We start from the raw sequence: 144,179 nt of genomic DNA, 5'->3' as shown, positions 1-144,179 counted from the left end.
GAGTGTACACAGACCGAACACAAACACACATGTGAGCCATTGCTGGTGGATGTTGTTAAAATGTTACCATGCTACAGATAACCTTGTCACCATGCAACCCTCTGCTATTCCTACATGTGTATATTTTCCTCATGTTCACACCTTTATGAGCATAATAATACCATCATGTCTCGGTGTCACGGCGTGCTAACAGCCAAGAGGAGAAGCTGAGAGAGAACGAGAGGGAGAACGAGAGGGAGAACGAGAGGGAGAGAGACAGTGATGTAGACTGTGCGATGCAGAGGAAGGGGGTAAAAATGACCTTGCTGGAAATAACAACAGCAACCCTTAATGTGTTGCATTACAAGATATGTGATAAAACACTTTTATGGGTAGGGCTGTAAATGCTGCGGTCTCATCCCACACTGTGCCCACTCAGCGGCCCATTTTGTGTGTGTGCGTGCGTGTGTGTGTGTGCGTGCGTGGGGGTGGGGCTGGGGAGCGGTTGGCGTCCAGTGTCCAGATCCAGTTAACCTGATTGGGCGGGCCATGAGCACAAACTAATTGTCTTTCTTCTCACCTTGGTCCAGGTTCATTCTGGGAGAATTAATGTGCCACCTCTCTCAAGTCATGCAAACACTTGTGTCTGATGAGGCCTTCATTACTTTATGAGTAGCCTATCTGTTTCCTCTTCAGGCATTTTATCATATTGAAAGCTTTATTTTGCTGCATAGATGATGCAGATATAGGGTTTCTCAAGTTGGCTTGAAGAGGTGTTTTTCATGTTTTTATTTTCTGCTGTGAGTTTCAGACTGAATAGAGAATATGGAGTTAAACTCAGCATTGCCCCCTGATGGATGTATTACAGAATAGCATCCCCTTAACTTCAGGTGTACGAACACATGTTATATAACAAACAGGCCAACAACTATTATTACTTATTGTTCATTAATCTGCTGATAATTTTTTTTTTTAATATTAGTTGTTTTTTCTATAACATGGCAGAATGTATGAAAATACTACATTAAGCCCAAGGTAATGCCTTTGAATAACCTGTGTTGTCCAAGCATCAGTCGAAAGTCAAATATGTTCAATATTTACTGTGTGATAACAAAATGACACTCTAAATCCTCAACTGAGGAGCTGAAACTATATTAGAAATGTAACAAAATAGATTTGTAATAATTAGACAAAAAAAGCAGCTACACAACAGGGATTCATTGTATTTTATGCTAGAAGAGAATTTGAATTGTGCTTTCACCGATAGGCTTTCTGTGTAAGCGTTTGGGGATTAGTGATAAACTAATGTTCCCTCTGTCCTTCTTTTTTCACAAATTCATAATCTTTCAGCTCTGTATTTGGTTATACAGAGTATGTTCTTGTATCCCTATGTTGCATCTTAACGTGTCATGCCTTGTTGTTTCCATCATGTGTTCAATCTCTGAGAATATGAATTTCCCACTGTCTCTATGTATGTCTCAATCAATCTTTCCTCTGTCACTTTTTCCTTTTTCAAGGCTCACCTTCTTCCCTGTTTGTGGACCCCAACACTCCTTCTGGCCCTTATATCGAGGCGGTGTAAATGTTAGGCCAGGACTTATCGATTAGATCATAAATTACCCATGCATCACTTCTCCTCTCCTCATTGCGTGTCTCACAAGCCGTCTGAGACCTTATAGAGAGAAGAAGAGAGGGGTGGGAATGGGGAGTAGAGCGGGGAGGGAGAGAGAGTCTTCAGCAAATTGTTAATTAAATACGAATCAATCCTCTGCCATTTATCAGGCCATGCATCCACCTCACCTTTAGGAGGGGGGTTGTGGAAGGTGGGGGGGAGCAACGGGGGAAATCAATAAGGCGGACTGAGGGGAGGGATAAGTGTTTAATCCACCAATCAAACTATATCATGGCTATTATAGAGAGACAACTGGACATTATGGGGTGAACAAGGTGGGTTTACGCTTTAGCATCAACTATGGTATGTAGCATAAAGTGTTGTCCAGTCCCACTGGATTGTAGAAAGTAATATATAATGAAACATTTAGCTTAAAAGCATTATTTGGTATTTTAAAGAAGGTTTGGTAGATGCAAAGATAAAGTACAATCCATATGAAGGGAAAGTTTAATCAACAGAAGTGTGACTGTTTCATCATTAGCAATATTGGGAATCAACACATAACTTATTTCTTTTAATTATATGATATTTATATATTTTATTATTGAGTATTTTAAGGGATTACAATTTGAAATCCATAGGCCTACTGTTCAAAACTTCCTGAAGGAACTGTCCTTGTATGTCTCCCAGCTAGTTGCTAACTGTCTGACTTTTGATGCTGTATGAGAACACAGTGTGTTTTTTAAGCTTTTTCACACAAAAAAGGCGTCTGCTGTAGCTCAAATATGGCTTTGCCTGCAGTGAGAAGAACCAAAACAGTGAATTTGCAGGCTTACATTTCATGATAAAGATAGGTGAAATATATTGAGATAACAGTATGTTAGATGTGTTAATTATTTTCAGTCGAGCTGTTGGAGACTGACCAAAAGTCCATAAATCTGTATAGTCTGTGAATAACAAGTGATCTGACCCTGTACTGTAAATCTGGAGGAGAGTGTTAAAGTTAGCAGGAGCAGGAAAACGATCATGATAGGAGTTTTAGCACGTTTGCATTGACTGAACGTCATGCACAGTATGTCATTCTGTGGTTAGAAAACAGCTGACTGATGTCAACGTGGATTTGATGAAGCAGCCGAGATGGGGGTTTTTTTCACCGAAACTCAATTGTGACCTTTGCCTCTTCCAACATGAAGATGAACAAAGTGACGTTTGTCCACTAGCTTGTTTTTCTCAAATGTAGACCTATGCTGCTACATGTGCAGTTGAACAATCTTTTAGGGTTTTGCCAGGAAGGGCTCTTTTTTCCTTGGCCTTTTTGCAATTTGACATATTTGGCATAGGCTACATTGAAAAAGCCAGATTGAATCTGAACAGTGTGGATTTAGCATTTAAAACGTAATTGCATCAATTAACTGGACTAAGAGTCTGTAAAAATGCTAGCTGAGTGATGCTGTAGGCACAACAGTGCTTTCAGCTAAGTGCTAACACCACCATGCTAACGTAGGCTACTAACCACATGTTTCTATTCAGCACATGGTGTTTACCACATTCATCATCTCAGCCTAGTGTTTTATAAAAACTGATATTGTGACCATAGGATGGCATTTTGTAGCAGTCCTTGTCATTTGTGTATTGGGTTGCCAACTCTCACGCATCTGGCGTGTGACACAGGCTTTCACTCGCAATCTCACGCTCTCACGCTGCCCAAACTATTCTCACGCCAAAAACAAGATGAACCGGTGATCGTTTTTGGTTGGTTATTTACAATGTTGAGTTGACAGCTGCTCAAGCTGTCAATCCGTTCCCTCCCCGCCCCCACCACTCTTAACAACGTTAACAGACAGCAGAGCAGTGGGAGCCGGTTGATCAATCCCCGACCCGTATTGCGCATGCGCAGATCTAAGATCCAGTTGAAATGATACAAAAGTCTAGGCCAAAATAGAGTCAAAAAGTATAAGAGTGAGAGTGTGTTAATTAATATATTTGGCAGTTTGGAGTAAGTTTGTTTCATGTTTCTCACGATAATTAATTTTGTTGGATACATTTTCCCGGAAATAAACGATAATATTGTCGGCACCGTTGTATGACCATTTTAGACCACTGACATAATGATAATAATAATTCAAGTACATTCTTTCAAACTGCTAGTCACATCCTCATGTAAATGGAAATTTATCGAGTTCATTTTTATTTATCGTACGATAAGTCAATTAATTGCTTATCGCGACAGGCCTATGCACACATTAAAACTGTGAAAACAAACATGTGTTTGACTTTCATTAGTGAATGAAACTTTGTGCCCTTTATAGTCTGTGTCCAATATTGTGTATTTGTATATATATATATATATCCTATATATATGCTAAGGTCCCGCTACTGACACGATAGCAGTCATTTAGTGTGCATATGTGTAATTAAACCCATGATATCAATCTCACTCCAGCCAGGTACCCAAAGTTGGCAACCCTGATTTAGACTGGATGAAAGGTGTGTAACCTACTGACCGACTAACAAACAACATATTGCATATAGAGCCTGCTAGTGTAGCTAAAAATACACCAACATTTGCTGCAAAATTCATATTTAATCAGTGCTGAAAACATGACCTTGGTGTCCTCAAAGGGAGCTTCAACCCCTGAACTCAACCCAAATCCATTTTCACCACAAACATAATCTTATAACGGGTCTTCAGTTTATGCTAGCATCTACAAAGATGCCGTCATACTTACATGCATGCCCGGCGCCGTGGGAGGGCCAGGGAGGGCCAGGCCCTCCCATTTCACATTCCTGCCCTCCCCCAATAAACACGTTTTTTTATTATTTATAAAAATTTAAAAAAAAATATATTTTATTTTTTTAATTATAAATAAACTGTGAACTTTTATGCTACGATGTAGGTGATGTCAGAACAAAACAAAAAAATCGCAGGCGCCATGCTACGTCAAATAAATGCATGTGTCTGTTGTGATTTGTGATTCGTCCCCATATAGACCAATCACAGCGTCACACTCTGCCGCCTATTCTGGATTTGTTTATTGTGCATTCTGTAGACTCCCATTTCTGTTTGAATTACAAAATGGACATCAAAAATTGGCTTAAAAGGTCTAAGGATTTATTCAAACGAAATAGCGATGAAATAACTGCAGCCGATGGTGCTGCTGGCGACCCTGCACCTGCCGTTGCAGCAGCACGCCTAATGTCACAAGCTTGACCTCGGCAAACCCCGGGGCTGAGTTAGCGATGATCTTGGGGTTAATAAACCCAAGCAGGTGAAGCTGGATCGTTATCAGGGAGATTGTTTTCAGGAAAGAAGCGCACTTTTGCCGCTGCATGGAACAACAACAGACCATGGCTTGAATATTCGTTAAAAGCAGACGCAGCCTTTTGATTCCCCTGTAGACAGTTTAAAGTGAATACGTCTTCATCTGATGCGGCTTTTACTGTCAAAGGTTTTTGCGACTGGAAACACGCATTACAGACTGATAAAGGACTGCTAAGACATGCCGCATCAAAAGAACACATTTCATGTTAGCGTTTGTGGAGAGAGAGACAGATAAGCGAGGAAACAAATAAGGAAATTAGAACTTTGGTGCTATTATAGCTTTTTTAGCTGTCAACCAACTCCCTCTCAGAGGTGACTCGATTCACTCCACAGCATGTCCGAGTGCAGTGCATCGGAACATAAACCATGCCCAAGGCGGGCTAAACAGTTCAACGTCTCCGTCTCTACTATTTCTCTCCGAGTGCAGCGATGAGGAAGCTGCCATCCGTAACCAGTGTGCCTTGCTCGTGATTTACCAGTGTCTGTGCTGCCACGCACACAATGTTTCAAAGTGGTTGCTACGTTGACCTTTATTTGTGTATGTTTGCGATAAGTGTGCGTCTTTACGCAATGCCGTTGGCCTTGCTGTTTGATATATATTGTGCCGCAGGCCCGCAGCACGTGACGGTTTTGTGTGCCCTCCCATGAAAATCATATGCCCTCCCTTTAGATTTGTTCTGGCGCCGGGTCTGCTTACATGTCTTATTGACACAGAGCTATTTTTGGACGATCAAACCATGGCAACTCTCACTTCTCCTTCCGTAAGAACCCTGGGAGCTTAACAATCATCCAACATCTGTCTGGTGCCCAGAGAAAGGCAGAGGCCCAGATGTCAGAGAGATTGGTCTTATGGGAGGTTTCTTGGCCCCTTCACTGGGCAGCCCAGTTAGCGAACTAGGATTAGAGTTATGACATATCCTGGAGCAAAAACATAGCCAGACTCTTTCCTCAGATTTACAGTATGTAGGCTAACTGTAAGAACAACTGAATTCAAAATGTCTCTGAAGGCATATAAAAGCAAGTTTGAGCACCATTTTAGTCATTTTCTGACAATCTAGTCAATGTTATGCTCGGTGATGATAGCAGGAGAACAATGTCCTCATAAAATACAAATTAACAAGGGGTTCCGGATACCAGAACAGTCAGGGTGATAAATAATAAGCCCTGATTTATGTTGTGTGCATCAACAAATATTTATCACTTGTCTCACAAATATTGCTCTTGGCCCAATGCCTTGTTGCTGCTGATTCCAAGAGTTCTTAAATCCACTTTTAATATAAGGATGTGCTTTTTAGTATAGTTTATGTATATCTCTCTGTGTCTTTATTTCTTCTTCTTATCTGTTTTTTTGGTTTTCTTTTGCTTATGTTTCTTCCTGGGTGGTTGGCTGGGCTTGTTCCAGGCAGCTGGATTCTCCTCTATTAGTGTTGCTTCTGTTTCGCAGGCGTAATCCTCTCCACTGGAGCCTCGCCTCACTCCTAATCTGAGGCAAAATCTCTCCTGCAGATGGTTCTCTCCTTAAGCACTGCAAAAGAAGTGAGCTCATCCCTATCGCTCCTGTTATCTCTCAACTCTCTCATCCCTTTTTTCCCGACATTACTCTTTCATTTCTCATCCCAAGCACTTGATTTTCCACAGAACCATAAAGCATAGAGCACTTTCTCGTATGCCATCCGACGATGTGATTGTGTCCTTTAAACTCACACCACCTACAAGGGTATAGCAACCTAAAAGAAACCTGAAAAAAAACTATCAAGACCACCATGGTTTATTATAACATAAGTGTCATTTTTCATCAGGATGGGTTTTAGTGTCCTCACCAAAGCAATCAATGAGTTCTGGGAATGTGGAAACATTGCTACAATTGAAGTCTGGCAGGACAAAAACCAATAGGTCAGATGATAACAGAAATTGTAAACAAGCCAACAGTTTTGCCAGAATATCTTAAAAAATTTAAGTTGGAGGTCAAACCAAAAAGAATACCTAAAATGGATATTGTGAAAGATATTAAATTATTTTGTGCTGATCTAAACTAACGCACAGTTTTGCCAGGAGATGTTAACCACTTTAAATGGAGATAAAACCAAAATGAATACCTGCAATGGATATTGCTAAAGAAACGTATTATCTTGTGATGATCTAAACATTTTCATACCTTTTCTACCCTGTTTTAAAGGGTATATTTGGAGAATCTGTACTGCAAGACCAACGGCTCTATTACAAAACTTCCCTTTCATCCAACTCAATAAGAGAATCAGCACCCTTTCCCTGGAGTACTTTTACTTGTTCTCCTCCCCCTGCAGCCACACTAATAGTTTTCTGTGGTACTTTTCTCTTAAAACTGCGCCACGAGGTGCACGGCAAAGAAAAGTGATAAATGATTAGGGACGATGAACAATAATCTGGCCTGTTTCCAAGGCAACAAAGAAACAAGATCCAGGTTAACAACATGAGCAAAAAGCCAGGAGGCTGAGGCGGTGATCAGCTGCTGTCAGGATACCGGGGAGCGGGAAGTAAAGCTCTTGGTGTTGGAAATGAATTGCAGGGTCTTGATTCACTGCAGAGAGGGAAGAGAGACCAAAAAGGGGGGAGGGAGGAGGGGAGGAGGGGAGGAGGGGAGGAGGGGAGGAGGGGAGGAGGGGAGGAGGGCAGTGGAGATGAAAGTTGCAGCACCATTTTTCACAGCAGACAAAAACATTTGCTGGGATATCAATTTGGAGCTGCAAAGCAGTCTTCCCCTCCTGCCCCATCATCCATCATCTTTCCCTACTAACCACCACTTGTGCACTCTGCCCCCCCCCCCCCCCCCCCCCCCCCCCCCCCCCCCCCCTCCTCCACCCAGCCACCCACGCACATGCACACTTACAAAGCCTTAGGCTACCCTCCGTTTTCCTCCCACACTCATGGCCACACATACTACAGGAACACTTTCTGCAACCTCATGCAATTACACAAAAACATACATGCACAAACACACACTGCAGGCAATGCAATGCCTTCCTTAAACCCGACATACAAGTGTGACCCAGAGATGCTGTGTGTGGGAAGAAAATGCTAAGCAGGGCTGAAACGCAGCCCTGAACGTGGCCGGGGTTGAGAAGGCGGGGCTGAGCGGCCGTCTCCCCTAGTCTTCTCCCATTAGCGCCAGTAGGGGAGACCCCACCCTCCGGCTGCCCCCTTATTGGCACCTTTGCCTGCACCCCATCACTCATCTCCCAGCCATCATCCATCACCCATCGCGATCAATAGTAGGCCACGCATTCATCAGCCCCTGGGTGCTGATGGGAAAGAGGAGGGTCGGCGGGGGGGAGAGATGGAGCGAGGGATCACATGGTACAGAGTAGAAAAAGAGGCCAGAATATTTGAAAGTGGGAAGAAAGGAGGAATGAAGGAGGAGGAGCCACCTAGGAGAAAATGTGAGAATAAGAGCTCAACTGATAATTGACAGTGGTGCACTGATAAAGCAGCCATATGACAGACGAATGATAACTTGTTTGTGTTTTTTTGTGGCGCCAAGAGGAAAATGTATATGTTTTTGGGCGTAGGATATGAAATTATACAGAGGCACATTAAAATGTAAAAATAAACAATTATTTGACTCTTGGGAAAGGATGAAAACCATTACACTGTGTCTTGCTTGTCTAATTTGCCACAGTCACATTTCTAGGTGACAGTGTGGAAGTCATCATAATGATAAGTGGTGGTTGTGTGCACTACGTGACGAGTGGCATGAAAAAAAAGCTTTCGGGGAAAAAGAGAAATATAACTGGAGGGAGGTTTAATGTGCATGATTATACACACATACAAACATGCTCACTCACACACACACACACACACTTACATACACACACATATAGGGAACATAATGCTGCAATGTCCCTGTCAGTCATTCAGCGGTTGTCAGTTTCCGGCAAGGCTCTGCACTTTGTGCTGACAGCCCATAAGTTGTGCCGACAAACACACACACACACACACACACACACACACACGCTGGCTCAGGCCTTTCCCCTCCTGACTGAAGGTGGACCGGAATAGATCGCACTTTAAGATGATGGATGCTCCCTCTGCCCAGAAAGGTTAGGGACGAGGCGATAAGTTACTGAGCACCACGTTCAGTGCGAGTCTTAGAGGTGGCCAACAAATATACAGTAATTGTGATTGCTTGACAGCCGAGACATGACCCTCTGTCACGGCTCGACCACACCATGACGTACTTTGGTGGAAAATGTATAAAAAAGGTGCAACATTGCATTTCTCAGTAGCCTGTGTATTCATTTATTATATTCCATTAGTGTTCTCAACTGCAAATATTTGAAAAAAAGTCATCAGAGTTTGTAATATATTGCTTATTTTAGAATATCATCCTAAGAATATTCTTTTTTTTACAAAATCTAATAAAGATGCAGATACGCAATAGAAATGTTTTCAAACCAGGCCAAAACAAGACATTAAAACCAGGTACTATGTGGTGGAAACTCTACCCTTCAAGTTCATGTGAGACAGTGTTTTTATTCCAACCCACTCTGCCCCATTTAGGCTTCAACAAGGGACTTGAGGGGAAGAGGGGGTTGAGAGAACTCTGGGTTAGGTGACCAGAAGCCACACCACCAACCACCTGAAGTCATTCAGTCCCCAGGTCCCCTCTGTGTGTATGTGTCAGATGTCGCTCTCAGGTTTCGAACCCCAGGCTTCCATCTACCGGATGCTCGCATTGGATTATTCAGGAGAGGCTAAACGCTCTTTGTAGCGGGCTGACTGGGACAAAACCCAACCTGGGGAGGATAAGCCACCACAAGCTCTGAAGCAAGCCTGCTCCTGCCGCATGAACATTTTGTTACATGCTAAGAATTGTGGAGGAACTTATCATGTTAGGAATCTTCTTTCTAAAAAGTATTTTTTAGTTCCACTTTCATAGCTCAAATACAACATTTACAAAGATGTTTACAGCAAAGCTATAGGTTACATATGAAAGGGATGGAACAAATGAACTTTCAAAAATACTAAAGAAATGAACACTATATGCTAAGTGAAATTAGGATACATCTCACAAATATTAGGCTAAAGCACATAAGCTAAAAGCTAAGCTAACACCAGGGTGGTCCACAGGAACTGCAGAGCAAGTTTTTAGGTCCACTTTTAAGCGAATAAGCAAAAGTTCTGACGTTACCTGTTTCTTCTTCCTCTTTCTCCTTGTGATGTGAACACTAACACCTTACAGGCTGTGTACTGTTCTTTCCTAAATATTTCATTGTGAGCTCATCTATTGTCTTTATAGTCCACACACATACATAGACAGGTGCACAACACAACCAAACAAAACACGCGTGCACCTGTAAAGGCAGACATTTGTGTATGTGCGTGCATGTGTGTCTCTGCATGTGTCGCTGTGTAAAGGGAGACCAGTTGCTGATAATAGACGTCTGTGTTTAATATTGGAGCAGTTTGGACGTAACCGCAAACCTGGGGTCACCGTGTGTGAAGCTGGACACCTGATCTGCCGCACAGCCGAACACAGCTATTGTCTAAACGGCAGCATGGAGGACTGATACCTTTAACCTGATTTATGTTCCATTTTCTTCACTCATTGATACATTTATGTGTGTTAGAGGGTGTAGAAGCTGCTTCTTATCATAGCTGAAATAATGCTATTCCTCCCTTGTGAAATATTTAAATGTGAAATAGCAAAAATGGAGAGAGAAAAATGCTAATAAATACTATATCTTTCTTCAAGATGCAGGTTGTTAAGTGAGTTTCGGGAATCTCATAAACACTAATTGACACTGGTAATCTCCTGTCAGCTGGCAAAGAAATGTGAGGTACGAGTGCTATCAATCAGATTCTTAAAGACCTCTGCTGACGTCTCAACAGATGGGGGAGAGGGCTACGCAGGAAGTAAACTCATGCTGCCAGGTGGAGAGATAGTGCCGAAAATGAGCCCCATAGAATGAACATGAAATACATGAAATGTTGTGAAAAATACATAATCTAAAATAAAAACATTGGTATGCAAGAAGGTACTGGTAACAGGTTCTGACATCTCCTCTGGGGTTTAGGGCTTTTCAAGTTGCTACTTTCAATATGTATATCAACAATATGCAGATGTGTGACCCATTCACATACACAACCCTATAGTTCCTGAAGCCTCTTCCAGGTCCTTGGTTTGGTTCTACATGCACAACTTCATTATTTCGGTTCGCTCTCGCCTCTCTCGTTTCCACATATCGTTACCAGGAGAAAGCTCTGTTAAACTCACTGTATGCTACAGCCCAGCAGTGAAGAGTCAACAGACAAGGTCAGTGACTAGCTGGTGAACATATTGGAGCATTTAGCTGCTAAAGAGCCTGATATTCCCTCAGGAATTGGTGACCAGACCAGAGCTGAGAATATTGGACTCACATAAATCAGGTTGACACAAGCATAACTCCAAATGAATTCTAATTTTGCATCACAGTGTCAGAGAAAAACTGACTGTCCATTGGTTTTGGACAGAAAGCCACCTCGGTAAAATGTCTTATAAGAGAAACATGCTGTACAAATATTGGTAGCAACCATTCCCCTTCTGGATTTTTGGTTTATGCCAAGCTGCATCTAAGATCTGTACATACTGTAACACTGCTTTGTTTAGTGTTTACCCATTTAACTCATATTCATATGTTTCTGGAAATGAAGGGACCTCTGTTGGTAATTAGACTCCAAGAAAAAGAAATGGAATTATGAACAATGAAGGTATACAACCCAGAGAAACTGATGCAATGACAAAACCCCTATGATTCACCCTACTGTTGAGAAAGGCTATGTTGCAGTCATTGCAGATTTTAAATAAATTGCATTATGTCAGCCAGGAGGTGTGTGGCTAGAGCCTTGGTGTTGGGATCAGGGGGTCACAGGTTCAAAACCCACTGCAGTCAGCATGTCGTTGTGTCACTGGGCAAGACACTTCACCGCTTTGGATAAAAGCGTCTAACATGTAATGTCAGTGTTTTTTTTAATTTAAATCCCAATTGAAATGTGGCTTTCCATGCACCCAGATATGGCAAAAAAAAAGGAAGACATTTTAGTTAGCAGGTTTGATATTTCCCCACTTTAATCCTTGTATTGCTCTGTTGGTGGTAAAGATACAATGAGGTTAGGTCACCGGTTTTCCAAACCCCTAACCTTTTGACCCCTGACATCCTGTCGCTGGCAGCAGCATGTGGAGGTATTTATTTTCTGGTGAATCAGGCTGATCTGGATCTGGTGGGTTAAAGAAAGAGTGGTATCCGAGCTGGGGTACTTTTGTACTTGCTGTATCATTAATGGGGCACCGATAAAGATACACGGATCTTCGGGCACTTTGCTACAGATTAGGAGACTGGCTTCGAAAACTGATGCGTTTATCTTGTGTTTTCTATCTAGGCCACGTTTTGGTTCAAAACATGTGTAGGTCTGGCCTTTTTTCATTGATTGTTGTAATATATACAACAGTTAAAGGATGCCAGGTGACAATGTTGTCAACAAATGGTCATTGAAATAGCTTTAAAAAAGAGATCTTGTAAAAATCACACACAAAATATCAGATTTCTTACTGAGTATGGTTTGAAAATAATCCAACATAACCACACTGCTCAGATGTCAGATCGCATGCACTCATATTTTATCACTGTGAAGTAATTTGCCGCATAAATCTTGCTGCATTTAAAATGTTCTCTTGAGCTGGTCAAGAGGGTTGACAGGGCAGTGCGGTCCAGGCGTAAATCAGCATAAGTGATCGGATAGATTTTTCTGTGTTAATGTAACGTAACCCTGGCTTGCACAATAACTCAGGCAAGGGGAGGGAAAGCGAACATGTCCAGCGACCAGTCCTCTATTTGCCAACTCAATGTGGTTGGGTCATCAAATCGACAATGTGATTGACCCATCAATTGACCCCTGCTGACCTCTCAGGCCAATCAGGCTAATGGTAGCGCGTGGTCCCAGCTTTACCTCACTTGTATCCTTTTACAAGGACTACTTATTTGTATATACAGTCTATGGTCCAAACACACACACACAACACACATTGACATCCAGTCCTACATCACACCCTAGGTTTCTAACCCTTCTCTATTTTAACTGCCTGTATTGGCACACCCTTCACTGAGGGACTCTCGTTAGCATTGACCTTTCTTTCTCTGCACGCTTGTTCTACATGGCCTCAGATCAGTTCAATTCATAATACACAAAAGGTTTGCTAGTCTTCTTTGTAATCACAACTTACTTTTTCCTGTCACAGTTCTCAGTCTTGCTTAAAATGTACAAAATACTGGGACCACTTCAAATGAATCATGAAAAAAAGCTGAATCACCATATTGCAATAAAAATGCCTATGTGAACAATATGTTTTCTGCAGGCTCCAAAAATATATTGTGTGTGTGTGTGTGTGTGTGTGTGTGGTGTGTTGTGTGTGTGTGTGTGTTTGTGTGTGTGTGTGTGTGTGTGTGTGTGTGTGTGTGTGTGTGTGTGTGTGTGTGTGTGTGTGGTGTTGTGTGTGTGTTGTGTGTGTGTGTGTGTGTGTGTTGTGTGTGTGTGTGTGTGTGTGCTGTATTGATTGGATCCAGTATGTGGTAACTATATCATGTTTTCACTTATTTGATGTAATGGAAGTGTATGGATTCATAATCGACAAGAGGGGTGTTGATTCAGACACTACGGGGTGCTCAGGCCAAACTCAAGTGGGATTAAAAAAGGCAACTGTTCATTTCTTATCCAAATATTGCAGTGTCAAATCATATTATGTATATACAGCACCAAGCATATATTGATAGGCTTGAAAAGCAAGAGAAAAGTGCTCCAGGTGTTGATCATACAGCAGTCTGAAGTTTGCACCATTACCTGAAGCAAATCCATGCACTTTACTTGCCTTCTATTCTTGCCTTTACGGATTTAAAACTGCTTTACCAATGAAAAAATAAACTTAATGTAATTGATGTAGCAGCCAGTCATGCTGAGTAGATCTAACGATTAAGTCCAATATGTACCGTAACTGTTAGCAATTATTTGGTGGTGAAGTTGCTGACAGTCACAGAAAGCTCAGTTTCAATGAAAAGCAAAAAATAACAAATGGAGCGGACAGTGGTTTAACTGTGCATGCCCTCTACTGAATATAATATAAACATTTATAAAAAATGACATTGTCATCGACCAAAATTATTGTTTGCTCAAAACAAACTGCTGCAATGTTCAATGTGTTCCCTGCTCTCAAGACTATCATGATTTTTGTAAATCTTGAAACACACTCACAAGACTTCAGAAAGCTTTCAAGCATCTCCTGATTTTCCTCGTACAATGAGAGTAAAGTTCACCCTGCCAGTGTAACCTCATCTCAGGCCTCGCTCTCTCTCTCTCGTTCTACAATATCTACTGAAATAAATTGCACATCTTTTCCAAACAGAGCAATTTCTCCGCCATCTGTTCACCAACATAAATCAGGGCTTGTTGATGTAAACCTCCTCCGTCCACAAACTCCCCCCAGTGAGGACTGAATCAGGCCTAATCCCCAGTCTCCCCTGCCCTCTAAATCATCCCTTCATATTAATAGCTCTATGCAGATAGAAACGGGTGTATATGCAAAATATGCAAAACACAAAACCCAGGCCTTGCTCTTATGTGTGCTCATGATGAGTAAGAAGATAAACAGATTTTCTTTTACAGCATGCTGGCAAATTGGAAGTAAAGTTATTTATTTTTTAAACTTAAAATACCCTGATAAAAATACATATATTTTTCTCTTTGCTGAGTTATTAGCAACATTCTAAACATGACAGATCTGTGGAAAATAAGGCCAAAAAATGTTTCAACTTGAATTAACCTTACTTTATTTTACTCCTGCAATGGTTTGAATAAAACGGTATTCTGTTGGGGGCTAAAATGGCAAGTGAAGAGAGGACACAAAAGATCTTGTGATGATGATGTGTGACGTCTTGGAGACTCAAATGCAGCTTCACTACTTCCCTATCCACGCATGCAGATGTTTCCACATCAGTTGATAATCCAGCCTAGCCCCCTTATGCCAAGGATTAACACTAGCCAAACCAAATCCAGCCACATGTGGGGGACAAGAAAGAGAGACAAGACAGACCAAAAGGGAAATAAGTGAAATACTTTGCTCTGTTTGATTCAGGCATAATCTACAGGCAATATGTGCAGTAGTATTGGAATGAAAAACGCTTTAATTTCCAAGCATGAGCATTTCCCCAAGGTGTAACTCCTCTCAAAGTGCTACATAAATCCCTAACGACACATGTGAACTTGTTTAATTTTTTTTTATTGAACACGTTTGCCTAAACTCTTCTTAGTGGTTCAGGTTTGTGAAAAAACAAGCGGAAAACTTTGAGCTACTAGTTCAAAGTAACATCTGGCAAGATGAATACTTGGGATCTCTGGTGCAACAGGAGCAGGTTTTAATGACAACAGATGGCTTGACAGGATTATGAAACACACAAACACACACACAAACACACACACAAACATACACAAACGCACAAGAGATTGTGAAACCAAAAGAAAAAACACTGAGGATGATTGAAAGTGTTTGAACAAGCTGTTTCCTTAATAATTCAACTTTATACAGCATAGAAACTTGAAAGCACCAGTCTGACCTGACTGCCTGCATCAGGTTAATTTTAATTAGTTGAATGGGGTACTTAATTTTCTCTCCGAAAGCTTGGCATCCTCTGCACACCTAAAGGTCCTGAAATTGGATCGGTGTTAGGCCCTTTTCTCATCTTTTAATTTCCTACACATGCATTCCTAAAAAAAGGTACAAAATAAAAGATGGCAAATAGTCCCATTACTTAAGTGAAATATATAGATTATACAGTATAAGCATATAAAACTGACCATGCTTATATTTTAATTGTATTCATAAAAATGATAATAATGAAGAAGAAGAAGAAATAGCACTTTAAAACTAGAGAATGCAATTCCTGAAGAAATTGCTAGTGGGAATGCTTTATGCTGAAAAGCTGACGCTAAACTGCTATGCTGAAATGTAATGTGTAAGAAGAAAGTGAATAATTTAGATTGAAATGATACATAAACACTGGGGGCTTGAATGTGTGATGAGAGAAGAAAAGAAAGTAAAAAGGCTTGGAAAAGCAGCAGAATATTTGAACTGCAAACTTTTGAACTAACTTGATGGCGAATAATCTGTTGCCATGCCAACGGCATTTGATGACATCCCATAATACGCTTAGATGCATTGATGGCTGCATCGTTACCAAACCTGTGAAATGTTGGGCCATTCGGAGCATTTTCACTGAAGTTATGAGAAAACCGTGTTTCATGGCGAGCATTGTGTTGCCATGGCAACGGCATTTGAAGAAATCTCAAAACTGTCCCGTAGATAAACACTACGGTGGCCCTGAAGTGCAAGACACCACAGCATTTCACAAAACACTACAGCATTTCACAAAACGCCACAGCATTTCACAAAACACAACAGCATTTCACAAAACGCCGCAACATTTCACAAAACACAACAGCATTTCACACAACGCCGCAGCATTTCACAAAACACCACAGCATTTCACATTGGACGGAAAGGGTATTCCTTAGGGAAAACACTTCTTGTTTGTGATTGGACAGAGCCAGCCATAGAAGCACTGCTGTGATTGGTTGTTTTTGCTGCCAGTCAATACATGACGCTTCGTGATTGGCCCAACACATCAGCCGTTAGCTGTTAGCACACACTCAGAGCTCACAGCTCCTCATATCTGTTCAGAAACTGGACAAAAGTTCAACATATACAAAACACAGACTGTCTATGTCATGGCGAATACAGTCGCTGCTTTATTTATGTCTGTATGACGTTGTTGTGAGTGTGGACGGAGCAGCTACAGGTTAGTTTTGCCTGATCGATCCGATTCCGATAGGATTTACATGGAGATACGGCCCGCCCCCTCTCCAGCGTCTTGTTTGAATGACAGGAGTAAACACAGAATTAATGCTTTATTAATTCATGGTTTTTAAGGGGCTTATCTCCATGTAAATATATTGGTAGACCACCCAATATTCGCATCGCTCTAATCGCTCGAGTTTCACCGCGGCTGTCAGCTGTGTTTGCTCCTGTCATTCAAACAAGAGGCACTGAGAGGGGGCGGGGCGTATCTCCATGTAAATTCTATGGGAGATACCAACTACAACAAAATGAACATATTTGACCGTGATTTAATTGTAATACACGTTTCAAAGTGATGCCGAAGTAACTACATACTGATAACGGTTAGTAAAAACGATGAATTAACGCTTTGACAAGTCTGCAGATAAGACGGCAGGCGAAAAGCTTTTAAAATGCGTGTTTTCTGAATGGAATCGGATCCATCAGGCTAAACTAACCTGTAGCTGCTCCGTCCACACTCACAACAACGTCATACAGACATAAATAAAGCAGCGACTGTATTCGCCATGACACAGACAGTCTGTGGTTTGTACCCAGGGTTCCGTTAGCCGGTAATTACCTGTTTTTAGCCGGTAAAATTTATTAAAAACCGGTAAATTCAAAACCTGCCGGTCAAAATGTCTGGTAATAATTAGGAAGGCTCCGATAGATCGGCCACCGGTCATTATCGGCCGATATTCACTCTTAATAGTTTGATCGGTGCTCTATGTAAAGAACGATCAGGAGAGCTGGATCTGATCGATATGGACATAAACGAGAGTGAAGTATAACCGGACACGCGAGAGAGAGAGATCAGATCAGCTGCTGAGTCTGACCGAGACACGCAGCTCTGCATAATCACCTGAAGCCCCGCCCTCTGTTTAGCGAGCTGCAGGAGCTGCATGAGAAACTGACGGGCTGTCAGAGAGAGAGAGAGGGAGAGGGGAAAAGAGAGGATCCGTTTCTCCCGTGTTATTATTCAAAGTTAATGTAAACTTTTGAATAATGTACGTTATCTAGGCTACTACAAGTAGTTTGTTTGAATGTAATAATTATGTTGTTTGTTGTTTGTGGAATCATTTATTGAAAAATGGATCTGAATTGTTCGATCTGTTACGATTATAGACTGAAGCAATATAAAAATGAGCCCCGTGAACTGAGTTTTAAACTGAAGCATATCTGCTCATAGTCCGGTAATTACCTGCTAACGGAAACTCTGCTACACAACTCTTACTATTATTATTGAAATATGACCGGTAAATTTCAAATTTGTCCGGTAAAATAAATTCTGCCCGGACATTTGACCGGCGAGAAAAAATCCTAGCGGAAACCCTGGTTTGTACATGTTTAACTTTTGTCCAGTTTCTGAACAGATATGAGGAGCTGTGAGCTCTGAGTGTGTGCTAACGGCTGATGTGTTGGGACATATTTCGCTGTCGGGTGTTGACCAATCACGAAGCGTCATTTCTTGACTGGCAGCAAAAACAACCAATCACAGCAGTGCTTCTCTGGCTGGCTCTGTCCAATCACAAACAAGAAGTGTTCTCCCTAAAGGAATACCCTTTCCGTCATTGTGAAATGCTGTGGTGTTTTCTGAAATGCTGTGGTGTTTTCTGAAATGCTGTGGTGTTTTGTGAAATGCTGTTGTGTTTTGTGAAATGCTGTGGTGTTTTCTGAAATGCTGTGGTGTTTTGTGAAATGCTGTGGTGTTTTCTGAAATGCTGTTGTGTTTTGTGAAATCCTGTGGCGTTTTGTGAAATGCTGTTGTGTTTTGTGAAATGCTGTGGTGTTTTCTGAAATGCTGTAGTGTCTTGCACTTCAGGGCCACCGTACATAGATATCTTCACGGGTGGACTGTTAGCACACGTGAAGTTTGAGCACTTTTTGAACATTTTCATAGGAGTTATAGCGACATCGTCTGTTATGGCGAGGGATGCGTTTCCATGGAAACGGCATATGATTAAACCCCATAATTGACGTAGAGCTGTTGAGGGCTGGACCGTTAACCATTATCTGAAGAGTGGTGCTGTTTTGACCCTTTTCATAGGCGTTACGACAACATCGTGTTTTATGGCGAGGGATGCGCTTCCATGGAAACGGCATATGGTGAGATGTCAGATTTGACGTAGAGCTGTTGAGGCATGGAGAGGTGATATACAGGTGAAGATTGTGGGACGACCGGACCGTGTCCATTGGAGCTACAGCGACATCGTGTTTTATAGCGAGGGATGTGTTTCCATGGCAACGGCACATGATGACACCCCATAATTGAAGTAGAGCTGTTGAGGGCAGGACCATTAACCATTATCTGAAGCCTGCTGCTCTGAGCATGTCAGTTGGAGTTATGACATCATCGTGTTCCATGACACAGGTGTTTATATTTGAGCTAACGACGTGTCCAGAGATCAAAGGTTTCCATGGTGAGACTTGTATTTACATAACATAGAGTGGGAAGCTTCCCCATTATGTAGGAATTATATAAATAATTCAAATAAATGTGGCTGTCACTACCCGATCTGCATCCCTGCCCTATCTGCAGTGCGCATGTGCAAGATGGTCCGCCATATTGGACAACTCTGTACGGCAACCCGACTAGGACACTTGACACAGTGGCATTTGGCAAAGCACAAAAAGAAAACTCAAAAAACTGAGAGATGAGTTATTGTTATTACAACGTGACTTCACTATTATTTAACAACTATTTGTATTGGATTCTTTTATTTGGGGTTAAGTACATTGTCAGAATAAGTGAGAAATGGATTTAACTTCTGTTAGACAGCTATATGCCATACATTTTTGCATACATTCACAGTAAATATGTATTCAGAATGATAGACATGTCTAACAGAAGTTAAATCCATTTCTCACTTATCCTGACAATGTACTAAGATGTGAACATTGAAGTTTCTATTTTAGAAAAGCTGACACTAGTGCATTGCTGGGTTTAAAAGTGATTTATAAGAGTCATGTTTAAAGATTTAAAACGTTTATAAAGATCCCCTGAGTGTGTGTCATTAGTTAGCTGATAAAATGTTAGGGATAAATACCTTGACATATTGACTACAAGAGCTTGAATCAAACAAGCAACCTTGTATTTGAAAGATTAACTGACATAGCAACAGTCGCACCTGGTATAAATGGTGTGGCTGAGTACTTTGAAGGGTTCATGAATAGAGGGGACTTGAATGTGAAATAAGAACAAGAAAATAAAAGTCTAAATGCATGAAAAAGCAGCAGAATATTTGAACCGAAAACGTTAGAACTAAAAGCATACGTCACCAATAATGTCTAAAATATGTGGAACATGTTGAAGTCAGTATGAAGTCTCCATCAGACGGAAAATAATAGGCTGAGACAGTCTGTTAAACTCCAGTGACCACGTCATTAAAAGTTGTGTTACACGAATAATGTCAGAAAGATGTGTAACATTTTAAAGTCGGAATGAGGTTTCTGAGTGAAAGTATGAAGGAGCAGTTAGCAGTTGAAGAAGGAGCAGTTAGCAGTTGAAGAAGGAGCAGTTAGCAGTTGAAGTTGCATGAAGATTGTTGAAGTCCGAAGAGTTCTCCATTGACTTCCATGTTAAAAATGGGATGTATTATGGGATGTATCTCTGGAATTATGAATGTTATGAATGATAAAAGTAATAGCCATCGATTCCCGACTGAGCTGAACGTTTTGATGTTCGAACCGAGTTTCTGCGATGTTCAATGTGGGAGGAGAAGTGGCGCAAAATAACCCGGCAGAATAATAAAGAATTTCGTGCATCGAAGAACAGATAGTGGGAATGCTGTGTCAGCACTATGGGAGGGAGGCGGGGCTCATGGCAGCACCCGCGGCTCGTTAACTGCAGAACAATACGTGAGTCTCCAAACACCAGAAAAGTCCCTAATAACACCATTATAAATCATTAGATTAGTCGTTAGTCGCTTTTGACACAAATAAGTAGCCGGAGGGTTTGGAAAGCCGCCAAATTTAACGAGAAAATCGCCAAGTTGGCAACACTGGCTGCCGCTGCTGCGTCATGACGTCACCGTTTACATCGCTGATTTGCTCCCCAACGGCATTACGGCGCTCACAACAACGGGGAACTGCGTCGGGTCGATGATCGTGTTGCTTTTAATCACACGAAGCCAGATTAAATTGAATAACGACTTCTCCAACCTTATACTTTGCTCCAGAGTGCCATGGTTCATTGTTTATTAATGTGTTTCTGCAGCATTTACCGACCGCTGCAGTGTTGGCTGCTCTTCCACGGGAGTTTATTCTCCTCCGTTAGCTCCCGGTTAGCTCACACTGCAGCGGCCGCTCTAAAGTATTCACTGTCCGACTCACACAAGCAGCTGATACATATCCCCAGTTCCCCTCAGGGGTGGCCAACCCGCGGCTCTCGAGCCGCATGCGGCTCTTTGCCTAGTTTCATGCGGCTCTTCAGTTCATATCGAATTGTATATGTGTGAGTTTGGAGGAGTGACACTGACTCCTGACTAGGGTTGCACGGTGTACCGATACTTGAAAGGTATACCGCGATACCCTGCCGTTAAAAACGTTACGATTCCTCCGTTTCATTAGTAGGCCTATCGGTACTTTAAGAATGACGGGGAAAAGTACTCCGGTGAGAAAGCGCCGTTTTAATAAGAGCCGTGTGTTCAGCGCTCTGCTTCCAATCCCTGCACTGCAGCCGTGCCTGCAGTCCCGCCCTCTCAAACACGTTCTAAGTCCCTCCCCTCTCTCATGCACGCACGCGCTGCCAGAGCATGTGAGAAAACGAGAAGCATGGCTGCAAGTGGGAGTGCAACTGCCGCTGCGCCTCGGCTTGTTGACAAAAAAGACGCCAGAAGCGACATTTTGATGTATTTTAGCTCTCTCTGACAGTGAGGGCAAGCCTACGGACACCATGAGGCCTGTCTGTAAGACATTTATTAATTTTATTTAATACGAATTCTTGTCATTTATTTTATTTATTGTTCTCATTGTTTAAAAGGTTGTGTTATGGTTATGGTTCTGGTGTGAAATAAAGCACAATAATTACATTTAAGACTGTTTCCCTTTTTTTAAGAAAAGTATCGAAAAAGAATCGGAATCGCAATTCTTGACTTGGTATCGAAACCAAAATGTTGACAAGTATCGTGACAACACTACTCCTGACAGTTAAACCTGATATTTAGTAGGTCTGTTAAGTATTGAATGTTGATCATTCTGACGTAATTTGGCCGGTCAAAGTTGTTTGGGCTCGGATAAAATCGCTCCGTTATGTTCGTCCCGTGTTACTTTCGTCCCGGCTCTCCCCCATCTCCCCACGTATGTGTGGTGTCAGGTAATTTTGATGTGGCCCAAGAGCCAATCACAATAATACGTGCGATGCAGTGAACCATCACCTTTGAGGGGGGGGGGAAACCTATCGTTGATTAAACACTATCCAGTGTTTCGCCTACCATTGTCTTGGAGGGGCGCTGCGCCCCGCCAACGGAGCCCCTCGCCCAAAAAATATATATCATTTTTTTTTAAAAATATATATATAGCACCAAATTGCAAATAATCTATAACTATTGTCACTTTTCACATTGAACATGTGCTCTTTTATTAAATAAACTAAACGCTTTCATTTTAAGTTGTGAGTTTAGTGTTTTTGACCCTAAGAAACACTGATGCATTAATCAATAACAATAAGCTCCTCTCTCTGCTCCAGAGGATTTAAAAAAAAAATATCCCAATGCCACAAAAATGCATCAGTGACGTGGTTGAAATCTTGTCTCCAGAAAACAAAAAACTGAAACAAGCGGTATCAGTGACTGTGTGTTTGATGTGGCTCTTTGCAGTAACATAGAAAAAAATGTGGCTCTTAACCTCTGACTGGTTGGCCACCTCTGGCCTAAGTGAATGTGTGTCAGTCTGAATTGATGCTGTTTGGTATCACAACGCTGTTATGAAAGTTTCTCTGGTATAAAATGGGTGATGTTAGCATAGCAACCGAAGCTAAACTGACTACTTGCTATTGCTATCCTATTGGCATAAACCGTTTTCTACAGGCACATTTTACCGGCGTATTTTTATTATGATTTTACTTGTGATAGTCGGACACGACAACCTGTGCAGCCCATGTATTGATTCCATCCGATAGCTGCTATAATACAAAACAAAACGTCTGCCTCTCTCCACAATGATCAATAACAATGAACGGATGGTCAAAGTAAGGTACAAATAAACAGAATCACACGAAGCCTGGTTAGTGTTGCCTGACTTTATAAAGTGTGTTTATAAGCACTACTGCTTGTAGGCAGGCATGACAGTCGACCCATGTTCAGGGGAGGTGGGTTTAGTTTCCTGCACGCCTCGACGTAAGAGAGACGTAAGCGACGCCACCTCTTAGCTCCGAAGCTCTTGCCTCTAGACCGACAATTTTTTGGAGCTGGAAGTGAACCGGATTCCGGAGCTAAGAGCCGGCGCCGCTGCGGTGTGAACAGGAAAAACCGGCCCTTTTCAGGCTCCAGCTCCGAGCCGGAGCTGAAAAAGCGCTGGTGTGAAAGGGGCATAAGTAAGGGATAATGTGCAGCGACGCGGTCATTATGGGGAAAAGAACACCGACAGGCCGATCAGGAGCCCGACGCGAAAAGGAAAACAGTCACACAACAGGGACAAGAAAATAAGAAGATACAAAAACAGAAATAAACAAAGGCTGGTCACAAAAAATTTAGAAGAGAGAGTTAACTGAGGCTGAATGACCATTAAAGAAAGAGTAAATTAAAACCAAGTATACATTAAGATGTTTACATAATAAAACAATATCAATGAATTTTAATTAATTAATAAGACTGCATTATAGTGTTTTTTTTAGAAAGATTGAAAAGAGGACAAACAAAAAGGACCAGATCTTACAGATTCTTCATGCTCTTTGATATATGTGGCCAAAGTTTGTTCTGACGGGCCTAATGGATCTTTAGGAGATCCATTGAGCTGCTTCATAATGCAGCACAGCGCAAACATGGCTTTGATTAAACTTTCACTAATTAAAGTCTCCCTCGTCTTATTAGCCCGACTAATTGATTTAATTTGTCTGAGCTAAACTATTGGCTGTGACCTCTACTTAGTTAATTAATTAATTGATTTAGCCCAAGTGTATTTGGAGGAGTCACATAGGATTTTGACATGTTGCCCCTTTAATCTTGCTTACTCCTGACACTCTTTGGGTCATCATGGCAATGTATTGGCAAAGGTTCCAGGGACTGGAGGGTGGATGGCGGTGGATGGCTGTGGATCGTGATTGCCACTCCACAAGGCAAGTAGATTTGGCCTCCTGTTGTTTGTCAGTAAATGAAGAATTAGCCCTGGCAATGACATTTTAAAAGCACCATTCTTCAGTTGCTTTCAGACTTGGAAGTAAACTTAAACATGCAGATTCAGCTTTCCCCGACCATCCTCCACCTTCGGGAAGGCGAGGCAACACTCCAAAGGTTGTCATGTCGAGAAGAGAAAAATATGAGTCAATAATGTTGCCATAATGCATGATTAGAAGCAGTATACATATTTTACAAGGGCACTTGGATGCCTAAATCACAAGCATCCACTTTATTGACATCGTTTTTCTTGATAATGTTACGAGACAGAGGAGCATCCTCAGCTCGGATGCAGTTATTAGCCAGATGTAGTGGAAAGCCAACATCTGAACTTGGCACTATTTAGAGGCATTTGTAGCTGTAATGGTGCTGCATGTGTTCATTTATCAAAGACAGCGGCAATGAAGAAGCTGGATTCTGTTCAAATATGCCTATATAACAAGGAAAATAGATAGCTCGGTGCCATGTCCTTGAATGTGCTGTTCCTCATGAGCACTGGAGGAAAAAGATCTGTAGTGAAACCTGAGCAAACAGCTCCCTCCACTGGTGAAACATCAACAACCAACAAACACCATGGATGTTTCAACTGTTCTCAAGAATAAATGAAAAAGCAATTCAATGTTTAGAACAGTGCAAAGAAAATGATGGATTTCAGCAAATAGTTTGTATTGAATTATTTAGGAATGTAAAATATTTCTTCTATCATAGTCCTGTGTTTCTTCGAGCAAATTGTTTCAGATCACCCATAGCGAAACATAAATTATGAGCTTGGCCTCACAGCTACATTCAGATGTTGCTTTGTTCTGTTTGATCAGTGAGCCTTGTAAATGGGTCAACTCTGGTGATTGAGTCTCATTAAAAAGAACAGCTGAACTGTGTTAGACAACTGAAGGTTGTGTACTCAACAGTTCTGACAAGGACTTGCACACTTTGACATTCAATATGCAACAAAAATTAAATGCAATCAATTCTTTTTTTCCCCCCAGAAGCTAGAAGTTTCCTTTTTTTGAGATTTGTCATATACTTAGAAAATCCATATTTATAGATTTGTATAAAATTATAACATAACATCTTTAAATATTACTAGGCCAACATAAATGTGAACTCACTTGGAGATCCATAAAGCCTTGTGCTTAATCTTCCTGTGTCCTTTCCTGCTGGAACCACATTTGTTATCCCTAAGGAAGCTAATTTCACCACCTGACAAGCAAGTATAACCTGTAAGGTACTTTTGTCTTTAATGGCCACTATACATCTTTTAACCAGAAAATAGTGAACCCCATTATAGGAATATAGAGGAAGACGGGTCAGCTGGGACAACAGGCTAGGTTCTTGTCCCAAAGTGATCCAAAATCTAATTCAAAGAAAAGATGGAAAAAAGAGTGTTGATCAAATGTAATGCCAAATGGATGTGATACCTGAGGGATTTACGGTATCTTATAGAAGTATTCTGTTAGTTTAAAAGTAGAAGGGTTCCACAGAATATGCCTTTGGAGATATTGAGTTTTTATAGTTTTCAGCAACACATTTAGTGAGGTATATATGTATTTTTTAATGAAAACAAAATTATTATTTTAACAGAAAAACCATACTGAAGTTCAACATTTGTCGAAATACTTTATGTGGTTACAATTACGCTTATGAGTTAATAGTGATAAAGTGAACTAGACGTCCATGAATAAACTGTGACTGAATAGCATGTAAATCGTTTTCAAGCTCGTACGTTGAACAGATATGCTTGAGCCCATAATTCATGCAGATTCCTATGATACATTTCCTGATGTGATATCAGTCTATAATTATTGAAAATAAGTTTTTTTTTCATCGCCTAAGGTTGATTGTCACAATGATGGCTTTGATAAACCAAAGATCATACAGAAGCAATAATACATGGATGAAAGAGGGTGTTGAATGCAGCTCTTCCAATGAATTCAACATCAGCTTGAACAATTCTTTATCGGGAGCAAGGAGAATACTTCAAAGAAATAAGCAATTTAAGAAGATGGATCATGCAAGGCTACAGCCCACAACACACTGACTATCAGAGCTGGTGTTAAGTGCAGGCCACAGTCAGTTGCCTCAGGCCAACACGCTTTTCATCAGCTTTGATGCTGGTAGCAGAGGACACTTCAGACACTTTGCTTTCAACGAGAATGGACGAGATACAGTATGAGCAGATTATCTGTGAACCAGGATTCAATATTAAGGTATCTCCTGCATTGGATTCATTCCAGACCAATGTAGCTCCCTAAACTGTGACGTTTTAACTATCTATTGGAATAGACGTTTGGATAAGTAGTGCACGTTGGGCGCTCTCTTGTGGACAAAGAGAATTTCTAAAATGTAATAAATACTGTTATTTTATTTTATTAAGGAGAGCTTGCTTCAAACGTTGATTGGTTAACTCGAAAATAATTACAAAGATACATTTATTCAGCCTTAATGACAGCTTAATGCATGTTTGATTAAATATTAAAAGGCTTGTTTTTCCAAGTTTGCATAATACACATTTTTAATTTCCAGTAAAGTGATCTAACAACTGCATCAAACCCTTTTTTTTCTTTTAAAAAGTGTGTATTTATTATGATTCATTGCCGTCTGCTGTCAACTCCTTGCTGACTGATATCTGGGATGTAATCATTCTACTAACCCATAAATCTGCCAAATGAAGGTTACTTGATATACAGAGTGAGAGGCTTCGCACACTTCTGAGGTTGTGCGTGTGGACGCGCTGTGTAACCTTGTCTGAGATTTACAGACACATGACTACACATTTGACCTTTGCAGTCCAAGTCTGTTCTTGTAGATGGAGGGGAAAAGTTACCCAGCACTTTTAAATAAATGCTGAGGTTGAGAGGTGATATTACAAATAATGATAATAATTTAAAACAAATAATTTATCATATTTGGAATGAATCCAAAACAGACTTTTCTTTTTTAATTTGATCTTTTGATGTTTTTGTGAGCATGGATAAATTGCTCTATCACTGCAAGATTCATATACCAAACCTTGTGACATTATGCAGGGGGTGCATACATATTGATTTAATGCATTTTGTAATATCCTTAAAACTGTAGAAACGGTGTGTAAAGGGCAAGTAATTGTGAAATGTTGCTTTTGTTTTTCAAGTTCAATTGCATACATTTAAATGTGCTAAAGTTAAACCTAATTGCTGTGCTTAAGACATAAATGGAGATGAATATTAGTACAATACTTTAGCAAAATTAAACGATAAGGTATAAAACTGTAAAAAGCATGTCTAAATTAATAACCCTATTTATACGTGTTGACCCCTGGCATGCTATGTTAATTTATTGTTTTCCTCTTTTTTGGCTATATTTTATCCATTTATTTGCATTTGTATATGTTTAACTCTATTTAAATTAAATAGATACACATCCTTTAATTATAAAGGATGATTTTAATTACCATATTGTCAATTTATTTAAAATAAAGTATTGAAAAAGAAGAGAAAACAACCGTATACAATGTACTCTTTACTTAGCATTGTTGTATGGAAAATCCCTAATTTAAGGTATATTTTTGTCATACTTAAAAGCAAACAAAGACTGCTTCCCACCATGCTTTGGCAACAATACTGTACACACACAAACACATTGTAACCTCTACTGTTTGTTAAATATATGGATATGAAACCTGAACTGTTAAGGGAGCACCTTCGCTTTAGGAGCACTTCCCCTTTAAGCGTGCAACTGTCGTCACAGCAGGATGACTCGTATATTTTGCGACACAGCGTACAGCCACCACTGGCTCGCCGTCGCTGCCTCATCTCTACCATGATCTCCACTGACATACAACAATTAATCGTGTAGAACAAAAAAGAAAAAAGTCCCGTGTGTTCATAATGTGATACAATGCTCCATTCATCTGCGACTCAAACACCAGCTTTCTTGGTGAGCCGGAAGACGTCGTATTGATGCATGTAAGATTACCACTGGTTCTGCACGATCAATTAATTATATAGTAGGGGAAGGATGAAAGAATATACTGTGTTCTAGCTATGATTTCGCCATTTAGCATTATTGATAGCTTCATTCTCAGACACATGTTTAAACCGGTTTCTCAATGTCTCTGTCTAGATGTAGATTTACTGTTTTCACCTGAAGGAAATTGAATGATGCACAGGCCTGCACTTCTTGTATTATATTTGCAACATGGTGTGTATGTGCATTTTGAAAATGTATCCTAAAACATACAGTAACACTGTAATTTCTTCTGGCATTTAAAGGAGCAAGCTTTGCTGACTGGAATCCACACAGGGCTCCTATAAGAGCCCCTCTTTGCTCCAAAACTAAATGAAGCTAACCAAAAAGCAACACTCACAGAGGACTCCACCTACAGCTAGGACTCCTGTGCACTGTGCTGGGCTCCAGTAGCCCACCCATGCCTTTGATCCCTATCCCACGGCGGGTGCGCAGCTTCCATGGTCCCCACACCACCTGCATGCACTCGGCCTGTGGGTCCACGCACGCTTCAAAGCTTGTGCGCACCAAGTACAATAACTTTGACCTCTACCTGCGCTCGCGCTGCATGTACAGCTTCCTCCGGTTCCTGCTCTACTTTGGCTGCAGCCTGCTGACCTCTCTGCTCTGGGTGGCGCTCTCTGCTCTCTTCTTCCTGCAGTATGTCAGTGTGAGGGTTCTCCTGCGGCTGCAGTACAAACTGTCTGTCATTCTGCTTTTGCTAGGGCACCAGCGCCTAGACTTTGGCGTGCTCAATGACCTGATCATTTACAGCATGCAGATCACCATGTTCCTGGTGGGGGGTCTTGGCTGGTGCTTCATGGTGTTTGTGGACATGTAGCTGCAGTGTGAGAGGCGTGGGAGATGTAATGTGTAATGTGCAATGTGGATGCTTCACACTGCAACTTCAGCATTGTGTGGTGTTAAAAGACTCTTGATGTCAACACTATTTTATTCTTTTAGTTTTAAAATATGACAACATCCATTAAGAGTGTGTGTAACAACTGGGTGGACGGTCGTTTAACAATATTGGTCATGTATATCTCAGAGAGAACCACCTGGTTGAAAATCTAAAATGATGCATGAAGTCAGTCTGACATGAGAGAGAGTTATAGGACTCTCAATAGATGAATAGGGTCAAAAATATATTCTAATTCGTTTTCATGCCATTTGTACACACATTTAGAAAGGAATCTTGACTCCGAACTCATTTGTTTACAATAATCGAAATCATCAATGTTGCATGGAGGGGTGACTGAACATATGACTGTTGTTGTCATGGCTGTGGGATGCAAGATAGTCATTTGTGCCAAAAAAAACCTGAGTTTGGCTCCAAATGCAAAAGTCTACCATGATTCCAAGGTTGATATTATTCCAGTTATGTTGTAAACACAATATCATGTAAACATACATGTATCACAGTAAAGTATATTTGGTTTAAGTGACCAAAAACTAGTTGTCAACAGTGTGTGTGATGTGTTTTTGTGGAAAAAGGTGGGCCAGCATAATATAAAGGGCATTTCAAAACCGGAAAAGACGTGATGTATGGAATACATATTTATTGTTACACGTCATACGAATGAAATGATTGCCATGATAATACAACAGGAGAATGTAATGGTGTTTGGCGATTAGGCCCCGGTTTTGCAGGATAATCATTCAGGAGGGAAAGAACCGCTCCGATGAAATCCCCGGGGTCTAGACACTGGTGGTGGTGATGAGTAGGTAAGACCGGTCTGAAGGAGGAAGGTTTAGCTTTGTCCTGAAGGAGACGGGAGGCGAGAGGGGTGGAGGCGGGGTTGCGTGTAGTCACCTGAAATGACGACTGACAGGAAGAAAGAGGCAGGCATTTAAGGAATTTAGCATGTGCAGCAATTGGCTGCTGAGGGGTGACGCCCACGCATTTAATGAGGGGGGAAGGGAGCAATAGAGTGACATGTAAGTGACTCATTGTTAGGTCTTCCTTATTGAACTTGCGCTAAAGCTTCATAACAAAACAAAAAACATGAACTTTTTTCAGTAAAGTTTTTAAATACATTTTGTTGAGCTGTTTTGTTACTGTGCCAAGTGAATGTGTTTACTGTGTTGGCCCAACACCCATGATGCCATGCCTCGAGCTGTGTCACAAGAATGTGTGACAGTTCAAATTGCGAACATCTTTGGGTCAAATGTTCCATCAGTCGCTCTTCATGCTGCCTCTGACAGACTTCTCTGTTTAGCTTCCTGTAGGACGCAAACACCAGACCACATCTCGAACTCTCTGTTTCTGCCAAGCATAACAAAGGCAATAGCTGTGTCCACATCACCTTATATAGCCTGTGTCTCACATGGCATGAAGTATGCTTACAAGATCTAAGGAGGGCTCAATCTTTTCACACTTAACTTAGTATAATTGTCATGTACAGGCATGAGCTTACATTTCTGTGTTTATCATTTGCTGCTGGAAACTACCATCCCTAGATGTGAACTTTCGACACAGAGGCTGTGGCCTGGCGGAGACATGCTTGAGACTGGTATGGCCTCTGGCTGTAATTGGGTAATCGGGGGTTGGAACAATAAGCGTTTGTTCTGAGGATCAACACATCATATGCCTCATGCTCTGAACTGGGCTGATCAGACAGCACAGTTACAACAGAGAACATGAGTTGTGATGTCAACATAGTGCAGAAGGTAGGCTAAATGATAAAGTCATGGCCTACTCATTACTATGTAAAAATGGCATCGACCTCAGTACAACGAGTTCATTATAAACTCGCCACTGAGTACCACAGACACATGATAGTCCCTATAGGAATATCATAGTGCTTTAACTACAGAGAGGTGCAGTAAGGGGGCTGTCAATTATATGTAATGCCATTCCCCTGCTGTGAGCTCATATACTGTAAGAATATCACAGGACTAATAGAGGGGTTTTACATCATGGTACAGTTAAATACATTGTCGTTTATTTGAAATTGTATGTAAAATGTATTTGACCTAGAAGTACTTTCTCACAGTGAAAGGACAAACATTACACATATAAAAGAGAGGGAAAGCAAGAAATAAAGATTATTCAGTGCCATCATTAGATGAAGAATGTAATGATTAATAATGTTCATTTGGGAATTGCCAATGTGAACAAGTATCAATAAGTATGCAATATTTCGGAAAATAGTTAAATTTGATTAAAAAGCAAACATAATAAACAGAGGGGGGCGAAGAATTCAAATCTTGTACTTCAGTAAAAGTAGAAGTACCAAAAGGAAGGAATACTCTGTATTGTAACTAAATGCATATAGTTCTGCAATCAAAAGGTTACTCAAGTAAAAGTACAAAAGTATTAGCATCAAAACATACTCAAAGTATTAAAAGTAAAAGTACTTATTATGCAATTTGGTCCATTTCAGAATAATATATATGTTTTGATTATAAATATTAATGTGTTATCAAAGCTGGTAAAGGTGCAGCTAGTTTTAATCACTTTGTATACTGCAGGTAGCTTGTGAATATTACTCGTGTAACTAAAGTCTGATTTAAGTGTTGATTATATTTCATGTTATTAATCAAAATGTGTAAATTAACTAAAGGTACAAAATGAATAGAGTAGAAGTACAAAGTTGCATACAATGGAAATACTCGAGAAAATTACACTTAAAACAAAATTGTACTTTAGCTAGTTCTTGAGTAAATATACTTAGTCACTTCCCACCTCTGCATACAAAATATATAACATGTAAGTAACATGAAATATTAATCTAACCTTGCATCCTATGGAGATTAACAGTAGTGATCATAAACATGTCATGTTGGAACACATTCTGCCATCGTCTAGCAGAGATTGTGTGAGCTGTGGCACTGTGACATCGCATGCCTGCAGTAAAGAAAAGTTTACTTGAGGTCACACAGCCAGCAGTTGGCGCTTAGCCAAACTGCACAATGCACATACACACATGCGCATCATGTAGCCTGAGCTGTCATCACATAGGACAAGTGAGGTAACCGCACATGTACATTTTATGTAGGAGCACAATGAGGCACCTCGTTTTTTAACCACGACTGCGAATATTGTCCAATAAATTCACTTTCATACACGCACAGACAGTGTTGGTATCACTGCTATACCTCGCCCCGAGGGCTAGCCACAGGAAAGTCTGCACCTTTAAGCCCGCAGAGTGCACTGAGTTCGTGTGTCCGTAAAAGGCGCACGATATGACCGAGCACTGCTGACAGTCCATTGCCGAGTACACTACAGTAGGACAGTGTACCTACAGTAACCTGGCAGTCACGCTAAAACGTCTGCGTCTTTAAAAATAACTCTGTAGCGAGTGCTACATGATGTCAGGCTGCCTGCACTGTTCATGTGAGCAGCGTTCACTTCCTGCACAGGGATAGAAGCGGCCAGAGAGAGAGTGGGATATAGAGAGATGGGGGACGAGCGGCCAAGATAGGACTGTTGGAGTGATAGAGTGAGCCAGCGGACAAGGGGAAACCGGGGCCTGCCTTTTTTTAACACCCCGTAAAACTTTACAGGTTATCCGAAGAGAAAGACTTCCGCCAACATCCTCGCCACCGTCGGACCGCCGCAGTTCATGGAATAGCGACATATATCGGGTAAATATGCCCCTTCTGTCTTGGCGTGATGTTTACGGTGCCTGATTTGTGTGACGCATAGATTTTACCATGCATTATTCCCTCGCCTCTCCTTCTTTATGGCCGCACACCGTGACATTCTGCCGACATTACAGCACGAGAGTTAATTGAGATATCACTACCTGCTCAACTAAGTTAGGCTCTTCAACTTTCGTGAAGTGATATCGCGAAATGTGAAGGTTTTACACGGGGGATGATAGGTGTAGTCTTCCACGCGGCACGAGAAGAATTTAATTAGACTATTTGTAGTTATTTACTAATATTAGCCCACTGTAGTGTGACTATAATGTTGTCTTGTACTTTTGAAGACTTAATAGTGTTTTCAACTCATGCTTTGGAGAAGGTGGAACGGTATGATTTGTCTTGCGTCACGATGAAGCCAAAACAAAAAAAATCTCCACCCATAATGCATCTATTGTAGTGCTGTATGTTGCAGGATTGCGGCAATGAATACTACACACACAGCATCTGAAGTTATTTGTGTTGTCAAGGGGCAATTTATTAATACATTTAAGATAACCCAATACAGCTGGCTTCTCTAATCTCAACCCCAAGCAAGTTAGTAGTATAAGATATTTCTTAAAAATGCTGGTATTACTAGAAAGTCTTGTACTGATGTAGTATACGAAAAAACATTGTTTTAACATGACATATAGGCTGTAAAACTATGTGGGCCTGGGAGGATTGTGAACCAAAGTGGATCATGAAATGTAAATCTTTGTAAAATAAGTCAAAGTGACTGTGGGATTACCTTTTTTTTTAAAGTTCAAACACAAGTTTCACCTATAGCCTACACATTACAGTTGCCTGTAGTGTCAGTTCAGTTGGTGTTTACCTTACCTGACCTGAACCCTGCAGGAGTCATCTGACTATACATGCAGTACCTCCCCCCTTCTCCAGTGTGTACATGGTTGCAGTGTGTGTGGCGAGTCGGCATGAAGCTTGTGGCAATCTTCTTCATTTCCTGTCACTTTCCTTCCCTCTCACATGCACTCTTTCTCTCTACCATCCAGCTCTCATTCTCATTCTCATACTCTAGTCCACCCTGTGTTTGTTCTCAAGAGGAACAATTCGGATTATTTGCAACTTGGTTATGGTCTACTTCTTGTGGTGTTTATTTTTATTATTTTATTATCTTTGCTTTGTAATGCCTGTTGTAAAATGCCATTATATAATGTGTTTTTACTGTATTTGTATTCCTAAAAAGTCTTTTAATTTGTTTTGTAAAGCACTTTGAATTGTCGCGTACAGAAAAATGCTATATAATAAACCTTGCCTTGCCTTCTTCATCTTTGTCAGGTTGTAAAAAACCTAGACTGAGAGTAAGACTTACAGTTTTTATGCAGCATTCTGGTCCCTTACAGGTGTCGCACAGGTTGGACGTTAACAAACGACAGCTTGCTTAATAGATTCATATGAATAAAGTAGTGTGTAGTGTTCCTCACCATTTAACCGTTTTGAATCCCACTTCAGAGTGTTTGAGCAATTTTAGTGCCCATCTGCTTCTGCCCGCTTCTCCTATGTAGAAATATCATGGGGGATAACAAAAGGAATTGAAAATCCCTGTTTAAAAACTGAAACAGTATGAATCCATAGGTGAGGCCTGTCAGCCCTAAGGCAACACACAGGCAGCAGTTATCAAGGTTTCATATTGCTCTCTCAATTCAAGGAAATCAGTTCTGGGTAATGGGAGTTTTGACTGCCACGTTTCTATCTTCAGTGTTTATCATAACATATATGGAAAATGAGGACTTTTTTTTCCTTTCTAAACGGAGGCCTTCATACACCACTTGTCTTTGACTTGGACGTCTGCCAAAGGGTTCTGATGGCTCTCAACAGCTGTATTTCTCTGTGTGTGTGTGTGTGTGTGTGTGTGTCGGTGAGTGTGTTAGCATGTGTTTGTGTGTGCTCTCACAGTGTCCCGGGATGCCCTTCCTCCATAGGCCTCACATTATACAGCATTCCACAAGGGGGCCCGAGGCTGTGTGCAAGTGGGGAGTGTCAAGGAGAGAGAACGACAACACAGTTTCAAATATAACTGGTGTGGATCCTGAGACGAGGGTGAAAGAGGGGAGAAAGTACAATAACTGTAAGAGCCTTGACTCATTAAGTATGTGTCATCTCTTATTATTATAAAATTATCTCTTATTACATAAATGAACAATAGTTTATGTTGCCTCAGCATATGAAAAGACACAATTAAAAAAGCATTTAACAACTTCTATTAGGTTAACATAAAGGAGATTTCCACTCTGTATGTTTGTCTTCGACAGACAATATTTAAGGGCAACAAGAACACGCTTAAAATACTTTTATTGATCCAAACTACATTTTAAATCATGGATTATTTGTATCCAAAGTTCTGCTTAATTGCCCCCATTTCTCTGTGCACTTTTATCTGCACTGTAAATGCGTGTATACTCATGTGTGGAGTGTGTTTATATGTGTTTGATTTTCCTTTCCTGAGACAGTAATGAGTCACTGCTGATGGTATGCGATACAGGGTACCAGTCATACATCATATTCTCATACGCTCTTGTTATTCTGCAGCACATAACTGCTGTAGCTGCTGCTGGTGTGTTCAGGCTTGTTAGTAGCTGTTAATACAAACTCAGGTTCACACAGTTAAGGTTAACTGAAGAAATGCTTTTTCCTGTTGAATATCAAGAAGCTGTTTCTAATTGTATCTAGATTTTCTGGACAAATCAGTAGATTTCTGCATGCAGTAGTTTCTAATTGACTATGATGGGGCCAAAGGAATGTTTCCTTAAATGGGAACAATTCAAATCAGATTGCAAATTAAACTCAACTATTTCCAGGTCTGTACGGCATTGGGGTCTGTTGGGCCAACATTGGGGCTGCACGATTTGGGGAAATAATCTAATTGCGATTTTTCAGACAGATATTGCGATTCGATTTGCGATATTTGTTTTTAAGCGACCCAACGGAAGTTTATTGTAAAGTGCGGCCATATCTTCGGCTAGGAAGGTCGTATCAACGTGCTCCCGTCTCTAGCACCCCCGCAGCCCGAGTGTTGTGGCGATGCAGCACTCACAACAGGAAAGAATGAAACAGAGAGGAATCAATAAAACACAAACACAGATATAGCTGATCAGTAATTATTATTTAGTTGTTGCAACAAACAAACAATAATGGGGAGTACATCACCTGCTGCCACAGCAGCCAATCGCAGAACTGCCCCCCAAGACAAGAAAGATCTCATGTGCTTTATACATGTAAAACACACACGAACATACACTTGAAACAGCATACGTGGCAAAGATGTTCCAACCTTATACAGTCATATATGTTGCATCCTCTGAGTTCTATGATCCCTGGGGGGTATACTACGAAGCAGGATTTTCGCTTAGCCGGCTAACTTCAGGGAAAACTCTGGGTTTCCGGTCCTACGAAGCTGGTTCTCTTTTTAGCAGGCTAGATCTCCATGGTAACTTATGCTGTGCGACTAACCTGGTCGGGACCAGGTTAGGTTGCAGGCTAAGAGATCAACTCAGTGAAAGCACCGCCTGCTGACCAATCGGAGCTCAGTGTGCGGAGTTTTAAAGCGACCAAGTCATATTACAGGAGAAAGGAAATACAGAAAAGCTGCCGTTGCAGGAAAGACGGCCGGCAAAAATCACCGATTGTGTGAACGTGAACATTAATAGAATATCACCTCCCATCTTCAGAGCAATCTGACTATTATAACATTAGCGTTAAGAAAGCTTAATTAAATATCTGCCACAACATAAGTAACCGGATCAGAGTAACAGTACAGTCCGCAGCATATCACTTCATAATGTATCATATATCTCCTTATCTGAGTCAGCTGAATCGTATCTGGCCGTGCAACACTCACAGTGTCACATACTGTATGCAGAAGTATTATTTTAAGCAACACATTAAGTTGACGAAACACTCGAGTCAAATGTAATTAAAGTCAGATCGTGTTTTAGACGGGGCAGTGATATCATAAACCTGTTAATGTACGCATTCAAACACTTTTTCTTTTACCAGAGTATTCACCTTGCAGGTGCAGCTATGTGGCTTTTATCCTGGATAAAGTGTTTAAGTCATGGATGTTTAAAGTTTAACTTCTTCATATTTGACTAATATTATAGTTGACTTTTCATTCCGGAAGTATGACGCTGCGCTGTCAGTATGCTTCTCCATGTTTGTGATTGGTCGAATGCTCCAAATACCACCCCTTTCATGTGAACCTAACTAGATAGGACACGGCTGGCTTGAGCGATCCACTTGATAACCTGCGTCGTAGTACAGTTTAGCGACAGCGCGTATGTTTTGGATTAGGCCAACCGGCTAACTCAAACATATCCAGGTTAGGTTGAACCAGCTTCGTAGTACAGGCCCCTGATGTCATGACCTTATTTAGCAGCTACCACACATGCCAATGTATACAACTGCTGGTGAAGAGTTTCAGCTGATTGCCTATAGATGGGCCTCCTTACGGCAAACCAAATGAACAACACACTGTCCACTATACTGTAGTTTATACCATGTGACATTAATGAATATACCAGAAATACGCTGTAATAAACATTCTGCTACACGAGCTACGAGTGAAAGAACTAAACTTACATGAAACTTCCTTTGGGTTGCTTTAAAGTCAAGCTTCAGTTTAAGATTCACCCTGTAATAGAAACATGTGATGGAGCATTACTAACCTGACTCAGATGGTTTGTTTCACCAAACCATCTAGGAGAGCTCCATTGGAAGCCATTTGGAAAAGTATTTGAAAAATACATGGCAGGTGATTGGATCAATCTGTCTATCACCTACTATCATGGGCCACTTCTGATTGGTTAACAATGACTGGTACATGTGGAGCACAGCACTTCTGATTGGTGTGGATGACTGATACACAAGAAGAACAACAACAACAAAAACGTAAAAAGAACATTTGCAGGCTTTGCGATTTGATAATTGCATCATTTAAAATCGCGATTTCGATTTAAAATCGATTAATCGTTCAGCCCTAGCCAACATGCACATTTTCTTCTTGCTGCATTTTTACAAAATACTTATAGTTTTTAATATCCAAAGTTAAAAGGCAGTAAAGTAAGGTAGTTATTTTTCTCTTCTTCATGTTGAAAAGTCTGTCACCATGAGAGTAGTTCAGTAATGATACCTGGTAAGTCCATAGATCTAATATGACTTTAATGTTCACCACCCGAAACCCTTGAATTATACACATGCAGTGTATCCACTTAACTCTGTGTGGGTTTAAAGAGCTGTAATAAATTGCCAACTTCTGAAATGCAGGTGAATAAAATAGTCCGAGGCCCCAGTGACCTTGCCTTGTCCACATATTTTCTTATCAAAGTTAAAATTAGTTTCGGAGACACATGAAATCAGATTGACTTCTAAATAGTAAATCTGGCTGCACTGCTTAAAAATAAATTAACTTAGATAAATTAAATTACGTCCAAATTACCAACGTTCCCCTTGTCTGTCTTCTAACTGATACACAGTAGCATCACGGTACTTTTACCTAAATCAAAAGTGAAAAAAGGGGTTTGGTCCAGTAGAGGGAAAGAATATAAAGAAAGATCAGCCTTTAATTATATATTACAGTGTGTGTGCAAGACATTCGCATTCAATCGAGCATAACACAATTAATTTGCAGCCAAACTACATTTCTTATCCCATAAATGGTGTAAAAGGTGATTGCCAAAGCCACAAAAGAGGGTGGGCAGTTCCTCAAACGCTCTGCTCATTTCAAATGGCTTTCTTGGAATTTGCTACTATACCTTTTGTCAGTCCCTCCTACTTTCAGCCTCCCTCTAGGAAAACACATATTTGAAGATAGGATAGAACACAGGGAAACAGGTGTGGCTTTTCCAGTTAATTAATTTATTATCTGTCTTGTCGTCGCCACAGAGATTATATTGACACAATGGCATGCTCTCTTCAATTGTCATTTACTGCCCACAAAAATACAAGTACATACTAATTCTGTACACGTCGCAACACATAAACATGGAAGTATGATGAGGGAAAAAGAGGATCGGCAAAAGCGATTATAATCTTAAATTATTACAGATTTGGTCTGATTTGGCTCGCTACGGGCTTTTCAGGAAGCCTTCCAGAATTTAGACAATGAACAGCAAACATGGCATGTTCCTCAGAACAATTCCACATAAGATCTCAAAGACCACGTGTCTCTCTTTTTCTCAGAATCGCTTGCCCCCACAGCATGCTACATTGCAGATAACTTTAGCAGTTAAATCTCATGTTCCCTGTGTATGTAGTACTGTACTTACACTTGACAAGGATCTCTCACAAACGGACAAATGTGCAGAGTCTCTCTCTCTTTCTCTCTTCGCTCTCTCACTTTGTCTCAGAGATTTCTGGTAAGTGACATGTTTGGGCCGTTGGCATAATGCCTAGCAAGATCTCTCTCTGTGTGTGTGTGTGTGTGTGTGTGTGTGTGTGTGTGTGTGTGTGTGTGTGTGTGGTGTGTGGTGTGTGTGTGTGTGTGTGTGTGTGTGTGTGTGTGGTGTGTGGTGTGTGTGTGTGTGTGTGTGTGTGTGTGTGTGTGTGTGTGTGTGTGTGTGATGTGTGTGTGTTGTGGATGTGTGTGTGTGGTGTGTGTGTGTGTGTGTGTGTGTGTGTGGTGTGTGTGTGTGGTGTGTGTGTGTGTGTGTGTGTGTGTATATATATAGGAGCATGTAGCAGATAATTACTGTGCTGAGAAGTATGACGAGGATGAGTTTCTGATATAGTCATGAGATTGCATACTCAAACTGGATGGAACATTTGATTTCACACAATAATATTTCATAGTTGAAGCCTAATTTGATGGTATTTGTGGCATCAGCACATTAACAATTTATGAAGGTTATGAAGCCTTATGGAGAGCTTTTTTCACTTATATGCATTAGGGGAGATTCTGAACAGCTTAAAAGATGTTCAAGTTGTTCATACTGACTGTAATCACTCAGTATTAGCCGGCACTTCCATTTCTGGGAACCTCGGTTAAAATCCTTTTGTGTATTTAACTCACAGTACGTCAGAGCTCACGACCATAAGGGCACTGGCATTCACTTAAATATCTCTAGAGAAGAATGTGTGGGCTTAAATCAAGTTTTTTCCTCCCCCTCCCTATCTCTGCAAATGCTTTATTCTAACGGAAGACAGTTGGCCTGATAAATGATCTCAGATCCTTTGAGTTTCAGCAAAGGGGACATCAGACTTACTGTGAAAGTCAAACCTATAATTCGGGGATGACACATTCAGACATGCACAAACACACACGCATAAATAAACCCCACCGAATCATTTAGATACACACACTCGCACAGAAGTAGACGGGGAGAGAGCACTTTGGATGGCATTTATTCTTGCAGCCCACCTCAATTTTCCATGCTCTTTTGCTGTTTGTTTGCTGTACATAATTAAATTGCTACACACTTCAAGCCTCTGTCAAGACTCGTGCCAGTAAACAAAGCTAGCTAATTAGTGCAAAAAGCAATGAGTTAGGATAGCGAAAAGGCTGACCTCTTCTCTGTAGTTATGACCTGTCCTGTATGTGGGCTTCATGTCCCAACAGCCTGGCACAGGGCCGGTAGGAGCCAGTGGAAAAAGACAGGAATCTGAGGCGGTTAATGTGTTCACTACACAACCCCCACCTTTCCCCTTCCCACAGCTAACATGCGTTAGCAATTACTGCTAAATCTCAGCATTGCCTACCTGAAGCTTTCATTACATTTTAGTTACCCGAGGAAGGTGAAAGCTCTGACATTTATAGGTTGGTGATGTGGGTTTTCTGATGTTAACAATAACTTTATAAACCCTGCAAGCTAAGATGAGAAGATTGAAACCACTCTCATATCTGTCGTTCAGTATGTAGCCTCAGCCAGTAAATGGTTAGCGCTTTTAGAATAAAAACTCAGAATAGGCACACAGCAAGACTAGAATCTTTTCTTTTCTTTTTTTAACATAATACCATTCCCATACAAATAAACTGCATCCACAATGACATTTTTTGTGAAAACTTATTTTCTCCTGGATTGGTGATTAAGATTTAAACACGTAATAAATTAAAACAACACATAAGTGTAACCAAACTACTTGACTATTTGTAGGTACTTAATTACTTCTTTATGTTTATATAAAGCTTATAAAACGTATGTGTTTTAGCAATGGTATCCCTCAGTTGTACAATTGCATTTTTTTCCGCTGTGTGTGGGTGATCCCATGTCCATGTTGTTCATGAGGCGATACAGTAGGAACCTAATCGATACTGTAGGTCAGCTAGGGCCCTCTTCAGTGTTTCACAGTGTGTATGAGGTTATGAAGTGGCAATGTTATTTGAGCACATGTATGCTAGCTTAGTGTGCTGCTGACTGGAAGATTCTTTGGTCACAGCAATGTGTGTGGCTGTGTGTGTGTTGTGTGTGTGTGTGTGTGTGTGTGTGTGTTGTGTGTGTGTGGTGTGTGTGTGGTGTGTGTTGTGGTGTGTGTGTGTGTGTGTGTGTGTGTGTGTGGTGTGTGTGTTGTGTGTGTGTGTGTGTGTGTGTGTTTGTGTGTGGTGTGTGTGTGTTGTGTGTGTGTGTGTGTGTGTGTGGTGTGTGTGTGTGTGGTGTGTGTGTGTGTGTGGTTGTGTGTGTGTGTGTGTGTGTGTGTGTGTGTGTGTGTGTGTGTGTGTGTGTGTGTGTGTGTGTGTGTGTGTGTGTGTGTGTGTGTGTGTGTGTGTGTGTGTGTGTGTGTGTGTGTGTGTGTGTGTGTGTGTGTGTGTGTGTGTGTGTGTGTGTGTGTGTGTGTGTGTGTGTGTGTGTGTGTGTGTGTGTGTGTGTGTGTGTGTGTGTGTGTGTGTGTGGGGGGGGGGTGTGCGTGTGGTATGCACCCAAAATAAATGTGTATGAATTGCAGTGCGCTTGAACAAACAGTCTCTTATGATACATTGTAACACTAGACAGGATTATGATTTGTATCATGGGCAATGTTTTCCGCATGTCATGAGACATTCTTTTGATTCGCCTACCCTGATCATATCAAACAACGTTTAGTTCCCCTTTTTTTTGTTGCAAGAGGATGAATTAAAGCATTCTGTCTGCTCTAAATGAGAAGTGTACATGGGGCACTCAGTGGATGTGGGCGCTACTCTCTCTGTGTGTCTTGTGTTGGGTGTGTGTTTGTGTATGCCTGTCTGTAGACAGTGGGGGCATGATGCTGAAAGATGTGTCCTCATTTTTGCATTGCACTGGGCCTCCTCTGGCGCTCATGTTGGGGCTGCTCTGATGTCATGCGTGTGTCAGAGCAAACCATTCAGCAGTACAGAAACGGCTGCACAGGGTGATCAAAATGGCATGTTCATCCTCTCCATATCGCCCCCCCTCTAGCCCTCTCTACTTCTGTGTCACTCTCTTCCTGTCTCTCTTTCTTTATCTTTTTTCACTGTGCTATATGCACTGGAAACGTTGTCATACATTTAGCATTTTTTTTAAACTTGCCTAGAATCCTAAAGTTGTTTTTCATGCAGAGAGATGCCTCATGAGGGAAGAAATAGCGCCGGCTTTGCTGTGGATGAATTTTAAACTCAGCTTTCACACTTAAAGGTGCCACAATCCTATCAGAGCACAACCTCATTTTATGTGTTTTAATTCCTCTCACCTTGCCTGCCCCTGTTTGATTGACACTCTTGCTGCAGCTGCTATCTTCCTGCTTTAATTGTTCTTGGATGAACATGCACTGATATAACGGGTCACATTCTTCTAACACTAAATAACTTTTTTTTTTTTTTTTAACTTGCGTTTCAGCAAGTAAAAACCTATAGGCAGAGAAGAGTTATTTTTCAGAGGAATCTGAAAAGGCTAGACCTTGAAAAGCCCTTCAGCCTTATAGATGGAGCTGTGCCGCAACAGCTACATTCCTACAGGAGAGGCATATGGTGCAAGCCTTTCTAACTAAGCTATCTTTATGACTATCCAGCTTACTTTTAGTGGAAGTCAATGGTATTGTTTGAAAAATGTTTTTAAATCCTTTATTGATATGTGGAGAAAGACTCAACCATATGCAATTCCACTTGAAGTAAGCTGTACCGTCATTCATGTTTGTATTTTTACTAGACTGCTGTCCTAGTTATGAAAAAGTGCATTTTTTGTTCACCAACATCAAGTTTTCTTTAACCCATTGAAGCACACCCTAGTATTACTTATGTCATATTTGTTATTTTTTGCGGGATAGCAACTAGACCTAATTTTCTTTTAAAGGAACCCCCAAAATTATTTATCACTTTTTTTTTTGCTAATTTCTTTTAACCACACCAATTAATTTGATGCCTGTTATTGACTTAATTAGATGAAGCTCCTTTAGGTTTAATTGACTTGGAATTCCCCACCATTCATTATGAAAGAAAACGTTTGTTGGAGAAGTCGAACAGCGAAACTCTCTTGCTTATGCTGTAAACTGTAGCATTTGACTAAGATGACTAAGAATCTTCATTGAAAAAAAATTCCAATGCTGATAAGAAGTTAAACATATCGCAGAACCACATGTAGGAGACAAATGATGTGTGATTGAAAAGAGCAGTGAAGAAAGAGTGTTGGCTACGGTTAACCTAAAAACCACAAAAACAGTTTTCTCATAATCTCTAGAATTTTTTAGTATGGTCATCGCCAATGCAATCCCCACTCCTGCCACCAGTTTTTGCGCTATTATACTCACAATGGAAAGAAACATGGCAATACACCAGCCAGGGTGGGATAGGAGAAGACTGCAAGCTAGCAAGCATAAATGTAAAATAATCCGGATTTTTAAATATAAGGTTGTTTTAAAGGAAACTCAATTTGTGGGTTTGTTGATCAAGCATACTCACAATTTGTTATAATGAATTATTGTTCACTGAACATAACCAAGGGAACTCCAAAGAAGAAAGGGTAGGTTGTGTTATTTATAAATCACGACAAACCATCAGGAAACAGCGCCATGTTTATTTATTGTTTGAATTCAATCCATTGAACAGATAACGCGTTAACGCAAAAAATAATTAACGCCACTAATTATTTTAACGCGATTAACGCATACATTTTTTGTCCTCGGCTGCCCCGAAGTTTCAGAGCGCATCGAGTTTAAAATACTGTAGCGACCCTGTATAGGATGCTGAGGGTGTCACTCAGGCATCCCTGAGTGACACCCCGTCTCTCTGCCAATCATATGATGCTGGTTGAGGTGCGGGCCTGTGGTTGGGGGAGCAGACGGGGGAGGGCGGGAAGTTGTGACGTAGACACTGTTATATATATATATATGGTTATGTGTAGGAGTTAGAGTGAGTGTGAGGTTGAACCCACAAGCTGTTCCTGAACCTGTGATCATCTGTAAAGAAGAAGCGTTATTAAAGCCTAATAACTAGCAGCCTGTTTCCGACTCCCTTTGTGATCGTTACATTGGTGTCAGAAGTGACTTTTCGAACGGAGGACGTCTATCCTGACGGGAGTCCGTAACTGCGTCACGGAGCTAGCCGGGAAGCTAGCGGAGATGGAAAAGTTCAGCAAGATGGGAGTGAAGCAGGAAAGTAGTGATGAAGAGGAAGATGGAGCATGCGGGTGGTCGAAGGACATGAGTAGAGAGTTCATGAGTGCACGGGAGGCGAGAGAGCGCCTGAGAGAGTCGGCGGTGAAGATGGCTAGAGACGCGGGAATGTCGCCGTCATTTCGCGCCATTTCCAAGCTGGATGTAAACAACAATGGCGGCGCCCATCAACCAGCAGCATTTCCTCTTCATCATCTACATCCTCCCCCTTGGTCAGATTCTCCGCAAATACAACCTGGACTTTCACTGCTATGCCGACGACACCCAGATTTACCTCAGCACCAAATCCCCCAACAACCCCCCCCCTCACCCACATCGAATCCTGTCTGACTGCACTAAAATCCTGGATGCAACACAACTTCCTCAAACTCAACAGCAATAAAACTGAACTCCTCCTCATCGGATCAAAATCCACCCTCAGCAAAACCAATCACCATTGATGGCACCCCTGTTTCCCCCCTCCACCCAGGCACGCAACCTTGGCGTGATATTTGACCCCACCCTCTCCCTCGAGCCCCACATCCGTCATGTTGTCAAAATCTCATTTTTCCACCTCCGCAATATTGCCAAACTCCGTCCCTCTCTCACCCGCCCTGCAGCTGAGCGACTCATTCACGCCTTCATCTCCTCCCGCCTTGACTATTGCAACTCCCTCCTCTACAGCATCAGCTCCACCTCCCTCAGTAGACTCCAGCGTGTCCAGAACGCAGCCGCCAGACTCCTCACCCACACCAAATCATGGCATCATATCACCCCTGTCCTCAAAGAACTCCACTGGCTCCCCGTTACACACCGCATCAATTACAAACTCCTGGTCCTCACTTATAAAGCCCTCCACCATCTGGCCCCCCCTACCTCACTGACCTCCTCACCCTCTACCAACCACCCCGGTCCCTCAGATCCACCTCAGCCGGTTTGCTTTCAATCCCCAAGGCCAAAACTCCGGAGCTTCGGGGACAGAGCCTTCTCTGTGGCAGCCCCGAAGCTCTGGAACTCACTCCCCAAGACCTCCGTGAGTCTGAGTCCCTCACCCTGTTCCAGTCCCGCCTCAAAACCCACCTTTTCAACTCTTTATCTATAAAGCCCCCCCCCTCTTAATCAACTTCCTCCTGACTGCTTTTCTGTTGTGTTTTTTTGTTTTGTTTTGTTTTTTTTGTTTTGTTTTGTTTGTATACCCCCCCTCCCAAATGTAAAGCGTCTTTTGGTTCAAGAAAAGCGCTATATAAAATTAATATTTATTAGTAATTAGCAGCAGTCGCCGCCGGGTCCGTGAAAACACCCAAATACTCGGGTAAGGCAGACTGGGAGGCTTTCCATGCCCAATTTGAAATACTTGCACATGCCGGGGGGTGGTCAATAGAGACTAAAGCACTACAGCTAGCTTTGTGCCTCACAGACGAGGCTCTTTCATGTCTGCTACTGCTTAGGCCCTGTGGACCGACTCAGCTATGAAGCGTTAGCGGGGGCTTTGAAGAGGCGGTTTGGACAGTGTTTCCCGCCAGAGCTGCTCCGGAACGAGTTGAGTTACCGCTGTAGGGAGTGTGGGAGAGACGCTGCGTGCGTTGGCTAACAACGTGGAGAGCGGGCGTATGCACACATGCCACCCGGAGTGCAGAGTGAGCTGGCACGTGATCAATTCATCAGGGCTCTCCGCCCTGCAGACTTGAGGGTCGAGGTACAGCTGCAGCATCCACAGTCCTTGCAGGCGGCCTTGGAGATGGCTGTGGAGAGAGAGAACGTGTGGAGTGGAGCTGCTAGGAGCAGCGGAGTGCCGGCAGCAGCGGCTGTGAGGAGCTGCAGGGAGGAAGAGAAGCCTGCATGGGTTACCGAGATGACGGAAATGATAAGGGCTGTTTCTCTGCAGCCAACACACAGACCAAGTACCAGGGTCTGCTGGGGGTGTGGTCAGCCAGGACATTTGGCCAGAGACTGCCCCAAGGCACCCCGGGCCCAGGGAAACGACGGGGGGCCCGCATAAAGGAGAATATGTGGAACCAAGCCCAAAGACTCCCAACCAAACCACAGCTCTATTGCCACCGACTCAGACATCCGAGGAAGGAGCCCGACAGCCACAGCTGGGGGAGCCAGACTCTACGCTCTCCTGAAGAAGATGACAGCACAGGCATGGAGCCTGTCGTCGCAGTGGCCGTGCTGGTGGAGACTCCTGCTATGTCCCTGTCGATGTGGAAGGGGTGCCCTGCGCTGCACTGGTGGACACAGGCTCTACAGTAACCCTGGTGAGAGCAGATGTGTTGCCCAGTGGGGACTATGTTCGAGCCGACATCGGTGCGTCTACGCACAGTCACAGGAGAGTTGGCGGCTATGAAAGGAAGAGGCGTGCTGTGTCTGTGTCGGTGGGGGGGAGTTGAAGTGCGGCACCCGTGTGGATAGCGGATGTACAGGACCCGTGTATTCTGGGTTTGGACTTTTTGAAGGCGACGGGCTGCCTCCTGGATCTTCAAGCAGGCACAGTGAGTTTCCGGGGGGGGCCTGTGATTACGATGACCCGTATCCACAACCCTGCTGAGCCTGCGGGGAGACCCCCTACACCCACCGTGAGTAGCCCTAGAAACCGAGGAAAACCCTCTCTCCGTTCCGGTATCCCCGGTGACGCCACTCAGGACAATTCCCCACCTGTCACCCCCGGACTGCGCCACCCGAGCAACAGCCCCCCCGCAGTTACCCCAGACGGAGGTAGAAGAGGCTCAGTCTGCAGTATTGGAGGTGTGGAGGAAGAACTGTGGCGGCCTAAATCCCGAGCAGCAAGAGCAATTGGGGCAGCTTCTGCTAGAGTTCCAGGACAGTTTTGCCATGAAGGAGGAGGTGGAACACGAGATTGATACGGGGGACTCGCGTCCCATCAGGTGTCGCCCGCGCCGACTTCCCCTGGCTCGTCAGCAGGCTTGCGACGAGGCAGTGCAGAGCATGCTGCAGGCAGACATTATCGAGCCCTCCGACAGCCCGTGGCTGTCGGAGGTATCGATAATGTCGGCAGCACCTGTAGTCATGGTCCCGAAGAAGACAGGTGGCTGGCGGCTGTGCTCAGACTACAGACCGGTGAACGGGGTCACCAAGAAGGATTCATACCCCCTTCCCGCATCGATGAGTCCCTGGGACCTGGTCGCAGGGTCGTCGTGGTTCTCTTCCTTGGACCTCCGCAGCGGGTATTACCAAGTCCCTCTTGCCCCAGAGGCCAGACCAAAAACGGCTTTCTGCACCGGCCGGGGACTATGGCAGTTCAAGGTCCTCAGTTTTGGGCTGTGTAATGCCCCGGCCACCTTTGGGCGATTGATGGACAGGGTGCTGTCTGGGATTCCCCGCCAACAGTGTTTGGTTTACCTGGACGACATCCTGGTGCATGGCACCATCGTTTGAGGCGGCCCTGGGATCTCTGAGAGTGGTGCTGGAGAGGATCAGAGCCGCTGGCTTGAAGCTACATCCAGATAAGTGTCATTTCCTGCAGAGAGAGGTCACTTTCCTGGGCCACAAAGTGGGGGGGGGAGGGCATCGGCACCCTGCACGAGAAAGTGCAGGCGGTCACAGGCTGGCCAAATCCTCGCAACCAGAAACAGCTGAAGAGTTTCCTGGGCCTGGCCTCGTACTACAGGAAGTTTGTACGGGGTTTTGCTTGCACTGCCGCACCCCTGTTCCAGCTGCTGCAGAAGGACAGGGATTTCCTGTGGTCTGAGCAATGTCAAGCAGCATTTGACGGCCTTCGGCGTGCCTTGAGTGAATCCCCGGTTCTCGCCCCAGCCAACCCCAGGCTGCCGTTCACCCTGGACACAGACGCTAGCGGCGTTGGGGTAGGCGGAGTGCTCTCCCAGACTACACCAGAGGGGGAGCGGGTGGTGGCATACTTCAGCCGGGCGTTCAACAAAGCGGAGCGACGATACTGCGTCACCCGCAGGGAACTTTTGGCAGTGGTGCCGTCCATTAGGCACTTTATGTACTACCTGTGCGGGCAGGCGTTCACGGTGAGGACGGATCACTCTGCATTACAGTGGCTCATGACGTTCAAAGAGCCAGAAGGGCAGGTCGCCAGGTGGCTAGAAGAGCTCCAAGCTTTCGACTTCAGGGTGGAGCACCGGGCTGGGGTGCGCCACACAAATGCAGACGCTCTCTCCCGCCGCCCGTGTGCCGCCGGCAGATGCCACTACTGCGAGAAGAGAGAGACTCGTGAAAAGGAGCTTCTGGAGGAGGACATCGTCTGTGCGGCAGCGCAGCAAGTGGAAGAGGTTATCTGCCGGGAGCTCCAGACAGTGAATGTGACAGAGTGGAAGCAACAGCAAGAGCGGGACGCCGTTCTACAGCCTGTACTGCAGTGGGTTGAGTCGCAGCAGCGGCCACCGTGGGAGGAAGTGGCAGTGCTCTCCAAAGCAACCAAGGGGCTGTGGTCTCAGTTTGAGACTCTACGTCTGTGTCAGGGCGTACTACAGCGGGCGTGGAAGGAGCCAGCAACGGGGGAGAAGAGGTGGCAAGTGGTGGTCCCGAGGGGTCTGCAAGAGGTCGTACTCAAGGCCATGCATGGAACGGCAGGCTGTGGGCACTTTGGCGTCACTAAGACTCTCCGGCGCCTTCGTCAGGGCTGCTACTGGGGGCAGTGCAGGAGGGATGTCGAAGACTTCTGTCGCAGCTGTGATCCGTGTATGGCGCGGAAGGGCCCCCTTGGTCGTTCCCATGCGCCGCTGCAACAGTTTCCCGTCGGGGCCCCGATGGAGAGAATAGCGGTTGATGTGGTGGGGCCTCTACTCTTGTCAAACAGGGGTAACCGCTACGTTCTCACGGCCATAGACTACTTCACAAAGTGGCCGGAGGCGTATGCTCTCCCTGATCAAGAAGCAGAGACAGTCGCAGATGCCTTGGTGGCCGGCATGTTCAGCCATTTTGGAGTGCCGGAGACCCTGCACAGTGACCAGGGGAGAAATTTCGAGTCCCGGGTGTTCGCCTCCATGTGCTCACAACTGGGCATGCACAAAACACGCACCTCCCCCTTGCGACCACAGAGCGACTGACTAGTCGAGAGATTCCATCGCACCATGGGACAGCAGCTGGCCATCCTCACGTCTCAGCATCAGCGCGACTGGGACGAGCATCTGCCCCTTGTGCTCATGGCATGTCGGTCTGCAGTCCAGGAGTCCTCAGCCTGTTCGCCTGCCCTCCTCATGTTGGGGAGAGAGCTTCGAACCCCTGCTGTGTTGGCATTTGGTCGGCCACCAGATTCCCTAGACACGCCTCCAGGTCCTGAGTACGCCAGGAGACTTCAGGACCGCCTTGATTCCGCTCACGCCTTTGCCCGCGATCAGCAGAAAAGTGCTGCGGTGAGACAAAAGCGGAACTACGACACCAGGACCAGAGGGCAGCATTTCCGGGCCGGGGAGCTGGTTTGGGTCTACAGCCCACAACGAAAAAAAGGCCGGTGCCCAAAACTGGACAGTCAGTGGGTTGGTCCCTGCAGAGTACTGGAGAGGGTGGGGGAAGTGGTCGACAGGGTGCAGCTGCCACCAAAGGGGAGAAAAGTGGTGCTCCACAGACAGAGGTTGGCTCCATACAGAGGAGTCGCTTCCCCACAGACCCAAGGAACATCGGGGCCCACAGCCGTCCCCTCGACATCCCCACTCAGGCCCCCCGGCGAACAGAGCAGCAGTCCCCATCAGGGACTGAGAGTCCCCCCATTTTTTCGCCGCCTGGGCCAGATCCGGCAACCCCGGTCCTCCTGACCCCAGTCCCCCTGCCGAGAAGACAGACACGACCCCCGGGTCGCTTCAGAGACTTTGTTTGGTAGAAAAGTTATAGTGAGACCCCTCAGTTCCTGTAGAGGGCAAGAATGCGCCCTGGTCTCACTGGAAGGGATGGTAGTCCACCCAGACCTTCCTAGTCAAAGTACAGTGTGTTGATGTAGTGTTGTGCTGTGTTTATTTGTTCCTCGTGGGCGAGGAACTTTGTAGTGGGGGGGTAGTGTAGCGACCCTGTATAGGATGCTGAGGGTGTCACTCAGGCATCCCCCGTCTCTCTGCCAATCATAGAGCTGCACAATGATGCTGGTTGAGGTGCGGGCCTGTGGTTGGGGGAGCAGACGGGGGAGGGCGGGAAGTTGTGACGTAGACACTGTTATATATATATATATGGTTATGTGTAGGAGTTAGAGTGAGTGTGAGGTTGAACCCACAAGCTGTTCCTGAACCTGTGATCATCTGTAAAGAAGAAGCGTTATTAAAGCCTAATAACTAGCAGCCTGTTTCCGACTCCCTTTGTGATCGTTACAATACCATCTACAAGCTGATGCTGACAGCCCCCGCTCCTGCCGTCCGCTTGCGGCAGACCACACTTCCACGCTCACCGGCAGGCACCGACTGGCCATCGGGAGGACCGGGAGGTGTATGTGTGACCCGAGCGTGCGAGAGAGAGACCTTACGTGTAATGTATTGTTGTTGTTAGCATCTGGTGCTAGCTAGCAGCGCTAACGGATCTAAGGAGCTGTTTAAATGAAAACAGAGGAGCGACATTTCGCCGACAACTGCGCCGAGCACTTGACTTTATGCAGGAAGCCAGACAGTGGGACATTGTACGAAAACTCAGCACACTCAGCACGGATAGTGCGCAACATGATTGCAGCGTCCAGGCAGCTCCCGTTCGAGCATATGCCTTGAGTTGCACATAGCTCCAACGATCCATCACACACACACACACACACACACACACACACACACACACACACACACACACACACACACACACACACACACACACACACACACACACACACACACACACACACACACACACACTGTATTGTATGAGAGGTTCCAGGTTGAATTGAGGCGAATATTCGTAATGTTCAGAGGTTGTTGTGTTTAATATTCATGAGAATATTTGTCATCGTTCAAATGATAATAAACATTTGCATAAAGCATATTTGTCCACTCATATGTTGATAAGAGTATTACAATGAAAAATATTCCTCTAAGGTACATTTAGAACAGATACAAAATGTGCGATTAATCGCGATTAACTATGGACAATCATGCGATTAAATATTTTAATCGACTGACAGCCCTAAAAAAACACACACACTGTATAACAACACCCACTCCCTCCACTTGGTATATTCTTTGTATAACAGGAAAGCCACAGATACGCTTTCATTTCATGCTGATTCTTCCTATGTCTTTCATTTTTCACCGTCTGATTTCTGCACCATAAAAATCAAATCATGTTTGGAACAAATGCATACAGCATGTCACTACTAATAATACACACTCACAAACACATAGAACTGCTGTGAAATCTAACCTAATTGTAGTCGTTGTGTGACAGTCAGTGACACTCAGCAGGCCACTCTTTTGTCCCCAGAAGAAGGTCATGTTAAGGAGGATGTCAATGGGGCTTTAGTGCCCTGTGCTTTTTTAAGTAACTTCTCCAATCTGCTGTGTTTTAGCATCCTTGAGTATCAAATGTCTTGTGACCAGAACTGCTAGCACAGCAGTGACACACCTGCCTTTGTAAACTCACTTGCAAGAATACATTATCAAGGAGCTTTAAGCAGAGACCAACTGCAGCCAATTAGCTCTTTCTTAAACCTGCAAACCACTCCCTGCCATGGCACAAAGATAGTTTGGAAATGAGGTAAGGCATTCGAGATGCCACAAAGGCTTCTCCGATGTCCTTGTCAAAGCAGAGTCACAAGGCAGGAGTTCAACACTCCTACTGTGATGCCTGGGGCACATGATGTTATCTGTTCACATACACCTAACTTTGCACCATGAAAAGGTTTCATCACTTTCTGTTAGTGTTGCAACTTGCAATACATCGTATCTTTCTGAAGGTAGAATAAGAAAAAAAGTACCCTTCCTCTATACTAGATAATCATTTCAGTCCCAAACGTGTATTAAAAACTCCAACTAAACGTGTCTCCATACATAAATTAGTATCTATTTCCAAGTAATGTCATCACAAAACGGGCAAATCTGCCTGAGCCCATAAAAAATGATACTTTGCTGGCAGAAGAAAATGTTCACCAGCATGAAATTGGGGCCCTTAGGCTCATGGAAAATGTACAGTTCTGTGTTCTGCTTTAGACACCCACCAGTCACATGGTAGCTGATGCCAATGTACACGATCTATTCGCATGAAACTTTCCAAAAAAACGATATCACATGGCAGTCAACTGATGCTGATCACATACACACATTTATTCTTCTGATACCGCCTGAATAATTTCTTAGACTCTCTCCTCCCTCCTTTTCTTCCTGTTACTTACGTCGCTTCCTTACTTACTTACTTACTTCCTTTGAATTTGGAAATCGGGGGAATTTTCAGTCTTATGCCAATGTGTGTTCAAATTATCTCAGTCTTGCGTGAGTTGTGTGCCTGAGTTTCCCTGCTGCTTTAACGCCACACTTATGAGTTGCTTTAGACTGGTACAAGCTGCTCGCATCCGTGTCTCTGCTATATTAGATTAGTATTAGTGAAATATCAGGCTGTCTTTTAACACTTTCCCACCATGTTCTCACCTTATATTGTATTATTTTTCCTTCTTACTCTGTCATATAGCAAGGTTTTCTTTTCCAGAAAAGGCAGTCTTGGAAACCTCTTTGATGGAGCTGACATTTTGGAGTCTGTAATGTGGAGGTGGTCTCTCTTTTGATTAGAACAAAGTGTCAGTTTGTTGATATCACTTGTCTTGGATTGTTGCCTTGCTCTGGAAAGCAGGCACCAAATGCAATTGAATAAACACCATATACCAAGATGTTCTGATCAAGTTGAAATGAGAATACATTTGACACAATCAGGTCTATTTGATCTACTATTTTTGATATCTTTTTTCCTTAGTGTGTAATCTTTTTATATTTTTGGCTGCAACAGATTCTTTCCTCATACAAACCGCTTTTCTCTATCACCGTCTGATTTCCCTATTTCTCTCTAACTCCCCTCTCCCTGTGACTGTGCATTGTCTACTTCTCTCTTGTTCTTTTCTATTTGCATCTTTCACACACACTCCCTCTCTCTGTCCTCTCGCCTTTTGTTCATCTATCTCCTCTATTCCACCCCTACTTTTTGCCTCTCACAATTTAATCTCCCCTCATGTATCTTTCAATTTGTTTCACTGTATCTGTATCGCTCACCTATATGCCCAAAAGCCATTACATATATTCAAGGGTATACTGTATGTGGGTAGATGTTTCTGTGTATTGGCGTGTGCAGCAATCCCGATATCCTAGTCGCCAGTTTAGTGTGATATAGTAGCCGCTGCTATCGTTTGTTTGTTTGTTTACCTCCCACAGCCACTTGAAGTTCATTAGTAATGCCTTTGCCTCCGGAGGATCATCCACACACACATACACACACACACACACACACACACTTGGACTTACTCTCCCACGGTCTGGTTTTCTCTCACACACATCATCACAACTGCAAGCTGAACTGACATAAAGTGACCAACCAACCACTGGGAAATGTCAGTAGTAGTTGTGCGATAACAGATCGGTAACTCGCTGCAGTGCTGTCATCCTCCACCTAGCTACTGCATTTGTATGTATTTGTGTATGTGTTTGCATTATTATCCCTTGTCCCTGCACTAGAAAAATCAATCATGGTCGTTCTTTTGTTAACAATTAAGCCCTTGATCTATTGTGTGGGAAATAAATGGTATCTACTCATTACAGCAGGCAATAATATAGCATGTGACTGGACTGGGGAATTAACAAAATGCATCAAATTACCACATTTTGTTTATGTTTTTCCAAGCTAAGTATCAAACTATCCATTTAATAGAATTACATACTGAAAAATCAAAGCAGTTTGTTCCTTTCTGTTCCCTTGAACAAAATCAAGTTTATAAGGTTTCAACAATTGAGAACTAATGCGATATTTATTCAAATACATAAAAAAAAAAAAACCTTCTAAATCACCTTGATTTAATGTTGTTAAATTAATTTGCACTTTGTACACTCCCTAGGTGGCCGCCTATTTCAGCCGCTTTCTTGTTCTTTTTGTTATAAAAAATACAAACAAGCAAGATTGTCTTTACAAGATTGATATTGTGCGGAGCAAGACTTTCTCTGGCCTTGCTGATAGAGCAGATATATAAATAAACTAGGTATCGTCTTGTGATGGAATCACAGCAGCCCTAACGCCAAATTGCTCTTCCTAGCATCTTACTTCCTCCGCCTGTATCTCTGACCACACCCATCATTGAACTCTGGCCTACATAATGATCTGATTTAGGCACCTGAAGTTTCGTGACTGCATCTTGCCCAGTTGTGTCCACAGACAGACGGACATACAAACACCTGGCACGGTATTCAAAACCTCTCTGTGGTAGTTCCCACAGTAAGTGTCTCCAGCAGCTAATTATGTCAGGATGACACACACAGACCAACACGGTGAAAACATGACTAGCTCTTGAGTGGTAATTATCAGACACTGAACACTTATTGTCACTTTAATTAACTAACTAATTGAGATAAGATAGGACAAAACAGGTTTATGGTCCCTTCATTCAGCCCTGGTATATGTTTATATTAGTGTTTTTATATTGTCTCATATTCTGTCAGTTGAACCTAAAATTCAACCTCTTTTTTTTCCCAACTCAAACCATGAGTTACATTATTGGTGCATATTGAGTGAACACAAGTGGAAAGATACCAGACAATATTCAGCCCACAACAAATCATTTCAGAGTTGTCTGTTTGTTACATAACTGCATGAATCATGAGGAGATTTTTTTTCCTTTTTTCTTTTTTTTTTAAAGAAAAAGATGATTTGGATCCAGACTATGCAGACAACTTCACCCAGCAGGGTTTATACACAGAGAATGATGTTGCATTATAAGCAGTGATAAGCAGCCTCTCTTTCTCTCTCCCTCTCTCTCTCTCGACATCCCATAATGATACTCAGACAGACTCCGGCATACACTCACTCTGTCCCGATTGGTAGAACTGTTGCCAGGGAGCGTTGCCGTCTCAACGTGGATAGAATCTGTTGTCTGGTACACTTTAGACATGAGAACAACTGCAGGATCTGAATATTTATAACGAGGGGACTGTTCATATTGAGATTGTATAGACGCACCATAAGCAAGAGAGGAAAGAGCTGCTCCTACTCAGCTCACTTCTTAATTTTCTTTTAATTTTCTGTTATGTGTGAATTGCTGTACTTTAATGAGATACTTATTATGATTGACCTTATATGGGTTTGTCTCTTTAATGTATGTTTGACGTAGTTAGGTTTTTATTATCTGCATTTAGAATAAAAGTTAACTTAACTTTGAGATTCAACTCTGTAAAGTGCTAAATGGCATTTACGTGAATCATAATTGTGTATGACTTTTTTAGTCTTATCTTGGAGTGTTACCCTATTGTCATTTTGTAGATGGTTACAGTATAACTAGTAATTACGTGTGCCTGCCTGTGTGCCATCTGGTCAATCGTTTTATTTCTTCATATTATTCAAATATGCCTGGACCTGCTGCTACAGTTAATAACACTGTGCGTAGGTATGAATCCTTTATTAAAATTGATGACAAATCCAACAAAGCAGCAATCAGAACTGCATTCAGATCTCTTATCTCCACTCAAAAGCTAATCTGACACACACACACACACACACACACACGCCTGTCATACGGTGCCAAAAGTCACAGCCGGATTTATAACAATGGTTATAAAAACACGCCTTGGTATGAGAGAAACTTTGACATGGTAATGAAAACACAGAAGGAAATGAGGACACAGGTAGCAGAGAGTCACACACACACACTTGCATACATATATAATCACTCGTTAGACAAACAAGTTCGGGGACTTCATGCCTTTATAATTTTTCATCAGGGATGTGCAAAGTCTACATTTAATGCATGCAGGAAGAGTTTTTCGTGTGTGTGTGTGTGTGTGTGTGTGTGTGTGTGTGTGTGTGTGTGTGTGTGTGTGTGTGTGGTGTGTGGTGTGTGTGTGTGTGTGTGTGTGTGTGTGTGTGTGTGTGTGTGTGTGTGTGTGTGTGTGTGTGTGTGTGTGTGTGTGTGTGTGTGTGTGTGTGTGTGTGTGTGTGTGTGTGTGTGTGTGTGTGTGTGTGTGTGTGGTACATGGGCTTTTATGCCTGTGTGCCTAGCCGCATAATATACATGCATACATTTACATGAACATTCGGCGGTGAGTCTCTGTATATGTGCAGTGTGGCACTCCGCCGTCCTGTCTGCCTGACTCAACATATTCTTCGTTCACTCTCCTTTGCTCTCCCCCTCCTTCTTGCTTTTTACCCCCTCCTCTCCCTCTCTGCCCGGCTGGCACGTACATGCATGTCTGTAGACTCTGTACTGTGCTTGCTGCCGTGGCACGCGCCAACCTCACTGCAATGCAGCCCTGTGTGCATTAATTGGCAGAGAGACAGTGGGTATGTGGTATGCAGGGCGGGAAGGATAGAGAACAGGGAGGGGGGGAGGAGAACCGAGGGGCGATGTAAGGACACGGTAGTGACAGCGACTGATGGATGGACCGATGGACAAGCAGTGTGACAGGTTCACAGAAGGACAGACAGACAAATAAAGCAAATGTTTATTGCTGAGTGTGCACGGGGAGATTACCTGACTGTGTGTGTATGTCTGTTTGCATTAGTGTGTGTGCCGATTTGTGTCTCGTGTGTCTGACTGTGCTTTTTGTGTGTGCTCACTCATGTGTGCCTATATGTGCCATGCATATATCACACTGCTGGGGCAGAGCTCTCTAAAGCAAAGTCTGACTCACTGTATTCATCGCTTTGTGATATCCTCCCTTTTATATTTCCGCGGTGACTGAAGAGTAAAAGTTTGCTCAGTTTAGCACAACTTTCTCCACTTGAGGTTTCTTTGGCAAAATATGAAACACAATGTGTCTGGAAATGTTCCGGGGATATGCTCAAATATGAAAATCCTTTGCATCAGCTTTTTATAACAGATTGTTGTAGGGTGAAATGATTTTAAAAACAGGAATGCTAACTGTCTTCATGTCTCCTCGACCAAAATGTGGCGCAGAGGTCAGACAGCTTCCTTCATTGTGTTTTCGCCCTGTAAGAATTACACAACATACTGTACAAATGCACTTGGTCATATGTCACAGCAATTTTGCATTCTTATCCTCCCACACATATCTCTCTGGAACGTATCATTTTCTCTTAGCTGTTGTCCTTTATTCTTTCCTTCCCTGATACCGGCTGCGACATCTGGCTCCTGTCCTGCCTTATTCGCATCAAGCTACATTTAGGGAGCTCCCCCATATGCCGGTCAAAAGATTGTAACAAAAAGCCAACACAGAAATGTCACCTGAATAAGCTGAGCCAGCAAACTGGGGGCGTGAATTAATCATTGCATTTACAACTTCATGTACAAATACAAAATAATATTGCGTGAAGACAGAACTTCTCTCTGCCTTGTGTGTAGGTGTTTGGCAGAGAGATCCTCGCATGATTCAGAGGAAAATACACAACACTTGCTCAAAAGTAAAACCTATTTTTTTTCTAAACTATTGTCCTCCGAATATTATAAGATAATGGGAGACACCTTGAAATGACAGATTTGTGTTGAACCTTTTAATTGTACACTTTGAATGATTAGAGGAATACTGCATCGCATATATTTAAGCTTCACTAAGAAGTGTTGCTTTACCAAGATGTGACGCATTGTCTCCTGACTTGCGTCAAACAGGGATTTCAGAAGTTTCACGATTCGATGCTTAGTTAAATAACGGTGGCTATGACCTCTGTCAGCTTTTCTCATTTCTCTTTTGCCTGTGTCACCCCCGCCCTCTTTCTGCTTTCTGTTAGACCGTATACGCATCCGTGTCCAGGGGCAAGTGACAGAAGTTGCTTCAACCTAATTGTCTTTCTCTACTCGTACTGTCCTCAAATGACTTTCTCTCTGTCTCAACTCTCCCCTCGCTCCCTCCCTCCCTCCCTCCTCTGCTTCTCTCTAGCTCTGCCCAGTCTCTGTCTCCGTCTGTAACTGTAGCCTGTGTTTTTCTCTCCCTCCCACTCCCTGCGACGTATAGATACTGCATTGATCAGACACACACGCGCAGACACATGCGCACACACGCACACACTGAGCCTCCCACTCCTTTCATCATTGATTCGCTCTGCTCTGCTCTCTTTTCTCTCTCTCTCTCTCTCTCTCTCTCTCTCTCTCTCTCTCTCCCCATTATCTTTCTCCCCCACTCTCTCCCTCTCTCTCTCTCTCTCCTTACAGCGGCACTTGTTGAATTCAACCCTTGGAGAATAGAGAGAGGGGGGAGAAACAGAGAGAGATAATGACAGAGAGGCTTTGAGGCAGCGCTAGAACAGACAGTGAGCAGAGAGAGAATGGGGCTTTGGAGGAAATAGAGATAGAGAAGATAGGCAGACAGAGGAAAAAGTCCGTCAGACAGCAGACAGAGATTCATCTTTGAGACAGTGGGAAGGACGCTTTAAGTGAAAAAGAGAGTCGGCCAGACGGAGTACATCAGAGTGCTCTCCTTCCATCTCTAACTACTCCTCTTCTGTCCTGGTCCGGACTGCTGTTGGGGTGTTAGTGTGTGTCAAGTCTACATGGTGTGTTTTAACCAGAGGACTGGCTTACACAGGTCAGAAGTGTCTGGGATAACAGTGGGTGCTTTTTTCTGCATTTTGCACGTGTGAGCGTCTTTTAGTGAAGGAACGTCGTGTGCTGGTTTCTCCAGGTGAGTGCTTGCCTGTCAGAGTACACAGTTATTTCTCTATGCAGCCTGTAGTGTGTGTGTGTGTGTGTGTGTGTGTGTTGTGTGTGTGTGTGTGTGTGTGTGTGTGTGTGTGTGTGTGTGTGTGTGTGTGTGTGTGTGTGTGTGTGTGTGTGTGTGTGTGTGTGTGTGTGTGTGTGTGTGTGTGTGTGTGTGTGTGTGTGTGTGTGTGTGTGTGTGTGTGTGTGTCTGTGTGTGTGTGTGTGTGTGTGTGTGTGTGTGTGTGTGTGTGTGTGTGTGTGTGTGTGTGTGTGTGTGTGTGTGTGTGTGTGTGTGTGTGTGTGTGTGTGTACACTTTTATGTAAGTAAGCCAGAAAGCGTGCTCGTCTGTATGAAGTGTGTGAGAGAGAGGTGAGTGTGTGTGTGAGAGAGAGAGAGGCGAGTGTGTGTGAGAGAGAGAGAGGCGGTGACATTTATTTTTTTCAGTTTGTGTTCCTGGAAACTGTTCTGCAGCATTGCTTAATAATGAAACCAGAGCGTATATGCATGTGTGTGTGTGTATGTGTAGGGGGAAAAAATAAAACAATGACAGACACAAGGTTCAGGAAAGGAAAGGAAGGTGCAAATATGGCTGAAGTATGTTATTGAGCAGGATCAAACTAAGTGTAGATTGTGTGCATGACGTCAGTTGTGTTGTTTTGTTTTCTAGCCAGAGTTTACAAAGAGATCAAATGCTGACAGTGGTATACACTGTCAGCAAAATTGGGGGAGTATCTCTAAACTGTGGCATTTTTCAAGACAAAACAAAGTGGGATACAGTTTAGTTTAATCTCAGATTTACAGGTCAAGCAAGTCCATGGTTGAAGCATTAAGTGCAAATCATGGAGCGAGTCCAAGGTTCTTGGAATTTAAGCCATTTAAGCCATTTGAAACAACTTAGCCTTAAGGTATTTCTCAACGTCCTCATGTAGGCACGGCATTGTATTGTTGTTTTTCTTTCATGTGGACTGACTTGACTCCATTCTCTCTCCTGCTCTTCTCTCTTACCCACTATCCCAGCATATCTCTCTTTCACACACCTCTCATTTCTCCCTCAACTGCATTCATTTTCTCACTTCATCTCAACTCTATTTAATTCTTGCTCTTTCTTTCCTTTTTAAGAGTCTCTGCCTCCCTCTGGCATGTCTTTTCATCTTTCACGCATTTGGTTATCACTCCTTCTTTCGATGCCTTTTTTAATAACTTTGTTTTGTTCTCTTTTCTTCTTATTTTAATAGATGCCTCTCTCAGTGGCGGAGTCTGCAGTGAATATCTGAAACCCCAACTTCCTCTTCTTCTGCGGCCAACATGTCCCAGCTGCTCCATGTGGAGATCCCGAACTTTGGAGCCACGGTTCTGGGCTCCCTCAACGAGCAGCGCCTGCTGGGACACTACTGCGATGTGTCCATCCTGGTCAAAGGTTGGTTAATTTTGAAATCTAGAAATGATATTTATGTTACAGAACTTTGAAATGATACTAGAAACTTGTATCTCACCTTTTTTTTCTGTTCTCTGTTATTTCCATCAACCAGGTCAGGCTTTCAAAGCCCACCGGGCTGTTTTGGCGGCCAGCAGCCTCTACTTTCGTGACCTCTTCAGCAGCTCAACCAAGAGCCAATTTGAGTTGCCTTCCTCAGTCACACCTGCTTGCTTTGAGCAGATCCTCACTTTCTGCTATACAGGGAAGCTAACAATGGCTGCTAGTGAACAGCTGGTGGTTATGTACACAGCTGGCTACCTCCAAATTCAGCATATAGTTGAAAGAGGCATGGACCTAATGTTTAAGGCAAACTCACCTCACTGTGACTCACAGACAGCAGGGTCTTTAGAGGAGACAGGATCCGAGCCGCAGAGTCCTTGTAATAATGGAAACGGCTTAGCGGTGGCTGCCCTTTTGGGAACCCCGGGCTGGTCTCCATCCCTACTCATGCCCCAGCGTAAGATTAAACTAGAAGGGGGGGACCCAACGCCCCTGACAATACCTATGACGCAAAGCAAGATCTCCTCTTCGGAGTTGGGGAGTCGGCTGGCGAGGGCCAGTTCCCTGTTCTACACGACGGCTGGTGGGACCGCAATCCCCGGTATGCCTTCGTACCATATTCAAGGGGCTGGGGCTGGTGGAGGAGGAGTTGAAAGGTCAAGTCCTGGATCATCCAGCCTGCCCACCACTGACAGTCCTACATCCTACCAGAATGAGGACGAGGAGTTTGAAGAAGAGCCATATGATGGGATCACTGAGGATGCCTACAGCCATCTCTATGGACGTTCAGCTAACCCCTATGGGAGTGAGTATTATGTCAAATTAATGTTTTTTTTTATCTTTGTGAAGCGTTACAGTGCTTTTGTGTTTTTGGTTGAGAGCACTTATCACTGACGCTAGCTCTGGAATATTTGTCATCTTTAAAAACCTCTGCAAATACAGTTTGTTCTCAGTTATAGCCCAAAATTAATTTGACATTTCCATTTTATTCCACACTGATACGTATGTAATTCCTAACTGAAATTATCAAAATAGCTAATGCTAATGCTAACAAGAACATTTCAATGTCAACCATCCATCAAGATGCTCTTTTAAAAAAGTTCTTGCTATGTAGAATCTAAGTAAGTGAATTACTTTCTCAATTGCCCTTGGCTCAGATAGGGAAATTCATCTGATATCTGACTGATCTAAAAGTAAAACTCTGCATGACTTGCAGAAATACAGTACATACAAATTAATGTAGGGTTTATTTAACACGGTTGCTCCTTGTCTAGACTTCAGTATTGTGCGAATAAAAGTGATGCACATTAATTTCATCCCAGCTACATTATTTACAGTAATCTTTCATAAATCATGTATCCTGAGCATCTAGGAAAAAGCAGGATGTTGTGCCTCCAGTGTGTGTGTGGGTTCTCTCAGCATAAAGATAGCTTTATGGAGTTATGATTGGAGTGCATCGTGACCAACAACACACTCTGTATCACAGCTCCAACAGCTGGTACTTTACTGTTTTCTGTTATAGTCTTTATACTGGTGCAGGTTTACCTATATTACATTACATTACATTGCATTTAGCTGACGCTTTTATCCAAAGCGACTTACAATAAGTGCGTTCGACCAACAAAATACAAACTTGAAGAAAACAGAATCATATAAGTACATCAGGCTTCATAGAGCAAAAACATTTCAAGTGCTACTCAACTGGCTTTAGATAAGCCAGCCCTTTATTAGTATATAAGTGCTTTGTTAGTAGTTCTATCGCTCGAAGTGGAGTCGAAAGAGATGAGTTTTCAGTCTGCGCCGGAAGGTCTGTAAGCTATCTGCTGTCCTGATGTTAATGGGGAGCTCATTCCAACATTTAGGAGCCAGGATAGAAAACCCACGTGTTTTTGCTGATGGGAACTTGGGTCCCCTTCGCAGCGAGCCGTTTGGTTGATGCAGAGCGGAGTGCACGTGCTGGGGTGTACGGTTTAACCATGTCCTGGATGTAGGAAGGGCCAGATCCATTCGCAGCATGGTAAGCAAGTACCATTGTCTTGAAGTGGATTCTAGCAGTTATCGGAAGCCAGTGAAGGCAGCGGAGGAGCGGCGTGGTGTGGGAGAATTTAGGAAGGTTGAAGACCAGGCGAGCAGCTGCATTCTAGATGAGCTGCAGAGGTCGGATGGCACATGCAGGTAGACCAGCCAGGAGGGAGTTACAGTAGTCTAGGCGTGAGATGACGAGAGCCTGGACCAGAACCTGCGTCGCTTTCTGGGTCAGCTGGGGACGCATCCTCCTGATGTTGTAAAGCGTGTATCTGCAGCAGCGGGTTGTAGCAGCGATGTTTGCAGTGAAGGACAGGTTGTTATCTAGGGTCACACCCATATTCCTTGCCGTCTGAGTCGGGGAAACAACAGAGGTGCCAATGTTGATTGTTAGGTCAAGAGTGGGACAATCTTTTCCCGGAAGGAAGAGCAGCTCAGTCTTGTCAAGGTTGAGCTTGAGGTGATGATCAGACATCCACTGAGAGATGTCAGCTAGACAAGCAGAGATGCGTGCGACGACCTGGGTCTCTGAGCGGGGAAAGGACAGAATTAATTGGGTGTCGTCAGCGTAGCAGTGGTATGAAAAACCATGCGGGCTAATGACTGATCCGAGCGAGTTTGTGTACAAGGAGAAGAGGAGGGGACCAAGAACAGAGCCCTGAGGGACCCCTGTAGTTAATTGACAAGGGTCGGACTCGGACCCTCTCCAAGTAACCCTGTAGGTGCGGTCTTTGAGGTATGAGGTGAAGAGGGAAAGTGCAGAGCCTGAAACTCCAAGTGCTTGGAGAGTGCGAAGGAGGATCTGATGATTCACCGTGTCGAATGCAGCAGACAGGTCCAAAAGAATGATAACAGAGGAGAGGGATGCAGTTTTGGCAGTGTGCAGTTCCTCCGTGACAGCAAGGAGGGCAGTTTCTGTGGAGTGACCTGCCTTGAAACCAGACTGGTGCGGATCCAGAAGGTTGTTCTGATGGAGATAGCAGGAGAGTTGTCTAAAGACAGCGCGTTCAAGTGTTTTAGACAGGAACGGGAGGAGAGAGACAGGCCTGTAGTTTATAACATCAGACGGGTTGAGAGTAGGTTTCTTTAGGAGAGGGTTTACTCTTGCCTCCTTGAGACTGTTTGGAAAGTGACCAGAAGTTAGAGAAGTGTTGATGAAATGGGTGAGAAACGGTAGAATATCAGGAGTGATAGTCTGAAGGAGGTTTGAAGGGATAGGGTCCAGAGGACAGGTGGTAGGGCGGGCAGAGGTAATGAGGGTAAGAACCTCACTTGGAGAGAGAGGGGAAAAGGAGGTCAGTGTGTGGGTGAAAGGAGGGTCTGGTGACCCAGCGGTGAGTAGAGGGTGAGTCAGAAAAAGAAGAGCGAATATCATCAACCTTTTTTTCAAAGTGGTTAACAAAGTCGCTTGACAGAAGGGAGGAGGGGGAAGGGGCTTTGGGGGGGTCCAGGAGGGAGGAGAAGATGGAAAATAGTTTTTTGGGATTGGAATAGGAGATTGGATCTTATCTTGAAAGAAAGTGCTTTTTGCCTGAGAGATCGAAGCAGAGAAAGAGGAGAGGAGAGCCTGATAGGTTAGGAGGTCGTCACGGTGTTTGGATTTATATGCTTTATTCACTTGTATTTGAATTCACACAGGGACAGGTTTGTCAAATACTAGAGTTTCAGATAGTTATGAAACCCACTCTATCTGCAATCAGTCAGAGCACCCCAGGGTGACATTGTGGGATATTTGAGAGCATGGCCCATCTCTCTCTCTGTGTGTGTGTGTGTGTGTGTGTGTGTGTGTGTGTGTGTGTGTGTGTTGTGTGTGTGTTGTGTGTGTGTGTGTGTGTGTGTGTGTGTGTGTGTGTGTGTGTGTGTGTGTGTGTGTGTGTGTGTGTGTGTGTGTGTGTGTGTGTGTGTGTGTGGTGTGTGTGTGTGTGTGTGTGTGTGTGTGTGGTGTGTGTGTGTGTGTGTGGTGTGTGTGTGTGGTGTGTGTGTGTGTGTGTGTGTAGTGTGTGTGTGTGTGTGTGTGTGTGTGATGTGTGTGTGTGTGTGTGTGTGTGTGTGTGTGTTGTGTGTGTGTGTGTGTGGTGTGTGTGTGTGTGTGTGTGTGTGTGTGTGGCAATTAATTGATTACTTATCCTGTTCTGTGTGTGTATGTGCACGGAGGGTGTGCGTACATACTCACAAGTCATCTCAGAGGTTAGGGGAGGCAGTTTTGTAAGTAAGAACCTAACACCCAGCTCCAGATCTGTCCCTCTCCCAAACTCAAGTTGCTGATGCAGCATCATGACTGGGATACATCTGCAATGCTCTAAAACATTTATAAAACACAACAAGCTGATGAGTTTACATAAACCTGCTCTGTGAATTAAATCGTGTACCCTTTATTTAAATAGAGGGCACAGAGGGAATGGATGGAAGTTGTTTTTCTTTTGTGGTTTATACACTGGTCTGATCTTTTTATGGATGCATACCAAGTTATCTGTCTCTGATTTGCTGTGTTCGAAAAGCTTTCTGAACCCTTTCTGTTTCCTTTTACTTTCATCAGTCCAGGAGAAGCCAGAGATGGCTTCGATGCCCTTGGCCTTGGAGAGCCGCAACTGCGTGCTGATCCGCAGGGACCTGGTGGCGCTGCCTGCAAGCCTCATCAGTCAGATAGGCTACCGCTGCCACCCTAAGCTCTACACTGAGGGGGACCCCGGGGAGAAGCTGGAACTGGTAGCTGGTAGGCACGCACACACAAATAGGAGTTCACATGCATGCATTTATTTCACTTTCATCACATGTACACATGCAGAGAATAACGTGCCATTAGTCAATTGGTTAGTATTCATACTTTCACCCTTTACCACATTTAGATAATCAATTCTTCGATAGTCAGTTAAATTAATACGATGGGATTCATTTCAACTATTAAATATAGAACTTAAAGGTCCCCTATTATACTGTTTTTCATCAATATATTATAGGTCTCAGATACAAACATGTTTCTGAAGTGTTTGGCTCGAAATACCAAACAGATCATGCATTGTAGCATCCCATAATCCCCTCTGTTTCAAAAGTGCTGATTCTGTGTCTTTTACTTCAGATGAAAATAAGGAGCCACTCCCCACGCCCCTCTGAGAGATATTTGGTTAAAAAGAACACAATGGTGCTCTAGGAGGACATTCAGGTGATAAGGTGGCGGGTGTTACCTTGGTTGGTGATTGGCTAATGGTTACACAAGCCAACAAATCGTTATGACATCATAAAGTGGCCAAAATCTGATCAGCTCATTTTCAGACAGGTTTTTATATAAATGGATCAGGAGAAAAAGAGAGAGAATCTTTTTTCCTGAGAGTTGAGGGGACACATTTTTATGTATAAAAGACATGAAAAAGTGGATTTTGCACGATAGGTGACCTTTAAGAGAACTCCAGGTTTTGCATTGTAATATAGAACTCCTTTAAAAAAGAGACATCTTATAGAGCATGAATTTAGCATTACGTCTGTACTTGAGCTAAAAGGCAATTGATTGGGGAGGTTGGCCACAGCCCAGTGACCCTCACTAATATCCAGTAGGAGAGTTGTTCATTTTTACATGCGGTTGGGTTCACACACTAACCATCCCCCGCCAAAATGATATACATGATCTGATTCTAATAAATGATTAAATATGTATTCCATGGTTGCCAACCCTTTTGATTTTCCCCGGCTCTCTCCCCGCTGTTCTCCTGCAGTTTCAAATCCCACGATTTCTACCCCACATATTGAAGTAATTTCCTAACTGCCCATCCACTTTATAAATAGACAAGTATCACTGCTGTTTGTGATTAGGGTTTTAAAATGATGTACTTAATCCACAAATGTGACAGTTCAAATAGAGAAGGGAAAGATGAGTTCACACATGCACAGACAAGCAGACAGACATTATGGCAGCTTAACAATAAGGTCGTGTTTTGGAAATGTCCTTAAGTTACTGCTCATATCCCTTTAATGCAGCATACATGTATTCAACCTGCATCTGACCTATGTTTAAGCTGATTCTGGTTGACCCCCATAGTGTTTTTTAGTAACATTACTGTGGTGATCCTAAAAGGACAGAACAAAGCTGAGTTTCTCTGCAGGGATTAAGGAGAATGACAGAAAGAAAGCTATCTCTGCAGTACTCATCAATCAGGTCTTTATGGTAGAGTGACTAGACAGAAGTCACTCTGGAGTAAAAAGCATATGACAGCCTGCCGGGAGTTTGGCGAATTGCCCTTACACGGCTCTGAAAGCATGAGAAATTATATATTTTTGGTATGATTAAACAAAAACTGAACTCTTTGGTCTGACTGCCAGACATCGCTGTTGGCAGTCAGACAAGAGACTCAGAGAGACCAGGTACCATGTAGCTAATATAATTCATACAAGGGAGGAGGGCCAAAAGTTTAATCAATTTACTATTGGTTCAAGAGTTCAAAAAGTAACTGCAAGCTCCAGTTCAATCAGACGGTGATGTAATAGAAAAACACAATGGAACTCAATGGTAAAAGGTTAATCAGTTTTGTAGTGTGCTTATAAGATACAGAATACAATACATGAATGTGAAAAAGATAGGTTTTGAAAAGAAGGCAAAACCGAGAATTTTAATTGTGTGCCTTTTTTATGGCCTTCAACTTTGATTTCGCTCCTGATTGACGTTTGACTGCGTGAAGTTTCCTTGAACAAGAATTTCAAATGTAGCAAAAACAACAAAAGATGAACTAGCTATTGGGCCCAAGAGAGAAACGACAAGGCCTAGAGAATCTGTAAGGACAAATGTATTGTAATATGTGCAGTTTTCTCAGCAACTACTTTTCTATTTCTACACCAGGTACACAGGTGTTCATGACTCGAGGACAGCTGATGAATTGTCATCTATGTGCTGGTATCAAACACAAAGTCTTGCTTCGCCGCCTGCTTGCCACATTCTTCGATAGGTGAGTACAAAAACAGGCACTGTGAAGAAGAACTGTTTGCATGAGTCTGTAAGGGCCTACTGTAAGATTTGAGTTATTTGTATGACTGCAACACTACAACTGTTGTCTCAAACCAACTTTCACACTCCATCTGTGGCCATGTTGTGCAATGCGGTTAGTTGTGTGTTCCCATGTGTATCTACTGTATGTGGCTGTTGCTGACTCTGCCCCCTGGTGTTGACTCCCTGCAGAAACACTTTAGCCAATAGCTGTGGGACAGGTATCCGCTCTTCTACTAGTGACCCCAGTAGGAAACCCCTGGACAGCAGGGTCCTCAACGCTGTCAAACGTAGGTTCACTTCCCAAATCTGCAAATATATGTGATAACATTTCAAAAGAGTACAATTTGTCTACATTGAGTTTTCTTTCTCTTTTACAGTCTACTGTCAAAATTTCAACCCTAACTTCAAGGAGAGTGAAATGAATGTGATTGCTGCTGACATGTGCACAAATGCGAGGCGTGTCCGCAAGCGATGGCTGCCCAAGATCAAGTCCATGCTGCCTGATGGCATGGAGGTGTACCGTGCAGGAATGGGCATGGGTGCTGCTGTGGGTTTGGGCCTGGCCCTGGGTGCCTCTCAACCAGGGGTGGCCCTCCCCTTCGAGGTAGACTTCAAGGGCCTAGAGCCTAGGTTGTTTCCTGATCGCAAGGACCCTCTCAGGACTCACGCAGCGCTGACGGAGGGCAGCCCCGGGGCTGGGGCGGCTGGAGCAGAGGCTGAAGGTGGAGTCCAAGAGGAGCAGGAGGAAGATGAGGATGAAGCTGGGTTAGAAGGTGTAGACGGATCAATGGGGGCACCAACATTGATCACAGGAGCTGAGGCAGGCAACTGTGGCGACACGCCTTCAGAGCAGGAAGTGGAGAATTTTGGACAAGGTCTGCGGGTGAACGGACAGTGAATGACGTTATACGGCTGCCTCTCACATTGTGAATCTGTTTAACAGCGCATTTTCTTTTGCTTGCTCTCTTACTCAACATCTCGTCCATCACTCTTACTGTACTTCTCCCCTGTGTTTACTCGACAGGAATTAATTCAGCACAATAGCTACGCTCGTAGATCTTAATATAGGCATTTGTCACACATGCATGCGCACACGTGTGCTTGTTAACACGCATACTTACTGATGGTAGAAGTAGATCACTCAAAGTAGAAGTAGACACAGGCATGGCATTAGCACATTAAGAAAATCAACCCTTTCTGCTACATCCTTTTCTTGGTATATTCAGTATTTACTCGGGTGTTTCGGCACCTACAGCAATATTACAAAGATGTGATAGCAGAACAAATGTCTGGAATGATTCATGATTTCAGAGAAATACAAAAGCAACAGCTGCTTTGCTGACATATTAGGGAGTGTAGTATAATGGTATGTAAAACTATTCTGTTTCCTTGAAAAGCAACATCCGTAAATAACCCATGTCACCTTGGGAGAAATAGAGAAATGATCTAAAGATCAGGGAATCAAAGCTCTTTTTAAAAGCAGCTTATTTTGTTGTATTAGTATGAATACAATGACTATATTATTATAAAAGGTCAAGTTCTGCATTACCACCGTTAAACAGAAGACATTTTATTTTATAACATGGGGTCATTTTGAGGATAAAGACGAGAAGTTCTCCACAATCCAACAGATAATCTATCACATGGAATTTAGTTTTCATGCATATTTGCCCGTGACATATTGGATTAGATTGTCAATGTGATGCCTGTGTCTGCTCCGGACCGCCTCTCCAAAACACACACACAGAAACATCAGCAGACACACACACACACACACCCATATTCTCACCTTATAATACTTAGCCTTTAAAATCTGCACCAATGCATAAAAAATACACTGTCCCAAAAAAGCGCAACAATGCTTTTTAACTTTGAGAAATCCTTTTGGATAACATCATTCTGTTTGGGAGATAGGGGGGAGAGAGACATTAACAAGAGCGTGTGTTAAAATCCAAGCTTGCATGTCTGCAAACAATGAATACAGAGAATTATTGAAAACAACAAAGCCACATACCTGCATCTAAATTATAAAACTGCTTCTATTGCCTCAAGATATGCCATGAAAGGACTTTTGTCCATTTTCCACTTGGATCTGTCCTCAGTCTGACTCCTGTTAGAACTGACCTGGGTGTGATCGACTGTGTTTAACACAGAACCCATTGGATCAGCTTTTTTAACCGCATAGCGTGCTTTGACAACGGGTAGAGGAGACTGAACATATAGAGTGGTAAGCGCACTACACTGAGTGGCAAAGGAGCGAAGCACTGTTTCACCTCGATGTGTTTGTCTGATTGACCACATGGTCCTGCTTCCATTCTTTGTTTTTCCTGGAGGGGTTGGGGGGTAAATTATTAATAAAACTTCTTAGAGCAATTTCTGCTGGTGATTTGCATATGCACTCAAAATAAATTGAACGGGTGGGAAACTAAGGAGTTTTGAAAAAATGTGACTGTACTAAAGACTGAAAATGTCCTCCACATCACAGTGATTGTTTATTTGTTGAGGAGATTGTGGGTTTGTAAAGAGAAAACTGTTCTTTCTGAAAGAAACGGTTTCTATATTTTGGAAGGGGGGTGGGGTGAGGCAATGTCGGACAGGGACTAAAAACCTGTAATTTTTGTTATATCTTTCTGCTGTTCATGTTTTCTGCCATGCATATGGGACTTGGTCCAAAAAGCCTGCCTTTGTTGCATTGATTTTGAGAGATACACTGTTGTATGTTTTGTTTCTGTTGTTTCTGTCAAAGAACATTAATTCAAAAGGTCAGACCATCAAATTCAGTGAACCCCAAAGTTATTGGAAAAATGAATCACACTTTTCCACTGCAAATTTGACAGCATAAATTGACTACCAAGCAAACAAATGATATGTATTGGCCCCTGATGTATTTGATCTGTTGGTTTTAGCTTCAGTGCTGTGCCACCTCAATTGTTGTGTTTACATGTCATGTTTAGGATTCTTTATGAGAGGCTTTAAGATGGCCCTGCACAAGAAACACAGGGTTAATAATGATGACGTTTACAGAATTGAGTATGTTTTTCTTTTCTCTTTTCAAAGACATGGGGTCCACCATGGATAAAAACAGGGCTGTGATAGAATGGCTGAGATGATGAATGAATGTAGAAACTGGAGCACTGTTCTGGCGAGAGGTCCAATCCTGGATTAGTAAAATACATTTATTTTAATCTGGCCATTTTTTGTCTCATTTGTATAGTGGGTCATTAAAAAAAAGGCAGTAATATAACATTAAGTTGAATATGAGCCTCGTTGATGTTCAAAGTTTTTGTGATTTTAAAACTGGTCTTTCAAATTGGTATTTCCCTTACAAAAACTGAGCAAGGTTCGAGTATAGGCGTTTATTTTTCTTAAATACTATTGTGTTTTTAATCCTAATTTTGTTTTAATCGTTTTACATTTATGGGTGTCTTTAATGTTCAAATATGTGTTGACAAAACAGACTATTGACGTTATTGACGTTTAGAATGTTAACTTTTCAAATCTAGCAAATTAATTCTTTATCAAATTGTGTTTCTATTTTTTATGAAGCTTCAGTTTCTTAGATTTGCTCTTGTAAGGAAAATTAAGATATTAAGTTCACTATTGGCACCACTAGCTTAACTTGCATGGCTTTATGATAGGATCACCTGCACTTCTTTGACGGTGTGGGTGTTAATTATGTGAAATTAACCTTTTTTTAAGACAAGAAATACAAAATATTATGCAGAGACACATTTTTTCTTTATGGAAATTGGCCTTTAAGGACCTTTGCTCAGTAAAATGTACTTTTATTTTTAGATTTTAGATTGTATTCACTCGTCTTTTTGCTTAATGTTTGCCATATTTTATTCTATAAGGGTAAATGGTTAAACCCATTATTACAGATTAACTGCACTTCGATGCATTGAACAGTTCATTTGTAACAACCATGGATCTTCTAGAATGATCTCCTCACATTATTTATAAGATTAACAGACATCCCTAAAAAGTGTACCAAAAATCTATAGTATTCACGTGTTCGCGTTTAAGATCAGGCTTTTGACAGATTTATAATCGGACTAGTCTTCTTTACAAGACAATCCCACATAAAACATTTGGTTTCCCATCCGGCATTTACATTTCTGCTTGTTTACAGTTAGTCTGCCTTACTGGAAATATGTCTGTCTCGTTCCTTGCCAACAAAAAAAACAAACCTTTTTATGGAAATCTTCTATGGTTTCTCTTCTGCTTAGTCTTTTTTTCTTGTGCAGGGCAAATTTGAAAATGAATGATGTTGCACTATAAACTGAGATATTCTCAGAGAATGTCATGGATAACCTTTGGTAAGGTGAGCTGTTTGAGGTGGCCTAAAGAAAAGGTCCTGTTAACATGTATGTAATGCTATGTATTTTACATATATATTTGATTGAAACCAGGTCTCCTTCACAGACAATTCTGAATTCATGAAAAACAGTTTCTTTAAATATTTTTGGAAATGTGTCTTTTGCAATATCTGCCATTCACCTGATGATCATTGAACATTACAAGTAAGAGATGGGAAGGTTTTTCACATTTCTTTGCAAATAAATTGTTACTTACTTTCTAAAACCTTAGTGCTCTGTTCATCACCCCATAACTGTAAAACATATGGGCACAGTAGTGCCATTGGTTTTTCCAGGAAACAATACATTTATATGCAAAGAGACTCTTGTATCATATAATGCATGCCATTCAGAAACTCACTCTAACCCAATGAAACCTCTGATCTTTATGCACCATGTATGTTATGCTGAATAACTGTTGTCACCATTAGCAAACAAAGACTGTGGAGTCCTGCAATGAGTAGGGTTGTGTTTTTATCAAACCCTGGCCTTCTTTAAAAATGACAGCAAAGTAGTGATAAAGAGTTGAAAACATAAACTAACAGTTGAGTATGCATTTGAACCTTCTGCAGACTCAGAGAAAATGCACTAAACGTTTGTATGTGTCCTTGAACATAATGCCAGCACTTTAGAACTACTTAGAAACAAAGAGAGAATAGAGTAACTGTGGGTTCGGTGAACGAGGAGAAAAAGCAACTTTTAAAGCCATGTGTTCAGAGCGCTGACAATCAGAATAGGGATGAGACCCAAAGTGCATTATGGGAGATCTGACATGACTTGCTGTGCTCTTGCTGTTTGCTTTGTCTATCTCCAGCTTGCTTTGGTCTGTGCTAGCTTACTTTCCAGAGCAGAGGGACTGGATTATGTTAACTCCAGCCTTCTTGGTTAAAAGTGTGTGCAAAAAGAACTGACTACATTGGACTAATACCTTGGTGCTTCGTGAACAGAGCTATTCCATGTTGACATGGAACATATCTGTAAGGCTCTACTAAGCATGGCCCAAATAGGTCCTACGTCTGGGCATATTGGTATCCTCTTAATGGACAGTCTTTAGGACAAAAGAGGATCTTATCATGCAAGCCTGCACCTTGATAATGGTAATGTACTTCACTATCAACAGGGCTTGGACCAGGCAAACTGGGATTTGACAATTTCAGTGTTGATACTGCTTTATGTTTAAAATTAAAATGTTAATGCGCCTTCTGTCTCAAGCATCAATAATATATACAACAGAAATGCAAGTTGCCACTTTTGATGTTGCATACGAATCTACCTTTCATTCCCATCATGGTATTTTCCATCACCAGTCTCAATTGTGTAGTCCAAGAGTACCTGATTTCATTAAATGCAATACAGAAAAATCTGCTTTCTAATAAAAGTCCTTACTTCACCAAATTGCTCTTGTTTCTTTTGTCTCTGTTGGTATGCTCCTGTGTTATTTATTTAAGTTGTGTACGGTAAGCTACCTTCAGGGGCTTGTCGGGTGCAGAAACCCACAATAAGTATTCATTTTCATTTCATTTCAAACCTTTATTTAACGAGATTGGTCCCATTGAGATCATAGATATATTTTTCAAGGGAGATCTGCAGCATATAGGTTCCACATGAAACATAAAACAATAAAGGACATCATACATTATATTTACAGGATACATTTACATAGTTATAGACATTTACAAGTGCCCATAGTATCAACGAGCATTTCATTTAGCCTAGCTTTAAAAACATGCAGAGGAATGAGATTGCTCAGTTTCAATTCTTGCTGAAGACTGTTCCAAGCAAGTGGAGCTGCGCACATAAAAGCTGTCTTACCTAAGACAGTCCTTGCTCTTGGCACATCTAACAATACTATCATGCGATCTCAGACAATAGCTGCTTGCAACTCTCTGTGTTATCAGAGAGCACATATAATACGGGAGTTTACCCAACATGGCTTTATAAATAAACGTGTACCAATGACTGAGCCTCTTTACAGTAAGTGATGGCAAACCTGCATTGGCATACAGGGTACAGTGATGAGTAAGTGCTTTACAATTTGTGACAAATCTCAGTGCGCTGTGATAGGCGGCATCTAACTTGTTCAGGCAATAAATAGGCAGGTGCATTCATATACAACAAATCACCATAGTCCAGCACAGGTAACAAGGTCACAGTGACTAGCCTTTTCCTGGCTTCAAATGAGAAACAGGACTTGTTTCTGAAAAAGAAACCTAGTCTAACCCTCAGCTTTTTAAGCAGGTTATTGACATGAAGTTTAAAAGTAAGACAATCATCAAGCCAGATACCAAGGTATTTATAACAGGTAACCACTTCAAGTATTTTTTCTTGCATAGTAACAATATCTAAAACAGGCTCTGGTATATTTTTAGCTTTTGAAAATAGCATTACCTTTCAGAGGCGTAGGTAGTCAAGCTCTACAATGTTTGATACCCTATGAATAAATAAACCCTATGTTTTAAAGAAAGTTTTAAATGCTTTATGACTTATTTATTATAATTTTGTTATAAGATTAATTGATTCCACCAGGACACATGTAGTTAACAAGATGTAGTATAGGCCATGGTCTGTTTTTTGGAGGCGATTGGTAAAATAGCATTTATTATCTATATTTGTTTATTTTTTTAAAACAATGTGCATAGGATATTTATATTTTCTGGAGTTTTGTCTGTAAAAGTAACTAGGTGATTACAATAAATACCAGTTATTGTCATCCTTTTGTAAAGTAACTGAGTTAGTGTAATAATCTCGGGGTACTCTGGTATCTACTTCTCATCCTGCGTACGTAGATGACGTTTTTCTGTCGCAAAAATCGCGCGGCGACGGCGTGTGTTCAGCTCTCCTGACAGACAAATGTGGCTCACTAGACATTTGTCTCTGACACAAATAAGTGAGGAATAAAGAATACAAAATATTATCGGGAGAAGCAACAACTACTTTGCTTCAAAATGAGTGACGACACAGACAACCCTCCTGAGAGGGAAATGAAGGTAAGCTTTGTCAATAAATAGTGTTGACAAGTTAGCATCTGTGAGCTAATGTTTGTTAGCATTTTCAATGCTTCTGGGTAGCTTAGCTGGCTTGCTAGCTGTTCGTCTTTAGGTTTTCCGTTTACACCTGAATCATAAACATATACAACAATATATATTGGTTACCTATACACAAATAACAGTTAGATATGTCGGTTTAAAAGTGTGGCACGAAAAAGCTGTTACAGTCACTTTTATCTTCTTAGTTTCTAGCCAAGTAGTTATCCTAGAACGCTAGCTATTAGCATATTTGCTAGCTACGTCATATAACATTATGCTCATTGAGTGTTCAGTGTTTACTTGTGGTTGTGATAATTAACAACTGTATGCGTGTGAAATAAATAAATTAGGTAGTTTTCACGTTTAATACACGTTTGCTCTAGGTATAAATGGAGTCGCAGTTTAGCATAGTTAGCTAATGTGAAGTGACTGCACAGCATGTTGGCTATCAAGATAGATTTTACTTTCTATTTGGTGCTTTGCGTAAATTACCGATGTCACAAACTGGTCAAGTTGAAAGTATCAGATACCTGTTTCAAAGGAAAGCATAACAATCAGAGGTGCCAAGTATTTCTGGTGCCAGTACTTTACTCCACTATTTATTTTTCTGACAACTTTTTACTTTGACTTCTTACATTTTTAACATAAATACCTGTACTTTCTACTTCTTATATTTTCAAAACAGGTTCGTTACTTTAGTTTTAATCTGTGGCGTGATCATTATTATTTAGAGTCATTGCGTGCCTATGGATTTTAACATGGTCCGTGTATCCATCATTTCCTGGTCTTCTCTACAGAAGAGGGACCAATGAAAACGTTGTCATGTTGCCGTTGTTCAGCATCGAAACATTCATTAGCTAACAATGACATTATTGTTCTATTAATATAAATTGAGGTCAGTTACTCTTTAAAACAGTTAGTTATGGGTACTTTTTACTTAAGTACATTTCCAAGCCCATACTTCTTTACTTGTACTTAAGTAAAGAGGTATAGTTAATACTTCTACTTTTACCAGAGTATTTTACCGAGTATCTGTACTTCTACTTGAGTAAAGGATGTGTGTACTTCTGGTAACAATTAATGTTTCTCGCAGTAAAGTAAATGTCTCTGTTATAATAGTCTGTGTTCTTATGTATATATGTATATATATATATATATATATATATATATATATATATATATATATATATATATATATATAGTGTATGTCTTCAAGCATGGTTCCAGTATACTTGTTTTTGTCCCTATGAAGACAGTTTAGTTTGCAGATATTGAACTGGAACCACTTACAATTTGTTCACCAATCATAACGGCTGACCCTGAAGTTATAAGCATTGCTTGTGTTTATTTTTTTCCAGGATTTTCAGTTTCGACAAATGAAAAAAACCAGAGTCTTTCAGCCCACTGAAGATTTGCCAAAAGAAAGAACTAGTCTGCTTACCATCTCAAACAAATTTGGTTTAACTTTTGTCGGGCTCGACAGAACATTCAAGGTTTACCAAACTCAAGACATCCTGGGCGCTGATAAATTTGATGGCAACCCCAACGAAGTAGGTATGTATATGACTTTAGAAATTGTTTTGCACAACATTGGCATGTTGGCTGTTGCTAACAATTCGTCTTCACCCTGCTTTCCGTTGAAGTCTTTTACTCACAATTTGCTCCATTTTGTTCTAGTCGAGGGGACACCTGTATTGGCAGATGTGACTGTGGATCTGTCCCTGCACCACTTAGCTCTCAGTAGTGATGAACTCACTTTGTCAGTATGTGGTATTTCTGAGGCGGGGGGGTTGTCCTTCACCTTCTATGATGTCCGCACCTTCATGAACAAGGTGACTATTTTTTATCCTACTTTGACTCTGTCAATGTATGTCTTGAGACATTGTATTTGAAGATGGTGTAGTAGTGTTTGCATAACAAAAATAGCTTAAACAGTGCAAGATTAGCTATTTACTTACATTGTTATATCCAGTCTGACCAGCAACCTGAAAAACACCCTGACATACAGCAATTATTTTAGATTAAATTATAATTTATAATTCATTTTACAGTTCAGCATAAAGTCTCCAAATAATGCCTTTTACTTTTTCTATGTTGACCGTTAAAATACACAGTTTGTAAACCTTCCCAGCTGATGTACATAGTCTGCATGCAACAGTTTAATTATAGTAGTACATTATGAAATAATTGCATGGAATTCTTGTCAATGTTATTATTAACTATTTTCAGTTAAATGTAGTACGTTTCTAACCTGGCTACTCAATTATTAAATGCCTCAGTGTTTGACAGATTTACATTAAAAATATGTTTCCAGGCAAGAACCCAGAAACTACCTTTTGCATCACTGCTGCCTGCAGTAGCCCCTGGCTGTTTAGTTCAAGACCTGAAGTGGAATCCTGTCCAGCCGTCAATGCTCGCCGCCTGTCTGTCTGACGGCTGTTTGATGATCTTGGATGTTACTGGCGATGTCAAAGTGCAGGCTCAGCTACCGGCTTCAAATGGCATCACATGTAGTGAGTGAGACTCGTCACCTTGAGTTTACTTCTGCTCCATATATTTATTGTGGCTCAATTGCAGATAATGTTATTTGTTTCTCGCAGTTGGCTGGAGTCCAAAAGGAAAACAAGTTGCTGCAGGAAAAATGAATTCTGAAGTCAGTCAATATACACCTGTAAGTAATCCTTATTCCTCATGATTACAAATAAATCACTTAGAGCTGCAGAATCCGACTAACGGAAGGAATAACTGACTTAATCTTGTTTTTAAAGGCACTAGAGGAAAAAAGAAAAATCCCATGTCCCAACTTCTACACTTCTGACCCTGTCAAAGGTAAGGCACATCCTGTATTGATAAATCAACTGATATTTGTGTGTTATGCACATTAACTGAGCCGGATTATTAATGAGATTAAATACTTTATTTATTTGACATCAATATATTTAATATTCTCGTTTAGTTTCACTTGTATTTCTGTATCCGAACCCTATCTGTGGCCAATCAATCTCTCTCCTGTCTCTCACAGTTCTGGATGTGCAGTGGCTGAAAACGTTTGTGTTTGCTGTGGTCTATGCTGCTGCAGACGGGTCCCTTGAGACTCCTCCTGAGCTCGTATTGATCTCCCTTCCTGTGAGTACACCCTACAACCACAGTGCACTGAATTCACCTTCACACATTTAGATTATTTTCAGGTTATACCCCTTCAGTCTCCTCTGCTTCTCACTCATCACCTCAGCAGATACGTTTGACCATGTATTTATTTTGAAATTCACATCAGCTTTTCTTGTTTGTTGGAAGATTATTCCTCCACATGGCCACAACAACAAGGTGAAGAAACAAATGCAGCCTTAGGTGCTTTTGCCAGATTATATGTCAGCTTTAGAGGCCATGTGCTTTGTGGTGTTAACAGATTGTTTTTGTAGTGGCTCTGGAGTCGCGTAGAGGCTCCTACTGCGGCTCCCTGTGCCTCCTAATGTATTGTTCACTAGGATGCTTCTTTACATTACATTACATTACATTTAGCTGACGCTTTTGTCCAAAGCGACTTACAATAAGTACATTCGACCAGGAAGACACAACCTTGAAGAAAACAGAATCATATAAGTATATCAGGTTTCATAGAGCCAAACATTTCAAGTGCTACTCAACTGGCTTTAGGTAAGCCAGTCCTTTATTGGTATAAAAGTGCTTCGTTAATCGTTCTAACGCTCGAAGTGGAGTCGAAAGAGATGAGTTTTCAGTTTGCGCCGGAAGATGAGCAAGCTATCTGCCGTCCTGATGTCAATGGGGAGCTCATTCCACCATCTTGGAGCCAGGATAGCAAACCCACGTGTTTTCGCCGATGGGAACTTGGGTCCCCCTCGCAGCGAGGGCGCAACGAGTCGTTTGGCTGATGCAGAGCGTAGTGCACGCGCTGGGGTGTACGGTTTAACCATGTCCTGGATGTAGGAAGGGCCAGATCCATTCGCAGCACGGTAAGCAAGTACCAGTGTCTTGAAGTGGATTCTAGCAGTTACCGGAAGCCAGTGAAGGGAGCAGAGGAGCGGAGTGGTGTGGGAGAATTTAGGAAGGTTGAAGACCAGACGAGCCGCTGCATTCTGGATGAGCTGCAGAGGTCGGATGGCACATGCAGGTAGACCAGCCAGGAGGGAGTTTGCAGTAGTCTAGGCGTGAGATGACGAGAGCCTGGACCAGAACCTGAGTCGCTTTCTGAGTCAGCTGGGGACGTATCTTCCTGATGTTGTAAAGCGTGTATCTGCAGCAGCGGGTTGTAGCAGCGATGTTTGCAGTGAAGGACAGGTTGTTATCTAGGGTCACACCCAGATTCCTTGCAGTCTGAGTCGGGGAAACAACTGAGGTGCCGATGTTGATTGTCAGGTCAAGAGTTGGACAATCTTTTCCCGGGAGGAAGAGCAGCTCAGTCTTGTCAAGGTTGAGCTTGAGGTGGTGAGCAGACATCCACTGAGAGATGTCAGCTAGACAAGCAGAGATGCGTGCGACGACCTGGGTCTCTGAGCGGGGAAAGGACAGAATTAATTGGGTGTCGTCAGCGTAGCAGTGGTAAGAAAAACCATGCGGGCTAATGACTGATCCGAGCAAGTTTGTGTACAGGGAGAAGAGGAGGGGACCAAGAACAGAGCCCTGAGGGACCCCCGTAGTTAATTGACAAGGGTCGGACTCAGACCCTCTCCAAGTCACCCTGTAGGTACGGTCTTTCAGGTATGAGGTGAGGAGGGAAAGTGCAGAGCCTGAAACTCCAAGTTTTTGGAGAGTGCGAAGGAGGATCTGATGATTCACCGTGTCGAATGCAGCAGACAGGTCCAACAGGATGATGACAGAGGAGAGGGATGCAGTTTTGGCAGTGTGCAGTTCCTCCGTGACAGCAATGAGAGCAGTTTCTGTGGAGTGACCTGCCTTGAAACCAGACTGGTGCGGATCCAGAAGGTTGTTCTGATTGAGATAACAGGAGAGTTGTTTAAAGACAGCGCGTTCAAGTGATTTAGACAGGAACGGGAGGAGAGAGACATGCCTGTAGTTTATAACATCAGACGGGTTGAGAGTGGGTTTCTTTAGGAGAGGGTTTACTCTTGCCTCCTTGAGACTGTTTGGAAAGTGACCAGAAGTTAGAGAAGTGTTGATGAAATGGGTGAGAAACGGTAGAATATCAGGAGCGATAGTCTGAAGGAGGTTTGAAGGGATAGGGTCCAGAGGACAGGTGGTAGGGCGGGCAGAGGTAATGAGGGTAAGAACTTCACTTGGAGAGAGAGGGGAAAAGGAGGTTAGTGTGTTGGTGGAAGGAAGGTCTGGTGACCCAGCGGTGAGTAAAGGTGAGTCAGAAAAAGAAGAGCGAATATCATTAACCTTTTTTTCAAAGTGGGTAACAAAGTCGCTTGACAGAAGTGAGGAGGGGGGAGGAGCTTTTGGAGGGTCCAAGAGGGTGGAGAAGATGGAAAATAGTTTTTTAGGATTGGAATAGGAAGATTGGATCTTATCTTGAAAGAAAGTGCTTTTTGCCTGAGAGATCGAAGCAGAGAAAGAGGAGAGGAGAGCTTGATAGGTTAGGAGGTCGTCACGGTGTTTGGATTTCCACCATTTCCGCTCTGCTGCCCTAAGGACGGTTCTATTAGCACGCAGTGCATCATTTAGCCAGGGAGCCGGAGGGGACTGACGAGCCTGCCGAGATGTCAGAGGACAGAGCGAGTCCAGAGTGGATGAGAGAGTAGAGAGGAGAGTTTCTGCAGCAGAGTTTGGAGGCAGTAGTTGGAACGAATCAGAGGAAGGGAGGGCTGAGAGCACCGACGAGGCAAAGGGAGAGAGGGAGCGAAGGTTACGGCGGACAAGTGTAGGATGGGAAGAGATTAGTTTGTTATGTTTGGAAAGGGATAGAGAGAATGAAATGAAGAAGTGATCGGATGTGTGGAGCGGGTTTACAGAGAGGTTAGAAGTAGCGCAGTTCCTTGAGAATATGAGATCAAGGACATTGCCAGCTTTATGAGTCGGTGGGGACGGAGAGAGTGAGAAAGCAAAGGCGGTTAACAGAGATGTTAGTTCGTCTATCTTCCCCATCTGGAGGTTGAAGTCTCCGAGAAGTACAGCGGGAGGGCCAGTTTCAGGGATGTGTGAGAGGAGATGATCTAATTCCTCCAAGAAGTCCCCCAAGGCGCCTGGTGGACGGTAGAGAACAACAATGGTTAACTGTATAGGATGGGTTACTGTGACGGCATGGAACTCAAAGGTGGAAGGAGTAAAGTTAGGTAGCTTGAAGAGGGAAAAGCTCCATTTGGGAGAGAGCAGGAGACCAGTGCCACCTCCTCTGCCAGTGGGTCTGGGTGTATGGGAGAAGGAATATGCAGTGGAGAGAGCTGCTGGGGTGGATGTGTTGGATGGAGTAATCCAGGTCTCAGTGAGAGCAAGGAAATCCAGAGACTGCAGGGAGGTGTAGCCAGAGATGAAGTCAGCTTTAGGAACAGCTGACTGGCAGTTCCACAGGCCACCTGAAACTAGATGTTGGATCTCAGTGGAGCACGTGGGATAGACGAGAGCAGGCCGGTTATATCGATTACGAGATACACGGGGCCAGTGATAATTGCGAGAAGACACATGAACAGGAATGGAGAAAATACACATGATTATAGCATGAGGGGCTAAACAACAAAAGTAAAAATTAAAAACGCCAACGATACTTAGCTCAATCAAAGTAGGATTTGCCTCCTCTTTGCCTCCCTCGTGACTCCTGTAGGACTCTAATGTCTTTGTCAGTCTTACTCCTGTAGGACTCTAATGTCTTTGTCAGTCTTACTCCTGTAGGACTCTAATGTCTTTGTCAGTCTTAGCCTGTAGGACTCTAATGTCTTTGTCAGTCTTAGCCTGTCTGCCGCTGAAGCTGACGCTCCAGGAAAGAGCTACCCGAAATGGACGCCTGATTGCTCAGTTCTCACAGCTGAAGTTAATTAGTTAACTATCTACAGCTGATGGGCGACAATAGACTGGCCCTGCCTATGTTAATAATGCAGGCTTGAGTGCTGAGAGCTGTAAAGCAGGTTTCGCCTGAGCAGATCTGAGATTTAAAATCTCTCAAAAGCGATTTAGCCGTTTTAGCTACAGTAACAATTATACAGAGTCGAATAAATGAAACCGAGAAGTCTAATTAAACAAGAATATAACTTACAGTGGTTGCTGCGTCAATAGGTAATGTTGTCACCGGGTCCAGATGCACACTTTAAACTAAAGCGCACAGTGTCAGACATTATTGTTGGTTTCATAGAGCTTCACATCTTACCACACATCTCCTACTTCACATCAACTGTTTAACATAATATGACTTTTGAATTGCAGTTGGATGTCAATGGGCATTATGTGCTTCTCAGTATATGTAGTGACATTGTTTTTCTTGTAAAATGGAAGAATCAGCTAGCAGTTGTTTCATTAGTTGAATTCTTTTAATGTACCTTAAGAACCTGTTTTAACGTTGGATTTCTCTGTGTGTTTTTGTAGAAGAAGGATGAGAGGCCGGAGACAAAGTATCTGAACTTTAGTGACACGGTGTACGGCAGCTTCACGGAGCGACAACACCACTACTTCCTTAGCCATGTGGAGGACTGGTGAGTTTGATCACCATTTCCATGCATTGATGGTGAAGGATTCCCCCAAAAGATGGGGCAAGATATTAAGTTTGATTTCTTTCAATATCATGAAGAATTGGTGTAATATTTGCTTTGTTTCTTTTATTCAGGGACCTCCTGTTTGCAGCATCAGCGGCCTCCATTGAAGTCAGTGTCATAGCCGCCAGACAAGAGGACAAGGTATTAAATGACATGAAAAGCTAAAGATGTTTTAGAAATCATAAGTTTAAATGACACACTGTTTTGAATAAAGATAGAAATGAAAGGTGTCGATCTCAATGATATGTTTCCATTGTCATTCAAAATTACGTGGTTCGAAAGTATCAAGGAAAGTTGATAATTTTTCTAACAAGTTCTTCTCACTCAGAAGAACACTATTTTTTTAAATAATGCAAGCTACCAGAGCTTCCTCCATCCGCAGTGAGCAAGCCTAATGCCATACATTAAACTAGCCCATTCAAGGACAGTAAAGCAAGGTTGTGAATGTGCTTAAACACATTTTCCATTACTGTATCAGGTTTCCACTAAAAAAAAGAAATGTTATTTGAAATGCACTGAATTCGACTGTTTGTTGTCCTTTTAGAACTGGGAGCTTTGGATCCTGGAAGATGCGAGTAGAGCTGAGCTTCCAGTGACGGAGACGAGTGAAGACACGCTGCCTCTCGGCCTAGCCATAGACTACACCAGCCAGCAGGCGATCTACATCAGTGAGTGGATTTGGTTTTCTGTTCATGTCCTCTCTTCACCTGTCTGACGTGTGCGCACGTCCACACAAAACACTTACTCAAATGCTTGTTCATTTTGGAGCCCACTAATGTCTGTCTAAGCACTTCGGCGTTCAATTGAAATCATTTTGGCAATTTGTATTGGATTTTACAGTTAAATGTTGAAGACTTATATAATCTGAGTTCTAATGAGTTTCAAATCATCCATGTACTTTATCCGAATACTGATCACTATTACATTATAAACAGGGCTGCACATAACTGGTGCGCATGCGCACCTCCGCCAAAAAAAGAGCACCGGGTCATTTGAAAAAAGGCGCATTTGCGTACCAAAATTGAGAGAGGGAGATAAAAAAGAGAGGAGAGAGAGAGAAAGATATTTGCGAGTTGCATATGAACTCAGGGTCGGCCCGTAGCACTGGCGTTATAGATGTTCGCATAGGGCGCCAGATCTGGGGAGGCGCTGCGCTGGCAGCTCTGGGAGGGAAAAAAACATTTTTGACCGTTGGGGCTCATCCTAATTTTTTGTCTTGATGTAACAACATTCATAATTAAGTAAATGTAACACCCTTTTCACCCCGGTTACAAGTTTCATTTGCCCTGTACGATGGGCGCTGTAAGTGATGAAAATGGGGGATGTTGGCTTATCTGGCGCCCGTAGCTCACAGCCAAAATGCGAGTGAGCGTGGGAGAGAGAGAAGGGCGCACTGCCCGGTGTTGTTATTAGAATCTGGTGCTAGCTGCTCTAACAGATATAAGAAGAAGATGTTTCTACAATGATGTGGAGGGAGAGTCCTCTCCAGTCAGACTGAGAGACTGATAACTACAGCTCAGTGAGGTAAAGGACTCTGAGTGTTTAGATAGTTCACTTTAGTCTAAGTTCAAACAGTTTGGTCACAATTTATGTAAACACATATTTCCAAGGCACTCCTTTATAATTATTGGGATAAACAGGTTTGAAATCATTCCAATGCATACTATAGGACAGTAACCACAAATATCCTTTAAAACTGGAGAGATAAAAAATGCATAAATAAATAAATGCTTGTAGGATTACTGGTCGTGCTCATGTTGTCTTGTGTTGACCTCTGCATGTGTGTTCTGTGTTCACCTCTGCATGTTTGTTCTGTGTTCACCTCTGCATGTTTGTTCTGTGTTCACCTCTGCATGTGTGTTCAGTGTTCACCTCTGCATGTGTGTTCTGTGTTCACCTCTGCATGTGTGTTCTGTGTTCACCTCTGCATCTGTGTTCACCTCTGCATGTGTGTTCAGTGTTCACCTCTGCATGTGTGTTCAGTGTTCACCTCTGCATGTTTGTTCTGTGTTCACCTCTGCATGTGTGTTCTGTGTTCACCTCTGCATGTGTGTTCTGTGTGCACCTCTGTGTGTTCAGCGCCGTGTGTCTGGCAAATAAAGTCAAGACCCCCTCAAAAGTTACGGTTTATTTCATTTTAAGGATGAGCACCAAGCAACATCTCCAGGTGCTCCTTTGAGAACCAGGGCAAAAAAGTGATGTGCACCCCTGATTATAAAGTAATAAATAGGATTAGTTTGTATACACATATCGCTTTAATATTTCCAATGTGTTTAGTTATAAATGGTTTTGCTCGTCTTTGGTGAAGCACAAAAATTCCCCTGGGTTTGAAAGAAAATAGTGAAATGACAGAATTAACTTTGTGGAGCGAATCCAACCAGCTGAGGCCGGTTTGAACACTATCTTCCATCAGCTAAATCTACTAACTAAAGCTTTCTGTGATATCAAGTTTTATTTTGTAGGCATGTTTAAGTATTGAGTCTGTCTGTGTCCTATTCATATTAACAGTTGGAGTTATCTCATGAAATGCATTGTCCTAGTTTGTGGTTAACCCTCCCCTAATGATCAGATGAACTGAAATAAGCCAGGTTCCTATGTGCATACAGCATCCACTGCAGTGCTCTATTGCAGCATGTGTCAAGAATAGTGATAAGCTACCGTCTCAGCGCACTGTTTTATCTCAAATGGCCCAGTCTGCCAGACATTCACGTAGAGCTGCTGCTGTCTATTCACATCTCTCCATGCTCACTCCAAGAAAAAAAGGAAGAACTCCCCCCCCCCAGTGAGGAAAACCTTCACTTTGGGCAACATTGTAGTCTGATCAAAACCTTTATCTGAAGTGAGAACACATTAGATATGGAAAGCAAAGGGAGAGTCACGAGAGTTATCTGTGGAGAAGACATGCAGTCATTAAAATGGCTCAGACAAGCTAGAGGACCACAACAAACAACAAAGCCCAGACGATCCTGTTGCAGAATGCTGATGAGCTTAACCGAGTGCCGCTCCCTTCTGTTCCCTCGCTTTGCCACTCCCTAGCTTTCGACTATAGTTTCAGAACTGAGATCAAACTGAACATTAGGTGCTGTATTTATGTTCTGCATTGTGTGCTTATTCTGTCCAGAACTTAGTATCACTTTCACTAGTGAAACTTAATAACTATGTTTGATCACATTTGAAAATTGAATATATAAATGTATTTTTGTGTGTATAGCTTAATCAGAGAATACAATACTCAATAGCTTTAACATTGTCCAAAGCAGACATGCAGTGGGTGGAATGAATATACAATTAGATGCAAAGTATAGGATAATAGCCAGGGATATGAGTCAGTGGCAATTAATCAAACACAGAAACTCAGAAGGAGCATCTGCTGCTGCTGTCATCTACTGATGACAGTGAAAGTTATACGTGAGATATAGTTTTAGATATGAGACGGCTGTAGCGAGAACAGAGAGCACAAACTGTTCCTTGTACTTTTTGATGTATCTGAAATGAGTTGTATCAACGCTGACTAATTCATCTTTATTTTGGGGTGTGAGTTCTCAGTGTGAAATTAGTTTGGTTTAGAAAAGTTTAGTGTGCAGCCCACAACTGACTGGAAAGTGGGCATGAAGAGCAGGGAAGAGGAGGGCTTTGGCAACAAGAAGAATGAGATGGACTGTGTTTTACCAAATGAAGCATCTTAGGATATCTTTGTCTTTACATGACTTCAGTGTGCCTTTTCAAACTGAACACTGGGTTCTGTTTTAAACCACTGGGGGGCAGAATGAACCACGGTCATTGTGATGAGTACAGCAGTAACATACAGGCCGTTTCTCAATCGAGTAAACCTGCTGCAGAGCCACTATTTCAAGTATACTACGTCATCGAGTGGCGCCGAAGGACTTTTTAAATGCATGTTAAATGCCCAGCATTCTGCGCCACTCGATGACGTCGTATACTTGAAATAGTTGCTCTGCAGCAGGTTTATTCGATATAGAGTAACGGCCACAGTCTTTGTGCTCAAATGCTGTCAACACTTGCATGATGATTAAAGTGTCAAACTGCATTTTGCCCTCATGGACATAGCCAGCATAGTGAGCAAACAACACCTACTGTTAATCATTTCCCTTGTGCAGAGGTGTGAGTTGGAGCGCAAAGCTGTGAACAATGCCTTCTAATGTATTACCAAACTCTGTTGCACATGCTTTGGCTCTTAATTAATAGACTCTATACACAATGTGAAGATAGATGTGGATTCTTCCTGGCTCTCTGATCTGTGGACGGTCACAAAATGGCTGGAAAGTTATGTGTGAGTCTTTCACTGCTCATCATGTTGACTACAGTGTTTCTCCATCCGATCATCCCTCTCCCTACTCTCTCCCCTCTCAAAGCCGATGAGAAGACCTTGCCCCCTGCGCCCACCATGCTGATGCTGTCCACCGAGGGAATACTCTGCCCATTTGCTCTGCTCAACCTCAATCCCGGTGTCAAGCAGCTGGTCGCACCCCCATCTGTCCTCGCCCTGGATGGGGAGAGACCGCCCATGCCAGGTGAGAGAGCCAGTGAACTCAACAGATGTTTTTAGAATAAAATGTTGTAGAAATTGATTCATAATCACAGTTGCAATGATACATGTATGAAGTCATCGAATGCAGTGATACCAAAGTGTTTGCAAGATTTTTCCTTACTGGTGTGATGCTGACAAACATGGACATATCATTGGACATGTCTCCCAGGGGAGTTGTAAGTCTGGAATTTGGTAACACAACTCAGTTAAACGGCTCAAGGGACATGTCAATCAAAAACAAGATATGTTAAAGGAACAAGACTTTTATTCTGCTTATCTGTTTTTAAACTAAAGTACACATAAACCAATTGCTTTTGATAGTTTTATTACACATAACATCATCACATAGGTCGCACAGTGCTGATTTGTTTTTAAGTGTACTGGGGATGAGAGCAGAAAGGAAGCATTTTTGCTAATTGCAGTGTTATCTTTGTCATTTATTACACACACACATTTATTTTCCAATTATTCATGTTTTTTACTTTCTATTTAGTGAGACCTGTTGATTTGCTTATAGAGGGATCTGTCTGACTCCGTGAAGTTTTACTTTTCTATGAAGCTAGGAAAACATTGTTCTTTACCCAGCCAAACACCTCAACAACGTTTGTACAAATTCCCTTCAGCTCTGAAAGGAATAACTATTAACGTTGTCTAATTCTAATGCTTCTAGATTTAGCCACCTTTGCTTGTAAACACAACTTTTGATCAAATGAAAGCAAATACATTTTCTTTTCACAGGTGCTTTGGCTGCCCAACCACCCAAAGTCGCTGCCTCCATCCCATCTGCCTCCATCCCATCTGCCTCCATCCCATCTGCCTCCATCCCATCTGCCTCCATCCCATCTGCTCCAGCGACATTCCCAAATCTCGGTTTTCCTCCAGCTGCTGCTCCCGCTCTTCTGGCCCCTGCTGCCGCTCCCTCTGCGGCCCCGTTCAGCGTCGCTCCCGCACCTCCCGTGTCCTCGGCATCATCGTCCAGCTTCGCTTTCTCGGTCCCAACTACCTGCGCCTCCTCTGCTCCTCCAGCTTTCTCCGTGGCGACAACCGCACCTTTTGGCTCCGGACCCTCCAGCTTCTCCTTTGCCAAACCTCCCTCTGACACTCCCTCAGCACCTTCAGCCTTTTCTTTCGCCCCACCCATCAAACCAGCAGCGGTGGCATCTCCACTTCCAACTCCGACACCCCAGAGTATTGCTGCTGCCTCCCCGCCAACAGTGAAACTGAATCTGGCTGATAGGTAACAGATTATATTTCACACCTTTTTTACACTAATAATCGTACTGGGACTCAAAGACTTACAACATATGTATTTTAATTTCCAAGGTTTACAGCATTGGAGACACCAGCACCATCTCCACAGTCTTTCTCCTACAATCCCTCAATGCCCAAACCAGTGACCCCCATTTCCAGTAGTTTGACCGCCCCTCCACCATCAGCCGCTAAACCTCCAGCTGTAATGGGTAAGCAAGTCCAGCCTCAGTGCCTTTGCTTTTATTCTTTGCACAAGTGTGTATGAGTGTACATGGCTTGGTTTGTGATATGAATCATGTTATCTGTCTCAGCTCCAGTGCGTCCAGTTCAAATCAACACGCCCCCCACAGTCGTCCAGAAGCCTGCTCCTGCTCCTGCTGCACAGGGCCGCGTCCAAACACCACAGGTCATTGTTCATTATGAAGATTTGTTTGTGTTAACTAGACCGCTTTTCAATAGTGGTTGATATTTTGCTCAAAATATGTCAAGATAAATGTATCCAGCAGAGGGACATGTTAACTTTGTTGTCTCGGTAGTACCAAAGTTGGATAGATAAATATTATGAAAAATCCTCACCATGTGTGTAGTGAGTTAAACAAGTGAATAACATAGGTTGAAGACCACAGTTGTCTTTTTAAAGTTTTAAGAAGAAGCAATTGTTAAACTGTTTTGGATAAGAGTTTGACCACAATGGTTGTTGAGATAGTTCAGTACAGTAACAAAAAAACTAGCGAATGTGGCACGATATACCTCACTGTAACAATAAACAATAAATCACCAGCGAAAGAACAACATTTAGTCCCAACAGGATTAAAACCAAGATAATTGATATACTAATCATCCAGTCCTCTCGAGTAAAAGATACAAAATAGTCAAATAATGTACATATTATAGTACTATAACAATAAACACAATGGTTAGCTTTTTAAGCAGTAAATTGACCATTCATAACTACACAATCAAAAAACCTTTAAGATAATACTTCAACAATGGTATTAGGAGAATAAATAAAACATGTGAGATGGTCGCAGTAACAGATCTGACAAATTGTTGGATGTAGCAATGTCGGTTAAACTGCCACGGAACTGTGCCAGTAGCAGTTGCTACTAGCAACAGCATGTTCAATCTGAAATCAACTCTATGTGACAGAAGACAAATGTAACTAAGTCACATTACAGAAATGCTTGCAAATTTTATTTTTGCTTTGTGTGAACTAGTTGGTGTTTGTGTGTTTTTTTTTATACTGACTTTACTGTATTTTTTATTGATTTAATATGTTCAAAGCAGGCAGCTGTTAGTATCAAGGCCTTGGAGAAGCAGCTACAGCAAAAGAAAGACTTTGATCCAATTATGGTTGGCATATTTGAAGAGGTGAGTTTTATCAAACAGTACACGATGCACCACTTAATCTTTGTGAACTTGAAAGTCGCATGGCCAAAACTATATGTGAAAATACTAGCATAATGCTAGCTACATACTGCTAGCTTAATCAACTACATTAATGGACAGAACCAATGTCACATGAAGATATGACGCATCCAGATTGAACAGTAAAAGAGATAATAAGGTCATCATATCTGGCACTTTTTTCAAAATGCTTTTTAATAACCATGTAGACTACAGGTAGACTACATTTCACACAAATCTAAATATAAGTCAAACCATCATGCTAATATTTCATTCTCGGTCACAATTAAGATAGCATTTTATGAATACCAAGTTTTGAAATCAGTCCTCACATTTTTTTGTAACCAAGCATGTCTTTAACTTGTCATCAGATTGCACACTTCCAGAAGGAGTTAGATGATCTGAAGACTCGAAGCTCTCGAGCTGACTTCAAGGTCGGCACAAATGATGAGATGAAGGAGCTGAGGAAGGAGTCAGAGGACCTCCATATTTTCACCCTCGAGATAAAGGAGACAACAGAGGTAAGGACGCATTTGGAAAACCAAAACATGGAGCTGGGAAACCCCAAATAGTTATAATAATGTTATTTCTTCAAAGAACATAATGACTTTTTTGATTACAGTATTTTAAATAGACATGGTTTTTTATCAAAAACAACAGCACTACAGCTAACTTTTAAATGTGGTTATAGTAGGGTATTACATCATGGCAAGCATCTTCTAATCTGTTTATTCTGATCGGCAGTCTCTCCATGGGGACATTGGTACACTGAAGACCACCTTACTGGAGGGCTTTGCTGGGGCAGAAGAGGCAAAGACCCAAAGTGAGCTAAGCAGAGACAGAAATTACAGACAGCTGCTTTACAAAAAACCTCTGGACCCCCGCAGCGAGGAACGACTCAAGGTGAAACATTTGCATAAATGAATACTTCTCATGAATCTTTTAAACCAATCCCCTTCCCCTTCATAGCCTTTAATCAATTGTATTCTTTATGTAGGAGATACGAAGGCTGTACCAGTACATCATGTTTGCTGTGGAAGATGTCAATGATGTGTTGGATGTGGAATGGGAGAAACACCTGGAGAAAAAGAAAAAACAGAAGTAAGAAGCATATATTTTTGAAAATGTAATACTAGAAAGATTTAGGGTATAATTTGCTAAAAAAAATCATGATCTTCACAGACACATGGTCGTGCCAGGGCGTGAGGGTCTGTTCACTACGTTGGCCAACAACCTGTACATCATCAACCAGCAGAAGAACAGACTGGACCAGTTGGTCAAACAGCTCACTTCTCTGCGCCTCTACAACAAGACTACCGCTCCAACTATAAGCTGCAGTGCTGCTGCTGCAGAAACTGCTTCTGGGTAAGAGCAGTATGGATGAAATAATGTTAATATATCTGGCATACATTTGTTTTATATTTTGAGTTTATTGTGAAAGAGAATACTGCAGAGTAGGTTTAGGAATCAGTGACTTTATATATCAAGTTAACCTTGACTTGCATGGGCTAGAAATCAAATCTAGTAGTTTTGGATTAATTAAACTGAATAAATTCCCCTTAGTTTTATTTGTTTTCATAATTGATAATGTTTGCAACTTTAACTACTTGTTTCTGTGTTTTACGACAGCTTGGAAAGCGAGATTGAGAGTTTAAGGGATGCACTCCTGAAAGCCAGGCTGGACACCAACCCTCCTATGCCCAAACCCAAGTCTCCAGGTATCCATGTTTAAATATTTGTATAGATATGATTATTACAGGGATGCAAACTTGTCACCTTTCGGCGAAATTCGCCGTTTTGAATCCAAAATAAGTCGTTTGTGTGATTCATGTAGATCTGCAATAAAAATATGTTTGGGGTGTGGGGGGGGGGGGGGGTCTGGGACCCGGAGTAATCTGCGGCCACGAGCTGTTATGTGCCATCATGACACGCATGGTGTTCTTTTTATATATATTATAAAGCAGCGCGAGCTGTGTGCTCGAGTCTTCCTGCCTGTCGGCTCTGCTGCTCCGCGATAATGGTCTAGCTTCAGCAGCTACATTACCTACGGGTGCGTTCGTTAATATGAACTGTGGTCCGGAGTCACTGTGACTGGACCGCTGGTGAACAGCTGTTAGAACGGGCCGCTCAGGTGTTCAGAGCAGAGCTCCCTGTCGGAGCGGCAGAGCGTGATGTAAACTGAATACTATCGTTGAGCTGGCTAACTAGCATACATTGTCACTATCTGCTAACGTTAGCTTTAGCCTTAGTTTTCTAATAGTTTTTTTTTCATAGGCTATAAACAGAGGTGGTATAAGTATAGATCTTGTACTTGAGTAAAAGTAGAAGTACTCAGATCTTGTACTTGATTAAAAGCAGAAATACTCAGATCTTGTACTTGAGTAAAAGTAGAAGTACTCAGATCTTGTACTTGATTAAAAGTAGAAGTACTCAGATCTTGTGCTTGAGTAAAAGTAGAAGTACTCAGGTCTTGTACTTGAGTAAAAGTAGAAGTACCAGAGTGTAGGAATACTCTGTTAGTAAAAGTCCTGCATTCAAAATCTTCCTCAAGTAAAAGAAAAGTATTCTCATCAAAATATAGTGAAAGTAGCGACAGTAAAAGTAGTCGTGCAGATTGGTCCATTTCAGAATAATATATATGTTATGTTTTATAATGATTGATCATGAAAGTGTTCTCAAAGCTGGTAAAGGTGCAGCTAGTTTGAATGACTTTGTATACTGCAGGGTAGCTTGTGGATTTACTCCAGGTGGAACTAAAGTCTGATTTAACACTTGGTTATATTTCACATCATTCATCCACATCTGCAAAGTAACTAAAGGTATTAAATACATGTAGTGGAGGAAAAGTACACCATGTACCTCTGAACTGTAGAGGAGAAGAAGAACAAAGTAGCAAAACATTGAAATACTTAAATAAAGTACAAGTATCTCAACATTGTACCCAAGTATAGTACTTGAGTTTATGAACTTAGTTACTTTACACCAGTGGCTATAAAGATAGAAAGACTAAGCCTTGCACAGAGGCATGAAAATACATTTTCAAAATGCTCAACAGTGCTGCCAAAATTATAAACTGACTGCTACACAATTCAAATAAATGCTTTTATATATTTCTATTAGATGTGACTCTTTAGCGTTTCTGTTATTATTAACTGCTTTAGTTGTTCTGACTGCTAAAATCCTGTTATTCCTCATTTTAAAGCCGATATTCCGTGGGGTCGGGGGGCTCGGTTCCTTGTCACCTTTTCCATACCTGATGAGTTTGCATCCCTGTTATTAAATGACATCCCATTTCTTAATTGCAACATGTATTGACTGTAAATGTTTCTCCCGCAGTCAAGATATCGCCAGTGAAACAGTCCCAGTTGCGTAACTTCCTCTCAAAGGGGCAGATGCCTCCTGTCCGCTCAACTGCACCAGGTACACATGTCATCCTCAAACTCAAGTTACTCTAATATCCTGTGATGTTTGCTATTGTAAATCTGGAATACTGACAAGAAAGGTGTGGTTGCCTGAAAACTTCCAAATGTATTTAAGCTTTACAAAAAATCCCAAAGGAAATCAAATATTGGGTAAACTCTCATCTTACATCTGCTCTCTGATCACACAGAGAGTTGCAGGTAGCAATTGCCTGAGATCACATGATGTGGCTTTTTTGTTACATGTGCCAAGTGCAACGACTGACTTGGGTAAGAAAGCTTTTATGTGCGCAGCTCCTCTTGCTTGGAACAGTCTTCAGAAAGATTTGAAACAAGAAATTGGTTCCACTGCCTGTTTTTAAAGCTCGGATAGGTGCAATGATACTTGATACTGTTGGTACTTGTCAATGTCTCTAGGTATGTACATGTAGCCCCGTGTGAAGGTAACTTCGTCACTATGGACTGACGGCTTCAGGCCGGGTAATATTGCACTTTATTAGCGTGATTGCACAGTACAGTTGACATTAAATATTTGCACATAATTTATACTAATTATTGAGGTAGTATTTTTTAACTGATTAAACCGTATTTATTGGAATGTCGTCTGGCAGGAGCTGGTCGGGGGAGTTTGCGAGAGCGCCGAGAGTAGTTATGCTGGTGTAAGGATGACAGCGGTTGAGAGTAATCAGGGTGCAAATAATATGTTGTCTGTGGCTGATGATTGTGTGCACCTGGTGTCCTGTGTTGTCTGCTCCCCCCCTCACCTGTGTCTTGTTAGTATGTGTGTATTTAGGTGATGTTTCCTTGTAACTGGGTGTGTGTGAGATCATTGTGGCTGCAGGATGTGTGCAAGGAGAACAGCAGGATTGAGGCTGTGAACTTTGTGCACACGATTTTAATAAATGCCCACGTCGGGTTATATTTTTGGACGTTCTGCCTCTGCCTCCTTGCTTGGTCTGGGCTGCTCAACGGTCAGTCTCACAATTGGTGTCAGAAGTGGGATTTGACCAAGTAAGGAGGTGAAAATTACGAGAGGAAAGAAGAGGGACCAAAGAGAGGAACAGCGGCTGGGGGTGGCTATGCCTGGAACGGACCAGGGGGCCACGGCTGTTGAGGCAGCAGGAGACGAGAGACAAGCAGCAGGAGACGAGAGACAAGCAGGAGGAGCAGCGTTTGCAGGCCGAGGAGGCGGACCCGGACCCACGAGGAGTCGACAGAACCTGGGTCGTGCTAGAGGCAGACCAACACATTACAACAGGACAAAACAGCTTCCGGATAAGTGGCATCACGACATGGTTGACAACGGCTTCACTGGCCCCGCTGGAGGTGGCGGAGGAGGCGGCGTTGAAACCGGGTGGCTGACTGGTTGTCCCGAAGCCGAGACTGTAAAGACACTGTGCTTCCTGGGGAGAGGGGGAAGGAAATGTGACGAAGGTAACTTCGTCACTATGGACTGACGGCTTCAGGCCGGGTAATATTGCACTTTATTAGCGTGATTGCACAGTACAGTTGACATTAAATATTTGCACATAATTTATACTAATTATTGAGGTAGTATTTTTTAACTGATTAAACTGTATTTATTGGAATGTCGTCTGGCAGGAGCTGGTCGGGTCCTCGGCTCCGCCTGAAAAGATAGGGGAGTTTGCGAGAGCGCCGAGAGGAGTTATGCTGGTGTAAGGATGACAGCGGTTGAGAGTAATCAGGGTGCAAATAATATGTTGATGTCTGTGGCTGACGATTGTGTGCACCTGGTGTCCTGTGTTGTCTGCTCCCCCCTCACCTGTGTCTTGTTAGTATGTGTGTATTTAGGTGATGTTTCCTTGTAACTGGGTGTGTGTGAGATCCTTGTGGCTGCAGGATGTGTGCAAGGAGAACAGCAGGATTGAGGCTGTGAACTTTGTGCACATGATTTTAATAAATGCCCACGTCGGGTTATATTTTTGGACGTTCTGCCTCCTTGCTTGGTCTGGGCTGCTCAACGGTCAGTCTCACACCCTGTAAATACGATGTCCTTTGGTGTTTTATGTTCATGTTCATGTTGTAACCTACTTGCTGCCATGTTGGACAGGTCTCCCTTGAAAAAGAGATCAATGGGACCACCTGGTTAAATAAAGGTTTGAATGAAAAAATACCTGTCAGTCAAAGAAAAAGGGGTTAAGAGTTGATTGTTTATTAATGTAAAGAGACAACTTGCTAACCTGTTAAATCAGGTATCAAGATACGCTAAAATATTTTTTTTTATCCAATCTTCAAACACCTTATCAAAATGCAGCATTTGTGGAGCTTCTTGATGTAGATGAGATTCATGATGAGATGTTGACGTGATTAGTGTTAAAAATAATAGCATAATTCAGCTATAGTTGCACCTTTGTTTCTGTTCTAAATGTTCTTCATCTATTCTCTTCCAGCCAACCTGTCCCGCTCAGCCTTCCTGTCCCCTAAATACTACGAGGACTTGGACGATGTGAGCTCTTCGTCCTCCCTGTCCCTGGAGCCCCACCCAGCTGACTTGGAGATGGAGGAAGAGGAGCTACAGTTGGCACCCCTTCCCCTTTCTGTCCTTCCTCCAGCATTGTCCACCCCCCGCCACCCCACAGTCGTGAGGACCCCCTCTATCCAGCCAGGCTTCGGGGCCATCCAGTCCACCCCTTTGACCAAAATGCACTCAGTGCAGGGTTTGGGCTTTGGACTCAGCCCTATTGCCAGCCCTGGTGAGTAGATCACACTGTTAGAGCTGTCAGGCATTAACAACAATGAGATTTTAAATATCACATGTAACACAGACCCTGTTCACACTTGATTTTAAAATGTGTCTTGTGTGATGAGCGTACAAGCGGACAGAGTTAAACAAGATTAACAACCACTAAAACATATCTCATCACTCGTACCTCTTGCCGTGGTACACTGGAACGTATATGACCATATATCTTTTGTAGTTTAATTGAGGAAAGTATATTTTCAAAGCCAATGTGCTTCCTTTTGGTCTAAAGGTGGTTCTAAAGTTGCATAAGATATATTTTGTAATTCAAACCTCTTGGAGTGTTTGGTCTGCCTGGAGCACAGCAAGGTATAGACCGTCTGTTTTGAATTCTGCATGGGAAGCACTTTGCTGCCTCCTGCCGGTTAAAAACAAAAGCACATTTAGTCTTTGCACACCAATATAATGTATGTGTTAATTAGCAAATAGAGCGGGGAATTGAGATCCAATCACAATGTGTCACTAGAGTCAAATCCAATGCCAGGTGTGAACTGATGTTCTTGTTATTGGAAGACTAAAAAAGCAGTTTAATGTCAGGTGTAAACAAAGTCAGAGAATGCAGCTGCTTAAAACTAGTAGACATGCTTGGTTTTATAAATGTTGCTCTCTGTATTGATGTTTCAGTTCCGAGCAATAAGATTAACCTGAGCGGGGCTGATAGCACTGCCCTCGCCACAAAGACAGTGAAACATGGAGCCCCCCCGAATGACAGGAGCGTCCCCGCACAGCAGGCTGCAGCCACTGCCGCCCTACGCAGGCAGATGGCCAATCAGAAGACAGGTAGGAAGAACATGCAGCAGTCACCGGCTTTTGACTGCAATTGAAAGTTATTCTTTATTTTTAAATGTGAACAGAATATGTTGTAATGGTGTAGAAGAAGCTATTTGTAAAAAAAAAAAAGTATTGCCATGCACTCTGCAATTCACCAGGGGGAGACACATACTGCCAGAACAAAACATGTGAACCTGATAGCTTTACATCCCAGCACAGGGCTTGCCCCATCACACCTGAGAATAACTTTGAAACTGTTTCAGTTTAATTCAAACCGTGCTAAAGTCACCATGGAAACATAACATGAATTCAAAAATCACTTGTCTGAGATGTTCTATTTTTAATATAATTTTTTTAATTTTCCAGCTGTTGTCGGTGCATCCTTGACAGAGTCCACTCTGAAGAACGTGCCTCAGGTGGTCAATGTCCAGGAGCTCAAGGACAAAGGGCCTCCGATGCCACAGTCCAATATCATCAGGTAAAAACTAAAGATTATATACAATTGTGTTCAGGTATCTCAGATTTAGTTTGAGCTATGCCAAGACATCTACTTAACCCTGTAAGGCCCCCGGTTGTAATTTTACAAAATTACTTTAAGCTATCCTAAAAAAGTCAGTAAATGTTTGTTTTTTTAAAGACTACATTTACATAGTCAAAAGGTCCTTTTGTTCAGCCTCACAATGCTATTGGGTAGTAAATGTGTTTATAGTAGGGCTGTCCAATTAATCGTATTTTAATCTCGATTACGATTTTGGCTTGCAACGATTACGAAAACAGCGTAATCGAAATAAAACGATTATTTTGCTGCATTCCCTTTCGCAATGATGCTCTCAATTTGTCTTGCGTTATACATCCTGCCCTCGCGTGCACTTTCGCCCCTCCCTAAAAGCCCTCTCGGCCCGGTTGTGTTGTGACTTGCAGTCTGTTTAATAAATCCATATAAACACGTTACAAGGGAAGTTTTAGATGCCGTGTCTTTATTCTCCAGTCCTCCATGCTCCGGTCTCCAGCGTACAGTCAACTTTTACTAACTCGTCAAGCCGGAGCCTCTTAGCTCGCTACTTCCGGTTTCCGGATGAGGGGTTACCAAAATAAGAGTACTGCGTATAGCAGTATAATTAAACATTACAGGTTGTGAGTGACATTAGTTATCATATTTATATATGTTATAGGTTGTGGAAGTGCGCTCCAAAATATTTGTTGATCTTTATTGGTATTTATTATTTTGATATTATTAATTTAAATGTAGATATAAATGTATTATTTTTATTTTATTTATTTATTGTTTTTTCAGTTGAATTATACTTCTAGTTCAGGGTAATCAACTGTTAAAAACATACTGTTCAAATTATTATTATTTTTTATTTTTTTTAATTCAATAAATGGATGTTTTCAAAGTCAATGAATAATCGTGATATCAATATTGACCAAAGATAATCGTGATTATGAATTTTGCCATAATCGAGCAGCCCTAGTTTATAGGTCCTGCCCTCTGGCCATACACTCACACAACTTCCGAATCTTCAAACGAGTAACATCTCTTTGTTTTATTGGACTGGATTTTTCAGATTCAAGTAAGTAAAATGCCTCAAAAAAATGTTTGGGCAATTATTACATTGTCTAGAACATGTACATATTTAGTTATTGTGGAATATATTCATCAATTAGATTTTTTAGCAGCTTATGTCTTTGTTGTAATATTACAACACTGGGTTAGTGTGGTAGTCAAAATAGCATGTGTCCCTGTCATGAAAATTGCCCTTCCATATGTTCACATATGGAAATAAAACACTAATAGAAATATAATATCTTTGATAATTCACTATAATTATGTTCTAAATGTGTCCTCTGTTAAGATTTTGAATTAAGACCAGATTTGAATAAATTAATACATTATTTCTGATAAAAGTATGTGAAAATATATCTGTAGCAATATTTTAAACTCTGCTTGTAACTTATCAGTTAATTAGTTGCAACAATTCATTTAACTCTTCTCTGGTTCTGGCAGAAACGGTTCTTTCTGAAATGTTTTAGGACACTTGGATGTATCCCTTTAAGTATGATAATTAGCCTATTATCATTAGCCAGACAGCATTGTGACTTGTTGAACTGGTTTACCTGCATGTATGAGTGTAGGTATTGTCTGGAGTCCGTATGTATTGGGAGAGAGACACACGGTATTCCCCTGTTTCTGATGTGATGGCACGCAACAGATTCCAATATCTGTTGACATCATTACATTTTGTTGACAACTTGGCAGTGTCAGAGATGGAAAAGAAAGACACACTCTGGAAACTCAGACCCTGGCTTGATACATTCAGAGAGAAATGCCTGCAGGTGGTACCAGAAGAACACAACTCTGTGAATGAGATGATGACTCCTTTCAAGGGGAAATTCAGTAGCATCAAGCAATACATGCAAGGCAAGCCACACCCATGCATGGGGGTTCAAAGTGTGGGTGAGAACTGGAATCTCTGGAATGATCTTTGACTTTGATGTGTTGTTGTTGTTGTTGTTGTTGTAGTACCAAGGCAGTGTCAATGGGATACGAGCCAAGTCTGAACTTGGATTGTCAGGTGATGTTGTGATGAAGCTTGCCTCCACGCTTCCAGAAGGTCAGAACTACAAGATCTACGCAGACAACTACTTCACCTGTGTACCATTGGTAGTGAAGCTCCTTGATCGTGGGATTCATTATGTGGGAACAGCCAGGCAGGTGCGCTTACCCAACTGTAACCTTGAAGAGGAGAAGAGCTTGAAGAAAAAAGGGAGAGGAAGCGTTGACATCTGATTGGAGGCCAACCACAACATCTGTGCTGTCAAATGGTATGACAGCAGAGCGGTCACACTTGTTTCATCCTTTGCTGGACCAGACCCTGTGCAGAGAATTCAACGCTGGGACAAAGCCAACAAAACCTACGTAGAAGTTGAGAGGCCTTACATTGTGGGTACTTACAACAAGTACATGGGAGGTGTGGATTTGTTGGACTCGTTTACAGCCAAATACAAGTTCCCCATGAAGTCCCGACGCTGGTACGTGTACATCTCCTGGCACACCATCATCCAAGAGATCACAACCTCCACTGGATGTACGCAAGGACCTAATGGCACATTTTCCAATGAAGACAAAGAGAGGACGCTGCAGACACTGCAGTAAAGGGTACACAAACAAACAATGCACCAAGTGTGACGTCCTTCTTTGCTTTTCCGACGATAGGATCTGTTTTTGGGACTACCATTGTATTCATATTTAATAAATGACTATTCATAAAAAATATGACTGATGTGTGATTATTATTCATGCTATATACTGATATAGGGCTAAGTAAGCAATCAATCCTGCAAATCAACCCTTAGTTGTTCAATATATTTATTCAGACAATGTGAGTAGAAATACAGAAATTCTACTCCCGCCTAAACCCAACGTTGCAATATTACAACATTTCCCTAAAAACTTACCAAAACGTAAACAATGTGAAAACTCTTTAATTTCTGCTCCAGAGGCTCCCTACAACAACATCTGAAAGGTCAAAAAAAAAAAATTCAAATGTTTTTCTATATTTGGGCTTTACAGGGTTAAGCGACAGTTCGTTTAAATACAGGGGAACTTTTGGACCAAGAATAACAGTTGTAGTAAAGATCTTCAAAGATTCAATGTCAGGAGACGTCCTTTGTTATTTTCATTCATTTTTATTTGAATTGGGATCAAGTCAAATTTGGTACAGGTCACATATAGTCCGTCACATCTATATTTCCTGTCTAATTAACATCTTATGTACTGTGTATATATAGCATCAAATCATGCCAGAATCCACTTGGATCTATTTCTGATTCAGTGAGTAGACACTATGTCTCGTAGCCTGTGTCTGTCACTGCGAGTCCTCGAGGGTCCGGTGTTTGTTTAGAGTGTGTCTCCCCGGCCCCGATTTATCAGGTCACTGACTCCACCTAATCTTAGCCAGTGCACACAACTGGCAGATGCCAGCAGTCTTTTATTGTAGAGCTAGGGCTGGTAAAAAAAAAGGTCAGATGAAAGTCAATGCTGACTATAACCTTATTTTTTACAGATTAATTTAGTTAAAATAGTTGAAAACACAGCAGTGTGAATATTTAGACTGGATTGTCTCTTTTTTTGTTCATTACCCCGCTCACTTTGCTTTCTTCATGTCTTTTATTAAGCTCTTTATTCATTCCATGATTCACAGTCTCTTGTTTTCCCTCTTCCAGTCTCTTGCACTTCACTCTTTCTGCTTCACTGGGCTGTGCTCCACTTTTTTTGCTTGATATTTCACAGGCCATCCCTCCTTGAGGCTTTTTTATCCAGCTAAAGCCTGCTTACAAGAACAAACAAACCAAGCAAGGCATTGTGAGAGTAAAATCATAATGACATTTGGCCTCGATTTTGCACGAATATACCTTTTTTATTTGATAGTACCAAAATATTTTACACCTTTTTCTTCAAATGATTACCAGCTTGATGTATTTTCTTTTACCTAAACAAAATAATTACAAAATATGTGTTCCCAACAATTTAAGAATCTTTCGTTGTGAACATTTTGCTGAAATGTACACCTTAATTGTAAATAAACTGTAATGTTTCATATGGAAAACAAACACCTAACCCTTTTTCTCCTTCTGATCTCTTCCTCAGCTCATCAGCAGGAGACTCCGGAGCTTCGGTCTTTTCAACAGTTTCGTCTCACCAGGCCAAACGAGTGAGTACAAAACCTATCCATCACTCACTAAGCTTTTCCTTTCTCTTGTCAAATCAAACAGTTATATTACTATAATACAAATATTTTGAAAGGCTCAAGTCTTATTTTTTAAGAATCAATCAAACATTGATGAAGCATGTAAAAATGATGTCAGTAGATGTGGAAAAGTCCAAGTTTCGACTGAATAGCACAGACATCCATACATGTGTTTTTATCCATATACATGCTTTTACTTAAATACACAAACATTAAACTCAGTATTCGAGTCCCTCTCCGTGCAATTTTAAAGAACATTCAACTTGCGAGATTTCACAGCTGGCTGACAGGTTTGCATGTGAAGACAGACCATTAACAGCACTTGTGAGAAATGTCCCAGCTCCCTCCCATATTGATGTTACAAATAGCAGTTAGGTGACAGGGGAACTCCTTGGACAAATCTCGGTTGCTGTTCAGGCTCAAGTTCAACTGAATGGGAATGACCCAAACATACTCAAGCCTGTGCTGTGACATGTAGCACTTTGTTTGCATACACTTAATGGTATTAAATGTTATTCTGCATTATGGTTTTGCACAATACCCAATGTATGTCCTGTCTGTGCAGAATCCTAGCCAAGGTTTCCAGAAGATGTCCAATGAAATCAACCCACAGTCGAGCTTTGTGTTTGGTAAGCACCACCTGGACATCGTGCATAGTATACACACGATTCGTCATCCTTATTGCCCAGATTTGTTTTCTATGAATGCATGAAATACTTTAAAGATCACTGCTTATAGTTATTAACAATATGTACAATTGTACACCTTATCTGATAGATTTTTATTTACTTTAAATAATGTTGTCTTTCAGGTCAATCATCCAAAACAGAGTCTCCAGTGGCTCCTGCTAGCACCGCAGAGCAAAACACCAGCAAAGGTTTCTCCTTCGCATCAGGGTGGGTCAATTTGGGAAAATATAAAGAAGCATTCAGAAATATATAAAACGAGTATACAAATAGTTTATTTTATATTTATGAATATATAATGCTGCGTTCACACCGGACGCGATGCGATTTTTGGGGGCGGCGCGATTACATGTAAAGTCAATGCAGAGACGCGGACAGACACGAATTCGCTCCGACGGCGCGAATCACGCGATTTGAAGGGGGCCGCGTCAAACGCGAGAGTTCAATTTTTTTCAACTCGAGCGTCAAATTCACGTGGCGCGTTCTCACAAAAGCCAATCAGTGTTGGGATTCCCTCTGACGTCCCTCTGAGGTCCTACTGTTGATCAGTTGTAAAGATGGAAGAGATGATCGTTGTGGCTGTGAGTGGGTTCCCGGAGATTTACGATACAATGTCGTAGCCTATATCTACCGGGACCGCAACAAAAAGGAGCTGGCTTGGAGGAGAATAAGAACCCAGACACGGCGTTTGTTGCTACGTTTGTAGGCCTTCCACAGATGGTACAAAGCAGCAATAGTTGTTATATCCTCCATAGTCAAGGACAGAAATAACCAAAACAATCTTGCATGGAAGTGTAAACAACCTCAACTGTCCGTCAACGGCGCGGCTCGTCAACGGTATGTCTGTTTTGAATGACGCGATAAAACAAACTGCAAGCCGCGGTGAAACTTGAGCGATTGGAGCGATGCGAATTCGCATTGCGTCCGGTATGAACGCAGCATAAGAGTCTCTTATATGTTCAAAAATGTATTTGTTGTTTAGACTAAGTAGAAAGTCAAAGTCTCAAAGACATTTAAAACATTTTGAATATTATCAAAACCCCTCTCTCCTGGCTTTGCACTTGACCTTGTGGGTAGCACAAGTAGCAAAATATCAACTTTTCCAATTATGATGTCTCCCTCTGTCCCTGACTAATAATCTGTGGGTGTGACTATCACTATGATACAACTGTGTTCTGTTTCAGTTTGAAATAAGTTACATCACAGAAGAAGAAAAACACATACTTTATTTTTCCTACAAGGGGAAGTTCAATATTCACTTGGTTGTTACAGTACACAGTACACCGGAAATACACACATGCACAAACACATGTAGTAATCAAGAGGTGTCAGAGCAGTTGGGGGTCCGGTAGCTTGGCAAGGCTGAGGTGGTAAACTAGTTTTTTGTGGTCCATCAGGGACTGGAACCCTGTCACCATCCAGTTTCCAAGCCAGGATGCTCTTACTGTTGATTCATTCAGACTTTAATTTATTTTGCAGGGCCACTGGCTTCAGTTTTTCTTCTGTTACACCGGCAGCTGGAGTGCCACAAGGTAAACAAACAATAAAGTAGCTTTGTAGCGGATCGTTATGAGGACGATGTCAAATGGTCACACATTCAATGACTTTTGTTTATGTCTCTCCAGTTAACGATGCGAATAAATTCTCCTTTGGTGGAAATGGTAAGATGATGTTTAGCCAGTCGGCAGAGGAGCCATTCTCCCTCACCCCAAAGTCCCCCTCCCCTGCTCTCGGAACCGCCTCTCCCACCCTGCCCCTGTCAGGAGACAAACTGGCCCTGAGGACAGAGCCACAGCCCCTGAAGCCCATTGGGGGGGAAACTCTGGGCATCTTCTCTGGACTACGTGTGGGCCATGGAGAAGAAGCCCAAGATGCATCCGCCAAACCCACCGCTGGCTCATTTAGCTTTGGAGAAGCTGGACTCGGTCTAGGCAAGGGAGCGGCGCAGTTTAGCTTTGCTCCAGGCCAACAAAAGTCTGCAGACGATTCTGCAGGAGCAGACCTGTCCAAGGGGGCAGCGTTGGGGAGTTTGTTCAAGCCCCCTGAACAAAACCCCAAGCCGGCCTTCTCCATCCCTCAGTCCGGTTTAGCAGCCTTGGCTTCACCTACGTCTTTCAGCAGTCTTCTTGCGGCTTCTCCAGACCCTTCAGAGGAGCAGAAAGGTTCCCCACCACTTTATGAACCCACCCCACCTCCAGCTGTAGAGAGCCCCAGCCCCCCTGCAGCCCCCGAGCCTGCAGAGGATGCAGCTGCCACAGAAACCACAGCGATTACAGCACCATCGCCCTCACCTCCTTTGGCCGCAACCTCCCCGCCCCCACACCCTCCCTCATATTTCACCGCCCCAGCTGATGCAATCCCACCAGCCAGTGCGGCTCCCACAACAGAAGCCCCCCCAGACAGCACCACGACCGCTAGTCCTGTGCCCACATCTGCTGCCCCCGCCCCTGCTGTAGCACCCACCCCTGGTGTAGCTCCAACAGCCTTCCAGGTGCCCAGTTCTGACAAACCAGGCTCCATTTTCACTCAAACGACCCCCACAATAACGGACAGCAGTTCCCTCGGAGCTACACCAGTTATCAGCACAGTTGCCGCTGCAGGCACCACCCCTACCTCCACTGTTGTTAGCACAGCTACTACTGCTAGCACTGTGTTTGGGCAACCTGCTGCCCCTCCAGCTTCCTCTGTCCCCCCAGCCCCCTCAGCCCCAGGGTTTGGCTCAACTGCGTTTGGTACACCCTCTGCACCTGGTTTTGGAAATTCTGTGTTTGGCCAGGTGAGTGGCTTCGGCCAACCTGCCACCAACACTGAAACACCTGGCGGCTTTTCTTTTGGCCAATCTGCATTTGGCGCGAGTTCTAACAGCGCAACTACTGGAGGAAGTCTCTTCGGTGCCGCCACTGCCACCAATGCCAGTTCCTTCTCCTTCGGCACGAGCAGCGCCAACACAGCCAGCAGCACCGGGTCAGGGCTGTTCGGACAAACCACAGCACCGGCATTTGGCCAGAGCTCTGGATTTGGGCCAGGGCCTGTGTTTGGGAGTAACACCACCACATCTTCATCTACAGGATTTGGATTTGGACAGCCCTCAGGTGAGAGTGAGTCTGCACTTTTAGATCTTAATGCTCATTTGTAAAATATGATTCTTAAAGAATAGAGATGTCCCAATTCCCAGTGAAGTTTATTTGGCTTTGGGATCCCAATCATTAGATGTTGTTAAATGTGTGTCTTAAACATGGAACCAACAGCGTTGGTTACTATATTTAGCACATTTTATTTTATAACAAGGTACAAATACTTGAAGTTCTGGCTCAAAACTATTAGTTTAAAGATTATTGATATGTATAAAAACTGGAAATGTAACTCCTAAAGTGACACGATCAGCCAGGGAGAAGATTTATCCCCCTGTTGGATTTGTCCAAATGTTTTATTTTTTCATTTTTCTTCCATGTTTATGACTTAACAAAGTATAGTATCAATGTCATTTGAATGGCTAGTGCTAAACTGAACCTGACACAACTCATTACATTAATGCACCTCGAAACAGTATCTTGAGTACTATATTCATATAGTGAGTATAGTATTCATGTGGCCGTTTTGTAGGAAAATTACACATTTTAGGTTTAACGTAATTGGGTATGCATGTTTCTCAAAATGAAATTCAATCGGCTGTAAAGACAAGTCGGGGATGTTGTCGTCCCTTCAAAGCGGTGTTAAATGTACTAATGAGAACTGAACATCTACAAATAGTTAAGTTGTGTCTGACTCACAACCTCAGCTAACCCCTTAATTGTATTATGGGCAGTGGGCTGTAAGAAACATTCAACTCATTTAGCGGACATTCCCACACATTTGGAGGGGTTGAAGGTCAAATGTTACACTTTTTTTGGTCAAAAGGCCATCATCACCCTTTCATATACTGCCTGCCTGGCTGGGGGTGTGGGGCTGGCTCTGATATTTTGGGGGGGGGGGGGTGCAGCAGTCTGAGTAACAAGGGTGGCATGAGGGGAGTTGTCCCATTCCAAAAGATTCTCTAAATTCCCCACACAGCGTGGGAATGTCTGTGACTCTGGGACAGCTGACGGAAATCTATCTACCCAGCAGTAAAACACAGTTTGTCACATTTTGAAGGGGGGGGGGCTGAGTTCCCAGAGCTGACTCATTCTGTTTGACACTGGAGGAAAATAATTAAAATATTCATTCAGTGGTGGCTGGAACATTTAGGTGGCATCATTGGCTACGTGACATCTAGTAGTGCATTGTTATCAATGTGTCAGTCATGACTGGATTTGTCTTCTCTCTCTTATTACAGCTTTTGGCTCTGCTGCGGCCCCTGTGTTCGGCCAACAATCTAGCAGCGGAAGTGTATTTGGACAGGTATAATCCACTGATTAATTTATAGTAACCAATAAATAGAACTGTACAAAACATCTGGACACGTTGTAAAACCAACATTTATTTCCCAGCAGCAGCAGCAGCAGCAGCAACAGCAGCAACCATCGTCTGGTGGCAATCTGTTCGGCTCAAGTTCAGCCAACGCAGCGGGACAAACCGCTGGAGGGGGATTCTTCTCTGGACTCGGAGGCAAACCCAGCGAAGAAGCTGCCAACAAGAACCCATTCGGCACCGGTGCTTCCCCCGGAGGGTTTGGGCAGCCTGCTCAGACAGGTAGAGTAACGCAATCTGAAGAAAAACAAATTGCTGACCCTTCTGTTAGCATATTGTTGATTGGAATTGGTAACAGTACAAGAAACAAATCCTAATGTTACTGTCCGTGAAAGACACATGTATATGCATTTCCTCTGTAGGTACCCCCTCTCTGTTTGGGACTAGCAGTGCCAAGTCCTTTGACTTTGGGCAGAGCTCCTTTGGGGAGCAGAAACCCAGCGGGACCTTCACCACCGGGGCAGGGAGTGTCGCAGCACAGGGATTTGGCTCCTTCTCATCTCCGGCAAAATCAGGTACATCTCCTCATATTGCTTTGTATTCTCATTATACTGTGGTTTTTCACTCCTTACTGTCATTCACTCTCTTGGCAGTTAACGTTTTATTCAGATAAATTATAATGCTGACATTTTCAGACCAGGCTTGTTTCCAATTGCTTAATTAAAATTGAGCAAAAGGCCTAACAAATGTAAACAGTTCTGGTATTAGATCATAATTTCACGCTTACACACATGTATCTGGATTAGTGGTGGTTTTCTCTGTTTGACATGTTTGGGGTCTGGCTCAGAGGCTCTGGGTTAGTGATGTGTGTGGATCTTTATATATACAGTCTATGGTGAGGATCAGTGATAGTGCGGTGGCTGTAATTGAAGCACCTTTACAAAGTCGACTTTTATACATCAGCTGACTGTTGACATTGCATTCTCCTTTATCATCTGAGCTACAGCAAGTGCCCTTATCTCCTCGCCCCAGCAGAGCAGGGAGTGAGGCAGTCTGGCATTACCTGCCACAGTACTGCTGATGCAATGTTACCTCTAACAGTACTCGCAGTACTGCTGCATATTTCAAACACAGAAAGTGTCACATTATCTCCTTAAGATCGATTGTTTTCAAGACTGCCATTCAATGGAGATGCGATGTTCTGGGTACAAAAAAGGTTAGAATGCTGCAATTATTTTAAAGACTAACCAATTAATTGTATGGTATATCAAATTATCGGAAAAGGTTTAAAAAAAAAAAAGATCATCCCAGTTTTTCTAAATCCAATGTCATGTTTGTAAATGTAAACTATATCGATATCTATGAAGCTGAAAAAACCATTTTCTGCCATTTGGTTCATTTGGCTTTGGTCTTTATGGTTGATTATTTAGAGTGGATCAATTGCAAATGAACTAGCTGTTGAGCAAGTTTAAGCAAATAGATAACTTAGATTTTAAAATTGAGCTTCTGTAATTTTTAAATGTCTGGTTACAAAAACGTCTGTGTTGTTTTAGTAGACGTCCAAGGTATCATTTAGCTAGGATATAGGTAATACTTGGCTCTCTCGTGCCCCATCACTGGTGAATGTAGAGGGAATGTAATCTTGTTACATTAGCTCAATCAATTATTTACTGCGGCATGCTGCTGGCCAGGCTGTAATTTCAGAACTCTCTTTCTCCCATACCACTCCACCTCTGAGTTTCTGAGCTGGTGTGAATATCCTGTTTTCAACCTGTTGCAGTGTGCCGTTCCAAAATATACTTCAATGTACACAAAAAGACACAATCCTGTAACTGCATTTGTCATGGTCAGACATTTTCTTGTGAGATACAGTAGGGAAACGTATTCACTTATATAAGAAATGTGATTACCAACATTTTTGTATCTGTTTACGTGTGTACATGTATTACCCTTTAGCTAGTGTCAACCCCTTTCAGAACACATGTGGACTGTATGTAGTTATTTCATATATTTACACAGGCATCCAAGCAGAACTGTTCAGCCTTGCATGAAAAGAAAACCCCCTCCACATGGGTGAAATATCCTGTAACTAAGCTGCATCATGACCCTTTGAAAAATATATATTTCTTTATAGAAATAGTGCTGAGGCCGGTGTAACTCCCTATATGTTCCACTGCTTTCTGTTACAAAACCTTTTTAAGGCCTTATCCATTTTCCCTCCTACAGGTGGTTTCGGCAGTGCTCCGGTGTTTGGGAGCCCCCCTTCCTTTGGGAGTTCCCAAGCTTTTGGTGGTGGAGCATCGTTCGGATCGACCCCTTCCTTCGCCAACCCAATGGTGCCCTCCGCTAGTAAAGTGTTCGGAGAGGGAACAACGGCCTCCAGCATGGGAGGGTTTGGGTGAGAAACTTAATAAACTCTGTGTGTATATAAGTAATACAAATATATTTGTAAGACAACATTGGTCATTTATTGAGAAATAAATGCATTTTGTATGGAATATATCTGGATGCACTTGGCAATATGTAAAATCAAATTTGACATTTTGTCTAATTTGCATTCAGATATTTACTTTGCAAATACTGAACGTCAGTTTCACCAGGGTTTTTTTTGGGAGTCAGAACATCTGTGTTCTCTCTCTCTCTCTCTCTCTCTCTCTCTCTCTCTCTCCGTGCACCGTCACAAAGAGTCATGAAGCAAACGAAGAGCAGCTTTCACATTGTTAAACCATGTATTGACATTATAGTGATGATGTGATTCAAATTCAACAAATCAGGACCTTTTTAAAAAGCCCTCCTAAAACTTTATTAATTGAATAAGGGAGAATGCTTTCACACTGTCATACATACACACACACACATACACACACAACACACACACACACACACACACACACACACACACACACACACACACACACACACACACACACACACACACCACACACACACACACACACACACACACACACACACATATATATATATTTTCTTCTCACCTCACCTGAAAAGACTTTCAATTCAAATCTGAATTAAACGTTCTGGAAAACCTTTTTTCCTCCCTCCTTTAATTCTTTAATTCTCCAGATTATTCATATATTTATTTTCTTTCTGCGTTGTATTACAGAGAGCACGGCTTTGCTCCCAAAACTATGCAGCTCTGTGCAGAACGGCTCGATTATTGCACTCGCATAATCTCACTGCGGGTCAGGCTGCCTGCAGATTAAATTTCTCTCTCTCTCCCCCCCCGTTTTGCTCATTCTCCCTGTTCTCTCCCTCAGAGTCCATGGGTGGGATTATCGCTTAAACCCGTTTCTCAATTCTCACTCTTACACACACACACACTCACACACACACACAGTCTGACCCCTTCTGGATGGTAGCATCAGTAATTTCTCTCTTTTATCTTCTTTCTTAGTACAAAGACATTATAAATGAAGCAGGGCTGTAAAATGGGATTGAGCCACATGGTTCAGTGTTTGTCACACACCCCTTCAAATATGAAAATAATTAAAATGTCGTTGTTAGCAGTTGTAGCTTCTGGTTACTCCTACCACGTCACAACATTTGTGTCTGTTTCTGTTTTCAGGTTTGCCTCACCACCCAGCGGCCCATCCTTTGGGTCCCTAGCCAATCAGAGTGCTCCGTCGTTCGGGGGCCTAGCCCAGCAGAGCCCTGGGTTTGGGACTCAGCCCAGCAGCTTCTCCGGCTTTGGACAGCAGCCACAACAGGCGGGAGGTGAGACTACTGCTTTAGAGGCTCTGTTTGTCCCTATTCCCTCATCATCATCATCATCATCATCTTCAAATGTCCTTCCCAGCACTTCTACATAGTGTATGCTGCAGTCAGTGTCTCAAGGGTACTTGGTATGCAGTCCTCCCAACATGAGTACATTTGAATAGTTATGACGACTCAGCATTTTTTACCTTTTTGAGATCAGACTTTCCTTCTTTTCATCTTACAGTACATTTGACTTTACCTTCCACTACGCATTGACACTCACATTTTTTAGAGGGTGATTTTAAGAACCTTGAAATGCAGACATTCACTATTGATTTTTATTACAAAAGTAATGAAATAATAAAAAAAGATTTACTGTTTTAAAAAAAATAACAGAATATTCTGAACCACATGTCTGTGTGAAATCACCTTTGCTTCCTTTCTGCTTTTTTAGGCTTTTTCATGAACCATATACGTACTGTAAATCACACCATCCAACTGCACCCTTCATATATTTATCTTTCTGTGCCTTTTCCGTCTCTATCTTCCAAAGTCCTTTGTATCAAAGCTTTGCCTGACTCAGGGTTTACGTACACAGCACCATAGATGTGTTTGTTATGGATGACTCATGCGTTGACATTAAATTGCATTGGTTGTCTGTTTTCATATATTTGATTGCTGCAATCGCCCAACTAATCCACTTTTTTTTTTTCATTTCCTAGGATTCCCCGGACACACAAACACCTTTGGGTCTGCTAACCAGTAAGTTATTTGTGCGGGAATACAGACCCACATGTCTCTCCTCCCTGTCAGCAGCGCGCTGTGTCTGTAGTGAAGCTCAAATATCTTCAACAGCCCGATTCCCCACAGACCCTTTCTGAATGAATTCTTTGTCTCCTTATTCGTTTAGAGTCGGATTCTCTTTGTTGCTATTTCCCCGTATTGAATTAGGGAGGGGAGGAAATGATTTATTAAAGCTTGCCTTAAAAGATGATCCAATAAATAAAGCAATAAACAGCAGCCCATACTAAATATAAATCAGTCTGACCCCTGTGGAAGACGCTGTCCCTGAAACGGGTGGTGCATGAATGAATGCTTTAGTCCAACTTTCTTACTAATTGCCCCCTTGTGATTACATTTTCATCTTGCTGCTGCGTGTCACATGGCGGCCATGTTCCCCGGGGTGTGTTCCAGTGGAATGCCCTGTGAAGTGTGCAGGAGTGTGTCGAGGGCGGGCAAAGCCTATTGGACGCATTCCCATGTTGTTAATAATCCTCCTCTCTCTGTCATTTTTACTCATTCCTTTTGGGACTTTGTCCAATAGTACATTCATCCTAATGCTTATTGTGTTTCTTTACTAAGCTGGGATGCTTTATTGGATTGCATTATTAGTTTTCTCTTGCGAATATGCAAAACAGGTTGCTTTAATTCATAACTGAAACTCAAAACATTTAAAAAACATTTTGACGCACATCTTAACAGCCCACAAAAAAGAAATAAGACAACCGGTTATCAGAACTTATATTTCCAACCTAAATCCATTGTGTTCAACATCTTAATATATGAAAAAACACATTAGGTGTGTATTAGTGTGTGTATCTGTACGGCTCTACTGTGTGTTTGTTTGTCCTTTCTTCCTATACTCTTCTTTTAAAAATCTAATTTGTGTTCCAACCATTTTATTAAATCATCCTTATGTTGACAGAGATATCCAGATCCAATATGCAGTATTTGAATAACCGCACCATAACATCAAAAGGAGAATTGTAAAGCTCTTGTTGTAAATCTTATAATAAAACTACCACTGGTGGCTTTTCAAGCATTGAAACTCTTTTTCAATAATCTCTCCCTCTCTGCTTTGTCTGTCATTTCTTCTTCCAGATCAAGTGCGCAAACATTTGCCAGTTGGAGAAGCTAGTTTTATTAAAGCTCCACGTCACTGCTACAGTACTTTCTGCAATCAAGCTCAGTGTGCCACATAATGGGTAAAGAGAGAAGAGTGTGTTGCATTCGAGTCAAATAAAGGGAATTCAAAGATATACTACCTGTTAAAACCATAGACTGTGTAAAACAAGCTCACCACCTTCTTCAGAAAATATAGGATATTGTAACTCGCTGATGCAGTTTATAGAATTGTTGTTAGTTTGTTGGTTAATTTTTCGTCCAGCATTTTTAAGTTTTTGTTCCTGCACTTTTAAACATATACACATTAACCTCAAATCATTCAAGCGTCTGAACAGTTGACACTTCCTTTTCATTTATGGAAATTGTGTTTTCAGCATGGCTAAAGTCATTCAGATGCAAGTAGTTTCTCTCAGTAGTCATGGAGATTTGATTACATTCCAAAGAATTGTGATCTAAGGTGAAAAAGTTATATTTTCATTTTCAAATGATTTTTGCAGTTAATCCCCGGGGGCTTGATGTATATTTTTACATGAAAACATGGAAATAAATGACATTTCTCAAATTATTTGTCTATTCAAAATTGTATTTATTAAGCAGTCATCATAATTTGAAAGATCTAAAGCCTGCTCATTAGAGAACTGAAACATAATTTGTCGTACTTTATACTTTGGTTTTCCGCCATTTGATTGGGCTAAAGATTCACTAACTCTTTACTAAAACATCTTGACATGCATTGAAACAGCATTTTACAGTTGACTCTGCTCAGTATTTCCTTAACAGAGAGGAAAATGTGAAACCAAAGCCGGTTTAATATGAGGTGGCATGATGAATAGCATGGCAGCCCGCGTGAGGCCCTGTGTACACGGTTCACTAATTAATGCTAATTCCTTGATATGCAGCTCATTCCTCCGTCTTCAGTCTGGAATCCATTGACTGGCATTCAGAGCTAAATCAGGCTGCGGGAGAATGCTGATGAGGAACTCGTATCAGAGCCTCCATGTTGTGGCATTTGGCCACCATCGAAAGAATTACATTCCCAGCTTATGGCTGTGGAGCATGTCACTGTCACTCCATCCATCCTTATCTCGCGCTCCAGCGGATGGGTGGTGGAGGTCCTGATCGTGAGGAAGTGGGCACGGGAATGTCGGGGTCATAAAATGTGACCTGAACCCACCCACATGCCCAAATGGTCCAATCCACATTCCCCAATAGACTTTAATAGAAATCAACAGCTTTGAAGAAGTGAATAATAAATGGATATTCATACATTATATATATTGTTTAAGCAGATGATCATAATTCTGTTTGATCAGTACCCCGCTCTTTGATGTCTCAGGTAAAGAATTACAGTTGGCAGATTAAAGAGGCACACGGGCAGTTGCAGAGCCCAAAGTCTGTAACGCTGTCAGCTAAAGCGGATGAGCTTATGAGATTTCCAGCACCCACCCTGCGACTCGCCTCTATGAAAGGCAGAATTTTAAAATATATTATAATAGAAATTCTCAATAGTGACAGTACGTTTTTTCTTATTGTGTCACTGTTCCTGGTGATGGGAACGCTCACAGACGCCCACAGGGATGGCAGCTGTCTTCATGGAATCCAGATAAAAATAGCTTAGTCAAAATCACCTCTCACCCCCTTCCCCAAACCCCTCCTTCAATATCTGTTCTCCCTCCACACCAGAAGTGAGTGATGATACGCACATCCTGCCTAGTTTTGCTGACATACCCATTATCTCTACATGTGGTACTGCCCCTCCCTCTCTTTGGGGTCATCAGGCCTTTCTTTCCCCAGTGGTTAATGCTGGGTCTGGTCACTCAAGGGTCTCCCGTTCACGAACCAGCCAGGCTGTTCAGGTCACAGATATTGTGAGTTCAGTGTTATCCCATTTGTGAGCACGAGCCCCTCTGGAACATCAGGCTACAATCATCCCTAATAGGTTGTTTTGTCTGCCCAGATAATCCAAAGCTAATAGTGGTGTTTCTCTCCTCTGTGCTGAGTGACAGTGCTGCACTGCGGGTATAAGCCCTACCCTTGTTTGGAGAATGAAACTGTTGTAAAAAAAATTAAGAGATTTCACAATATTTAATACATTAAGATACATCATCTGTAATATCTGACATACACCATATTGGCAAACTCAAGGTTTTTAGCCATGCTAGTAGTATCACTTTTTAGGTATGGAAATGTTGGCTTCTCTCATGCTTCAACACTTTGTTCTAGACTAAAATGTATCGTATTCATCACCTATATATTTACCTGACAAGAAACAAGCCACTATAAATGACCATTTTCAAAACAGATCACTGCTAAAAAATGAAATTACGTGACAATATTTGCTATACCGTTATGTTGCATTTTTATTATTTTTGGTTAGGTCTGTTTGTCTGCAGGTTTAGAAATAAAGCTTTTGGATTTTTGAGTGCATCAGAATCCCAAAGCGATACACACCATTTTTTCACTTTTGATAATGTTTATAGATCGGGCATTTTGCCTTGCAGGAGTTTTTTTTATGTATTGCAACTCATGTTTGTCTCTTCTTTAACTGCTGACAGACGGTCCTTGGGGTACTGGTATTAAGTTGCAGAATGTAAGGGCATGATCACGTTGTATGCCGGTATTCACGCTGAAATGCTAAGCAGAGCTTTGAGCATTATATTGGCACTGACATTAACATTATGCATAATAAATAACACCCGGGCAGCTACGGCAGAGTCTCTCCCGACCGCAGAACCTTCCTCTTCTTTAACTCTGTCTTTAACCGACTCCCAGGGATTACCCAGTTCAGTGTCATTACTTATCCTGATACTTCAAAGAAGCTTTATACCCGAGCAATAAGAGACTTTTAATTTAAATCAACCCTCCTTGAGTGTTCATAGTGTACACAAAGTGTCCAGAGAAAGAGCCCTTCCTCTGCAGAAGAACTGGACACTCCCTCTCCCTTTACATGAGAAAACACAAACAGGTTCTTGCAACAACAATTTCAACACTTGCATTGCATGTGAACGGATTACTAAGAACGGGCTTAAAGTATTAACTAATGGACTTGATCGTGGATGTCAGGCATTTTCATAGATGTGAGGGGGAAGGCTAGCATCACCAGAACAACACAGGGATGGCCTTTAATTTAGAAAAACAACACTTTTACTGAAGCAATAGATAGATAGATAAGTACTTAATTTAATAAGGCAATGTTCATAAGAGAAATTAAGACACTAGAAGTAAACAGTCCAGAATATATCTGAACTAGAAATAAAATGGCATTAAAAATTACAAAAATCTACATGTGGGAATACACACAATAACTATGACGAAGCCATAAAACATATGTTATACTGTTTTTCACAATTCCTTATACTACTTTCCCAACAATACTTTCTAAAATGAGACATTGAACTCCACTAGGAGAAGGGAAACGGATGCCATGTTGGAGTGCATACCTTGTTTTGACAGTATCCTGAGGGCACTTGAGGTTAGATGCTGTTTTTCTGGAAGTGTTAGAGCTGAGCCACAGCTGGCTGCAGAGCATCACCTCTACATTTCCCACTCAGGTGAGCATTCCCCGTCTGAGCCTAAGCTTTGGTTTCAGTCATCACTCTGGTTTCATTCACCCTTGTCAGAACTGACCCCGAAAGTAACTATTGCTGAAGCTCTTGAGGTATAGTTTAACTTGTGGACTTCCATTCATTAATATCCCTTTGAGAGTTTCAGTTTGAATCTCATTCCACACTTATCTGATTTGCTGAATAAAGGACTTTTCACTTAGCAAGCAGCTTGCATTTAAATGCATCTTAATGCATCTGCTGGTGTCAGCAGATGTTCACCACAGTCCAAATGTGTGGAACATAAATTAACGAAATACATAATTGCCCCCAGAAATATTCCATTTCCACCCCCGTTTTTGATCATCCATAAAATATAAAAGTATTTTGATGAGACTTTGCAAATGATTCAGCACATACAGGGGGGGTGCTGTGTTTGTCTTTTTACCTACATCGCTAAATTCATTGCTTTATTGCATAAGAGTGATTGTAAAACAGACACACAGTTTTATAGTTCAGTGTCATTATCTAAGAGTATGTTTGTTTTAACAGGCATGTCGCCAAACTACCCGTAACTGCTGGCTTACTTTCTGATTGGTCGAACAGGATAACAGACTCCGGCTCACTAAGCTTTTGCATTAATTACATCTAAACATGTGGGTGACGTCCAAGTATACCAGTCTGTTTCAGCCTCCTATTGTAACATGGCTTTAGCTCAATAAGAACAGGTTTTACAATGATCACAGCAATAACCTTTAACCAGGTAGGAAAATATAATAGTTACCGTACAAAAAAACATGTATAACTAATATGTATATAGGAATATTTCAATAGAATTCTTTAGAAATAAACACATGAAATGCATGTATTAACCTTATAATCGTTTCCTTGAATGTAACATTATTTTAAACGCAAAATGTTAGATGATAATTTTGTATTAACGCACCCTTATAAAAGTGTTTTTAGTCACAGCTCATGGCTTTATGAATTGTTATTAAGTGACTTATTAATGCTTTAAATATCACTTGTTGGGTTAAATGGTTGAACAGATGTTGAAAACCTGATGTTTAAAACCAATTATGAAATAAGATAAACAATTTATTTATTTAATCGTTTATTTGAAGAGGGACAATGCATATTGATGAACATTTAAAACAAATAATGCTTTAAAACGTATACATGCCGGATTTGAGCTTTGAGCTAATTTCCATCCGTAGTCCCTCACATTCAACATTTAAGAACCTGACATTTATATACATAGCAAAAATAAATACATGATATGCAGAAAGAGCATACAAGCATTTACCGCATGGTAGTACAATGTAGCAGCTACGACATATAAAGTGCAGGAGGAGATACAAGAGCTACATAAAGTGCGAGAGGAGATACCCCTGTGTTAAAGTGCATTTAGCGGTGATTGCACGTTTGTTTGTTTGTTTCTCAACCAACAGCCGCTTTCACACCAAGTACTTTGCCATACTTAGTGACGGCACTTATGGCACATTTCCACTGCAGCGGGGTAGCCCCGTTTAAGCGTCCCTAAGCGTCCTCGCTCAGGCCTCGGGCTGCCTCGCTGGCCGTCCGAGGCCGTGACGCATTTCCATTACAGTTTAGGACCTGGGGTAGCAACGCAGTGTAGGCGGGGCGATCGGCTTTTTGGTGGGCTTTTTGGGCGGAGCGACGCTGGGTAAAACTGCAGTGGCGTCATCTTCAATGCGACACAACTCACAAAACACACACAACAATGGAGGATGTGGAAGCGATTCATTTAAAAATGCTGTGTATAAAAATGCTGCAAGCTTGCTTCTAGATATATATGCGACGCTAGGGATGATCTCGCGCGCGATCTTGTGACGATTCTCTCTGACCAATCAGCAGGCGAGAGTGTTGACGTCACTAGTTCAGCCCTGGCCCTGGCCTGATAGAACCACGATTTTATGGGGCCGGAAAAAGAGGGAAAAAGTACCCGCTAGCCGGTGCTACGCTATATGGAAAGGCCACCAAAAACTAGCCTGGCCGCTTGAGGACGATTTAAGGACGCTTAAACTGCAGCTTCTACTGAAGCCTTCCGAGTAAATCGCCAGAACGCCGACACCTCCTCATCTCCACCGCTCCCATGTTTTTTTTTGTGTTGCCATAAGTTAGTCTCTCTCCGTTGGTGCGCGGGGCTAATGCTAATAATGCTAATGCCAGCAAATACAATGGTGGCTTCAAAAAACTTTTCAGAGTTACTGGGCGTGGTTTGCAATTCGCCCAGCCAATCAGAAATTGGTACTTTTTTGGTACCACCTCTCTAGCAGGCACTAAAAATGGGGGTAAAAGTTCCCGGCACTAAGTACTCTTTTTGGTGTGAACGCGACATAAGTGGTACTAACGGAACTAAACGGGAAAAGTACGGGGTAAAAGTACTCCAGTGTGAACGCGCCTAAATTATTTTAGTTGACCTTTAAAACTGTTCAAAGTGGGACAATCCCGTATCTCATTTGGGAGGCTAATTCCACAATGAGCTGCCTTTAATTGATAGAGCATTTTGTCCGAAAGTGGTCCGTCTACGGTGGACCTCACAGTCTCCTCTGGTTTCTGACCTAGTGCAGTGTGTTTTTTGTGGATGAATTCCCCTAATGGGGGGATTTAATCATGGATAAGCTTCATTTATTATAAGAAAATAAATAGTTTAAATGCAGAGAATCAGGATTGTGTCACACCAGGAAATGTTGGCTTGTACCCGACCCATAAAGCATTACCATTTCTAAAGCCGTGAGATACAACACATAAACCTTTATAAAGCTGCCACTAAGGTTGTTTTTGTGAGGACTGAATGGCTTCTTGTTGATGTATGGAGGTGCTACACATGACACAGTGGTGTTGAATGACAAAACATGACAGTACACACTCATGAAATTGTTTAGGCAAACTGACGTTGAAGAATAGTTTACACTTTGTCCTTACGGCTTTCAATCTTAATGAAATGTTTTTGATATTTCTCAACAGGCACAGATCCACATGAGAGATTAAAGGAGGAGGGGGGTTCCACATCCACGTCAACATACAGGACCACGTGACCGCACATCAACAGCTGGGACAACTCAACAACATCGATGTGGAAAATGGCTGTGATTGAAATGATTCAAATAATCAAATAATGCTCTATCTGCTTTTTTAGACCTGACTTCTCCCTTTTTTTAAGCTGTTTTAAATTGTTTAAACTGCAAAGAGATAGAAATTAAAGCACCAATGACCAGAAAGAAGACTAGTATGTTTTATTCATGTATTTTAAGGGATTCATATTAACATAAGTTCATGTCTCTGCAGGCAAAGGTCAGATGAGGTAAAGTTGAGCTTTAATTCTTAAAAGCATCCCACAGGAGCTGCTGGTGAAATCTGCTTTCATTCAAACGCCTTGGCAGAGTGTAGGGGGGGAGGATCCAATACACGCTGTAATTACTCTGATGGTAATTAAAGTCTCCCTATAATTGTCCCAGCTTGTGGGATGTTCATTAATTTCAATGGGGAAGTGGACCATACAGTATAGTAAACAGTTGTTGTCCTTATTTAAGTCTGGCAGTCCAGATGTAGCCCTGTTGTTGTATAAACACACACCTCTTAAATAACTGTCGGGGTTGTATTGAGAGTGCCTGTCTTGAACATAACTGTGATTTATCCACTTTGCTGCAGCATTGCATTTCAATTATATATCCCATAATATTGTCCTGCTGGCCTTGGACATTATTTAAAGCATTCAATGCAGTCCCTTAAAGAGAAATAAGACGTTGGAAGCTATTAAAAAGGTACTCAATATAAACTCATTTGAAAGGCCTTAAATTTGTTTGTCATCTTACTTAGAAGAAACCTTAAGACAAGTCTGAAGCTGTACGTCATATCATTCTGTTATGACATTTGCAATAACAATACCTCCTCAAAAATATCCATTTCTTATATATATATATTCCTCTAAAATATAAAGGTGGCTCAAAGGCGTTCAATGTTTGCAATGCACACAAAAATGCACTAAAATCAAGTGCAGTCCTGCTCCCAACAACAGAGTTATATAGAGGTCAGTCATGGTGCAGATGAAGGTCTTTTCAAAATAGCATGGTATATTTCTGTGGATCGATAAACCCCAGTATTATCCCAGAGGTCGGATAAAGGAGCGCGATTGGAACTCATAACGTCGGCACTGCAGGAGTATTACTAGTAATGTGTGGTGACAAAGATAAAGCAGCATGGTGATTATTCCGTATTACAAAAAGGGACAGGTGGATGTATGTGAAGACTGAGACACTGCCTGGTCTCTGAGTCGAGTAAATATAGCCGTGAATGTAGAGCTGAGGAATGTGACCAGGATAGCACAGAGGCTGTAGTCCAGCACACAGAAGCTGCTGCTGGAGACTTTCATTTGGATCAATAATCTTTGATAAACCAGCCGTTAAATCCTATATAGTGTCACTTCACCTGATCAGCCCTATTTCACTGATACCACACTTTTCACTCATTAAAGCCAACAGTCTTAAGATGAGTCTATTACCACCTTCCAAATCTCTGAGTCTTTACCGAAAGGGATAATATCAGCTCCCTGCTTTTGGTGCAGACTAAAGATTAATTTTAAGATATTACCTACGTGCTTAATGTGGAAATATTATAAGTGATGGACTTAAAATGAAGCTACCCAGAGAAGAGCTCTTTAAAGAGTTATAATGGACAAGTGCACAATGGGTTTAATCATCTGTTCATTTAGCATTTCTGAATACCTGTGTTCCCTCTTGCATTTCAATTAGCTGCTTCTGATTCATACATTTTGTGTGTCGGACGGATACAAATAGTTTTCATTTCTCTATTGTGCCCTATCTAATGGATGTAGCTTGTCATTTAAGTCTCAAATGACTATTTAAATCTCCTTTGGAAGATAAGAGTATAAATAAAAAATATGAACTTGCCAGTCAGATAACAATTTAGCTAAATGAAAGCAAAGTAAAAGTGGAAATCCAGAAAAAGTCTTAATTATTGTTTTTTTATCGTCCTCTTACATAATAACCACGTGAAAATCTGATATTGCTCCCAAATCTAATTAAGGAAATGACTAAATAAAAAATAAAAATGAATTCAACATTTTTGTATTTAAGCAGTATACAGAAAGCAGCAGAAAGACTGAGGTGAGTACTCACATAAGTAATATTCTTATAACGCGTTATTGCATATAATCCTCATCATGCAGTATTATTTGTCCCCTCACTGTCAAAAAAGTAGTACTCTAAAGGATTTCTACTTAGTTTTTCTCTTGATTATGTCCCATCTTTGTCACTATATCTCCTGTATCTTCTTTCATTGCTTTTCACTATCATCAACAAAAAGAGACGCATAAAGGGATGTAACGTGTTTCCCTGATGCTGTAGAGATCTGGCCGAGGCATACAGTACATCATGTGCTCCACCGTGTATGTGTCGCCTCTGGGTTTGTTCGTATGCGCGGAGGCTTTCAAGATTTTTCAATTCAGCGCTCAAGACTTCGCTTTCTTTCTGCTGTGGCTCAGGGGCTGTTTCGTAATTTGATTTTTACAGTGAATCAACACAGTCAAACATGTTTGGAAAGGACAGTGACACATTGAGGGCTAAAACTAGAAGATTAATGAAATACAATTATTCATTAGGGAGGGAAATGGAGAAGCTACCAGGCAGCAAAGGAAAGTAACATCCACACATTAAAGTTAAAAAACCAAGACAACAGATATTATTTGTATATTTTATTCCTTCATGAAAAATACCTTTTTATATATATTTTTTTCAGGGTTTGTTTTCCCAGTGTTGTGCATTTTCACAGTTTTAAATATTTGCCAGAACTGACCCATTTTCAAGTATTGGTGTAAAAGTCAAAGCTGAACAACAACGAAAACTGCTTTAACTACGTCAGAGCTGTATTTCCAGAAGACAAACATACATAGTCGCTCGTATTATCACATGTGCTACATTGAGGTTGTATTCAAACCATGGGACTGTGTTCATTTTTTTTTTTAAAGTAAAGTAGGTCACCCTTGAAAAAGAGATCTTTTGATCTCAAGGGGCTTTCACCTGGTTAAATAAAGGCTACAAACAAACAAAGGAAATGGCAAAATAAACTTTTGCTTGAGATGAGATGAAACCAAAAGTCAAAGGCAGGAAATAAAGGCAGGTGCTCCTATGTGTGAACCTGGGATGTTTTATTAGTTTGAATGAAGGGATGATTAGGATGAACTGATGTCTCGTAGGAGTTAATTAACTTCTTAAAGTTTTGAAACAAAGGTAGCAGCCATCAGAAGAACTGTAATGGTGTGCGTTTAGGAGAGGAGGCTTTTATCTCCTAGCTTGGCACAGACCTACAAGCAGAAATAGCAAAAGATCGTCCACATGGCTACATTTGTGATGTTTCCCTGGAAATACAAATATGCCCAATAATGTTCCTAAACAACTGAAAACAGGACTGTAATTAAGTGCCACAAGGTTCTAAAGTGCACGATGTCCTAATGCATAGTTTTGGCTTTGTCCAATTTTGGCACCTTTTGCCTTCCATACACAAACAAACAATATGTTATTCTGTGGCTTAGTAAAGGAAGCACGTAAAGCAAGTTCTTCTGTTGTGTTTACACAAAATGCACATTATAAATACAGATTCACCCACACAGACAGAAGACAATTAGAACCCTTATCCTACAATATGACATGAAATGCTGTTGAGAGTTGACAGGCACCCACTCAATGACCTCAGTTCCTCCATTGTTCTTACTCCTATAAGACACAAAAGATACATGTTACATGTATCACTTCCTGTTTATTGGTTGAACAGGCGTGTTTGTGCATATGGCTTTGCAGCATGTGTTCAGAAGGTCCACGTGCAGGGCTGATACATGAGTTCTCACTGCCAATGTGACACTGCTGTGACAATCAGATACCACGCCAGGCCTACTCCTTTTTCGCCTCAGGGTGTTTGTGCGTGTGTGTGTGTGTGGTGTGTGTGTGTGTGTGTGTGTGTGTGTGTGTGTGTGTGTGTGTGTGTGTGTGTGTGTGTGTGTGTGTGTGTGTGTGTGTGTGTGTGTGTGTGTGTGTGTGTGTGTGTGTGTGTGTGAGAGAGAGAGAGAGAGAGAGGGCAAGCTATGTCCCTGTTTTATGACAAGGACGTAACCTTTCCTGCATTTGAGAGCCAAAGAGAGAAAGCATCATGACTTATAAGCACACTAATGAAACTCCTCATCCTGCCTAAATCCATCAAATCGGATTTAACAGACACGCTCACATGAATACACACACATGCTTGTTGTGAGCATGAGACAGACACACTGTGTTTACATTTCATAACATGTAGTCCAGTTAGAGTGCTGTCCACTGTCTCCATAGGTCATTTCGAGGCTGACACAAATGCTACGTTTATACCACTGAACACAGCTTTCCCTGCTGCCTTCAAAACAAAACCACAAATTGAAATATCTTGTGGTTGACATCCATGTTGCTCTTGGTAAATGTCAGAGTTATTTTAAGCTGGCTAAATAGATTCAATTTGATGTCACCATCATATTAAAATCCATCCCTGCTACTGTGTCTGTAGTACACTTTGAGTGCGACTTTCACACAAACACTTGGACCCTGACCTTTGCTATATGACCTCACTTACATTTCACCCATGACTTTAGCTAGCCTTTGCATTGCACGACACGACTCGGCACAGTTCAGTCCATCTAGGGCATGGAAGTGTGTCACGGCAGATCTAATTATGACAGCAGCACCCCCCAAAAGTTCTCGTCTCCCTTCAGCACAGCGCCCTGCGACCCAGCCTGAAGCAGAGGCTATCGTAGTTACAAATGAGAGCGAGCAGGAGTGTCTATATGCGGCCTTGTGAGGGCTTAGCTATAAGTGAACAAAGCAGTTTAGCTGGTGGCATGAAATGGACGTAATGAACTGACCTTTGAGCTCTGGTGCAGCTATATATTGCTATATTAATCCATATGGTGCTCTGCAGAGGGTTAAGCTAATTCTCCATAGAATGTAATTTTTGTATACTACACTTCTATTTTATTCACGGTTATATTATAGTATATATATAATATTACAGTTAAACATTTTACTCGCTTTGTTGTTGAGGGCTAGAAAGGAAGATTGGTATCACTTTTGTATCTGCATGCAACCCAGTCTCACGGCATTTCGTGTAATAGTCACGAAATAAATGTAATCTATTGATTCGTGTTCACCAACACGATTTTCCCATTTGTTTTCGTGTCACACAGAACGATTTTAAAAGCAATGTTTTTCTATTGGTAGTATGTTTCGTGTCTGCACCATGTATTTTTGTCCGGTCGGGTCTTGGAAGCTGTGTGGTTCATAAAAACATGTTCTTACTCAATATACTTTGCTGTCCGCGAGGAAAATAAATGGGGCTCAGAGCCTCAGAATACTGAAATCTGTATTTTTAAAAAAAATGTTCCTTCTAGTTTGTTATTCTTTGGTGCAGACACGAAACATACTACCAATAGAAATAGCCTACATTGCTTCTAAAATCGTTCTGTTTCAGAATACTGAAATCTGTATTTTTTTCAATCTTCTTTCCTTCTAATTTGTTATTATTTACATTGCTTTTAAAATCGTTCTGTGTGACACAAAAGAAATGGGGAAATCATGTTGGTGAACATGAATCAATAGATTAATTTCGTGACTATAACACGAAATGCCGTGAGACTGGGTTGCGGATATAAAAAAAGAGGGCTAACTTAGCAAAACACTAAAAGAGTAAACACTCCCTGTAAAGCCACAATTTGTAATTTGTATACTTTGGTTTGTACGCATAAAACAAAAGAGATATTGTGCTGGTAATTTTGCTTTGGAAGTGCTAGTATGTATATTGTGTTACCTTTTGACCGAGCCATGCTATTTCCCATCATGCTAAGCTAACAGCTGGAAAGTTTGCATACATGAGAGTTGTATTGATCTTGAATAAAAATAGCATGTTTTGCTAAACGTCGAACTATTCCTTTGAAGTTTTGGTAGAAATATCACGCAAATCAAAGAACTGAGTTAAATCTTAAAATGTTTCTGTTTTGTAATAATTAAATGGACAGAATATCCTTAAGAAATGCGGCTTGGACCAAGTTTGATGGATGAGTATGTTGTACAGTTGACAGTCAGGAGACACTAATACACTGAAATAGCTGCAGCTTACTGATCTTTGTGAAAAACGTGAACTGGTTAGACTTGCATGCTAATTATTTCTTTGGTTAGAGGCAAAACACAGGAAGTTGGTGACCACAGCAAGCTTGCAAGATGTTTGCAACATTTGAAAGTAAAAACCTGGCCATTTACATAGCAAAGTTACAGAGCTCCCTAGCAGATTTTGTAATATCTTTGTTTGTTTCCTGCTGTCGCTATACTATGTTTGCATAAATAACCTTTTTACTTATATTTTGACCTCCCTTGATGCAAAATTCAGCATTTTTCTCTGCTTTTAGGAGTTTCAGTTTGCAGATTAAGCCCTTTTTTTCAAGATTAAAAGCTAAACAGACATTAAATAAATTAATATTGGTATTTAGCTGACCAGAGCTGTTTGTGTATTCATGTGTTTGCGTCTTACATTTTCTGGCAGGGACAAAAAAGGGAAACAAGCCCCACATATCAGCGGTGAGGGCTACAACTGGCAGGGCAGAGAAGTGGGTCATCTATATGCCATCCGAGCAGTCAGGAGGAAACTTGCATGCCTCCTGCTCTGCTTTTCAGCCTCAACAACGTTTGAGAGAAAGAAGGGGGAGGGAAAGGGGGAGGAGGAACTCTTGTGTAGATGAAGATTACAGATGATTGAGGAACCAACATGAGAGACATGCTTAGTATTACGGAAAGAAAGGGGGTGTTTAAAGGAAGGCAACAATAAAAAAACAACTGTTCATTTGATTGTCGAGATTGACAACATGGCAGACATCCCACTGTTTTAATTCTCCGTTTTTTAAGTCTCCAGTTGTTTTCCTTGTCTGTGGCTGCTAAATGATCACGGTATTGATTGTTTAATGTGTGCTTTGCTAACACTCTGTTACTCACTGTGGCTAGAGAGTAGGCCAGACCGGATGGATGAATCAAGAGAAGGAAAGGAAGTGAAAAGAGGACCTGAGATGGAGTGATAAATAGAAAGGAAGAGTTGTGTCTGATGTTAAATGCTACAACGGCCTATAATAGAATAATGTTAATGAAGTGAGGTTAACTGAGGTGTGCTTTTAAGTACTTTTTGTTCAAGTTGCTATTGCACATTACTGTGTTGAGTGCTATTGACGAGCGTTGGCTTTACTGGTGTTCTCTGTTCCGGTACAGAACAGCTCTTCCGTTGCATAATGCACTTGAAACACAACCAGCTGGGTTGTATAACTGTGTGTACCGTAATGCTGGTTGAACTCATGAGACAATACATTTGTCAGGCAAATGCAACTGAACATAAAATACTTGGAACTAGGATCTTCTTCTATGGTATTGTTCCTAAATCCACATATGCCAGCACCAACTGTCTGGTAGAGATGGGACAAATGACCAAAATACTGCATTGCACTTTGTTTAAGGCTAAAAAGTTTGCAGTAGAAAGCGATGTAAACTTAAGGCAGCATGGATTGAATGTCTCGCATGTTTTAAAAAAGAAAACTGAAAATCTGCTATGTCACCAAATGCAACAATAAACAAAATAAAATGCACTCTCTCCCAGTCTATAAATAAAAACACAACTGGTATTCATACACAAGGTTTGTGCATGTCCATGTATGTATCATGTGCGCAGACATGGACATGTAAATACTTAACCCACACTCACAAACCTCATATCACAACATATAAAACTGAAATAAAAAACAAAGAAATCCTCTTGTTTTTCATTTTTGCACACTTTCATTTAGCACAGTGCGATCCCGACCCAATTTGAAGGTAGAATGGTTGCAGTTTGTTCGCTCCAGTTTCAAAAGCCCCCACCTCAGAGCAACAGCTGGTCTTTCTCACAGAGCTGGTTTTATTTGCCTTTTTTTCTCTCTCGTTCAGTCTTTTTTTAAACGAAGAGGCAAAAATGAGCGGAGGGGTTAAAGCAGTGAGAGCTGGTGACGAGCAGGAACAAAATAAAAATAAGAGATGATACTGTTAAGGTATCCAAGGCCAGTCTGGTCAGTGAAACAGGTCAGTATTTGGGTGGGATGACCACCATAGGGTCACCATTCTTTGGCCGCCACATCAGCACCTGGGCGTCGTTGGCGTTGGGCTTGACCATGGCGTTGGAGAGGATGGGCTCATTCTTGCCCAGGATCTGAGGCTGTTCCTGGGTCACGGGCTCGTTCAGAGCAGCCCTGTGACCCAGAGGCTTCTCCGGGTCCACTCGGATGTGAAGCCGCATCCTCCAGCGGATTGTCTGCAGGACGAGGGTCTCTGAGGTGGCCTGGTTAACGGCCACAAGCCAGGTGGTGAAGCTCTGGTCGCGGCGGATGCTGGTGAGCTGAGGCACGTTGCTGTCGCTGACGGGCACACCCCAGGTCACGCTGGGGTAGAAATTGTCATTCATACTAACAGTGAACTTGCTGTCCTTCTTGGTGGGGCCCACCACAGTGCAGGTCTCCGTGGTGTTGCCGTACCACGGGTAGTTCACCCCATCCGAGTCGCTGATAGCCTGAATTTTGCCATCTCGCAGGTCGGGGAGCTCCCAACTTGACCTGGGAATTTAAAAGGAGACATAGATCAGGATTTACAAAGAAATAGAGCACATAGACTTAAGTGGCTGTTGATAATATAGGATCATTGCCGTATGATTAACTAAAGTCAAATGAGCAGACAGCCCCAACCAAGTCCGTTTTAATTCAAGCTACCAATTTTGGAGATAAAACTGGAAGTGAGCTTATGTAAAATTCAATAACGCCTCAATAACAAATGAAGCGTGGATGCATGCATGTGTACAGTAAGCCAAAGTTGAACTAGGAAGTTGTCTGTAAACTGAGATGGATGGCAGTTTGGGTAAAAATGCTACTGTGTGCCTTTGTTTCCTCCTTCAATGTGTGTTTGAATGTTTCCTGACCCCTCTGACTACTTTTTAGAGATCATCATTTCTCTAACTGATCCAAAAACAACAGAATTATCCTTCAAGACGATTTCTTCATCTCTGGTGCACAAGGAGATGATTCAAGGCCTCACAGTTGGATCTTTACTGCCATTTTTTAAACTGCAGAGATCAAATACAATCCAACAATAAAATACTGTGACACACACAGCGGGCGACATAAGGAGAAAGATTACCTTTCTTTCCCTGAAGCTGTAGATCAGCAGGACAGAGGAGATAAAAGTGTGATCACCAGACACATGACTTACTGCCTGCTTGGGCCAGCCTCAAATTCAGATTTATGTATTCAGTCAGGGGTTGAGATTAGCATGTCAGGCATGATAATGGCTGGCTGTCTGTGTGTGTGGGTGTGTTGAACTGTGTCTGGGTTTTTGTGTCCTGAAAAATCACTTAATCCTTTAAATCTCCTCCAAATAATACTCAGACACTTTTTGTCGGGAACTCAAATTAAATATGTTAGCTATGGATATCTTCATCTCATTCTCAGTTGGAAACTTCGTCTATTTATTATTTATAGGACTGATGTAAATCTCTGTAAAGGAAAAACGGCCATAACATGCAATTTCCTGTGCATTTCACTCCATCACTGAACTGCCTTCATGCTGGTTTGTTTGAGTCACTGAGACCTCGTCCTGTGGTACGTTGTGTAGTTCTTTACCCGCTGAGGAACTGTGATCAAAAGTGGTGAAAGGCTTGCAGAGATATGTCTCACTTCCTGTTTGTGTCTTCACAGCCAAATAGTCCACAATAAGTGCAGTGAGTGGTTGTGACAGAACCGCAGAGATGTTACAATGTAATATATAATGTAATGTTACAAAGCATTCACTCAACAAAATATCACTAAACTGCCTCGCACAGTGACTTCTGAGCATGTCAGTTATTCCAAATTATCACAGTGATATCTCGGGGGGTATTTCTGCGGATACCCGAGGGTACTTGGAAAGATTTCAGATGACTGTGACATTAAACGCTCAGTGATCATAGGCCATGAAAGCTCTTACTGATAGAAATATATAACTGAGCCAATTAGGGCTGCAAATAATGATTATTTCGTTATTGATAAATCTGTCAATTATTACTTGGATTAATCTATTCATTGTTTGGTTTATAAAATGTCGGAAAAGAGAGCCAATTTTTTATATCCTTGTTTCTCAAAGTCCAAGATCATGTCTTGTGTTTTCAGTCCAAAACACAAAGGTGTTTAGTTAGATATGATATAAAACAGGAAACAGGTAATCCCCAAATTTCAGATTCTCTAAACAGCATTTCTGCTTGAAATCTATTAATGTTTTTACTGATAATCAGATGCATTGATAAGTCGACTAATCTTTGCACCTGTAGAAGCCTATTAAGCCAAATATACCACTATAACAAAGATATTGATATATATAGATATATAGAGAGTCACACTGAATGCATCCAAAATATATCTGCTGTCTTGCAACATATAATGACGGCTTTTCTACACAACTCTACTGTATAGAAATGGATTGCACAGGCAGAAATTGGGAAGACTATGGTGATCTGTAAAAGGTTTCAAAACGTTAGGTCTGAAATGTACAGACGGCATCATTGAGAAACCGTGTGTCTACTGAGCATTGCCCATATCCTGTTGCTACTCATTTTTCACAACATAACTTTGCATGTTGCCAAGCAGAATACCAGAATACTATTGAGAGCACTTTATAGCAGATGGTGAAGTTTGGATCAATCTCTGTTGGAGTGGAAGTGAAGAAATAGGGTGCCAATTTCATTAACTAGTCAATTACTGTACAGCATGCCTCAGCACCTCGAGTGTCGTGTGCAGACTGAACCCTGCTCTGCCAAGAATGTGGGCAGGAAGCTCTGTCTCCAATGTTTACGTTCATGACTAGAGTTAACTTGCGATCTAAGAAGCGCTATACCCAATGCAAGTAAACTTTACAACAGATACATGTCCATTACTTTTTTAGTTTCACTTCTGCCACAGTTGCTATTTTTAGCACTTTTACATTTTTAGGGCAACACTAGACGCTGGGTGGAACCACACATTGGGTGTGTGTGCCTGTCTGCCTGTTAATAGATACACACACTCAACCATACAAAGCTGTACCACAGTTAAAGCACTCATTAAGACACCTACAACAAACGGCGGAAGAGAGAGGGTGAATGTGGTCAGAATCCAAAGCCAACAGAAAAATTCTCCACATTACCGTCCTCAGCTGCTCGGTCCAATTAAAGCACGCTGAAGCTTTATTTCCATCAAAGACACTTAGTATGAGACTCTCAGCGGTGAGAGCAGTATCATCTCCTGCATGCTAAATATGTCTTAAAAATTGATATAAAGAAGAAGTAGACTTTATGTGGTTGTGAAATGAATTGACTTTAATATTGAAATGATGATTATATATGAAGTAAAACTATTTTAGATGCATGAGCTACAGTGGTAGAAGAAATGGTAACACTGTACAAAGAGGGGATTTGTGTGTGTGGGTGCATTCAAAGACCCCTATATATATCTAGTGCTATATATACTGAATTTGTATCTCTTACATCCATGTTGGTTAGTTCCAGCTTGAGATCACTGATCTTCTTTGTCAGTGTGTTGCCTGTCCTTATAATATGCTGATATGATGTTTAAGATTGTTATCTTATAATGTTGTGTTTGCTTGCTGCAATTTGGACACAAATAATACACTGACTTTAAAGCTATGTTCTTAAGCACACAGTATGTGTTATAGTGCCACTTAATCATTGATCTTTAATGACATTTAACCTACTGTGACCCAGTTCTATGCCAGTGATTGTCATTTTAGAATGAAAGTCATTTTCAATGGAGAGTTCAAAGCTATTTTACATTCATTTTGTTGGTAGTTCGTTCAAACTTTTTCAGCGATCTTGAAGAATTAGAGAAAAGTAAGCCTTCAGTAGAGCGCGGAACCCAGGCAATAAGTGGGCCATTTTAGTGTTTAGGGCTTTAAAGAAGGGGCTAATTTTCTTTTTCCTTTTGTGTTACAAAATTGGATATTTCTGAATGCATCTATTTTCCTTTTATATGAACAGTACATCTGTAACAAAAAAAGTACCGGACAAAAGAGCATGACGGTTTAACTTCAGCTAGATAAAAGAGTAGATTTTCACAATACAACAATGTTGCTTAGATGAACAATTACTGAAGCAATTACTGTTAGCAAAATGTGGTTTACAAAAGGCATTGATCATCCTGGCCTTTGAGTCCAAGTCTTTTTTTGACTGTCTATTTCTTTTTCTAACACTCTCACAAACACACATGCACACACATGCAGGGCCATAGGGTTTGGGTTGTTGGGGAGGGGACTATGTCTCTAATCTTAGACGTGCAGCGCTCAAACATCCTTAGCTACAATTGCAACAGATAAAGCTAATTGTGAGTGCATGTCAGCTTGTGGTTGCCCACAACAGGATACAACAATGCTAACTAACATTACCACACACGCACTTACACACATTATTCAAATGAATAAAAGACAAGTATTAACTGTCACACTGTGTCCTGAACCATATTTTTCTGGACATTTTTCCACAGTGCTGAATATGCTTGAATTTCGTTTCCTGAAGTTCTGGTTAAAATATGTCTTCTTTAAACTTGAAATGTGTAGTTCTCTATTCTGGGTAAAAGCATTCCACACAAATGAAATGTATATATAAACTTCTTAACGAAAATACAACATAACTATTTACTTATGTTTACTTATCTGGTAAGTGATTTGTTTATTGAGTCTCAACCATAATGTGCTGAAGACATGCTCAACCCCATAATAGTAACATAGTAAAAGAGCCCCTGATACTCACATCCCTTTGTTTCCATACGTATTGTAGAACTCCATGTGGTTACAGGCTTGGATCCAGCCGATGGTCCATATCTCTTTACCGGCTACTGGCGGCACTAGGACCCGAGCAAGTGCTCGGAAGTGCGGTGTCCGGTAGCGCAGGACCACGCTGGATGACTCGTCGATGCTGGTGGGGTTGGGGTCGATGGAAGTGTTCACCTCCAGGACGGTGATACTGTCTCGGAAACTCTTGGGCTTACACCTGATACTCTGGATACAGCCCATTGCATTAAATAGCAACACAATCCACAACAACGTCCAGAGGTCTGGAGAAGAAGAAATACGCATGGAAACAGCAAGAAAATCACCACAGGTGGATCCACATCATGTTTTCCAAAAAGGTTTACCAGATTAAAAAGCGTTTATTTATAGCAGGCTGTCTCGTGAAAAAAAAGCCATGCATCTGTGCACATTTTTGATTCAAACCTTCTTTCAAAAAAGAAGAAGAAGACGGGCCAGGAACATCTTCATATTTGTAGAGCACATGCTTTCCGGTGCGTAAACGCAACTTCATCAAACAAGTGCAGAAACAGAAACTTTCCTTTATGCTTGCACAGATGTGTTCATGCTGTCTAGTTAAAAGTCATTGCTTCATAAGCGATTTTTCACAAAAGGACTTGACCTTTTGGCAACATGCATCCATTGGAAAGGTGCACGTAAAAGGCTCGGGTAATTATGAGCTAAATAATTAACTAAAACTACTAATGTTACATCTTGGCGTCAGATTCTCTTTTGTGTAATAATTTTTGTAATTACACGATTATATCTTAGTGAATGCTATATGTCCAGAATTATAATAAAAATGATGCCCAGAGGTGAATTTCACATTATATGGAGCAGCCTGATCTCCATTTAATCCGCAAAAACATAATTCCTCACAATAAAAAGTGAAATTTAGAGCGTTATCCTGAACGTGTTTATACATGTGCGGATTAACGGCCCATGCAGTGCAATTGAATGAATTGTGGGGTTTTGCGCATAAAAAACAACATGCAAAAAGAAGTCTACCTATAAAACAATTGACTGGAAAGTCTCCAGTGTCATCAGCCTGGTGAAATCCTGGACAGCTTCAGGGTGATCGGCGGCTCACAGTTCTTCGGTCAGAGAGGTAATTCCGTTATCCCCTTCACAGCCGCTCCCGTTATTTCTCCCCTACAGCTGAAAATAACGTCCCCGTCCCGCCGGGAGAGAGGGAGCATTTCCACAAGCGTTCAAATCTAGCCGAGTTTCAGCCGGAGCACCGCAACATCGAAAGGACAGCGCCGGGTCAACTTTAGCACCCGTTTCACAGAATCCATACCTAGATTTAAAAATAAATAAAACATAACGCCTCAGAACGAAGAACCTCCAGCTGTCACATAGTTCGACCGAGCCGGCAGTGCTGTCCTGTCCGTCCGCCTGAGCTGGGATGCGGTTCAGCCTAAATTCCAGCACAAGCTGTCATTTCTCCGTGCTCGTCCCATCGCTGCCACGGCAGGTTCACCCCGCTTCGCATTGGTCTATTTCAGCTGACTTGAGAGCGGCTTTATAAGTACCATCGAGACGACACTTCCGGTATGAGCTCCAGGCATGCTGGGAAATGTAGTCGCTGTGGACAATTTACAGAAAGGTGAAACAGTTCGCCTCATATCACATTCAAGGCTGAGAGCCTCTGTGTGACGTTGAAGAATATTTTGTGTTAGCTCTTTTCACACTGGCGTTTAAAATATACTAATTGTGTCCTTTCTACTGTATGTTAATGCTGTTTATTGTTTTATTAAAAAAAAATGTAATTCCATTTTATATTATTATGTTTATACTTTTTAAAGATTGGAATGCCTGAACACACTGCTGCTACTGTTACTAAACACTTTCCCAATTTGGGATCAATAAAGTACTCTCTTTCTATCTATCTATCTATCTATCTATCTATCTATCTATCTATCTATCTATCTATCTATCTATCTATCTATCTATCTATCTATCTATCTCATCATTATGTATCTCATAATTATTATAGCCTAGAAGTAATAGCATTTTTAATTGACTTGATACCATGAATAAATTACTTTAATTAATAATAACGTGTGTTTATTTATTTATTGTATGTTTGATTATATTTAATAACATTTGATATCCCATTGTAATTAATATTACAGTATAACATCGTGCCAATTACGTTTATTTTTATTTTATTTAAAAAGAGATGTCAGGGCATTTCAGGTTTGATATTGTTGTATAAAGTAATCAATAACTAATTTGGTGTATCATTTTACAATCATACTTTTCATTATTGGGTGCTTTTGTTTCTATTCACTTTTGTGACAAGTATTTTTCATTGATTCATCGTCATCTATTGATTTATATTCTCCACGACACAACCACAACACAATGTTTATTTATTTATATATGTATTTACTCAATGTATTTGCATTGGTGTATTGTCAAGCTCTTTGTCTCCATAAAGTTGACATCATGGCAGTGCTTCTGGCTGCCGCGGTCTGTTTAAGCACCTTGGAGAACTCCGCTCCACAGCAGAGCGCACTGCAGAGGTTGAATCGCGATTGTGCGTAAAATTACGTCAAATCCGCACGGAAGTACCAGATGCTGCACTGGCAGGACTGCCTCCCTGTCCTCACCCTTTGTTGATGATATTAGCTGACGGCAGTTTACTGTTTCAGGTCTAGCCTGCATCGTTTTAAACTAAACCCCACTCTCCTCGCTGCCAGGGCATGTTATGGCTCCAGGGCAGATTTAAAGTGACGCGTTTTACTTCATATCCATCCTAAAATCGGTAAGATGTCAACACCGTTTCTTGCCTAGCCTTTTTCTTGCACAATGTTTACACTTATTATGTTGTTCTCGGTTGGCAGTAAAGCACCTGCTAGCTGTGCAATTGTGTTATTGTGCCATGCTTTGGCGTAACAAGATGCCCATGTTGTTATTTTATCTCCATGCTGTAGATCGGGTTTCACCGGATTGGCCGAGGCAAATGCCACTCTCTTCCAGCGTGCATGACTCTCGGTATAAACAGCATGGCCATTGCACATTCCAGCTGGTCTAAATATATATATTAAGGCCACAAGAGGGGGAGGACTGTTGAAAGGGGTTTATCCTGGGACGGTTCACTGTCGTGGTGGACTCGCACCACTTGAATCACCTTCCTGAGATTGACAATCGTTTTTTTAGCACCTGCAGAGGAGAACTTGGCCCTATTCAAACATGCCATCGAGTCACACTGTGAGAGCCAGGGCGAGGGAGAGAAACAGCGTCCTGAGCAGACCTGAGTTTCTGTCTCTGAACCAGCCCCTGCGCAGCGGCGGCGGGCCCCCTGAGAGCCGAGGGGGCGCGAGGAGACCCGGTCCGATCAAGCACCAAACAAGCCAGCCGAGTGAGGAACCGGTCGAGCCCATCAAGTTGCCCGAAGAAGACTGTATGCTGCTGAACCCCTCTTTCAAGGGAATCGCGAAGAACTCCCTCCTCGCCATAGACATCTGCCTGTCTAAGCGCATGGGGGTTTGCGCGTACACGTACTCGTCCTGTGGAGGCTGCCGCTCCATGGTGTCTCTGATGTCGTTCACAGGCCACGGCATCACGTGGATCATTGGCACTCTCCTGTGTCTCACGAGGAGTAACACTCTGGCAGGGCAGGAGGTCCTGGTCAACCTGCTGCTTGGTAAATTCCACACCACTACACTCACCAACCACAAAAAAGCAGCAGTATAATACCCAGAATGCACTATGAGCAGGTCACTAATGCACTCTTGTTCTGCATGGGTGAAACTGTGCTGTCGAAGCTTTTAAAGGGAGACTTTGCACCCTGTAACTGTTAAATAGGTCAGCTGTGTAATTCTCTAGTTTATTGTAAATACAAAACATGCTTCCATAATGGCTTTATAAGTTGTAAGTTGAATTATTATTACACCTTAATACTTCAAATATTATGGGATGAGAAAGAAATGTTCACGACATGACAACCTCAAAATGTACTTATGGCTGACTTATTATAACTTTCTGACTTATATGATCTTTAAAGTATAAATAACTGATTGAACTAGAAAATGCATTTCCTGCAGAAAATGCGTGCGAATGCTGTAAACTGTGAACATTTGTGGCTGAATTTAGCTGAAAATCCAGAAACAGCTGAATATTTTATTAGCCAAGTAAGTGTGTTGCTGAACTTGGCGGAGAAATGCAGAAAACTGAAATGATTTGAATGAAAATTGTTACAACTCAAATGCATTGCAATGACTTGCATGTTAAAAAAAGACTTTAAAAAGCTGAATATTTAAAAAAAGTATAACATATTTTGAAAAAGCTGAAAGTTTCCCATCATGTGCTGAAAAGGCTGAATAGTTTGATATTTGAATGGTTCCTGCAGCTGAAATTAGGCTGAAGGAGTTAAGTAAAGATATTAAATGTAAGTAATAGTGAATGAATGTTTACAAACACCTGTGTGTGTAAACCCAGAGATCATGGTGACGACTTATGACGATTTACCAACTGCAGCACTGAGTCCCATTAAGAAGGCATTGAGGATTATATCTGACAATGTTGCCACCTGTTCAAAAACTATGGCTCCTATAAAAAAAATTACTAGACCATGAGCATCAGGGAACCCCAACCCCATTTTTGGTTTTGTGTGTAAAATGTGGAGATGGGAGCAGTTTGTCTAAAGTGTACTTCTCTGTTCTGAAGAGAGTTCCGAATTGTTTTAACATGGGAATCAATTGGGAGCTAGGTGGACTTTTTGTCTCTTCATGCCCTCAAGAGGCATTTTGTTATTTTGTTCTTAATTTTTTTTTATTTTCCAACCTAGGAGAGGTTTTTTCATAAAAAAATATGTCTGAGGAGTGTAAGGTTTGGGAATTATGGCAAGTTTTAAAACATTTGTTGGGGAGAATTTCAAGCACTCCTGCACTCTGTTTTGAGATCAAAGCACTCTAGACTTAACGAGCTGCTCCATCCACACTAATGTTAAAATCTGAAAAGGCCTCTCTACCAAGCTCCAAACTAAGTTCAATATCTCAAAAAGTGTAAAATATATCAAATATCTGAATAACAGCTTTTATAGCTGAAGGTCTTGTGATCATTTTAAAGTTGGAATGAAGTGTCTGGCTGAAAGTATGTGGAAGGAGAAGCATTTGGTGCAAGGTGTAGGAAAAGAGGATTTGAAGGCATCTCCCATTGACTTCCATGTTAAAAAAAGAGTTTAAAAAGCTGAATATTTCAAAAAGTATAAAATATTTTTTTTAAGTTGAAGGTTTCCCATCGATTCCTGAAAAGGCTGAATATTTGAATGGTTTCTGTAGCTGAAAGTAAGCTAAAGTTATGGAGAGACAAAGTATGGTTGAAATAATAATAACTAGAAAATGCATTTCCTAAAGAAAATGCGTGCGAATGCTGTAAACTGTGAACATTTGTGGCTGAATTTAGCTGAAAATACAGAAAAAGCTGAATATTTTATTAGCTGAATGGTAGCTGCGTTTAGCTACAAAAACCAAGTAAGTGTGTTGCTGAACTTAGCGGAGAAATGCGGAAAAGTGAAATTATTTGAATGAAATTGTTAGAGCTCAAATGCATTGCAATGACTTTGTTGAAAACTTGAAAGTGAAATGTTAAACTGGAAGAGTAGGAAAAATAGTGAAGAAGCTTAATATTTCAAAGAAAAGGTTTAAAAAATAGATGATGTCACTCAGGTGTGTGGGCCCAATCTGCCCAGCAGCATGGTTACCAACTGCAGCACTGAGTGCCATTAAGAATGCATTGAGGATTATATCTGACAATTTTGCCACCTGTTCGAAAACTATGGCTTGGGTTTTGTGTGGCAAATGTGAAGGTGGGAGCAGTTTGTCTAATGTTGACTTCTCTCTGTTCTAAAAAAAGTTTAGGGAGTCTATTTGAAGCTAGGTGGACTTTTTGTCCCTCAGATCACTATTGGGCCAGAACGGTGGGTCCGTTTGATATGATGAAGGCAATCGAGCAGGCCAGACTAATTATGCTCCTGAAATCTTTTGAAATTATTTGAATAGAGTGTATATTTTGGCTCTGAGAGCAGTTTTAAAATATTTTTTTCGAAGATTTTTAAGACTCTCTACACTCTAATGGCGCGTTTCCACTGCAGGCCTCGCTCGGCCTCACTCGGTTTGGTTAGGGAAGGCCCGGCTCACTTTAATGCTGCGCTTCCATTACAGTTTAGGAACTGGGGTAGTTACTATAGTAACGCAGTGTAGGCTGTGACGTCATCTTCAATGAGCGCCCCAGAAAAACAACACAGCCGTTAGCTCTTATCACTCAGAGCTCACAGCTCTTCATATCTGTTCAGAAACTAGACAAAAGTTAAACAACTACAAACCACAGACTGCCTGTGTCATGGCGAATACAGTCGCTGGTTTATTTCTGTATAGGCCGTTGTTGTGAGTGTGGACGGTCGGAGGGGCATATATAACATTAGCTTAGCCAAGCTCCATTTAGAAAACACGCATTTTAAAAGGGTTTTTCGCCTGCCGTCTGTCTGCAGACTTGTCAAAGCATTAATTCATGATTTTTACTAACCAGTATCAGTATGTTGTTACTTCGGCATCATTTTGAAACGTGTATTACAATTAAATCACGGTCAAATATGTTCATCTTGTTGTAGTTGTTTGTAACCCCCTTGCCAGCGATTCTCTCTAGTTTAGCATACTCAGCCCGACTCAGCCTGGTTGTTCCTGGCCCTAGAACCACGATTTTATGGGGCCAGAAAAACTGTGAATTAGGACCCGCTAGCCGGTACTAGGCCAAGTGGAAACGCAACCGAAAACGGGCCCCGCACGGCTCGGCACGCTTAAAGCGAGCTACCCGCTGCAGTGGAAACGCGCCATAAGTGATGATGTCACGTACTCTAGCCCTGAAGAGTCCCTCCCATAGACAACCATTATAACATCTAAAACAGCCTGAAATTGTACCAAAACTTAAACGTTGATAAATCAAAAAACGTAAAAGATATGAAGAATCTGAATAACGGGTTTTATAGCTGAAGGTCTTGTGATCATTTTAAAGTTGGAATGAAGTATGTGGAAGGAGAAGCATTTGGCGTAAGGTGTAGGAAAAGAGGATTTGAAGGCTCCTCCCATTGACTTCCATGTTAAAAAAATAGTTTAAAAAGATGAATATTTCAAAAAGTATAACATATTTTTAAAAAGTTTAAGGTTTCCCATCGATTCCTGAAAAGGCTGAATAGTTTAATATTTGAATGGTTTCTGTTGCTGAAAATAAACTGAAGTTATGGAGAGCTAAAGTATTGGCTGAAATAATAATAAGGGGAAGAACTAGAAAATGCATTTCCTGCAGAAAATGCGTGCAAATGCTGTAAACTATGAACATTTGTGGCTGAATTTAGCTGAAAATGCAGAAAAATATGAATATTTGATTAGCTGAATGGTAGCTGCGTTTAGCTACAAAAACCAAGTAAGTGTGTTGCTGAACTTAGCGGAGAAATGCGGAAAAGTGAAATTATTTGAATCAAATTGTTACAGCTCAAATGCATTGCAATGACTTCCATGTTAAAAAAAGACTTTAAAAAGCTGAATATTTTAAAAAGTATAACATATTTTGAAAAAGTTTAAAGTTTCCCATCATGTGCTGCAAAGGCTGAATAGTTTGATATTTGAATGGTTCCTGCAGCTGAAATTAGGCTGAAGGAGTAAAATAAAGATATTAAATGTAAGTAGTAGTGAAAGAACACCTGTGTGTGTAAACCATGTGTAAACCCAGAGATCAAAGGTTACCATAGTGACGACTTATGACGATTTACCAACTGCAGCACTGAGTCCCATTAAGAATGCATTGAGGATTATATCTGACAATTTTGCCACCTGTTCAAAAACGATGGCTCCTATAAAAAAAAGACCAGACCGTGAGCATCAGGGAACCCCAATGAACTGATATATGTTTGTTTTTTTGGTTTTGTGTGTAAAATGTGGAGATGGGAGCAGTTTGTCTAAAGCAGGGGTGCCCAACCAGTCGATCTGAAAGCTGAATATTTCAAAAAATATAACATATTTTTAAAAAGTTGAAGGTTTCCCATCGATTCCTGAAAAGGCTGAATAGTTTAATATTTGAATGGTTTCTGTTGCTTAAAGTATGCCGAAGTTAAGGAGAGACAAAGTATTGGCTGAAATAATAAGGGGAAGAATAAAGATTTGAAGAACTATAGTGGAATGCTGTGCTACAGCATTCCACTATAGTTCTTCAAATCGCACTTTTAACAATTATTAAACCATCATCAATACTATTTAAGGTATGGATTATTAGAAAGTATCCGATTGTGTTTTCAAACTCATACACTTTATGATACAAAATGTCACTTTTTTAATCATTGTATTAAATATTGTTCTGATAGTTCTTCGGTAACAGATAATAAGAAAAGCAGACTTTGCAAGAAAAAGGAGGGAATGTTAAGATGTGTCACTTTCAATGACATGTTTTTATAATGAGTGACACCTAACCATTATGTAATGTGCCAATAGCATGCAATTTAATACAGCCATGCACAAAGTATTGACCCAAGATAACAAATATTTTGTTTTTCCTTGTACGATGTGAGGGTCTAAGGACAGAGGGTGTCGTATTGTCATACTGATATTCTGTACAAACTGTGAAGACCACTCAGACAAATGTAACATTTGTGATATTGGGCTATATAAATAAACATTGATTGATTGATTGAAATATATGCAACAAATAGTATTGTTGGCGTCAGAAAGCAAGAATGTGACTGGAAGTTCATTTGTTTAATCTCCTGCACATGCATAATACAGTTTGGAAAAGTCAAAAGCCTCATTACCACTAAGGTAAACAACAGGTCAAAATGGAATGGGAATCTGTGTAAATGTACACAAAGGTGAAAAACATATGTTGACCCTCTATGGGCGACCTAGTTTTAAATGACACAAAGAATACATTTGGGACCCTAAATAGGAGTGCACAAATATGCATCATGAACCTTAACACAGATGATTGATTAAACAGAGCAGTACTAATCTCCTGGCTGTGGTTACATTGAGCTCAGATTGGAAGCCTAAATCTCTGGATTTAGGACAATGTTTTGTTTTGTGTTTGGGACATTGTTCAGCCACAAATTCCTGTTCATTATTTGTTGGTCCAGGATAATATCTTCTAGTCTATTGTTGTCTGTCGGGATAAAATGTACAGACATGCTGAACATTGGTTGGGGAAATTATATTCAACACTTGGACACATTCAGTTTTGTTTTTACCTAACAGGGAAGTAATCAGCCAAGACTCGCCTGTCAGTTTTGGTTTGATTCAGTCCATTGCCATGAGCAAATGAAATATATTTCCCATACAGTGTTTTGAAATGGCTTCTGGGAATTTCTGCAATACTGCTGAGCATCTCAGGGACTCCCAAAGCAGACCTTGACTGTGCAGAGGATGCTCCATCCATATTGTCTGAGTTGCAGCCCTGCTTTGGTGTTTTCCGCTTTATTCTTTCGTATAACTTATTTACTCTGTCCCTACACTAATTCAAGTTTCCCTCAAGTCACGCACAAACCCTTTTTAACAGTAGTGCAAAAAGGAATAATTTAGGCAACATAGGTGAACAGATGTGATGGCGACAATATCAATAACATCACTCTCACCACGTGGCCAGATAAGATCAATGATGCAGTCTGGTGTACCCAACTCCTTGTGCTGTTTTTGAGAACTGAATGGAAGAATACAGTATCAAACAGACATGACATCACACAACTGTTGTCTTTAATTACATTGTCATCAAGCTTGATGGATCAGATGGGTCAGTATTATATTTCTAGTGCTTGCAAACAGCTCTTGCAGCTTTCTAAGGTAAAAGGAAATTCAGCAATACCAAGATAATTGAAGCAATTCTAATCAAATGTGTATTCTAACTGTGAATCACATGACTACATGTACTATAAAGAATGCTTGAAGTAACCCTCAGCTTTATAGTATCTTTTGACTTGTTCCGGTTCACTCTTACCCCCCTAACAGCTCTGTTCTTCAGCAAAAAAGCTACTGTGGGCTATCTGCCAAGCAATAAACGGCAAACAAATCAAGTTAATGACTAGCGTGTGTATACATGAGGAGCATTTAGCAGCTATAAATACAGATATTTTGCCCAGGAGTTGGTGGGTATAACAAAGCGCATAGAGAGCGAGTGCTTGATTCATAATCATCTCTAAATGAATGAAGTATAACATTGCTCCAAATCTGCTGGGTGTATAAATACACAACTCTTCAACTTCAAAAGATGTAATAGTTCAGTATTGTGTTTACAGCTTGTTTCTGTGTACCCAAAGTGACTTAAAAAGATATGTATTGTGGTTTAAAAAGACTGTTGTTGCAGATATTTTCCTATTAAATTCCAACCTTTGTATTGCCATATAAACAATACAGGTCTGCAGGAATTCAAATATTGCAAAAAATGGAAGTAAAAGATAGGAAAAAAACTGTCCCTGACATGCTAATTTCAAATAGGTTAAATCATCTTCAAAGAGCTGAATACAATTGTAAAGGTGTAATTGGATGAGCAGTAAAAAGTGGAATTTAGGAAGGGTCTAAGATGGGCCCTAATGTTGTGTTTTTGTATATCCAGTACAATTTTTTGAGTCCATTTCAATCAGCCATAGACTCATCATTGCTGAAATTGGATAGAAGAAACTCATAGCACAGCATATATTGGTGTTATAGTACTCCTTCATTTTAACATGGTAGTGTGAGAAACAAAGATTATAGTTAGCTAGACTCTGGCAGACTAGAGATGGAGTTTCAATACCATTTTCAATACAGCAGTTTCCCTTTCAACACTAGATGTGAGCTCAGAATCTGACTGCCTGCAGCCGTGGACCCTGAATGACACAAACCCAGGCTGGGACGAAGCAGTCACACAATCTGCAAACACATTTTTTTGGGGGGGAAAAACATCAGAAAGTAAAACCAGAATTTCCCACTAATATACCAACAATCTTAATAAGACAAACCAAATCATAACTGTTGCTTTATTCAGCTGAAGGGCATTAAAAACAGCTTGTCTTTACAGCTGATTCTATGATGCCTCATTGCTTGGCTCACTGACGCCTTCCATCAATACGTTTGAGATATAGTCTGCCAGTGTGCATGTCTCTAATATTCCATCAGCTTTATTGTCTGCTTAGCTCCTGAACAGTTTCATTTTTTTCCCCCTTTTTTTTTATTACCAATGAGCCCACCTCTCTTTTATTCCTTCATCTTTTTATTTAGTATTCTCCACCGTCGTTCCTACCAGCTTTTAAGGAGTTGAGGGAGTTTAAAAATAATGGTCCTGTTGGGACAGGCAGTGGGCGAGTGGAATGAGAAGTAGGGCAGCATAACCAATATGTCAAACGACTGACAGTTATTTAGCGCGTGGTTGGTTGTGTGAAGATGGCAGACTTTAAGAGAAGTTAAACATGGCAATGGTAGGGGTATTTTTGGGAGTGCTATAGAGCTATAAAGAGCATCGACAAATGTCTGGTATGTGGACTCAAAGCAAATGCTTCTCGGTATTGTATGCCTTATCGGTTATTCTTGGTAACCACATATCAATTTACATATGTACTATAATTGTTTTCTGTTTTATTTGAATACTCACTCCAAAACCATAAAACCCATTATGCCCTGGATTATTTATAGATTTAACAGGATTTAAAGACTACAGCCATGCTAGCAGCCATGCTAACTATAACATACTAACATGCAGATTTTTAGAAGGTTCAACGTATAATTTTCACCATTATAGTTTAGCATGTTAGCATTTTACCTAGGGCTGTCCCTATATGAGATTTTTCACTACACTTTTCCCTTTTTTTTAATTACATTTTTTGGATGAATTACACATAGGTGTGGATAGAGATTCTGTACCCAAGACTTTACAAAAGTGTACCAAAAAAATGCTGATTTTTTTATACAATATTAACATATCTGTTTTATTTTTGATATCTGTTTTATTTTTGATATCTGTTTTATTTAAATACCGGTATATCACGACAACCCTCATTTTAACATTTGCTAATTACTGTCAAACCGAAACAGCTGACACTGATGGAAATGTCATTCAATTTAGTCCGAAATTAGAAAACTGGATACATTTTATATTCTGACTACATTATTAAATGTGAATCTGAGGCTGATGCGACAGATCATTTAATTTAATATCAAGCAATGGCATTTACCTTCACCGTTTAATTTTTCTACCATGTCATCCATTCTGTTATCTTTTTCTCGACAGCCCTCATTGTTGATGTCCTGACTGTGGCTGGCGTCCAGAGACTGGTGAAGCGCAGAGGACCCTGGGAGATGATGCCGAGCTTGTTGGACTGCGTTGCCATGGACCTCTACTCATTCCCAGCTGCTCATGCTAGCCGGGCCGCCATGGTTTCCAAGTTCCTGCTGTCTCACCTGGTCCTGGCTGTGCCGCTACGCATCCTGCTCGTGCTGTGGGCCGTTCTGGTGGGAATGTCCCGTGTGCTGCTGGGAAAACACCACCTAACTGATATGGTGTGCGGCTTTGCGCTGGGTTTGCTCCACTTCAGCTTGATGGAGACAGTTTGGCTCTCATCAAGCACCTGT

The 144,179-nt window shown here is 41.7% G+C and overlaps 5 protein-coding genes across 25 annotated transcripts in view; 4 read left to right on the top strand and 1 right to left on the bottom strand.

Moving 5' to 3' along the window:
* The first annotated feature begins 27,881 nt into the window (after nucleotides 1–27,881).
* LOC117538306 (transmembrane protein 250) lies at nucleotides 27,882–29,659 on the top strand. 2 transcript variants are annotated; one of them, XM_034203911.1, is made up of 2 exons: nucleotides 27,882–28,084; nucleotides 28,391–29,659. In XM_034203911.1, exon 2 carries the CDS (start codon nucleotides 28,546–28,548, stop codon nucleotides 28,963–28,965), a length of 420 nt encoding a protein of 139 aa, XP_034059802.1. In that variant the 5' UTR covers nucleotides 27,882–28,084; nucleotides 28,391–28,545; the 3' UTR covers nucleotides 28,966–29,659. The 2 variants fall into 2 exon arrangements, with proteins under 2 accessions (XP_034059802.1, XP_034059807.1); XM_034203916.1 differs by having other exon boundaries at nucleotides 27,889–28,055.
* A 2,538-nt stretch (nucleotides 29,660–32,197) lies between these two features.
* On the top strand, nucleotides 32,198–73,235 carry LOC117538025 (nucleus accumbens-associated protein 2). 3 transcript variants are annotated; one of them, XM_034203540.1, is made up of 8 exons: nucleotides 32,198–32,714; nucleotides 34,646–34,842; nucleotides 60,244–60,425; nucleotides 60,538–61,290; nucleotides 65,047–65,223; nucleotides 67,336–67,441; nucleotides 67,672–67,769; nucleotides 67,860–73,235. In XM_034203540.1, exons 3-8 carry the CDS (start codon nucleotides 60,314–60,316, stop codon nucleotides 68,378–68,380), a joined length of 1,767 nt encoding a protein of 588 aa, XP_034059431.1. In that variant the 5' UTR covers nucleotides 32,198–32,714; nucleotides 34,646–34,842; nucleotides 60,244–60,313; the 3' UTR covers nucleotides 68,381–73,235. The 3 variants fall into 3 exon arrangements, with proteins under 3 accessions (XP_034059431.1, XP_034059423.1, XP_034059415.1); XM_034203532.1 differs by lacking the exon at nucleotides 34,646–34,842; XM_034203524.1 differs by lacking the exons at nucleotides 32,198–32,714; nucleotides 34,646–34,842 and adding an exon at nucleotides 58,037–58,990.
* Nucleotides 73,236–74,571: 1,336 nt separating this feature from the next.
* Nucleotides 74,572–118,914, top strand: nup214 (nucleoporin 214). 17 transcript variants are annotated; one of them, XR_004567811.1, is made up of 37 exons: nucleotides 74,572–74,827; nucleotides 76,225–76,420; nucleotides 76,544–76,698; nucleotides 77,181–77,379; nucleotides 77,467–77,537; nucleotides 77,635–77,695; nucleotides 77,889–77,992; nucleotides 82,358–82,464; nucleotides 82,596–82,665; nucleotides 83,069–83,192; nucleotides 86,898–87,056; nucleotides 87,812–87,841; nucleotides 87,887–88,310; nucleotides 88,397–88,533; nucleotides 88,636–88,730; nucleotides 89,609–89,695; nucleotides 90,103–90,252; nucleotides 90,476–90,634; nucleotides 90,729–90,832; nucleotides 90,914–91,096; nucleotides 91,361–91,449; nucleotides 93,068–93,151; nucleotides 95,562–95,864; nucleotides 96,527–96,691; nucleotides 97,049–97,160; nucleotides 101,334–101,397; nucleotides 101,999–102,062; nucleotides 102,245–102,329; nucleotides 103,599–103,651; nucleotides 103,745–105,217; nucleotides 106,432–106,496; nucleotides 106,583–106,787; nucleotides 106,928–107,080; nucleotides 108,732–108,903; nucleotides 110,092–110,368; nucleotides 110,945–110,984; nucleotides 118,661–118,914. XR_004567811.1 is itself a non-coding variant. In XM_034203506.1 (36 exons), exons 1-36 carry the CDS (start codon nucleotides 74,786–74,788, stop codon nucleotides 118,674–118,676), a joined length of 5,976 nt encoding a protein of 1,991 aa, XP_034059397.1. In that variant the 5' UTR covers nucleotides 74,572–74,785; the 3' UTR covers nucleotides 118,677–118,914. The 17 variants fall into 17 exon arrangements, 3 of the variants coding, with proteins under 3 accessions (XP_034059397.1, XP_034059403.1, XP_034059376.1); XR_004567810.1 differs by having other exon boundaries at nucleotides 87,812–88,310; nucleotides 89,612–89,695; nucleotides 96,536–96,691; nucleotides 103,745–105,211; XR_004567801.1 differs by having other exon boundaries at nucleotides 87,812–88,310; nucleotides 89,612–89,695.
* Nucleotides 118,915–121,391: 2,477 nt separating this feature from the next.
* On the bottom strand, nucleotides 121,392–133,077 carry fam78ab (family with sequence similarity 78 member Ab). 2 transcript variants are annotated; one of them, XM_034204647.1, is made up of 3 exons: nucleotides 132,601–133,077; nucleotides 131,555–131,858; nucleotides 121,392–127,343 (listed from the first exon to the last, which is right to left on the bottom strand). In XM_034204647.1, exons 2-3 carry the CDS (start codon nucleotides 131,815–131,817, stop codon nucleotides 126,818–126,820), a joined length of 789 nt encoding a protein of 262 aa, XP_034060538.1. In that variant the 5' UTR covers nucleotides 131,818–131,858; nucleotides 132,601–133,077; the 3' UTR covers nucleotides 121,392–126,817. The 2 variants fall into 2 exon arrangements, with proteins under 2 accessions (XP_034060538.1, XP_034060537.1); XM_034204646.1 differs by having other exon boundaries at nucleotides 131,555–133,077.
* Nucleotides 133,078–134,169: 1,092 nt separating this feature from the next.
* Nucleotides 134,170–144,179, top strand: part of LOC117537970 (inactive phospholipid phosphatase 7) — an 11,167-nt gene continuing 1,157 nt past the window's right edge. The window contains exons 1-3 of the mRNA XM_034203446.1: nucleotides 134,170–134,365; nucleotides 134,535–135,247; nucleotides 143,839–144,179. The exon at nucleotides 143,839–144,179 is cut by the window's right edge and continues 1,157 nt beyond it. Of these exons, the coding sequence (XP_034059337.1) occupies nucleotides 134,794–135,247; nucleotides 143,839–144,179 (795 nt within the window). The 5' untranslated portion in view covers nucleotides 134,170–134,365; nucleotides 134,535–134,793. The remainder of the gene's footprint in view (nucleotides 134,366–134,534; nucleotides 135,248–143,838) is intronic.

This window comes from Gymnodraco acuticeps, unplaced genomic scaffold, assembly GCF_902827175.1.
Source record: "Gymnodraco acuticeps unplaced genomic scaffold, fGymAcu1.1, whole genome shotgun sequence".
NCBI classification, from domain to species: Eukaryota; Metazoa; Chordata; class Actinopteri; order Perciformes; family Bathydraconidae; genus Gymnodraco; species Gymnodraco acuticeps.
Note: the sequence above shows the minus strand (reverse complement) of the source record. Positions and strands in the feature narration are given on the sequence as shown.

Excerpts from the sequence above, each read along its gene's own strand:
- LOC117538306 (XM_034203911.1), top strand. The coding sequence starts at position 28,546 with ATGCCTTTGATCCCTATCCCACGGCGGGTGCGCAGCTTCCATGGTCCC.
- LOC117538025 (XM_034203532.1), top strand. The coding sequence starts at position 60,314 with ATGTCCCAGCTGCTCCATGTGGAGATCCCGAACTTTGGAGCCACGGTT. Across the intron at positions 65,224-67,335 it reads GAAGCTGGAACTGGTAGCTG|GTACACAGGTGTTCATGACT; the intron begins GTAGGCACGCAC and ends TTTCTACACCAG. Across the intron at positions 67,442-67,671 it reads CTTGCCACATTCTTCGATAG|AAACACTTTAGCCAATAGCT; the intron begins GTGAGTACAAAA and ends GACTCCCTGCAG.
- nup214 (XM_034203485.1), top strand. The coding sequence starts at position 74,786 with ATGAGTGACGACACAGACAACCCTCCTGAGAGGGAAATGAAG. Across the intron at positions 82,666-83,068 it reads CCGCCAGACAAGAGGACAAG|AACTGGGAGCTTTGGATCCT; the intron begins GTATTAAATGAC and ends TTGTCCTTTTAG. Across the intron at positions 97,161-101,333 it reads CCACAGTCCAATATCATCAG|CTCATCAGCAGGAGACTCCG; the intron begins GTAAAAACTAAA and ends TCTCTTCCTCAG.
- fam78ab (XM_034204646.1), bottom strand. The coding sequence starts at position 131,880 with ATGCGTATTTCTTCTTCTCCAGACCTCTGGACGTTGTTGTGGATTGTG. Across the intron at positions 127,344-131,554 it reads ACGTATGGAAACAAAGGGAT|GTCAAGTTGGGAGCTCCCCG; the intron begins GTGAGTATCAGG and ends TTAAATTCCCAG.